Genomic DNA, 115,212 nt, shown 5'->3' with positions numbered 1-115,212 from the left:
TATATAAAGTAAAAGGTGCGGTATTGTTTAAACTGTTGCTAATATTCTGTGCTTTAATGCATTTAAATGCCTATGACTGAATGAGTAATTGGAATCAATTAAGGCAGCATTAATTGGTTGGAATGAAAACCTGCATACACACAGCCTTGGCAACAGAACAATGCTGCTAAAATAGTGGATAATCTAATCCAGTGGTAACCAACCCTGTATGTTTTCACACCAACCCTAACCAAGCATACTTCAACCAACATCTTACGGAGTTGCTAATTAATAGAGTGAGGTGTGCCAAATTAGGGTTGAAACCTACAGGATGGTAGATCTCCAGGAACAGGTTTGGTTACCACTGATCTACTCCTTAGGGGGCATGCTAGATCTGCAAACCGTAGCTCAGTTGCTCCTGAAATGAGCAAACAATAAGTTTGCTTCCATTTTATTCCAAGTAGAGCTGGTTTTTGTTTGTTTTGTGCATTCCCGACCCCCCTACCCCCCCATTCTCAACCAGAGACCTTACGGTAAGTGCAAAATGTTGTCAATGTCAACAGTCATTATACACTGCTGTAAATACATCCGAGTAATGCTGACAGCGAGGAATTTGACACCGTTATCTGATTTCTGTTGGCTCTCAAAGGGAAGACTGGCTTTAGTCTCGGGTGTGTGTTCAGTGTCCTTCCTGCCCGGGATGCAGTGATTTCCAGAGGCAGGAATTGTGTTCCATTGCCCTTTAATGTCTCCTGCCTGCACCAATCTCCTGAATCTATCAGAGGAGCCCAGTACATTAATTTCAAAGCATTTATTTATATTTACATTCAGAGAAGCCACATTTGAATTTGTATGGATATACATACATTTGTCTCCAGTAACCACTGTTGAGTTTAATTGTACTTTTTAAGAGCTGAGGCTGGGCTGGGAGAGTTTACTCGGACTTTTCCCCCTTTCAGTTGGTCGCTGTGGTGAAATTAAAGCAGCTTCGTCGTGAAGTTCAAGAATTATGAGACGGCGCAGGAGTCTAGCTGTCGCTCACTACAATATCCCTCACAGCCTGGAAGGCCGCAACCATAGAGCTCAGCTGAATCCTCTCGCTGGTCCCAGACGCTAGCCTGTACCTAAACGGGGCGGAAAAACAAGACGGGAAACGTCTTAATGCGAGCTGGATTTGCAGAAAGCCGAGCAACAGGCACCTTTCAAACCACAGCTCCGCTGCGCAAGGCAACGGAAACTTGACAGAACTGGATTTGCATGGGTACAGTGACGAACACAAGACCTGGAGGAAAGAACGCTAGTGCACTTTGGGGCAACAGCCACCAATATATTTTACCTGAGACCCTGCAAATTAAAGAATGTTCTGGACCCCCACTATTAAAGAACAAAAGAAGGTGTCCTTTTGAGCACGGGGAACGGTGCAGACGTAACCCAGTGACCACATAACTGGAATCAATACTGAAACTAGACCGGACGTCACGTATACAAACAAATATTTCAGGCTGATTCAGAGTACCAAGAAACGGTGACCTTTACAGAGGAAGTGGAGTATAACCCACTTAGAAGAATTCACAATTTGTAACTGACAACGGAGATGATATCCTCAGTTACGGACGGACAAATCATCCTGAAGCCCATGTTTTCGTATGTTCTTGAACCTTCAGCTTTGAAATACATCAAACATTATTACATCAAACATTACAGACTGGCGTTTCCTGGCCTTTAAGATTATGTTATGTGGTAGAATTTAAATAACAGTCACTGCCATTTACTGCAAACAGGGCATAGGAGAATAAACCTCAAAAAAAATTATTGGGCATATTGTTGTCTGTTCTACACAAATCAACTATTTTCTTTCATGCACCTTCACTAAACTTAAATACAATGGGAATTTTAATGAAAATATCCAGAAGTATTACAGACATTTAAGCATATTGTATACAGTACAGCTGATGGCTATTTAAGGCTTTCAGTCAAATTTATCACCTTTTGAATGATTTTCTCAAAAACTGATTTTGGATGATATCACAGGATAGTGCATAAAGTATGCAAATGAGCTAATTTACATATTTTGTCAGAATTTTCTTTTCAAGTCCATAACTCGTGATCATTGAAGTATGTGCCTCTGAAATGATCTTGGAGACCAAAGATGCATTTTCAGTGGAACATAACCTTAAGCAAATCACTGGGACAACTTGGGACCAAGTGAATTAATTAATATTTGAATATTGAACATTAATGTTTTTATGAAATTATGGGAACCGTGCAAACAAACATGGTGGTTCCTACCAAGACCACAGAGCAAGAATAGCTTTTCCCAAGCAATTATCAGTACTATGGCCTTATGTTTGGGGATATCTTCAAAATCCAATCTTGTGGGTGGTTTAGCAGCTTATTGTTAGTATAATGCAGCTTGCATGACACTTAATTCTCTTTTTCCACTGAAATAAATGGGGAAAACTTCTGCAATATCTTTTAAAATCATGTTTCATAGCAAGGGTATGAATGTCAAGGCTCAGACCCCATAAAATAATCTTTAAAAAATGATTAGATTAAATCCAACACTTACTCAATGTCTGCCAACTTGATGAGCAGGCCCATTCGAATTGATGGCGGGAAGTCAACTGTTAAAAAGGAAAAAACATGCGGTGACAAATCCGACCACAAAAACTACTTTCAAAACAACTGTAAGATATGTCTACTGTACATAAGAGTGAATCCAATCTAGACCTGTGTTTCTACATTCGTGAGGACAACACCGGAAATGCTGCTTGTTGCCCTAGATAAGTCCAGGGACACAGAAAATGTCAGGATGCTACCCACTGCCTAGGAGGGCCCAAGGGTCAATCCAAAACTCCTTTCATAACACATCAGCGACCCACAAAATGGCCTTCTGGTTCTTCTCACAGCCACCCCCAGCATGCACTAAGTGCAGTCATTTTCCGACTGCATGTTTTCTCCATTGTAAACACACAGTGGAGCCAGTCAGTAGTAATTGGAGGTGACCAAAATATCAGACTGTTGAAAACACAGGTGTAATCTTTCTGGGAATCATCGTACATAAACAACAACCACCACGACATCTGTCTAGTCCACCTCTCCTGGCTTGACACAAACATTTTTTCCAAGGAACAAGTGCTTCCAAGTTGAAAAATGTGTTTTCAGACTAATGCATCCCAATTAGCAGATTAAATGCACACGCTAACAGGAAAATATGGGAGCGCTGTCTGTTTTTTTTACTGCACGCCTGGATGTGAATTGTGCATCGATGCAGTGAGACAGGATCAGACTTTTTACCTGGCTGTGTGCTTGAATGTGAAAACTGATGTTTTCTCGAAGCCGCTTGGCACAGTAATGTGCTCTGACACAAACACCAATATGAAACAGGGACGTGACCAAATACAGTTTCTACCGAAAAAAGACAGAGGCCTGAATGAACCGGTGGAAAGTGGGTCATTCGGCGAGCTTCAGCAGCACAATGCTGGTTTCACACACAACAAGCAGAAACTCAAGTTTGTCACCAAGCCAGCTGGGCTTAATACAGCAAACAATGTGCACAGCTAACTTTCCATGCAAAATCAACCTAAAAGCAGATATCGTTCCAAGAGTATTCATGTAAACTATCAGACTTCTGTATGGGCAAACGGTCTGCCATCATGCTAAAGATATTGGATACATCTCTTCTGCCATGCCAATGTCCTGAACCACAATGAGGAAAGTTAAGAATTTGAACGTTAATATTGTGCTTTCTTATGTAAAGCAGGGGTGCCCAATCTCATCCAAAAAGCGCTGATGAGGGTACATGTTTTTGTTTTAGGCCAGCAAGACAACACACTATTCTATTTATCAAGGTCCTGATAGAAGACCATGATTAGTTAATCAGGTGTCATACTGCTCTGCTAGAACAAAAAGCCCGCACCGACATCGGCCCTTTTTGCTAAAGATCAGACACGTAATGGAACTGATATAAAGGAACCACTTAAATTAAAACAGGCCATTTTGCAGTTTAGAGGATGTCTTTTACATTGCTACATTGAGCCTTTTGGTGCAATACTATGACTAACATTTGATCAGATTACAATTACTGAGAATACTGAAGGGCTTTCCTGTAGATTTTAACTGCTCAACACTGGGCATATTTAAAGACTTCTCTGTGTACAAATAATCAGTCTCAAAATAAACATTACTGACAGAAAACACACACATAAAACACTTTGCTGTCCAAGATATATAAGACAAATACATTCTCTAAAGATATGATTTCAGACTGATATATACATTTATACATTATTTAGCTTACATCAGCCATCCCATGAAAAGACAGAAAGGGGGGGAGGGGGGGGGGATCCATGTATATAATCCCTGCAAATATATATTTTAAAAAACCCCTAAATATTTAATACAAGGATTACATGAAACATGATGAAAGAAGGACTCCAAAACAACCCCCCCCCCACATCAACTTAACAGTAGCAATGCAAGCTGGTTAATAGCTCCTCCTACAACAAGAACATCCCGTAGCCATGGAAACCGCAAAGGGTCTCCAGGGAAACCGGGGTAAGAAAACATCTAGCGTCACTATGCAGATGGTGTCAAACTGAGGCCTAGCTCTCGGCTGAGTACTGCACTGCAGTCTGCTTTATTAAACCTGCCCACCGCATCATGCTAATTGTACAATTACGACCGAGACGTACACAAATGTTTGTTCTCGCCTAAACGAGGCGTTTGATGACATGGAGAACTGTCAGAATTACGAAGGTGTGGGGCGATAACACCATGGACAAACACGTTTGCTGTGTGCAAAACCTACAGTAATACAACTCCCAATATCACTGTACAATACACACTTCATCCAGTGGATTATGTAATGTATGCTGTGAACATTAGTCATTGGTAAAAACTAGCAACAGAAAACAGAAATGTTCAATCCTGCTTTATTTTTATTACATATATTTTTTGGTAACAGTTTACAATAAGGTTACATGAATTGACATGCATTAATGTAGTTGTTAATTATGTAACTACTGAAACGTTACGTTGTTCAGCTTTGTTTATGTATTTCTACATCATGAATACATGTTAACAACTACATTTGTTCATGCCAATTAATTCTGGAATGAGAAAAGCATTAACAGATACATTAACTGGTTAACTAATTGTACGTTTATCCTACGGCTTGCTAATGTATAGATTTTATTCCGAGCAGGCGTTTCTCTGTAAAATACAGTAAGATTCAGTAGCCTGCATGCCCATGGGGTGAGTGGCTTACCTCTGTGTATGAGCAGATGCACTTCTGTCAAAATGTCATGCAGAGCCAAGCCCTTCAGCGTTTTCAGCCGCAGGATTTCTGTGGAACAGGCGCTCAGGAAGTTTGCTCACCAAGTCTAAAGCACAACTGTTTAAAGACCCTGTGGGGCAGCCTGTAGCCTAGTGGCTAAGGTACATGACTGAGACGCAGAAGGTTGGTTATTCGAGCCCTGGTGTAGCCACGATAAGATCTGCACAGCAGTTGGGCCCTTGCACAAGGCCCTTAACCCAACATTGCTCTAGGGGAGTAAGTCCCCTGCTTAGTCAAATCAGCATTAATTCTCCTGTTGATAAAAGCGCCAGCTAGATAGCAAATTACTTATTATTATGATTATTTATTAAAGAATTACAAGGGTCATTCAAGACTAAAAAGATACCCCAATGCAGGAGCTACATTTAAGTGTATTTGTGAACAAAACAGAAGAAGGAATAACTGAAATAGCATAATAGCAATAACAACAAAGTAATAATTTGAAAAGCATAAAAAAGATACGATTGTACGCGGTGGTAAAGTCCTTGTTCAAGGACCAGTCAAGGATGTTTGCGATGTCAGACTTGAGAGGATGGCCGGTGCAGGTGTACACAGTGTCCTCAGTGACTTTCCCATATGCCATACTGGTGCTCTGTTGGGAGGGCCAGGGATACAGCTTAAACTGAGCACGCACTGCCAGTGAAAACAGTACTTTTATTCATTTATTTATTTTACAGGCAAAAAGGATTAAAGTCATCATGCATATAGAACATGTAAAAACGTACACATCGAGTACAAATAAAACTGGGCCCAACTCAGTTTAAAAGCTACAGTTTACAGTGAGTTTCCTGTCCTGAAGAAAAAGAAAAAAAACAAACATAATAAAGAAGAGATAAGTAGGAGAGGGGGGGGAAAGAGTGAGCAAGTAAGTGGGGGGGGGGGGGGGGTGGTTTACCGAGGGATCAGTGAGGACCTGACTGATTGGTAAGGAGGTGATGCTTGTATGAATGTTTGAATGTGGAAAGCAGAGGGATGATTCTGAGAGACAGGTGTGGTGTTCCAGTAGGGCCACAGTCCAGTCCCTCGTACCTGTAAGATGTTCAGGGACCGCCTCATGTCTCCCGTGGACAGGGTCACAATGGCCTTCATTCCGTCTGGGGTGACATTGATGCTGAAAAGACATTTTTTTATTTATTTCATCTATTTTTTTTTTTTAATCCTCCATTTAAAATGGGAAGGTCAATCGAGAAGGTTTCTTTTTTTCCCCCAAGGACTCTCTGGGAGAAATACCCAAGTTCACAGTTGCAAGTGGGGAAAGAGACAGAGAACAGGGGAAAAGCCCCTATTCTTTCTTTCATTTTGTCTCGGCACCCAACTCGTCTCTCCAGATACAAGTAAGCATCCCTATATGCCCACCAGGGGCTCCAGCCAGCAGTTGCCAGTCAAACATCCTACCCTGAGTATTCCCTGCCGCCTGGTAACTAAACTAAGGAGAAGGCCGTTTCCCAGACCTCAGGAAGCAGCAGAAGCGCTCAGGACACTCACTTCTCCTGCTGGATGACGTGCTCCAGCCGGGGAATCATCTGGTCCTGGGACAGCGGTCCAAAGCGGAAGCGGGTGCATCGGGACTGCAGGGCAGGGATGATCTTGGACAGGTAGTTGCAGATCAGGCAGAATCTGGTGTTTTCCGTGAACTTCTCGATGACTAGCGAAAGACAACAGGCAAACAAATAATCAGCATGTTTAAACACACCGCCATTATGAACAGCATACGTAAGCCGGGCCCAACAATGTATGCTGTACCCTAAGTGTGAAGGTTGTGGGTTTGAATCCTAGAAACTGCTGTTGTATCATTGAGGCAAGACACTTACCCTGAAATATTTCAGTAAATACCCAGCTAAATAAATTATTCAATGTTAAGATGGTAAACTTGGTAATTCGATGTCAATAAAAGCATGTGTTAAATGCCTAAAAGATGGTAATGGAATGTCACGTTTGCCGATTGGTATTTGGGGCTGCTTCTAGAGGCCCAGGTAATTTGGAGCAGTGTAAATACATTACATCAGTCATTTAGCCAATGATTTTATCCAAAGCGACTTACAGTTGATTTTACTATGCAGGGGCTAATCTCCTCTGGAACAATGCCCCTAGACAAATAGAAGCAGACAGTTACCTCTCCTCAAAGCATTCTGGGCATCTTGGGTCATGGCGTCAGCTTCGTCTAGGATAACCAACTTGAAGCCTTTCCTGGTAAGAAAGGGGGGAAAGTAGCATTTCATCACTCAAAGGTATTGTAATGGCAGATACTAGCTGTAAGGTCCAGAGAACGAGGATCTCACTTGAAAATGGTCCTGGTGCTGGCAAAACTCAGGACAGGCCCTCGTACAACATCGATCCCTCTGTCGTCCGATGCATTGAGCTTAAAAAAAAATAGTTTTGCTTTATTTTATTTATTGCTGCATCAGACAAGGTTTCTGGCTCTCTATAGTACACGGTCACATAGCAACAACAACTACTCCACTCAAGAGGCGAGACATTCTTCAGGCACTGTGAACCTCCATCTACTGCTTACTAATTCTAAATTTTCTAACAGTATCATTTTGGGGTTATACTTTCTACACCTTTGTATTGCACGCTTAATTTTCACACCAACTCAAAGATGCATTATGGTTATGAATGTCATATTTAGAACGGTTTGAAAACAATGATATAGTCTTGGTCTCACACACCAACTTTTCCATTCCACTTCCATTATTTTTCACACTTATGTAGGACATCTCCGGCCATTATTGTTGCAATATTAATGATACATGTAATGAATTATTAATATCATGCACAAGACAACAAAGCACCGTGATTAATAACCACTCAGGTATAAAATAGACTAAATTACAAAATATTTACACTGTACTGAAAATCTTTGTTGAATGTTGAATTAAAATCACAGCCATGTAATTGGCCTAAAGAGTAGAATAATTACATCATAGTGGACTGACAGTGTTACCTTATACAATGAGTCACTGTGTTTACATGGTGCCAACAGAGGATTCATAAAAGCATGTTTAAGCTAGCCATTGCACCAATACATAGTAATGTACAGTTTAAAGCTTTTGGCAATCACTTCAGAGCTAAAAGTAAGTTGATCTGCTCAGTTATGCCGCACCTCAAGAACCATAGAGTTAAATTCCTTATCCTTGTAGAGCTGCCTGGCACAAGCCAGGATGGTGGAGGTCTTCCCAGTGCCAGGAGGTCCGTAGAACAGGAGATGAGGCAACCGGTCCTCACTAATAAACTTCCGAACTGAAAGAACAACCCAAAGACAAAAATAAAACAAACTTTTGATAAAATAATCTCTGCCATTATTATATTTGATGTATTCATTGGTGGTGGGAGACACACAAACATACATACTTGTAGTTAGAATGTCTTGGTGTGAGATGAGGTCATCCAACGTCTGCGGCCGGTACTTCTCAACCCTGCAGTAAAAATGGCACAATTTAAAATGGCATCAATTACTAAATAAACTTTGTAGACAGTGAACATGGGGATGCATGCATGCGTTCCACTCCTGTGACCAGGAGTGTGCTACAAGGGCCAATCTGCTTCAGGATTTTGTGCCAACTTCTGTTCTTAATTATTTAATTAGCTCAATCATACTGCAAACTTGTGTATCCTAAAGATTTTACTGTGCTCAAGTACAGGAGCGGACCAGTGTAGTTTATTGAGCGGTGAAAAAACTAAAACCAAGGTAATTGGTTGGAACAAAAATGAGCATGTAGACCAGCCCTCCGGGACCGGTGTAACGCAAGGATGCCCAATCATGTGCCCCGGAGGGCCGATAGCATGCAGGTTTTCATTCCTACCAACGAACACGCCTTCAAACGAAGAGGAGGACCTGCATACCCTCGGCCCTCCAGGGCACATGATTGGGCACCCCTGAACTAATAAATAGCCATCACCAAATCTGGACCACAAATCCAGCCCTGGTTTCTTTTCTCCCAGGTAATCAGCTGAGCAATTAGTGCTACTGGCCAGACTGTCTTCACACCTGACTCCCAGGTAAAGGGAGGGTGGAAAACCAGCAGTTCTTGGACCTCAAGGAAACTATTACTGATATCAGGGGTCGGAAACCCTGGCATTATAGCACAATAAGCACAGTGTGAATATGGGACGTCTATTCTTCATGGTATGTATAGTTTAAGAGGGCAAATAATCTCTGAAAACATGAAAAGGTTCTCATTAACAAAAATGAACAGGTTGTTAAACATTTCTGGGATTGTAAATATGGCTATAATGAAAACCAGCCAGTGACCACAGGAGTACCCAGGACTTGATAACCACTGACCTATATATGGCAGTAGCACTGCTGGTTTTTCTACCTGACTGTTCGTTGTCTGATTTATTAACGCCACTGATTGGCCCGAGATTTAACTCACGTGGTTTAGATCAGTCCTGATAAGAGGGGAAGATTCTTCCCAATACTTGTGGACTGGAGTGCCGGATTTGAGTATCCCTGTGCAACACGGATGCACCCGCGGTAGAGCATTTGTTTACATGTGCATTAATAGCAAGCAGTAGTCATGCTTTATGATACAGACTACACTTCAGTTTACTGTAGCATTCTTTTATGACCGAATGCGCCCAAAACTAGCTACAGTACCGTTGGCTATCGACGTTGTATGTGCTGTCAATGTAATTTCAAAGCTGACAATCTTAGCATTCCAAGTTGGGCGTCCAAAGTTAGGTGGTCTGAATTACTTTGACAGGAGCTGAGATGTATGGGTCGAGATAGCTAGTTATGCATGCATAAATAATCAGTTTATATAGCTAGACGCACTATCTGATGATGCCTGTCACAATCGGCCTAGCCAAATGGATACCAAAGTCATAACTTAACGTTACAAACAGCCACGTTTGCTAGCGGTGTGGATATAGCTAGTACAACTGCAAAGTATAACTAAGGCAAACGATAAGTAAACATCAATACTAGCTAGCTACTTAGCAAGAAAGTTGATCGCTATGTGGATTCGATCTCGCTAGCTAACCCGTGTTAACTAAGTGTGGCGCGCTAACTAACTTAGCTAGATGGATTACTAACATGTCATTGCTTTGAACTATTTCAGCGGTTAGCCAGCATCTAGAAATCTACCGTTAATTCAATCCCAATCTTACGATCCAACACATGGACGACCACAGAACTTACCACGGCAAATTCCTTGACTGTTTCTTGTCTGTGGATGCCATATTCTGCAAAAATTATTAAATTGTGTACTCGATATGTAAAACCAATGGGTTATTATGTTGGCGCGCTTTCACACAAGCACGGCGCAAGTAAACAGGCCTATCCCGGTGCTCTGCGAACTGCTTAACGGCAGTTTCATATCCAATCGGAGTTCGATTTAGAGTCGTAGAGGTGGAGTTACTACCGGGGGGAGGACTCATCCAAACAAGAGCAAGACTGTGGCTAAGCTATATTTCTGACAGTTCACGGGAATCTTACACACAAGAGTCCCCGTATTCCATATCAAAAGCAACATAAACAAACGGGTATCACTGCTGCTTGCCATTTCGCTGATGTGAAATAAAACGAGAAAATAATCAATTATGGTAATTGTTAATACATTCTCAACATGATCCACAAATTAAATCAGTTGTCGAAAATACATATGTTCTCCTCTCAATGAAGTTCAGCCACTATTTGGGACTGGCTTTTGAAAAACACACTTACCTAAGAATCTGACTGGCAATGTGTTTTCTTTTTGAGACACAAACCGTAAAATGCGTATCTTATTAACTCTTCAACAGAATGTGTGTTTATATGAGTGAGAATTTAGAAGACATCCCCCATTGAATTAAAGCACACCACTTTGCATTATGAGCACACCTTCTACCTCATTGTAATTCAGTGGGCTAAACTGTTAGGGAGCGAGCTCTATTTTTAATTCTCTGTTAAAGCATGGTACCAGGCACACACTTCAATAAGACATGACTCTCTGTGATGTCTCTGCAGGTGACGTGGCAGAAATGTCAAAATAATCTACAGCAGCCAACCACCTTCCTTATTCCAGATGACATACTGATTAAATCCTCCAAATATTGTTTTCTCCTCCCACTAAAAAAAGAAAAAGAACTGTCAGAATAAGTTGACACAAGCTTGTCCTCTGAACCTGTCCGGTAAAGTATTCTGAGGCTTCAGTCAAACCAACTCCAACTACACACAAAAAAATATGTTGCAAATACATTCAAACAGCCTTTAAAAGACCAATCAATGGCAGTTGCAATAGAATAATTGTTCTGCAATTTGTTTTTTGTTTGTGTGTGTGTGTGTGTGTGTGTGTGTGTGTGTGTGTGTGTGTGTGTGTGTGTGTAGTTGATTAGCAATTTCTGACATATTTAATGAGCAAGTAGATGATTGTGTAGCAATACAGTGGCAACCTTTTTGCCTTCTTTTCTAAAACCCACATAAACATAAACTATGGCTATGTGACATAAAACACACATGATGATTCATATTACAATCTGTTTTATTGACAATAATAATAAAACAATAACAATCTGATGTACATTTCAATAGTCTGAAACTGAATTAGTAGATGCGTAATTAAGCATCTGAGGAATCTGTTGGCCTATTTATATGTATCTCGGTTTATCATTAACCGTCATAAACAAATGATTAAAAAAATAATAGCAACAGTAAATTTCGCTTAAAAAAAGGTTGGAGAATTGAAACAGTGAGCTCACTGCATTGATGCCTATCTCGCGAGAACTCCTTCCGCCTCGTTCGATGCTTCTGTTGCTGTTGCTGCTGTTGCTGTGTATTTGATTGACAGGAAACATGTCGGTGTGGAGGGAGAGCGCCGGGATGCAGTTGCTGGCACGGGAGACGGGGAGTACCTGCACCCAGTGCACACACCACCTTTAAATAACATTACAGCGCCGTTTCGTGTTTATCTATTGTGCAATGAAGCGTTAACTATCTATTTGTATCTTTCTAAAAATCTACACGCGCTGGATGGATCCAGCAGAAGCAAACGCTCTGTTCTAATTTTTTTTATTTCTCTTGCATTTCTGTATATTGTGTTTGAGTCAGCCCTCAGCATCAGTACCACTACCTGAACTACCCTGATGAAAACACTCCGTCAAGAGATACAAAAAGGACGATTACAATGGAGTCGCCGTCCAAATAGAATCGTCTTTTTAAAACACGTTTAAATAATTGATAGGCTATATACCTAGGCATCTGTATCCTTCTTGTTATACCATTTCATTTCCTTTCTGTTTTTATCAGTTCACTGATTGATTTATTCAGAAAGTATTTTCTAATAAAATTAAGAAAAGTAAAAATACAAACGACCACTGCTCGCAAACTATGGACGAGGAGAATATGACAAAAAGCGAAGAGCAACATCTGAGTTTGCAAAAAGCCTTGCAGCAGTGCGAGCTGGTGCAAAATATGATAGACATTAGCATCTCCAGTTTAGAAGGTTTAAGGACCAAATGTGCCACATCCAACGACTTGACACAAAAAGAAATACGAACGCTGGAGGTAAGCATACATTTTCCAGTATCAAAACCCATTTTAACTGTAGCCGTAACAGCTTCGACAGAGGCGTATTGTTATTTTGCCGTGGTCTGCATTTATTGGCATTCAGCTTGTATATTACTCGTTAACATCGATATATTATTCTGTTAATATATCCATTTTACCACATTTGTTTATCTAGCTATCTTGGGTTGTGTGCAGTGTAATAAATTAAGAAGCTGCAGTGAGCTGTTGTGAGCTTGCGCATTCTGCAGGTGGTGGAAGAAAGGTGGCTCTAGCATACAATTTCCATCAGATTTTCACCGCAAATCTGAAGGCCTAAACTAGGCTCTGTACGCGGTTTGTTATAAATCTTCGTGCGCATTTCGCGATTATTTCGCACTAATTGTAGAGCATGCGTATTGTGTTAGGTAAATCAATGGAAATGTAAAAAATGTGACCCATTCTAATATCACTGCGGGGAACCATACAAATTGTGTTATGTAACATATATGCTTTACACATTTTTTTGGTCATAAACAATGTTCGCCTGATTTTGACCTCGTAAATAACCCAGAAGTTGTGTCAGCATTCACATGCTCTCATGGTGGTTTAAACCAGGGACCTCCCAATGGGATATCTGTAGGCGGGGAATTTTAAAAGTAATGACATACTCTGGGATTCCTAGTCAAAGTAAAACAGTCCACACAATTAGAAGTACGGAAGCATAAATGGAAGACGTCCTGCAGAATTTAGGCACAAACTGAATAACTTTTTGGGCTTGTATCAGTTGTCATAATGTTGCTATGAGCATAATTCACAAATGGGGATAGTAGAATAAGCCCTTTCCAGGCATATTCATGTTACACCCTTTGTAATGTTGATTACTGGGTTTATGTAGGTATGCTTTATTCCTTTTGATGAACTAAATAGTTAATAGACCCCCCACAAATAAAATGCTATGCCAGTATGTTAACTTGCTAGCACCTAGTTGTCCTACTTCCAGGAATTAACTGCTCAGGGTCAAAAGAAGGCAAATTCTTTGACTGTGCTATATGGAACATTTCCAGAAGCAAACCCCAGATAGGTCTTGGAAAGTATTCTTGTCAAACTCTGGTTGGCTCTCGAGAAAGCAGTTGGAAATTGGTGGAATATGAAATTGCCTGTTGAATCTTGGAGGTGGTCATGGATCCCAAATGACTTAGTATAGCATATATTGTACTATAGGTATCTGAGTAGTTTTCCAAGAATGCCAGAGGACCTATGCCTCTTTTAGATCCATCAATGATCAATGATTTTAGATGCATGGGATTTAGTTTACCTTGTTTTCACCATTAGAAATTGTGACAGAACTTGGTGCTTTTGTGTAATTGTAAATAGAATACAATACTCAACAAACATTTTAAAACCTTTTAAGTGTTAACATTTTATTTTGTTCTGTTCTGTGGTCAACTGTAATGAGAGGTTAATTGGCAAAGTACATGGCTGACAGATGTTTTTTGTTGATAGCCTACATTGTTTTTGTTTGGTCAACTTGTTGAAGTGGCACTGTTGTGCAATGTGTTACACTACATTGTTGGCAGTGACATGCAAATGTTTTGATCAATTTTTTATCAGTGCTTTTATGACTCTGATGAGGTTGATGTATCTGCCAATATATTTTACTTCTCTGATGATTTACTCGCCAAACCAAGTAGCCCAGAGGGGATATTTTGCAAAGCACCTGTTAAAAGTGCACATGCTATTGTCCAGTGAGTCAGAACCAATCAATGATTCTGATTGTGGTGCTAAGAGTCGGTAAAATGACAGTGGACTTTGGTCATGTTTGTCTTTCTGTCTTTTATTTTCAAGTTTGCTTTCTGGGGATAGATAAAAAAGTGGACTGGTTTCTGCGTTGTTTGATCTAGTCATGATCTGAGGAGAGGCAGCAGTCGACTTGGGATGCTTGTTTTTCTGTGTTAGGAGTTGCTGGCAGTGTATGAATTTCTGGAAAGATGCTTCCATGAATCGAGACCTGGATTTAAAGACACGGAGTATGCATTTTTCAAGTCGCAATTAAATCTATTCTGTCTTTCTGGAATTGCTGCGGAACTAATTATCAGTGTGCTTAAGGCTATTCATTTGCTGTATTTATTTTCTCCTGGAGCCTAGCATTATGGCCTGTCCTTCTACCAATCAAAGTGTACTCAGTTGGAAACGCTTCCTGGTAACCTGGAAAGGCTACAGGGGCTTCTGTATGTCAGGACAGATGCAGTGGACAGAGCCCCGACAGTATTGTGGTTATTGATGAATTGTGGTGTGACAGTTTCACTCGGGTAGCTGATCCACGCTGTGCAGGAAAAACAAGGTGCCTCACGGAGAACTGGAGAATAGCCCGCAGCGTATTGACTTTCAGATCCAAAAACAGCTGAAAGGCGCTGTGTTGTTTTTAGAGACCCTGTTCAACTATACGCATCTTTCAACAGAATGCAAACAAACAGAGAAGGCATTATAAGTACGATGCAATATATAACAATGATATTTGTTTTACAGAAAAAAATGGTAGCATCTGTCCAAAGGTAGCATACGACCAGTTTTCATAGTAGTCCTTAGATGCCATCCTCAGTGGTAACCCGCTATAAGGTGGTTAGTAGTGAATGCCAGGTTGGTTTGCAGAGTAAGCTAGTGTGATTGTAGCCTAGATCAGTTTAGTTTTGTGTGCATCAAGGCTTTATTATTACGTACAGTGGCATCCAGAATTATTCACACCTTTGATAAAGATGAGAAAAGAAAGTACTTAAAATGTAGGGGAGACTGGGGCATGTTGTCACACTTTTTACACTCTTTTATATATCTTGGGATCAATACATCATATTGTTAAAAACCAAATGAAAGAACAAAGTCTCAGGCATATATTTTGTATTCATTTCATTTTCATATCTTGTTTCAGTACAGACTTATAGGCATTTAAATAGTGAGTGTGAACACGTGACATGTTGCCCCATGAGCGGGTAAGTTTGCCTTGTTTGCTAATGTTAGCAATGTAAGCAATGTTAGCTTAAAGCAGGACACTAGCTAAAGTGTAACAAGACACACTATCCTCTCCTCTAACAAGTGCAAATGTATAATTGTTAAGATTTTTAACTAGAAGAAGATTATTACAAAACATATCAAGTTGATATTTTTTACTTTTCAATGTGAAAAATGGGAAATATGTGCTCACCTCACTTTACAGTGTGCTCTGGTTTTCCCAGACTGGATATGACATCAGACCATATAGAGGCACAAAACTAGTATTCCACTTTTAAGTAGCACCCTCCCCTACTTTAAGATAAACTTGATGTACTCAGGTATACTTTCATTATTTAATACACTGCAGCTAGTCCCATTTAAACTTTTTATTTTTATGTGCTGGCCATACACTGGTTAAGGGCAATGCCTCCATAGGCAGACATGTCACCAGGGGGAAATTAATGTGCATTATATTCTGTCTCCAGCAGTTGGAGTTATTGTTTGCTGTGGTAGTCCTCAGGCTATAAAGTTGTATGCCCTCTCAGAAATAAAGGTACGAAAAGTACCTAGAAAGGTACAAATGCTTGTCGCTGGGGTGGTACCCTATAGGTACATAAAATTGTACCGCTATCCAGCACTATATAACTCATTTGTACCTTTTTTGCTCAGAGAATGTATTAATTTGTACCCAAAGAGAACATTACTGTACTTTTGTAAATTTGAACAAAAATGTAAATCCACTGTCACTTTTTACTGAGAGTGTGGAAAAGATTGCCCATGGCAGATAATTTGGCATACTGTAGGATCCCCAGGTCAATAGGCCCTTGTTTCTGACACTGGGTAAAGTTAAACAAATTGCACAAGAAACTAAGAAGAAATTCTTCCCTTAAATAGTAATTTATTTAAAGGTTTTGTGGTATCACTGAGCTGTGGGAACCACAGCCCTAAGCCTGCATGCAGCCCATGAGCTGTGTACTGCCTGCTCACATACTCTATTAAAAATAGTAAAAACAAACAAACAAAAACGACAAACAAATGACCAATGGGTTCCAAAATGCATATTTCATGAGTTCATGAGCCGAGCGCCCTCTTTAAATACCTCTATGAACTGTTGGAGAACTGCACCTGAAGTTCCCAAACAAACAAAAAGCCAAACAAAACCGAACCGGAAATTAAAACTCACATAATTAAATGTAGTAATCGGTAAGTCTTTCATGAAATATGGTAAAATTACTGAATGTAAAACACATTTTTGTTTCATGTTAATCTGAACAATTTCTTAGCAGGCATTTTTTTTAAAGGTTTATAATGTTAGTTATGTTTAGTTTATTGTGCAAACAAAATTTTGATTGTTCTGTAAACATAATTGAAATCACAGCTCCTCTTTGAGTACTTTTTTCCCACTAGACATGTGCTGTTGAAACAATGCAATGGATTGTGAGGGGGTTGGTTAAAAACCTTCTTGCTTCTTTCTTGACATACATTTAAACCATCACATGATGTATAGGAACTGTAGTACCATGTGGTACATGGAGTTGTACAAACAATAAGAACTGCCAGGTTGCCTTTTACAGTACACAAAAAAAGCAGTTTTTCTCAATGGAAAATGTGCATTGCAACATAATATTAAGCAAGACATTCAGTGACACGGTAAAGTTGTGCTAGTACAGCTGTCCCTTTAAGAGGGAACCACAAGTTCTCAAGGGGGACCTGAAATTGTTGGGAAACAAATTGTACAAAAATGTGCAAATTGTTTTCCTCACCATTCGTACATGATAATGAAAATGTCTTCAATGAGAATTGAACAATATCTTGGCATGTGATACAGACATCACAAAAAGGAAAAACATTTCTCACACAAGGGATATTTAAGCCTCCAAATGTGAGTTCCACAGTAACAGTGTTCAAAGGCCAATGGAAGGCTTTGTCAAAGCGGTGTCTTTGTGGTGCAGTTCATAAACTGGCTTTAGGAGCTTTGAACTACGTGTCAGATTTTTTCTGAATTTTTATTGTTTTTGAATATTGATATTTATGTTTCTCTTGCAGGGGACTAGCAGTAGCAACACTTGAGATGGTAGGCTCACTGGAATAGGGTGATTCTGATTATGTACTAATAGCTGTAGAATCTATTACATTAAAAAAATGGAACCGTGTCTGGAGAGGTTTGCAAAGGTGCAGTGGATAAGTTCTCAAGGGGAATGAAAAGAAACAAACACAAATGGCATCAATATGCAGGACAGGTGAAGCAGCTTTTCAATCAGAAGCAAGGGTATGGATCACTGGGACTGTGATTGGTGTAGAGTAGAAGAGGGGCCTACCCAGGATCCGTCCATCCATCCATTATCCTAACCCGCTTATCCTGAACGGGGTCGCAGGGGGGCTGGAGCCTATCCCAGCATACATTGAGTGAAAGGCAGGAATACACCCTGGACAGGTCGCCAGTCCATCGCAGGGCCCTACCCAGGATGCAATGTGTTAATCATGCTGTGATTTATATGAGCAGGGGGTGAGGGTTCAGCAGATTTAAGCAGCTGTTGGAGATGTTAGCACAAGGGCATGATGTCAGCTGACAGGAGTAACCCCCCAGACCTGGTTGTGTTTAAGGCAGGGGTCTGAAACTGAAGTGATGAAGGGCCAGAATCTCTGCTTATTTTTGTGACTTCTATTCAGTCATCAGCCAATTTAGGCCTTGGAAACAAGGTGCGAGACTCTTCAGCCAATCAGGGACTTAAAGTGACTGTAAAGGTAAATCAGTGAATGGCTTCCGACTACATTGTACAGAGTTATTATGGTATCAATTAAGCATCAGCAACAGTAGAGAAATCAGGTACACTACAATATCAACTTATGTATATCAGTCTAAACATTTACATCTCTTCCTGTGTGGGGATTAAATAGGTGGAGTTCAATTTATTACAAGACTCTGAGCTATTGGTTCCAGATCTGACCTAATGGGCCAATACAAGTTTTCATCTCCTCCCATAGGTTAATGCCATTTTTACAGCTTGGGCTATGTGGTGGCATTATATGCAGTGGATAAGACCATTTCCTCACAGCAAAAACATCCTGGATTTGAATTTCTGTGTGGCACATTTTTGGAGGAGTTGAGGAGGGAGGGTCCACAGACCACACCCATACAATCCTGATGTCGTTTTCAGTACACTTTTTGTGTCTGATTTGAAATGTGTGTTATTATAGTTATTGGCATTACTTTGACTATATATTTGGTGGATGTGTAGTGGATACATCCCTCTGTGATAATGTATTGTTATTTAAACGTTTTTGCATAAGCGCAGGAACACATCATCAATAACCTGCACTGCTGCTCCAGCAGACATAGCTCCTAAAATTCAAAATTTTAGTTAGAGATCCCTGAGGATTTGGATAGAGTAGGTGATTGGTGTTCTCGAACTTGGTCCCAGGGGACTCCTGTTCTGTGTGTGTGTATGATGGTTTTTGTTACAACCCAATCCTAGAACTTTAGCAAGCTGTTATTTTTTCTTAATTACACTTTGTAATTAAGATATAGCTATGCCTACCATGAAGAATAAAAGTATCATATTCACATTGTGCTATACTGCAAATAATAATGAAAGTGTGGACACAAAAAACAAACTGTAGATAATGGAAAATTCAGAGACAAAGCAAATGAGAATGACCCAAGCCTAACATCGACTGCTGGTTTTCCACCCTCTCTTTACCTTTGGGTCAGGTGTGAAGATAGTCTGGCCAATCAGGAGGAAGGAAAACCAGGGGTGGATTTGTATTTGAGGGCCAGATTTTATTATCCTTGGTCTAGGCAGTAGGATTTGATTCCTGGTGTGATGGTCTCTGGGCATGTCATGGACGGTGCTCATCATGGAAGGTGTTGCCAATATTTAGCCTGGAATAGAAGGTAAATTCATTCATTGAATGAAACCTTGCACAAAATTTGTGCAGTCAAAAGTGCCACAGGATGTTTCTGTATTCAGGTCCACTCCTTCCCAACAAAGGTTTTCAAACTTGGGACCTGCGCTGGATTTTCCTGCCACCATAATTGCAACCATATTACGTCATGAATTTTCGGTGCATGTCACGTGTGCTATATTTATATCGCTGGACTTTTGTCTGACCAAATAATGATTCCATTTTCTGTAATATACAGTATGAATTCTGCTGTATAGAAAATTACTATTTTCTTTTACATTTCTTAGTTGACTAAATAATTGGCTGACAGGTGAAATCAATGAGGTTGCTGAACGTGTGGATACTTGCGTACTGTGACAAAACCATGTGGACCTACAAGAAGCATGTATTGTTTTTATGCAAGTTTCAGGGGAGAAAATTGAAGCTTTTAAACACATTTTCAGTTACCTTAATTGCCCAAGAGATTGGTTGTAAACCAACCCGGCATACAAGTTTCAGAACCACTTTCATAATCTGATTTGTGGAAACAAGCTGCAGAATCCAGTCTGTAGACCTGAAGAGACAAGCTTCAGAATCCAGTCTGCAGACATACAGGAACAAGTTTCCAGTCCAATCTAGACCTGCAGGCTTGGAATTCAATTCCTGTTGTGGGGCTACATATTCTGTGTGGGGCCCATGAAGCATGAGCCATCTTCCCTCTGTGAACTCAATAATCCAGATTGCATTTACTTTAGGATTCTTGTACATTTCTTTTGCCTGTATTTGGATGTTAGCTGAGTGAATCTGCGATTTGTATTTTTGTTCTTGGTTGGTGTAAGTTCAGTTATTTTTAGTGCTTTATTGATGTTGCTTTTATGCAGTATTTGCGGGTCAGGGAATGTTGTTAGGCAGGTAGACACTGTTGCTCATGTAATTCAGGTCGATCATCAAATCTGTCACTTGAATCCAAATCCAGCCCTGGGTTTCAGCAGAACCTGCAACCCACCAAGATGAGTGATTTCCAACTTTGCTGTAGAGCATGGATGGAGATTACAGTCTGTGTTTATTGATGATTGCTTGACTGAGGAATGCTATAGAAGTGAAATTCTCATTGCACACATTGCATTTTACCAAGAAGCTAGACTGCGCAATTGGACACGTTGATTCACAAGTAAATACAACATACAGTAGTCAAGACATTGCTGGTATGGCACAGTATTTATGTGTAGGACTGGCTACTATATTGATCACAAACAGCCCCAATGGAACACCTCTGTTGCAGTGGTCCTCACTCCTGGTCCCGGAGAGCCACGGGGTGTGCTGGCTTCTGTTGTTACTCAGCACTTAATTGATCAATTAAAGCAGTCCATTACACAGTTAACTCACCTCACCTGGTTTCTTGGGTCTGAACTGGCTGCTGATAGTGGCGAAAACAAAAGCCAGCACACCCTGCGGCTCTCCAGGACCACGAGTGAGGACCACTGCTCTGGGTTGGTCTGTGTGCAACCATGAACACGTCCACCCTTGAGCTGAACACGTGTTGTTGTTATGCCGGTGCAGGTAGTGTATGAGGATTGCTAGCAGCGTGATGAAGTTATTTTGGACTCCCTTGTCTAAAAATAGAGACCTTTTTGGTGCTGCAGCATCTTTGACTTCAATGTGGGATTGAAAGCAGTGTCATGAGAGCTTTTTTTTATAATGCAGTCAGCACCTTTTGTACCTGAAAAATAGACTGCCCTTTATGTTGTCCCTTTGCTTTGGGTCATCATTTTTAGCACCTTTCATATTTTAAATATATATTGCTTAATTCCCTCTCTCAAACCCAGTCTGGAACGTGACAATCTGACGCAAATGGGTGAAAATGACGTTTATACTGCATTTTAACATCTCTCTTGTAGCCAAACATTTAAGGAATGTTTGTGTTACATAAGAAAATGTGAGCCCAGCTGGTCATTAGTTGCGAAAAATGACCCATTTCATTTAAAGACCGTTGATGACAACCCACACATTTATTGATTTAAACACTGCTGTTTAGTGGCATTTTTTCAAAGGCATATTTTATAGATGATGCCGTTTTGAAAAACTGACATTGATAGCGGGTTTATGAGTATGTTTGCATTATATAAGCCTAATATGTACACCTCTTATTAGGTGGGTAATAAAAAAAGAAACTACTCAAAACATGCTGCATTGTTTAAAAATATATTGTTTTTCACTACATTCACAATCAGGCCTGTCTCTGTCTGGGTGTAACTGTATTAGCAAACTGACGTAAGAGCCACAGACTGTACAGTAACTAACGGCACATGTTGTACCTCTTGATGCTGAGTCCATCACATTAAAGTGTTGTGCTGCGTTGTGCTTTTGTTGGGCACAGTAGCTCAGTTGGACACCCAATCTGTACAGCGTGCTGCTGCAAATAATAACAGAATGACATCATTGTCATGAGGGAGACGTCCAATTTAGAATACTCATCTTTTTTCAAAACTCTCCTGAATTGTAGTTCTCAGATGTCTTGAAAAATGTAACAGTACTGTAGAAGGATGATAAAAGAGTCCAACTCGTTTTATTGGATTGACAGGTCCTGTGCTTCATGCTGACTTGAGATTTGTACACAGCAACATATTCAGCATAAAAAGCTCAGATAGCGTACTTCTAACTCTTATTAGTTACATATTAATACATTCAGTATTGAGAATATATTGGACTTGTGTAAACAATATTAGAGGTGATTTAACACAAGGAATTTGGCTTAGTAATAGTCCATTTAGACATAGAAATACACAATTGTATGTGTAAGACAGAAAAAAATCAAAAAGCATATTTCTGCCATTTCTATCTCATGATGTAAGGGCTTTGTGTGAAAACACTGAATATACTTATGTCATTTACACTGACCACTCAGTAGGCTACAAACCCTCCGATTCAGAGACTTCTAAACAGAGTCATTTGACTTTTCATCCAGAACGTAATCATCAAATTGTCCATGTGTTTACTGCAAATAAATCATTGCTGGCAACCAAAATACACTAATTACAAATAGGATGAGGGCAAAGTATATAATGATCTAGAACTGCTTTGTCATATATAGAGTTCATTAATAATCTGAGTTGTTAAACATTAAACATTGGCCTTAATGTAATCATAAGCAAATCTGTAATTTAATTGGTTCATAGTGACTCAGTTGTAACTGTTTTGAATAAATCTGAAAAAGGTGATTATATTCATATTTGCCATGCCAAGTTTTGAGTGAATCAGTCTATATCTGGGTGATACAAATGACTGATGTGATAAGTGTAAATTACACATTTTTCTTGTCATCAGGGCCATGTTTTCATCCTGAGCCACATTGCTTTCCTATGAAACTCAGACTGAACTTGATAAAGGGCTGTCCAAGTGCAGGGCATAGAACATGTCATGCCTGTGGACACGGCAGTTCATGGTTTTAAATGGCTGTCTATCATCACATTTCATGGCGGAATTTTAAACCATTACAGCCACGTGTGGATGTTTCATCAGAATTCGAAGATCGGTGGTCAATGGTTCAATCCCCAGTGTAGCCAAAACAACACCCACACAGCCACTGGGCCCTTGAGCAAGGCCCTTAACCCTGCATTGTTCCAGGGGAGGATTGTCTCCTGCTTAGTCTAATCAACTGTAAGTCACTTTGGATAAAAGTGTCAGCCAAATTACATGTAATGTAATGTAATGTTCTATTTGGTGGAGCTTAGCATTATTACATTACAGTTATTTTAGCTGATACTTTTATCTAAAGCGACATACAGTTGAGGCTAAGCAGGGGACAGTCCTCCCTGGAGAAATTTGGAGTTATACCGGGGATTGAACCACCAACCTTGCAGGTCCCAGTCATGTACCCTAGCCACTAGGCTACCGGCTGCCTATGGTGCTACAGTGCTACAGCGCTGTGCTCAGAAGTACAGCACCTAGCTTGAGATTTACAGAATTCTTTGGATGTTCTGCAGCATTTTGGAGAAAACCACTACTTCTGTTACCGTCTGCGTCATGCTTCTCACACCTGACTGATGTCTTTTTGTTTCAGCCGAAGGTGGCTGGCCAAATGTGCCAAAATATGATATGGCACAATTTTATCTCATTGTCATATTTGTTTTTGTCTTACAATGGATGTATATTTAAGGTGGCACGGATGGTTCAGTGGGTAGCACTGCCGCCTCACAGCAAGGAGGCCCTGGGTTCGAATCCCTGTCGGCCGGGGCCTCTCTGTGCGGAGTTTGCATGTTCTCCCCGTGTCTGCGTGGGTTTCCTCCGGGTACTCCGGTTTCCTCCCACAGTCCAAAGACATGCACGTTAGGCTGATTGGAGAGTCTAAATTGCCCGTAGGTATGAGTGTGTGAGTGAATAGTGTGTGTGCCCTGAGATAGACTGGCCACCTGTCCAGGGTGTATTCCTGCCTTTCGCCCAATGTATGCTGGGATAGGCTCCAGCCCCCCTGCGACCCTGATCAGGATAAGCGGGTTCAGATAATGGATGGATGGATGGATGGATGGATGTATATTTGCAATTGGGGATATTAAACTATGACGAATATGACGGATATTAAAACAAATTGTCGCAATTTGACAATTAGAAATTAAAAATAAATAAAACAGTAAATAGTATTCAAGTAACCAGTCAAACAAACTTTGAGGTGGACTGCCGTGTGTGTCGTGTGACTATTCAAAATCACCTCACCTACACCTAATATAGTGGCAGTTAGATGATAAAGATTTGAAAAAGCCAACATGGTGGCCCAACCATATGTGGAGATATTGTCATTAGGTCATTTTAGGTTGACATATTTTACTGTAGTCCACTGCACTTGGTGAGAGATGAAAGTTGTATTTTTTTGCTGTCTGGTCTTTTTACAGTAAATATGATGACTTAAATTAGTTCTGTAAGAGAGTTTTAATATTAAAGTGTTTGACAAGGACCTTAAAGAAAGATGATTCGTTTATGTCAGGGTAGTAAGGGAAATCCCTCCTGATGTTGAAGCCACTGTAGTGGTTCAGTGTGGATTTTCTAGTGAATTTTATGTTACTGGTTGTTGGGCCAACATGGAGAAACAGAGAGAAGACATATTTTAATCGGATGCATCTTATGTGTACATTATGAGTGTTCCATTTGAGAAATTATAAAGATTGGATCTCTTTAAGATTTCAGAACGGTTGAAACCATTCATGTAAGGTCCATCTTCTACCTACCCTCAGATTTGCTTCGACTTTTGCTTCAATGTTACGTTTGCAATGTCACTGTCATTCATTAGCTCCATTAATGCCGTTAATGGAGTTTTTCAGTGTACAGCTTAGGGTCACATTATATAAGGTCACAGACTAGTTACCAGCACAGGTTTGTGGAATAGCATGTTTTTGCCTGGAAATATTTGGTGCTGTGACGCACAGGATATCATTATCAAGATTGTCTCCAGGATCCGTCTTTCATAACAATGTGACATACAATCCTGTTTTTCTCTCCTATAACGAACTTGAAATGGCACTGTACAGTAAGACGTTGGTAGTGGTATTACTCCACATATTGAACATGTGATGTTTTGATGATATTGAAAGCAATACCACTGTTGCTTCACATCTTGTTTTGTAGTGTCGTATTACCAAGAAATGGCAGAGTCTTAATTAGAATTTGTGATTTGAGTTTTTAAATGTGGATTATTTGTTAGTCTGTTTGTGTGTTCTTTTCTGTATAGTGCTCATCTCACGTACTCAGGTATTTCTCTGAAAAATATTTATTTTGAAATGATTATGCCTATATTTATCTGAACCTTTACATAAAGGTATGTGGATTATTGAGTATGGCAGGATTATGAGAAACGGGATTTGTCCGTTTTTTTATTTGCAATAAATGTCAAATATTATTATTTTTTCTTATCTTCATTGTATATTGACTGGAGAATTGCTACGGTGGTCTTAATTCCAGGAACCTCCAATTCTGGAATTAAGAAGCCAGAAAAATGAAAATACCCAGGACATTCACGTGTATTACAGAAACAGAAAACTGCAGTGTTGCTCTTCTTTTAAAAACTGCTGTTCCACTTCTGCGGTCATTTACAAACCGTGACTGGATTAAGTGCTGTTTTATTGACCTGTTTGCTTCTTAGCAGTCCCCTGGCGCATTTAGTGAATGAAAGCTTAGCAGCCTGGGCTAAATGCTAGCTTAGGACGCCTGTTATCTGTTCACAGTAGTTTATCCCTTTAACCTGCCCGGCTGGCATTAATTAAGACCATCCGTGTCACAGTCCGTTTCTGGTGGACCACATCTTGAACATGTTTATTGTGATATTCAGTTACAAGTAATAATTTGGTTTTTTATTGAGCAGTAAATCTACTGTTTTGCCCATTATATGTTATTTTATATTTCTTATTTGAGAAACAGATTGGATCCGCCTGTGGATTTTGAATGCTACTTAAACCATAGCATAGCACTAGATGCACTGTAGCAGAATAAGACTTTAAACTAAGGTACTGGGTGCCCAGATAGAGGATCAGTGTGTATAAGGTATGGCTATAATAAATCTAAGTCGAATTTGTTCTGTGCTGCTTGCGTCATTTAAAGAAAAAGTTTTGGCAAATTGTATTAATTTATTTATTTGATAATTTGCATTTTGGCATGGTTGTCTGCTGTGTGAGGGAGTTAGGTGGGAGGGAAAATGTACTCACTTGTTCCTGCATTTGGCAGAATGAATTAGGTACTGTATATAGAGTATAGACCTATTACATTTAATGCTGTGAAATTTAAGCCTTTTTACTACTCATTTTTAGCTCTTGATTATCTTAAATGATAATATTGATGCGAAGAAAGTACCTCTAAAGCGAAGATTAAGAACCAAGTGAACTTTTAATAAGTGTGCATCTTCCTTTAACAGATTCATGGTGCAGTTGCTACATTATCTATGCCTATGGTACTCTGTGTTATCTATACACACCATACACTCATTGTTTGGCAACTGGTGAAATTAAAGTTAGGTTGAGCCTGGACCTGATATTTTCAGATACATTGCCCAAGAAACAGAACACTTGAGACATTTTCAGAACAGTAGCAGTAGGAATTTAATAAATATTCCTTAGTGAGGGGGGTGTACAGTATCTGTCAATAAGAATTTTCTCATGGAATACTGACAGAATGAAATGGCCCAGGGGAGTATCCCTGTGTTTATTTATTGATTTGTTTGTTTCTGTCTTCATTTATTTGCTCATTTATCATGCATGTGTTTGTGTGCATGTATGTGTTCATTTATTAATGTATGACGTCTTGTATTTGGGTTGCCTACCGTGTGGAGGAAAGAACATGTCCTTCTATGTACCCATACTTTTCAATAATAATTGCATTTACCTCTAACATTACCTAATTGGCAGCTGTTCTATGAAACACAATCAGTACCTTTTCCTTACAAGTATGATCTAAGTCACTATGTATTGAAAAATAAAGTGATGACAAATTATATAACATTACACACTAAACAAATACTGTACAAAATTAGGAGTTGCATAGGGAAGGGTCGCCCCTAGGCTGGATGTGGTTTTCTGATCTGGGAATGTTGGCTATGGATGGATCCTTAAATGTTTTAAATGTTTTTAATTTTGTTGGAAAGAATGTACAGGCCATTTTACCATTACCTACCAATAACTTTTCTAATTATTTTATTTTTGGGGTGGGCGGGGGAGTACTGATACAGACATGTGAGAATTTGATCAGTCTATATCATAGAATATAAGTTTTGAAAGCTAGACACAGATTATCTTTGCGACTGACTGTAACGTAGTTATTCCTTGGAGACTTAACTCCTCCGTACGTGATGAGCCAATGAGAGGTGGCGTGATATCAAGAAAGAATCGTTCCAGGAAGGATGTTAGAGCAAGAGTGAAACAAAACTGCCAGGAACAGCTGCTATGGACAGATTTTTTATGATAATTAGTCAGCACTATTACGGTAACCCTTACCTGAGTGTGAGTCATCTACGGTATGTTCCCTACGAGATATCTAAGGCCATCAATTGTGACAATATAGTCATTTCTCTTGTTTATTTTATGGCTCTGTGCTAATCGACAGTGCCATACACCGGTGACTTCAATCAAAGTGCAATGTGCATGAATAAATACATGCTATTGCTAATGCTAATATAGAGACCCCTCAAAAGTATTGGAACTGCAAGGCCAAAGTCCTTTGTTTTTGCAATACACTGGATACATGTGGAGTTGAGATAAAAAGATGACAAGAGTTCCGAATTTAAACTTTTATTTCCTGGTATTTACACCTAGATGTGTTCAGCTACTTAGAACATAGCACCTTTGGTATCAGACCTCCCAATTTTTAGGTGAGCAAAAGTATTGGAACAGAAAGTATTTAAGTATATTAAAGTAAATAATACTTGATATTTGGTAGCATATCCCTTTCTTGCAATGACTGCATCAAGTGTGTGACCCATTGACATCACCAAACTGTTGCATTCTTCTTCTGCTTTTCCAGGCTTTTACTGCAGCCTCTTTCAGTTGTTTTGGGGGGGGGGGGGGGGGGGTTCCCTTCAGTCTCCTCTTCAGGAGATGAAATGCATGCTCAAGTTGGTGTGATTGAATTGACAAGTCTAAAACCTTCCACTTTTTCTCCCTAACAAAGTCCTTTGTTGTGTTGGCAGTGTGTTTTGGGTCATTGTCTTGCTGCATGAAGTTCCTCCCAATTAGTTTGGATGCATTTCTCCATAAGAATGTTTTTGTAGACTTCTGAGTTCATCCTGCTGCTACCATCATGAGTTACATCATCAATAAAGATTAGTGAGCCCACTCCAGAAGCAGCCATACAAGCCCAAGCCATGACACTTCTTCCACCGTGCTTCACAGATGAGCTTGTATGTTTTGGATCATGAGCAGATCCCTTCTTTCTCTACGATTTGGCCTTTCCATTACTTTTACTTTTACATTACTACTACTGATGAGTGGTTTGCATCTTGCGGTATAGCCTCTATATTGTTGCTCTCTAAGTCTTCTTCAAACAGTTGATTGAGATACCTTCACCAGCTGCCCTGTGGAGATTGTTTGTGATGTCACTGACTGATGTTTTGGGGATTTTCTTCATAGCTCTCACAATGTTCCTGTCATCGACTGTTCTGTCATTTCCTTGGTCAACCTGTTCGATGTCTGTTGCTCAATACGCCAGCGGTTTCTTTCTTTTTCCAAGTGGTTATGCAAGCTATCCCCAATGCTTGAGCAGTGACTCTGATCGATTTCCCCTCTTTTCTAAGCTTCAAAATGGCTTGCTTTTCTCCCAAAGACAGCTCTCTGGTCTTTATGTTGGTTTATCTTTTCTAACACAAATGCAGTCTTCACAGGCAAAACCCATGGCTAAAACCAAGAGTAGACATTCAGAACTATTTATTGTTTAACCAATCAATCTAACAGGACACATCTGGGCAACAAGAACTACCTATCAGTCATACCTATCGTGATACCTATCAGATACCTATCATGTTCCAATACTTTTTTTTTATTCACCTAAAAATAGGGTTTTGGTTGTGATATGTTCTAAGTTGTTTAACAAATCTAGATAAAAATGACCAGGAAATAAAAGCTGAAATGTGGATCGGTCATCTCATGTACATCCTTTGACCTCAAACTCAATTGTCTTCAGTATATAGCAAAAACAAAGGAATTGACCTTGCTGTTCCAATACTTTTGGAGGGGACTGCGTATATTTGGAGAGCTAATTGTGATTATTATTGTGTGTTTAAATGAGTTAATACCTAGTAGTTACTGTCAATAATGGTGTTTTTCACCAGCTAATTGTTGCTTTCACAAGAAATCAACACAAATACATTCTGTGGGGAGTCTGGGGGGTTGATGTTGAACTGTGATGTTGAGATGTTACACTAAGCAAGATTTTATGTTGTACTTTCCCTAATTTTTTTCTTGTACAAGGGCTTATTAAAAGACAATAAAAAGACTTGCAGGTTAATAACAGGGTGTTGCTGTAAAAGAGCATGTTTGCTCAGTCAACCTACCCTGTGTAAATAAAGGTTAAATTCTAATTTAGCTGGCTCAGTGCTCACTACAGATTAGGCTATCCCTTTAGGCCATCCAATGTTTCAGGTGTGACACTTCCCATGGCTTCCAACGGAGGCTTTATGGGCATAACCTTTGTGTTCTGTTTGTTCATCAGCACCTGTTAGCCTGGGTCAAATATACTCAGGACATTATTGGAATTTTAAATAAATACTGAAATAAAATGTATGGACTAATACTCATTACATATTATCTTTTTCTTCATTCCTAAGAATATAAATACTATATACAGTACTGTGCGGAAGTCTTAGGCACCCTAGACTTTATTATGTATGTTTATTTTTATTTATGTTTTTTTTTGTGTGTGTTAAATAACACATTTGAGATTTCCAAATATTCATTTTCCAAAAGATTTCATTGGATTTAAAGAGACATTTTTGTATTTAATTTAAAAAAGTAGCATATTACTATAAGCAATTGATTACTTTTCACAACCTCCCTACTGATTGTCTTATAGAACTGCAGGACAGCGTTGGCTATCTCAGAGAAGTGATGCAGTTTTAACGCCAAGGGTGGTCACAAAAAATAATGATTTGATTCAGTTTTTAACTGTGTTATACAGGTGCCTAAGACTTTTGCAAAGTACTGTATGATTAGGGATTGTCATTTAAGAATCAAAGTTGCATTCATTTTTTGTGAAGATGTAATTTATAGTATATCAAAATCTGCTATTATGAAGGCATTGGTGTGGGGAGCGTATATCTATGAAAAATGTGAGTGGAGTAGTCTACATGTATATATATATTTTTTATATATATATATATATATATATATATATATATATATATAATATAGATATATATTGTTTTGAACTGTCATTCTCAATTTGTTTTAATCTTTATCTTATATTCAAAGAAACTATATAGGCAAAAGATGAAGAACAACAAATCAAGAACCAAATGTATGCTGGCTTAGTCAATGTAATAATGAATATGTAATGCATTTTTCAATTGTGTCATTGTTCTTTTACTGAAAGTTGGTCAATTTGAACCAAAAAGAATTAAAGGCAAAAGTTAAAGGCAAAGTTTGAGAAACAGCCAATGGCCTATACAAAGGTGATTTATAAACATTTATCTAAAACCAATCAAACATTTTCCCTATATTTTATTTCCACATATCTTATTGTGCCTTGTGAATGTAATTAGCCACACACAAGCTTGGACGGATGTCAGAATTAAAACATTGCACAGTAGGCAGTGATATCTGTAAAAGATGAGTTGTCACATAATTTTGGGTTTATGTGTGGCTGCAGTTTTTCTACTGTACAGTAAAAATGGTGGACGCAGTGTCTGGCACATTGTTTTCCTGTCCCTCTTGTGGCCTTAGTTGTTAACTGCAACTGAAAGCTGAACAGGAGCATCTTATTTTGCTACTAGAGCAAGAAATGTGCACTAAACAAAAACCATAATCTAAAGCAGAACACAAGTCCAACTGAAACACATTGTAAGCATGGAGATTAATTTGAATGTTGTTTCTCTGGCTTTGAATATGGCCTTGGTTGGAAAACTGTGATGACGACGATGATGATGATGAATTGAACACACTAATTAAATCATTTTGGGTTTTAGTGCTTATCACTGCTAGGTGGAATGGCAAATATCTTACATGTAGGGGAAACACAGACATATATAGAAAAGATACAGTGTACCTTATGGAGATGAGGTAGTAGTGTGAAATAGTTGGGTTTAAGTGTGTCCCAGAGCGGATCGTGGTTGTAGAGGAGAATAAATTAGATTCAGGAATTAAACTCTGGGGTCTGCTGAGGACAGCATGGCTGAGTTATTCAGACGTGGTGTGGGGTTTGGTGGAGGGGTTTCCCTGATCTCTGAAAACTTGCCTGTCTCTCAAGGTAAGCTAGTGGGGGGGGGGGTTAGGCGGGGCAGGGGCTTCCCTGATTTCTGAAAACTCCTCTGTCTTTCTTCCAGGGTAAGCTAGTGAAGTACTTCAGCCGGCAGTTGTCCTGTAAACGCAAGGTCTCCTTACCTGAGAGGAACACTGAGCTGGAGGAGTTTCCTCACCTGGGCCACTGGTTCCGCATCGTCAACATGAGGAAGGAGGTCACAGAGGTGCGCTTCTCTCTCAGTTTAGCTTTTTCTTTTTTGTCTTCTTCCACTTCTTCTTCTACACTCTCAGAAATAAAGGTATGAAAAGTGCCTTAAAAAGGTACAAATGCTTGTCACTGGGACAGTACCCTATAGTTTGATAAGATTGTTCCCCTAGCTAGCAATATATAATTCATTTGTACCTCATTTGTACCCATAGAGAACATTACTTTACTTTCAGGGTACATTTGGGAAATTTGATCCTTGAAGAACAAAAATGTACCTCCAGGTTACTTTATTTCTGAGAGTGTAAGTAGAGGTATAACATTAATATTCATACATTGCTAATGTGTTTTAAATGTTTGGTTGGGTTTGACTCAAACCACTCCTGTCAGGTACTAAAGCTATTGCTGTGATTACGCTTTAATCCCATCTCCTCCTGTGTGCTTCCAGGAAATCGGGCCAGGTCAGATGACCCTGGAGGGCCTGCTGGAAATGGAGGATGAGCAGGTGTGTGAGACTGTGCAGAAGTTCGGCGCCAACACGGAGGAGTGTGCTCGCCTCAACGCTGCCCTCTCCTGTCTGCGCAGTGTCCACAAGTCAGGTGAGGTGCTGTCTGTCCTCTCTGCAAGGCAGGGAGAGTGAGCACGGTTTTAAACGCTCTGAAGCAGCGCTGCTCAACTGCTCATCCTGCGGGCCGCTGTATCTGCCGACATTTACTCCTACTGAGCACTACGCCGCCCGATTTCACTGATTATTATTATAGCTGTTTGGTTCTGATAATAAGCTGATTAGTCAAATCATGTGGTGTACCACAAGGCAGAAGCAAATGCCTGCAGACACTGCAGCCCACAGGACGTGGAGATGAGTAGCACTGCTCTAAAGAGTCAGTTCTTTGGATTTAAGTCACACCTTAAAGCAGGGATCATTAAATCTGGCCCTGGTTTTTATTTTCTCCCAGGCAATTAGCTGAACAATTAGCACTAGCATTTATGCCATCTGACATTTCAGGCACATTTCTTGAGAAGTGAAGACTCATGTTCTCATGTCTCTATCAGTGCTACTCAACTCCACATCCTGCAGGCTGCAGTGTCTGCAAACATTTGCTCCTACCGTGCGCTACACCACCTGATTTCACTAATTGGCTTATTATCTGAACCAAGCAGGTAAAGTAATTAGTGAAATCAGGTGGTGTAGTGCACAAATACCTGCAGATACTGCGGCCTACAGGACATGGAGTTGAGTAGTGCTGTTCTACATTATCATTTTACTGTGATCGCTGCAGCCAGTTCTCTCATTTAGTCAGGGTAATTGGTGGAAACAACAAACTTGCATACACAGCGGGCATCCAGGATCACTAGCGCCCACCGCAGACTGTACCTGTTTTCTGTGGTGCGTATTTGTATTTATTCAGTTCAGTTCAGTTCAAGTATCAGAAGGTCAAAAGAAGGGCACACACCAGGCCTGAGTCCTCAAATGCCAAGCACAAGTTAAAACCCTCAAACAATCGCAAGAAAAAACTCCTGAAATTATCTGATGTGGGTGCAGGTTTTTGTTTTAGCCCAGCACTACACCTGATTCAAACAATTAACTTATCATTTTTTTTGGCATTCAGTAGAATTTTGATTGGTTTGTACCAAACTGGTCAGAACCACATCCCATTTGGCTTGAAGAAAAAACAAGTTCGTTTTTCAAAAAAGGAAAAGTTGCATGTCCACTGTTAGCGTAAAGACATTTGGCCTGGCTTTGTTCTTAAATTATATAACCTCAGGACTCAGGGGTGTCAAACTCAGGTCGTCGAGGGCAACAGTGTCTGCAGGTGTTTGTGGTTTCGTTTCAGTGAGCAGCCAATTAAGACCTTGGGAACAAGGTGTGTGTACTCCTTAGCCAATCAATGAATGTATTGCTGGTGCTGAAACACACTGAAAACCAGCAAGCACTCTGGCCCTTCTGACTGGATACTGACCCCTGTGACAGCCTGTATTTATTCATAAATGTATTAAACTAGTGCCTCATACTTTTCATTACATTTCATTAGAGACAAGCAGAAATCAAAATGTGCTTTTTCTTCAATTTAATCAATTCTTCATAACCATACCAACACATCTTAAAGTACACACACTGTATTCCAGAAAATATATCAAATTGTAATACTTGTGTATTTTCACACGAAAGTTTTTTTGCATCCACTTCCTGGAAAACAAGATTATCCGTAATTTGACATCATAGTGTACCAGTGGGCATTTGACGTCCCCCTCCTCATTTGTTGTCAATCAAGTCGACTCTCTGGCCCCCCCCCCCGAAAGATCCTTTTTACTCACATATACCTCATATCACGGAAGCTAGTGCTGCTGTACTTAACTTCCCATGTCTGTCTTTATCTACAGTACAGTCTGTCTGACTCATCCATAAAGATTCATCATTGCTACACAGTGGAAAAGTAAATAGAAAAGTATGGAGTCTAAATCACACTGCTTCTAATGTGTGTGAATCCCGTCTGCCCAACCCTGCCCCTGCTAACACAAAAAGCTGTCAGAACATTGCTGCCATGTAGTGGCAATGTTATCACATAACATTGGTAAAACATTCCAGTAGCATTGTGAGAACACTGTGTGTTAGCCGCATTCCTGTAGATCTATTATCCTTGTAGGTTTCCACTCCAACCCTGTGTACCTAATTCAACAGCCAGTGATCTCCTTCTAATTCTCCTTCTTCTCCTGCTAATTAGTAGAATAATTAGCCAAATTAGGGTTGAAATGAAAACCTGCAGGAACATAGATCTCCAGGAACAGGTTTGGGCAGCCTAAGTGTAAATTTATCCCAAGTTTGAGGAAGCTCTATATCAGGGGTCTGCAACCCTGGAGAGCCGCAGGGTGTGCTGGTATTTGTTTCCATCTTAAAATCAACACCCTGTTGAGACCCAGAAAGCCAAGTTAGGCGAGTAAACTGTGTAATTAAGTCACAGCGAGAATCAGCAGAGCCTGCGGCTCTCCAGGACCAGGGTCGCTGACCCCTGCTCTATATTCCAAACAGCACATGTAATGGCCATCTTGGGTAATGGCCATATTGCTCTTTTGGATCTACATGGCAGTCCATAAGTATTTGGACAGTGACACACTCTTTGTTTGCTTTGGCTCTGTGCTCCAGCACATTGCATTTGAAATGAAACAATATAAGGTTAAAGTGTAGACTGTGAGCCGGTATTTACATCCATATTGGGTGGACCATGTAGGAATTGCTGCCATTTTTATACAAAAAGCCTCCATTTTGGGGGGCTGAAAGTAATTGGACAAATTAACATAATCTTACTATGAGAGGAATTGAGATTGCGGGTGACCAGAGGAACCATCAACGTTGGAATAAGGGATGCCCTGCTGAAAAAAAGAGCTCCAGATTTTGAAACAGCTGGTAGCTGGTTGACCAGTCCAGACCAGCTCCCTGCTCAGCACATTTTAGCTGGTTGACCAGTTCAGACCAGCTCCCAGCTTGACATGGTTTGACCAGCTGAAGCTATGTTTTGAAAAAGCTTTGAACCAGCTACCAGCTCACACAGACTACCAGCACTAGCGGGTTGACCGGCTCATACCCAGCTACACCAGCTTTAAGACCAGCTGGCCTAGCTGGATTTTACAGCACGGTGTAGTATAATGGTTAGGAACCTGGGCTTGTAACCTAATGGTTGCAGGTTTGATTTCTAAGTAGGACACTGCTCTTGCGCCCTTTAGCACTTCACAATATATCCAGCTGCATAAACAAATACTATGAAAAAATTCTGCAGTAAGAGCACCTGTTAAATAGCTTTATTTGGCTGGGAACTCCCTGCTTTGTAAAGCAGAAGACGGATGGGCTCTAAAGCCGGGTTCTGTGTGAGCTTTCTTCCCATTGGTGTGTTTTTTCTCACCACTGTTTGAGTTTTTCTCCCCACTGTGGAGTTTTCTTTTACCTCTTGTGCTTGCTATTTGGGGGTTCAGGCCTGGTGAATGCCCATGTTTTACCCTTCTGTTACTCTGTAAAGCGTCTTTGTGACAGGCCTCTGTAAAAAGTGCTATGCAAATAAAATTCACTGATTAAAAAAGCCAAGCATTACATTACATTACATTATTGGCATTTGGCAGACGCTCTTATCCAGAGCGACGTACAACAAAGTGCATACCCATAACCAGGGATAAGTTCGCTGAAAGACCCTAGAGGTAAGTACAATTTCAACTGCTACCTGTACAACAAAGATAAGGACAAGGGCCATTTTTTTTTTATTTATTTATTTTTTTTTTTTGAACAAACAAACAAACAAACAGAGCAAAAGTTACCAAAGTTAACTATCCAAACACTGCTTACCTAGCCAACTAAAAATACCGATACACAAAGCAAGTCACAGAGACAACAATTAAGGTTCACAGGGAGGTAGGGAGGGATGGGGAGAGGTGCTGCTTGAAGAGGTGTGTCTTCAGCTTGCGCTTGAAGGTGGGGAGAGATTCTATAGTTCTGACCTCAACGGGGAGTTCGTTCCACCACCGTGGAGCCAGAACAGACAGTAGTCGTGAGCGTGAGGTGGAGGTTCTGAGAGGGGGAGGTGCCAAGCGGCCTGTGGAGGCTGAACGAAGAGGTCTGGCAGGGGTGTAGGGTCTGATGATTTTTTGCAGATAAGCTGGGGAAGACCCTTTAACTGCTTGGAAGGCTAGCACCAATGTTTTGAATTTGATGCGAGCCATGACAGGCAGCCAGTGGAGGGAAGTAAGCAGGGGGGTGACGTGTGAGTATTTGGGAAGGTTGAAGACCAGACGAGCTGCTGCATTCTGGATGAGTTGGAGGGGTCTGATGGCGGACGCTGGGAGGCCAGCCAAGAGGGAATTGCAGTAGTCCAGGCGGGACAGAACCATCGCTTGGACCAGGAGCTGGGTCGAGTAGGGGGTGAGAAAGGGGCGGATTCTCCGTATGTTGTATAGGAAGAACCTGCAAGACCGGGTCACCGCCGCAATGTTCTCGGAAAGGGACAGTCTGCTGTCCATCACCACGCCGAGGTTCCTTGCACTGGGTGACGGCGTGAGTGTGGTATCCCCGAGGGAAATGGAGAGATCCAGATGGGGAGAGGTATTAGCAGGGATGAATATCATTTCAGTTTTACCTGGGTTGAGCTTTAGATGGTGGTTGTCCATCCAGCTCTGGATGTCCCTCAGGCAAGCAGAGATACGGGCTGAAACCTGCGTATCAGACGGCGGGAACGAGACGAAGAGTTGGGTATCGTCCGCATAGCAGTGGTAGGATAGCCCATGTGCAGTGATCACAGGGCCAAGGGAGCGAGTGTAGAGAGAAAAAAGAAGCGGGCCAAGGACTGAGCCCTGGGGAACTCCTGTGGCGAGGGGCCGAGGTGTCGATACCAAACCAGCCCAGGCAACCTGGAAGGAGCGACCAGAGAGGTAGGACTCAATCCAGTCCAGGGCTGTGCCACAGATGCCCGTTGCTGACAGGGCAGACAGGAGGATGGAGTGATCCACAGTGTCGAAGGCAGCAGAGAGATCTAGAAGAAACGTTTGTCTGCTGCCCTCCGAGTGAATGCGATGGCCATCTGAGGATAAATTATAAAGTACTGTATTTAAACATCTGTAGAGTCTGGTTTAGTGGTCAGAAATGGGAGTGTGACTCACAGGTAATTTGCCTGTTACATTTTTAAGTCACACATAGAGCAGTACAATTGTACCCTGGAGCAACTTACATGACGAAAAAACGTGTTCAGTAAGGCCCGAAACATATCTTACGCTTAGCACGCTTCGAGCTGCGCACAGTCAATTTCCGGTATTGTCATTTGTGATTGTGTACTTGCACTTACGTGCTATATGTTTCTGTCACAAAGACTTGAGCTGGTCAAAGTATGTTGGACCTGGTCTGAACTGGTGAACTGCCTACCAGCTACCAGTTTTTTTCCTGCAGGGTGGTCTTCTCTATAAGCCTCCTTTCACCTTTTCTCAATGAACTGGATAATACACAAGGAGGGCAGACTCATCCACTCACACCATACCATTTACATAGATAATGCACTTACTGCTTAATGAAGGAAGTGGCCCATTGCTCCAGGAAGAATTATTCTAGTAGCCAATCTGAATTACTGCATACAGTATTCAGTAGGATCTTGGCTCTGGCATTAGGCTGTCTCCATTGGCTGGTGTTGAAGCAGACAAACGTTTCGTGAAAAAGGTTTTTCATATTTCATTAAGCTTCTGAAATCTGGTGCATTTTGGTTCAGAGGAATGTACCCATCCAAACAGATATTTGTCATTCCTTTGTGTACTTTTGTCCTTGTCTTCCTGCTGTCCAGTAAGTGATTCCAATTTGGGCCGGTCTCATGTTCAGTCATTTGAGTGATTGACTTCTGGACCGAGAATCTACTAGCAGAGGTGGAAAGTCCAGGTTCAGAAAGTTAAAGTCCTCCCCGATATTTTGTTCTGACCACCTGGTTTTGCTAATTAGCAAAATTCTTCTGCCAGGAGGTAGAACATAATTTGTGAAATCAGCTGGTTGAGTTCATGTGTGGAAGAAACACCTGGCAGGACTTTTTATTTATGACTGGACTTTCCACATATGTCTTCTTGTTATTATCTACTACAGAAGCCTATGCTCTGACGGTGCAAAGCTCCACAGAAACAACAATAATAATATAATATATACAGGTGTGGGGTTAAGGCAAAGAAAAAGCTCATATTACAACCATTGGGCATAGCCATGGAACAAACATGCTAATAGCCCATTCCTGTTATGAAAAACAAGCCTGAAGTTATTTGCATCCAACAGGAGATGGCGCCAAATCCTCAGGAAAAAGTCAAGCCATTGCAGCATGCGACATGGTTATTTTTGTGCTGTAATCCCATCAGCATTAGCTCTTATACATGTACTGCTGTTTTTAATACAACGCAGTAAATGAGGAAAACAATAAACTAAGGCAACAGTTGTTAGAGCCAAGGGGAATTGTGCATTCACTGATGGGATTCAATAGTTTTGTCCGCTAAATGCTTTCTTTATAGTACCCGATTGATACTATTTTCTAGTGAAATGTGGAATAGTTAAAACAAATTTGTCAACACATTCTTCGGTTTTTATCTCCGGATAGGTGTACATGAATTACTATCCCACTACTGTCATTTTCTAGTCTTCCAACAGAGGGCAGCAAAGATACATTCATTCAGGAAATCACCCTCACCTTTAAACGCAGTGCCTAAAAACGACAGCAGAGGGCAGCACAGCCACAGGAAAAACTGGTACTGTACTTTTAACGTACAACACATTCTCTATATTGTGGAGGGAGGGAGGCGAAATTAACTTTAAATTGATAATGACTCTCAACCAAATTTTTTTTCGACTTGCGTTGCTGGCCGATTTGTATATGGATTGTCCCTCTCTAACCTATTTCTCTTGACCTAAGTTCATTTTCTGCGACGAAATTGACCTTGTGGACTTCAAATATTTTGATTAGAATAAAGAGATACATTTTTAAATGTGTAATTATTTTTTCCTTTTATACATTTTTATCAGACAGACTTTTCCAGAGTGATTTATGTGCAAAACATTGAAAACTGAAATTATTTGATAGGCAAAGTAATTTAGCACACAATGGCAGCGTTACTGCATTAGACGCAATCAAGCAGAAATGAACAGACTTCTAATGGGTGAGCCTCATTGAAATGTGAGTGTTTGTTAATCAGTTAATCATGCAAAACAGTGAAAAACAGGTTCAGGGTGGTTATTTAATAAGGGTAAATGATCTGCCTTCCAACGTGAAGCTCACCTGCTGCCACCATTTAAAAAAATCTGTTCAACTAAAACGTTTACAGCCTGTTTAATCGAAGCATAAAGAACAAGACAGTGATACAGGTTTTGTTAACACTTCAGGGAACCACTTTCAAGTCAATTTTAGCAAACAGGCTTTTTTATCTGCAAAAATAAAGAAGTAAAATAGTGAAGAAGTGGCATCTCGACAGGCTATTTGTATGTATTTAAGGCTGTGGGGCCGGATTCACATTCATAGCGTGTCTGGGAGTCCCGTGGCACGTAACGTATGGATCTCTCACCGATCGGCCGTTATCTCACCCCCCCGAGCCCCCTCCCTCTCCGCTGCAGCCTGAGGGGGATCTGTGGGTGTCGTTGGGCCAGACTGATGACTGAAACGCTGGTGGTGGGCAGGTCTGCTTGCTCTAAATCCTGCCCGGAGTCAGGGAGAGTGGGCTGTGGCTTTAAGATCGGCGGAGCCTTGCTGGGCTGGCCTGCGGGGGTCTGGCGGGGGTCCTGCGGGGGTCCTGCGGGGGTTCTGCGGGGGTCCTGCGGTGGTCTGGCGGGGGTCCTGCGGGGGTTCTGCGGTGGTTCTGCGGGGGTCCTGCGGTGGTTCTGCGGTGGTCTGGCGGGGGTCCTGCGAGGGTTCTGCGGGGGTTCTGCGGGGGTCCTGCGGTGGTCTGGCGGGGGTCCTGCGGGGGTTCTGCGGTGGTTCTGCGGGGGTCCTGCGGTGGTTCTGCGGTGGTCTGGTGGGGGTCCTGCGAGGGTTCTGCGGGGGTTCTGCGGGGGTCCTGCGGTGGTCTGGCGGGGGTCCTGCGGGGGTTCTGCGGTGGTTCTGCGGGGGTCCTGCGGTGGTTCTGCGGTGGTCTGGCGGGGGTCCTGCAGGGGTCCTGCGGGGGTCCTGCGGGGGTTCTGCGGGGGTCCTGCAGCCTCCCACTGCAGCCGAATGGGTTTAAGTGTGGAGCAGGCCTCACTGATCACACTTCTCCTCCGGGCTGAGGCCAGCTCTGGAGGAGGCGGGTGGAGGGGGGATAACGGGCTCGTTCCAGGGGTGGGCAGGAAAACGGAATAACAGGGAGAAGGGGGTCGTCTCCCCCCGCCCCCGAAAAGCACAACTGCTCCTTTTATCCGCTGAGACCAGCGGGCTAGGTTTCTAAACCCACGGTACGAAAAAAAACCCCAAAGCGCACGCCTTATATAATGAAATTCACTGCCTGCTCGTTCTGAGAGGAAAGCTGCCTTATGGGAAACCTCTCCCCCTCATCCCATCTGCACCCCACTGTGTGTGCGGAGGAAAGCCCATTATGAAACCTGTATAAAACTGTAATTGGCTTGTAACGCATTTGTTCAGCTCCGATGGAGTTGCGGTTTGCTCGGCCTCCATGCCGATCCTCGTGGAACAGGGAGTAATTAATTTTTAGGATCACAATCATTTCTGGAAGTCATTTTCATCCATTATACTGCGGTCCTTCCTTAATTAATTGAGTTTTTTTAATGGAAGATCAGCTTTCAAGGGGAAACAGAATCTCCGCGTACGTCTGTGTTTGTACTCAGAAACCCTGGGAGATTCACTTTATTCAGTTTCTCAGTCGATTGATTTACAAAAAAAATATATAGAACACAATTTGAATTTCTAAATTATCTTGCCCTGTTTGCATATGGAAATGGCCTTCAAAATTATATCTGTGGGGCAACAATGAATTTATGAACAGGTGAAAAGTCTTTCGTTTGGATTTGAGAGAACTTTGTTCGGCGCCGTGCTTTCTGCCGAGCGGTGGAAAAGGAACCAGCCGTCCTCCTGTGTCTGTGCGCGCTGGAAGGGAGGCGAGTCAGAGAGGAGTCAGAAGAGATTGTATTTTTGAGACGAGTGTATTTTTGTTAACTTTGACGCAAATGCGGCGGGTCTGTTTCAGGCCTCTCCACAGGAGACCCAGAGGACCTTTTGGGGATGGGGGGCGGGGGGTGTCTGCTGCTACCTACCACTCAGCTGCCCCACCCCCTCACTACCCAGCCTCCTCCTGTTCTGGATGACAGAGCGGCCAGTTTCTCCCACTGCGGCGCTCTCGTTTCCTCTGCGTCAACCTGGGCCCCGTTGCCCTGAAGCCCCCTTCATTGCTGCCTGCGTCTGGAGATCTCATACATCTTCTCATTTATCGCTAACTGGCCTCAAACTACCATCTGTGGGTGATATGGGCTGTCACGGGGCGAGGGGGCGAGAGGGGGCTGGCTGGACCCCACCAATCCCCCACCCTTCCTCACCTCATCTTACCTCCCCCGCATGCAGGCGCACCGACCATGAGAGGCTGTTCGAACCCGGGCTCGTGACTCCATCCAAGCCTGCTAACAATGCCAATAGCCCACTCCCCTCCAGCACTGGAGCCCAGCCCTGCTGTTATTGGCCCTTATCTCCTCCAGTCGAGTCATCGCTAACCGCTAACCTTTAGCTGCCGGAGTTTTCTGAGCCAGATCAAGCCAGGGCCATTGTATGGGAGGAAATCCTGGGGAACACAGCACTGCGATTGGATCTATCCAGCGGGCTGTGTGATTGGCTGATTGTGGGCCGTCGCCTCCGACTTTGCCAAATGACATGTGGGTGATTAATGCCCTCATCTCAGTCCAGCCGGGCTTTTCCATGTCACCTCAGCGCACACGCAGCGATATTGACATATTGACGTAGCCGGGTCCTGGAAAGCGATTCTTATGAAAGTAGCCCACGCTGTGATTGCCAGGACGAGGCGACATGGTTTGCCCAAGATCGCTCCGTTGAAATGCACGGCTAAATGAGGGCTTGATAAGAGTAGCCTGGAGAGTGCGGCACTTAACCCTGGCGATACGGACTCTGAGAGCAGGGGCTTTTGTACGGAAAAGCGTTGGTTTCCTGTGTTCTCGGTGCGTGTCTTTGTCCAGAGATAAGAAAAGGCAGCCTTGAGCAGCTCTGACCTCACACATTTCAAACGGTCAAAAGACTGTGAAAAAGCATGCTTCAGCCAGAATCCACAGCAACGCACAGGAAGTGTATAAAGAACACCCTTTACTAATTAATCACAAGTGATACTTGCTCTATATACTGCATGAATGAACTGTTTGGGGATTTCCCATGAAAAGAGCTGGTTTTAAGTGGCTGGCACGTACGCACAATGCCATCTAATCCCTTTTTACCACGGTACGTAGTGGATCAGATAACCGTCTCATGACATTTCCCTGCCATTTCCCCAAACAAAAGAATGAGCTCAGCTCTAATTAGTGCAATTATGCTGTTATTAAGACCTGCTCTTTCAGGATTTACCCCCGCGTGGGGACTGCACTGCCAATTAACAGGCAGCCTATCTGTTGACCATTACCATGAATCATTCTGGGTGGAAGTGGTCATAAATCTTCTTTGACTGCTGGAATGTCAGTTTTGGGCAGTCAGCGGCCCTCCGTGGTTTTGGGAGAACAAAGCCCACCTGAGACCGCATGTGCGGCGTTCACACCTGCGAATATCCGGCCCGTCTGGGAGATGTGGAGCGAGGGTGACCCGGGGAGGAGGGATGTACGGACCCTCAGGGACCCAGAGGAGGCGGGCGGTGGATGGCGTCTCGTACGCTATCTCCAGCGTTTCTCCCGCCGAGGGCAGTACGTGTTAAATGCCCCGCCGTTTCTCTACGCGGGCCGCAAATTGGTTTAAGCGCGGAAAGGTGCTCGGCGCATAGTGAAATAGCCCGTACTCCATTTTGTGATTTTGTGCAGTGCGACTCCTCAATAACCAACTCATTTCTGTGCCTCTTTCTTTCATTAGACTATCGCTCGCCTGTTCATGTGTTTGCTATATGATGTCAGGTTCAATTATTATATTCATAGTTTCACATATTTTGGAACCATCATTGAGTTTAAGACGTGTTGTCTTTGTGCTGTTTCTAAGTGATAGCAAGCAAGACGATTCAGTTGTTTTTCAGTCAGTAAATGGCTACAGTCTTTGTACTGCTGGTATTTATATTGCCTGGTAGTTGTCTGAATACAAAGCAGCTAATTGGTTTATGGTAATTTACGCAGTAGTTTGGCCTGCATTGGGTAAAGGTTGTTTCAGAGCTTCCTGGAAGAGATTCAAATGAGCAAATGTCATGACACATCGTCAATGCGAAAGATACAGGTGATTAACAGATTAGCCGCATCAAGGATGTTCAGTTCAGTTGTTGAAGGGCTGGTTTGTATGTGGATCTAAATAAGTGATTGATTCGGTCTGCGGTAATGAGTGAGAGAGGAAAGTGAGTGGAGTGCAATAGCACGTCTTTTTCATGTGAATTTGCTAGCTCAATTTACACCTGGTCAGCGATAAGTCTCTTTTCACTCCTGGACTAAGCTTAATCTGTGTCTGTTAAACCGACCCAGGAAGCATTTTATGTTTTTTGTTAATATATTTTACAGGTGTGTAAAGTGCTAAACTATTTGAAGCAAAGTATTTGGCTTGAATATACACGCTGACATATTCCATTCTGCACGGACACACAGAGAGCAGTCGTGACGGTATAACTGCAGGAACGTTGATTAGGAACCAGCTGCGGTCCGCCCGCCGAGGGCAGAGAAACGTGCGGAGAGGAAGGTTTGTGCGCTCGTGTTTCTGTCGAGAGAGGACACATGGAGCGTGTCTCGCCCCACAGCTGATTAAAACCCTGGACGAGACGAGCCCGACGTCGTCTGTTTAAAGTCAGTGATGCTTCAGGAGGCGTCGTGGGCCTCCTCGTCTGACTCTTTGCTTTTCGTCGAGGTGCGGCTCACTGGAGTCCATTGGTGGGGGTGTGTGGGGGGTGTGGAGGTGTCTGTCCGTGCCCAAGTGTGGCTCTGGGGACCTTGGGCCTCTCCAGTTGGTGAGTGGGGGCAGGTTGTTCTGGAGAGAGCTTCACCGTCGGCTTAATTATGCCCCCAGAGCCCTCTGTGAAGCCCACCCCTCCACCCACTCCCCGGCCCCAGTCGCCCTGCCCCCGCATGTGGGATGCGTAATTCCAGCACTTTCTCATCTCCTCGATGAGCTAGCGGAGGCGGGAGGACGTGGGAGTCCAGGTGGGCTCGGTTAGCGTGCTCGCCCCCTCCCCCCAGGGACAGTTTTCCGGAAGATCCGCTGCAGCAGAGATGTCATTATTCCCAGCTTTATTATTATTATTATTATTTTAGTACTATGCTGTTATTCCGAGCTGTGGTGAAAAAAAGGGCACCAATTGCGGTGTGTGTGTGCATAGGTGGATGTCACCTAAGAGCAGGGGGCTCGTGAGAGATTGTGGGAGAGAGAAAGAGTCTAAGAGAGAGGCTGAGGGAGAGTGAGAGACTAACAGAGAGAGATTGGGCAATAGAAGTAGTGAGAGATATAGTGAGAGACTAAGACAGATAGAGAGAGGGAGAGAGATTGGGAGATAGAGTTAGAGAGAGAGACAGACTAAAAAAGAGAGAGGGAGATAGAGTTAGAGAGAGAGATTATGAGAGAGACAGAGAGAAAGAGAGAGAGGGAGATAGATAGATTGGGTGATAGAGTTAGAGAGAAAGACTGAGAGAGAGAGGGAGGGAGATAGATTGGTAGAGTTAGAGTGAAAGACTATGAGAGAGAGAGAGAGAGAGAGAGAGAGAGAGAGAGAGAGGGAGGGAGGGAGGGAGAGGTCTTCTCATGCGTTAGCCGATGAGTCATCACCATCGCGCTGACGTCAAGATCAGGGACCCGCCCCTCAGGTACAGAGGTGCATAGCAAGTGTTCTTTTTCCCAACAGCCGTCCGTCTGTCTGTGTAATGAGAAGCTCCTGGGTAACCTCTCAAGGAGCTGATATGAACTGTGCTGGCTCACGATGCGGGGCATAGAGGAAGATAATGTATTCCAGGACTGAGAATAGCATAGCTCTGTCCCTACTGGGACACATCCAGCAAAACTCTTCACCTCAATTTCTCCGACAAAACCCCTGCAGGATAAATTCATTATTGAGCTGCACTGTCTAAAGCCTTGCTAATTGCTAATATAATGACTATGGAATTCAGAAATTGACAGTCAGTATATTACACTTTCATAACCAAGTAATGTGATGTACCGGTCAACTTTCTTTTTGGATGTTTAAAAAAATCTAATAAAATCAGTTTGGCCCCCAGCGTAAAAATACGCATATCCATTTCCCAGCTCAATTTGGACTGGCCAATGATCTGCGACCTCAGCCATGTACAGGTGTGAGCCACCTGCAAATTTGGGAGAGTGTGGACATTCCATGTGGTATCTCCCGCTCCTTTTCACACTGCAGACTTGCAGCTCAGCACACATAGGGTGGAGTCAGAGGAAGACCTCTCATATGCGGCTTTAGAATGCAATCCATGGGCACCCAGTCAATCAGCAGGAGTCACTAAAAAGCTTTAAAACGTGGATCCCCATGGATCTGACTGAATTCATCCCATTGCCTGGAGACTCAGTCGCCTTCAGTTAGATGTTTTACCCAACATGCAACATTTGGCACAAAATGTTATAGCAGCTTTTCCTCTTTTGCTGTCCTCGAATGTTAGCTCTCCTGTTGTGCTGCTGGTCCCACTGCCCTTTTCTGAAGGAAAAGTATCAGAATAACAACTTTCCACAATCTGAGAACTATAAGAAAAAATGTAGAGAAGCTTCACGGGCATGCAAAAGTAATTATCCACCACGGGTGCTCTTTGAAATAAAGTGCACATAGAAAAAGAATTTCAGGGCACTACATGGGGTTATAGTTAAGACTTTATTCAAAGGAGAGGAACATCAACTTTTCATACCTTTCAGTTCAGTTTGGTTCCAAAAGCCTTCCTCCGATGAATTTCATTTCCGAAAGGAATATATATTTGGAAAAACATCAAGTAAAGTTATTCTAAATCTCATTTTCAAAATTTGGTTAAATCAGAGATTCTGCCCTACAAAATATTCAACAGGAATATTCTGCCATTGTACCACATTTTCAACAGCATTTAACATTTGGATAAATTCCAACTTCATTCACCTCCCAGTTTTGAAAATATGGAACATATTATGCTGGAGCAAATGTATAAATATATATTACACATTTGGATATCAAACTTTCTATAAAACACCAACACAATTCAGAATCTAAACATTAGTCACATCTTCACTCACCTCCAGATATTGATGATGATACTGAAGATATTATGCTGGTAAATATATTCCATGAAACCTGTTTTTGTCTCACATTCTCAGCCTTTTTTTTTTCTTATGGAATCACAACAAAATACAACCTCTGTCAGATTAAAGAGAACATACGTATGTATGACTTACCACTGACACTGTCAGTCTTCCATATCCTGAAAAGATTTTAGTGTTCAAAAGATTAAGTAATAAGAAGAGTAAAAAGGAAATAGATTTGATTGTTGGTGCCAGACAGGGTGGTTTGAGTATATCAGAAACTGCTGATCTCCTGGGATTTTCATGCACAACAGTTTCCTGAGAATGGTGCGAAAAACAACATCCAGTGAGGAGCAGTTCTGCGGGCAGAAACGCCTTGTTAATGAGAGAGGTCAGAGGAGAAGCGCTAGACTGTTAATCAAAGGGGAAAAAATCAATTAATTTACAGCTCGCGGTTTTTTGGCAGATCATCCATGAAAAGGCAAAAAAAAAAAAAAAACACTTCCGTATCGAGAGGTAATAATGTGTCATCGTACCAGGCCCGTTCATTAACTACGGATCAGTCAGATTGGTATGTGCAGGCGAGATTACCAAGTCACATTCCCCCGGCAATCTTCACACCTAGCAGTCTGTGAGCAGCATTAAGGAGCTGTATCTCTAAATTTAATCACATATGACACGAGAATGGAATGACACGAGAATGGAATGACACCCTTACAGATCATGCTCTGGTCAGCGCAGGAGTATGCTTCTCTGTGCAGATCTTTATGTTAGACTGTGTGCAACTCATGCCAATACTTGGTTTCCAGCTGTGGTGTTCTTAAACACGGATGTGCAAGGTTTACTATATCACTCTGTAACCCGCACATGTTTCAGCTCCTTCCTGTCTTTGTATTATTTTGCATTCCCTGGTGTAGACCATCTTGGAATTACCAACTACCAGCTGTTTCAAAACATAGCTTTAGCTGGTCAAACCATGTTGAGTATGGAGCTAGTCTGAACTGGTCAACCAGCTACCAGCTGTTTCAAACCTAGCTTAAGCGATTTTTCAGCAGAGTTTACAAACAAAAAACGAACCTGGATTTGTTCAGCATTTGTCTTAACTATAACATAGAGTGGAGTCACTCTACACAATGTCTTAACTGTAATCATTAAATGCAAAAACTAGTCATCAGCATGAAATTCGGTGAACTGTGCCAACACTGGAACTTTAATTATTGAATAAAGTTAAGGACAAGCATTGACTGAATCCAGGCCTATGTTATATAAACATATGCAATCCTAACAAGAATTAAGAAGAGATTTTAATACTATATTGTATAAATTATTTATTGTCAGGTCAAGGATGTTCCTGCTGCAGTAAAGTTGATTTTTGTGTTTTCTTGTTTTTTGTTTCTCAAGAAGAACTTGAGGATGACAAATTGCACAATAACGGAGGTGATGTGTTCTTGTTTTTACGTGTTTTCGCTGAAATGGTTGCTTTCTTTCTTTTCGCTGTGGCCGAACACGCTGGATCATTCCGCTCTGTTTTTCTCTTCTCTTCGGCCGGCCCGCGCATCACATGACCACCCTCATTCTTGCACAGCTCCATCTTGCTTACGCTCTCTCTCTCTCTCCCTCTCTCTCTCTCTCTCTGTCTCTCTGTCTCTCTCCCTCACTCTGTCTATCTCTGTCTCTCTCTCCCTCTCTATTTCTCTCTATCTCTCTCTTCCTCTCTCTATCTCTCTCCCTCCCTCTCGCTCTCTCTCCCTCTCTCTCTGTCTCCCTCTCTCTCTGTCTCTTTCTCTCTCTCTCTCTCTGATGGCTGGATTGGTGTGGTCAGTGACTGTGTTGTCTGGCGTATAGCACTTCCTGTCGCGCTTATGTTACACCGCCCCACGTGCCATGCCCTATGGCGCCCTCACGCTCATGGCTCTGAGATTCCTCACTCCGCTTCCTGTGTAGCGCGCCAAAGCTCTGCCGTCCACCCGCAGGCACTCAGTCTAGCCTGCTCATGTTTGAAACTCTACCCCCTCCTGTAGGAAGCAGCCAAGCCAAGCAGGACTGGGCCATCCAGTGGCCCAGCTCGGGAAAGGAGGTGGGCCAGCCGGAACCCAGCCAGTGGATCCGTTTCCAGCTGTCCCAGAGCCCCAAAGTCCAGTCTAAGTACAACCAGCACTTCTGCAACAGCCCCCAGGCCCTGGGACCCTCCTACACCCAGGTGGACCGGCTCACTGTGGAGGGCCACCTGGGGCTCCTGCCCCCCCTGGAGGCCGGGCACCGGTCCTTACCCCCCTCCCCCCGCCAGAGACACTTCCCCCACACCCCTCCCCGGACCCCGCTGGTGGTCAACACCATGACCCCCCCCGGAACGCCACCCATGAGGCGGAGGAACAAGGTGAAGGCGCCTGGGACGCCCCCGCCCTCGTCCCGGAAGCTGATCCACCTCCTGCCCGGATTCACCGCCCTGCACCGCAGCAAGTCCCACGAGTTCCAGCTGGGGAACCGAGTGGATGAGACGCAGATCCCAAAGTGAGTCTTCCCCTCCGAACCAAAACCACAACATAACTCAATCTCAACTAGTATTTTAGACTTTTTATTTATATTACTTCTGCTCTAACACGGCAAAAACCAAAACATGACTCCATCTCAACTAGTATTTTAGTCTCATATTTAGACTTTTTATTTATATTACTTCTGTTCTTCTCCTCTCATGTCCCTCATGAAATATTTCACCATGGTCTATTTTATGAGTGATGAAAGGGCATTGGTATGTTCAGCTCAGCCCCCTCCCAAGATGTAAACCTGTTTATGAACCTCAAATGGCAACATTCCTTGAAGGTTTCCTGAAATCTTTTTTTTTTTTACTTTTGGGTGTCGTGCGTTTGCACCATTAATTTCAGCCTGAGGTGACATCCATCGTCGGATGGGCGGGTTAGCGCCACGCTGGCCACCTCATCCTCCTGAATGAGCCGTCTTTGATCAGCTCTTTTTGATCCCCCGGGTTGAGCCGTAATAGCGCAGAGACACACGTACACGAGAACCCCGGCGGCTACGGAGCGCGAGAGCGAGTGAGATAAGCACATTCCTGACGAGCTCCACGTACGTCTGCCGTGGCTTTGATCCGATCCAGTCTGCTTCCCGTTACACTGACCAGAGGGCCCCGCGGCCCTGGGTTGCGGGGAAGGGCCACAGGGGGAATTAAAGCCAGGGCTGTAATGCCATTAGGGGCTCCTAGTGCAGGCCTCGCGGTTTACGCCGATCCCTAGTGCGGCCATCTGCGTTGTGTTTTTGGGACGGACGGCCGGAGAGAGCCGCTGTGGGACGGATCAGACGGCATTAGCGGATTGATTACCGGTCCCTCAGCTCTGATCTGACGTAGCGCAGATGCGAGTCGGAGCTCGCTGCCTAATCGATGACGATCGGGGTCAGAGCTGGCAGCGTCGTATGTTCACCTGAATTTGATCAGCCTCCCCAGGCAGTGCTTTGGGTGTGCCCCAAGGGACACCCGGAACAGACTGATGGGGATCTGTGGGCAAATATGCATCTTCAAAGGCGATTCTTAAGTAACCAGCTGCCGCTCTGTCTGTGATTTATTTCTTCCTTTTGTTTACGGTAGAATGCTTTGTGTGCACGTGTGATCATACCAGGAATGGATGGGAGAATGTTGTTCTTAGCGCAGGTTCGCATGCTAGCAAAGCGTGTGGTAATCAACACACATTTTGAGAACCTCTTTAGATCAAACCGAATAATGAAAAATAAAAATAGGGAGTTGTCCCTAAATATATTTGGGTTATGTAGACATATTGAATGTCCATTGATTGGCAGTGGGCTTCATTTGCATCTGAATAAAATGAATGGCTTTACTGACTTTTTGAAGACTATATTAGCATTTTATAACTATGAGAAGAACATGCTGATTAGTCGTGTTATTACTCTGATCCTGAAAGAATTGTGCCTTTTGTCATCCTGTCATATTCTGCGTGGCATAATGAGTTGTTCTTGGTGGTTGTTATTGTGATTTTGGTGAGCACTTTATTTGGTGAGCACTTTATTCCTGAGCTCCAAGCGTAAGTTAAACTCACCCGGGCTCCACTGTGAATAAAAGCACAACCCTGGGTAAAGCTTGTTACAAAGGTTGCAATGTTCTTTTGTTTCTGGCACAATTTAATACATACTGAATGTGCCCTCTCAACAATTCTTGCAACACATGTGCCACATTGCACAAAGAAGATATAGAAGCTGTATTTTGTCATCTTGTGAGAGAATTCTGAACATTAATTTTAGGAATGGAAAAAACAGTGAGCTGTCTTTGCTTGGCATGGCTTGGTCAATTGTAAGAACACAAAATTGTCTTCATTACCTCAGAAATTGCTTATGTGCTATGCAATATTTGTCGCTGGTAAACAAATCTGCCAAGCTCTTCCTGATTTAAGTTTCTTTTAACTCAATGTAGCAAGCTGGCTAGCTCCACTTATCTGTATATTATGCATTTTACCGAAGACAACTCCACATATAAGTATTGATTTTGAGAAAATATGCTTCCATTTTTTCCCCAGCATTAGCTATTTGGTATATACTATGACTGAGCCATATTGCTGTTACTAAGTTATCTTTTTACAAGTTATCTTAAAACTATCACTTTGCAACTGTGTTTGCAACTGCAAGTGCCTCTCTGCCAAAACTGGCAAATGATCTGGCTGTTTTAAGGATGAACTAACATAACATGAATACTGTATTTGTCCTGCATTGCTTTGGTGCATAGGCATTCTGCCTTGCCTACTCTGTCTGGAATGGTCATTTCATGCGTGAACTAATTCCACACAGAATATTTCCATATAAGAGGCATACAGTATGTGTCAGTGGGGAAAACCACTAATAATTGAAGATAATTGAAGGGTTCCATGTTAGGCTGCTGTCTACTTCTTAATTTGCTGGTCATACTGTATGTGTGTAGGTGGCCAGGGGAGACCAAGGTAACCTCCTGGATGCCTTCTCCTCCTTAATCACTCTGATTATACCACTCTCAACAAATGACCTGTGCATTCTCTCATAATGAGATATCTCAACCCCCCCCCCCCCCCTTTCCCACAACTTCCATTTTAATGGATGGTTTGCATTTTTTGGTGTGGAACCAAGACACCAGCTTACGTACCTTTAAGATTCTCTGGAGCGGGACACGTGGAGAACTCCTTGATGTTCTTCTGCATTAGCATTCAAATTATCTGAATTTTTTTTTTCAGCTGCAGCACTATTCACCAATCAGAGTGTTTGGAAATATGTTTGCCGTTTGAAGCATCAGCTCATTTCTGACTAGCAATTTGTGTCTTGTTAAGTGTGGCTGTGGCAGCTTGGTGCTGTTGGAGGCCCATTATTGGCTGGAATTTTTTCGGGAGGAATGCCCTTCGGCTGTTGTGCATGATGGATTCAGGTACAGGAACATTTGCAAATAGATATGGTGAGCAGTGGGACTCTCATCGCCTGTGTCTATTGGCCCAGTATATGTATAGTGCTTAACCATTTACTACACCATTAAAGTTATTATTCCATCTGGTTCATTTTGGTACCTCACAAACAAAACAAGCCACACGCTGAAATGAATGGTATTGATGGCACACAAAGCAAGCATTTTGTTTGTGAGACTTGGGTTGTTGTGTTTGGTGCACTACATCACACAGAGACAGATGTTTGAGAGAATTAGTCCATTTCCCCTTTTTCCCTAAACAAAAGCTTTGCCCTGCCTGAAGGCTGGTCCAACAATGGGAAGCTGTGGTGTCTTTAATGAAGACGTCCACCATCCCCATTTTCCACCTCTGAAATCAGCCCCTTAGCGCACCGCTCTGATGACTGATGTCAGGAGGCTGTTTTGTTGGATATGTAAATCTCCATCTTTTCCTTTGTCACCCTCAGTAGCTCACTGATTTGTATTCAAATGACGAGGTGTGTAATTGACTTGCTTTTCAGTTCATTTTAGACAAACCGTGTGGAGCATTACGATTTGATATAACCAGAACTCCACACGTGTGGAGCTTACGGTGGCTTTGCATATGAATTTGTTTTTTGATGTATCGTGCACTGTATCAAGCCATGGTAGTGAATCTTTTTCCTCATGGCAGACTACTGTACCTATCAGCTCTCCCCAGCCCTGTTCCTGGAGAACTACCATTGTGTAGGTTCTCATTTCAACCCTAATTTGGCACAACTGATTCTACTAATTAGCAGCAAAACAACATCTCTAGCTGTTGAATAAGGTGTCCTTTGTTAAGGTTAGAGTGAAAACTAATGGTAGATCTCAGGAACAGGGTTGTAATCGATGAACAAAAGCGATGAAAAAGAAGTTGGTAATAACTTGTCAACCAAATACCCTCTCAGACCCTCTCCACGTACCCCCTGGCTTATCATATTTAGCAAACATTTTTTCAGGGGGGACGAGCACATCACCAAGCTAAAAACATGCATCCCAGCTGGTCAGGTTCATGCAGCAGTGTGTAGGGTATTTGTTTGCCAATTGGGCATGTATTTGAGAGATTGCAGGTTAGATTGTCAGGCCCTGTTGTTGTGCTCCTGTGTGGCCTTCTCTTGGATTGTATATAAAAGCATGTTTGTATGGAAGTTGAAGCATATATCTACATAATTGGTTTTGTTTTAATGAGCCCAGGTGACTATGTACTCTTAATAATGAATTAAACTCCTGATCCAGCTCATGTGGAACAGACCCCAAACAATGATGTAAATGTAGGTCCACAAACGATAGTTTTTTCACAGCAAAGCAGTTTTGTTTTTGTCGGTCTTGACCCAAAATACATTACTCAACAGGCTTATCTATGTAAAACAACCTGACAAAGTACGCTATTGTTTCGTATTAGTAATATTTTTTGATGTTGGTTTTTAAAGTACACATTAATGTTTGTTCTTTGTCGGGGGGAAGGAAGAGGGGGTTGTTTCAGGTTCAGAAACTGAACTCTTTATTCTTATGTCTGGCTTGTGGCCTCTCCTTATCGGAGACGTCCATCTTTAAGTCGACCCTGTTAAAGGCCTGCAGTTCCTGCTTGGCGGTGTGATGTCTGGGCACTGGAGCCATGTTGCTTAATTATTCTCTGAGACAGAGATTATTTACTTTTGTCCCCGTGTCCATGTGGGCTTTGTCTGTGTACTCTGGTTTCCTCCCACAGTCCAAAGACATACAGTTCAGGCTAACTGGAGACTCTAAAATTTCCCGTAGGTATGATTGTGTGAGTGAATGGTGTGTGTGCCCCGTGATGGTTTGGCAAACTGTTGAGGGTCTATTCCTGCCTCTCACACAATGCATGCTGGGATAGCCAGGCCACCCGGAACCCTAACCAGGAATAAGCGGGTTAGATAATGGTCGGATGGATCTAGGGCTCTGTTGAAGCATTCATTTAGCAGAGCAGTGTTAATAACAGGTTCAGCCATGGGCAGACCAGCTAGAACTTTCCAGAAGTTGAGCAAACCTCTAGGTCGGCTCGAATACATCAGTGCATGTTGACATATTGACACTGGTCCCTAGCCTCTCTCTCTCTCTCAAAAAAAAAGCCACTTAAATTTTTGCGGTGACACAGAGTGGAGTGGCCGCTATTAATCTAACTTATTTTGTTGCGCACATCTCTGCCTGCCCTTTTCAGCCGAGTGGCCCTCTCAGCTTGAGCGATAATTAATGCTGCTCATTTGGTATGCTAATGAGGAGCAACACGTTAGTGAGGGCCAGGGAGTCGTTCACGCGCTCACCGCCGTTTTTTACCGTATGCCGTGGTGAGAGCGATTCAGAACAGCGCACAGCCGAACAGGTTTATTCTGAACCGCTGAGAAGAAGGGGTGAGGGAGAAGTAGAGAAGATAGTGTTTGCCTGATGTTACCTTGATGAAAGTTTCTTTTTGGTTTTAATGACATTACGAGTCTTATTGTGAATGTTAAGTACTGTGTTATTGAGTTTTATATCTGCCAATAAATCACGGGGCTGTAGCGGGGAGACTGCTAGAGTCCGGGGGAGTGCCGGGATGAATCACCCACCTCTGCTCTCTGCCGTGCACCACCTGAAGGGAGACATTTTGATGGCAATTTGAATATTTGGTTTGATTAAAAAATTTTCCCTTGCTCTTACAGGTTGTTTTTCACTATAAAGGTAGTGTTGGGGTTTATGCAGTTTCTCCATGTGATACTCATAAAAATATAGTAATAGAGTACTAGTAATATCTGCATTCTCCTATGGACAGCTTAGCCTAGCTGGTAAGAACAAGTGGCTGATGGGAAGGTGTCCAAATGGTTTCTTCTGGAGTTCTGCGGCTCTGTCCAATCGCTTATTTTTACCTCCTCGCGTCCTTTCCTCACATCCTTTCCTTGCTCCTAGCTCAAGGGAAGGAAGCGAGGACAGAGGAATTGTATTGGGCAAATGGAACATGGTTGCTCTTTCAAGCTTCAGTTTGAAGTCACGTCAATTCTGGATGTGACCTGGGTAGAAGTGGATTCACAGGTTGATCATTTATAAGTCACATCCTGAAAAGGATCTGCTCGTGTTTCCTTGCTCAAGAATCGGTGGGGAGCCTTCTGGCTGCTGGATCCTAGGTCATTCACAGAGAATTTAACGGATTAGATTGTCCTTAAAGCTGGCGGACCTCGATCGACTGGTCCTCACTCAAACGGCGTTTCCTCTGCATTGAAACTGCCTGAGCTACAGTGGTTAGCCTGTGGTGTGTTTTAGTAGCCAAATCAGTGATTTGACCAATGGGGGAAGCTGGAGTCCTCTGGAGAATATTTACTCACACAACAATGCCGATTGGCTACCATGCGAGGCACCAACCAGCTCGTCAGGAGCAATTGGGGGTTACCTCCTGAGCCAATGTTACCCCCAACCCATGAAAGACTGGGTTAATGGAAATGCCACAATATGTAATGGTCTGCAGGAAACATGAAAAGCCTTTTACAGTGTACTGCAGTTCATTTCATCATGTAGTGGGATGAGGTCATAGGTATATGAGTATACCAACTTACTTTCCTACTTAAAGAAGCGATGGGGGGTCCTTTAGTCCCTGTTTGGCTGGTTTAAATGCTTATGCCACATCCTCATAGACCCAACTCACTAGTTTTGATTCATTCACACTCCTCTGACCCTTAGCCTACTAAACACAAAGGTTGTTCATTGGATGATGGATGACTACCACACAAGGCTGTATTTCAACTCTGTATGAAGTATGACATTTTTAGTTTTAGTTTGTTAACGCCAGTTGGGTTCCTATATGCACGATGCACCCTTTTTGTTCAGCTTTCTGCCCAAAACGAAATGTATTTTACTTGAAATTTTACTTTGACTTTTCTTTGACTTTTAAATGAATTTTTTTACAAAAGTTAATCTCTTAGGAGAATGGTGATACTCAGGAAGTGTTACATTTCTTGAACAACTGAAACATGATAATGGGCTTCTGGGGAAATCCAATGTCAAGTTGGACATCTGTATAATTAAAAAATTAACAAAAATAGAAAGAGTTTATGGTGCCGCCATGTCCTGTCGGGGGGGGGGTGGGGGGGTGGGGCGGGGGCAGGTAGTCGCAGTCAGTCTCGATCTGCCCCGATGGCTCTCCAGGTGGGCTGAGGCTCCTTGTCCATGCCTCTGCATCGCTCTTGAGGAATCTCATCCCGTCTTCATTACGACTTTGGCTCGCCGCCATTAATGACAAGTCAGGTTAAAGGGGTGTTGACACGCGCGGTTTGAGAGCCTAATTCCTCGCGCCGTCTATCCCGTCTAATGAGAACCCGCGCGCCTCCAAGGGCTTGCGAAATTGAAGGCATGATTATGAATTTATATGAGTGTTTAGGAGTGCGCCGGCTGGAATGCCATTGTTGTCTGCGCATAATTGATATGTTAAGCCTCACTGATGGTGCTGCCGGAATAAGAAGGGGTCGCGAGTGTCCCTAACCCGCTCCCCCACAGGACCTGCAGAGGGCGCCAGAGGGGGATTGTGGGACAGGGAAGATCTAAAGGGTCCCAGTTAGGTGGTTGTGAGGGGTAGGGTCTGGGTCGAGGGGCAGGTCCAGCTGTTCAGGGGGCTTAGAATTTTGGTCCAGTCGGAGAGGGAACATTCTGGAATGAACCATCCCAAAAATGGGGGCCAGCCTATAGCCTAGTGAGATACATGACTCGGAAAGTTTGTGGTTCAGTGTAGCCATGATAAGATCCGCAGAGCTGTTGTGCTCTTGAGCAAGGCCCTTAACCCCAGAATCCTCCAGGGGGGATTGCCCCTGCTTAGTCTTATCAATTTATCTTTTTTATTATTATTATAAAATTAATCCATTTGGAGATGGTGGAACCAGATTTATTTCCTTTAAAATAATGACTGAAAATGTGTTTGAGTCGTATTCAGATTCCCCATAAAACTGATTTTAGAAAAGTAGCATCCCACATACCCGCCTTCCTGGCAGAATATTATTCCCTTTCATGTTTCGTGTTTAAGGTAAGATGACACTGGAACACCTCACACCTAATAGTGAGCAATATGCAAATAACGGCTCATTCGCGCTGTGCTTATTTCTCTGCTCTTGTGTTGTCGCCGATCTCTCAGGCCTTTTCCGCCTTTGGAGACAGAGGGGGAAATAACAAGCTTCACGTAACTGCCGGCCCCCACAGCAGAGCGTGGCTTGAGCCCCTAAATCAGCGTGAGGCCCAGGGCCCTCCCGCGAGACGACGACCCATTTCACCCCGCGCTGCGTCCGCTGCGTTCTCTCCGCTGATGAAAGGCGGCTCGTGGCAGCACTGCGCCAGGCAGGGGTGCTGAAATCAATAAACCTGCCGAAAACGACAGACACGGCCCTGCACCCGTGCTTCGGGAGGGGGGTAGACTGAGAAACCTGCTGGTGTGCCAGCAGATGACCTATTTCATTCAGGCGTTACGTTAATCCAAAGTTTTAGCGTCTGTAATTATGGTGGGTTGAAGGACCTGTTAACACATATTCCCTTATGTGCGATATCCATCTCCTGCATGTTTTGTGTGCCTATGTAGTCGTCCCATGCTCACAGCAGCTGACGTCAGGAGTGGGAATAATAATATGAATAATAATAATTAGCATTTATATAGTGCACTGCACTTCATCCTGAGGGGTGAGAACTCACTTCACCGCCGATGTGTAGCACCCACCTGGGTAATACACCTCCCTCAGTCTGCACCAGAGCTCTCACCACTTATTAGTGTAGCTGGAGAGGGGAGAAATTATTGAACCAATTAAAGTGCAGGTCAATTAGTTGTCAGGTTGGGAATTTCACTTCGATTCAAGGGAACCCTGTACTCTGTGAGATACTGTCATTGCCCTGGGATCTTTAATGAGCAGGTTTCAGTTGGATGGCGATTTTGTAAAAAAAAAAGAAATTGATTCATCATGACCCCGTTTGGCCACAGAAGTTAATGGCTGAAAATGTGTGTCTCGGTGACTCCTGCCTTCATTGACCTGATCCCCTGGAGGTCCCAGTGAACCTTGGAATGAAGACACACGCTGCATCCTCGGGACGCGCGTCAGCCTGCCCTCACCCCCCGCTGGAGCCAGGGAGCTGGAGCCGCCCTGTCACCTCTCTGAGACGTTTCCCTGGCAGCGAGCAGACCTCCGCCCGCTCCCTCCAGCCCTGACAGCGATGACACGGCCCATCCCTGGAGCGCCGGGCTTTCTGTTTCTTATTTATGTGTTTCTGTGCGGGAAAACCAAACCAGTGACAGTGGCATTAGAGAAAGGACGACGGGTTGAGCAGAAGCAGATCGGTAATTGGGTATTCCCAGATGCCCTCCCATTCACGCCGTGTCTCTCCCTGAAAAGAGCTGTCTGCTGTGAAAAGCATGGTGTTCGACAGCCTTCTGGTCATCTCCAATCTGAGACAGGATTATTGCTGTGCATTGGCTGTGAGATCTCCGATGTCGAACGTGTAGAATGTTGCCCAGCCCTGCAGTGTTTTAAACACACTCAAGCATAGATCACCACCCTGCAATGATGTAAAGATAGTCTGTGTAGATCACCCCCCTCCAGTGATGTAAAGATGTCCTGTGTAGAACACCACCCTCCAATCATGTAAAGCTATCCAGTACAGAACACCACCATCCAAAGGTTGTCAAGGATACAACGCTGTAAAGATATAATGTACCCACCTGCCAGTGTAGTAAACGTAGTTGTAATGTCCATGTGTAGATTATATTGTAAATAGGTGTAGGATCCAATTCTGTAGTGTTTTAAGGCTATCGTCAAGTATACCTAGTGAAGTGTCCAGTATTAATTCAACTCTGACATTTCAGTTCAGCCAGGACCATATATACTCAGTCAGAATTGTTAAACCTGCATATTTCACTGTGTAGAAGAATGCGTGACTGCTCCAGGACCGCATGGCTCAACTGGATAAAGAGGTATTAAAAAAGCTACATGCCCGGAGGAAACCTTTGTGTCCGGGGTGAACTTTAGAAAAGCCATGGCCATACGATGTGGTTGTGGGAGCAGAACCTGAGTGCTGTGCATCTGACATCCAATTATTGTACAAGTCATGAGACGATGAAGAGGCACGGAGGGATAAAAATAAAGATCTGCCTGAGACAAACACGTGACCCGAGCCAAGTAAGAGCTAGAGAGGACCAAGCCAGAGATTCTGGATGGCCATTTGTTTTTTTAGGAAGGTCATACTGGTTTAATTAATGTTTTCTTGCTGTGGAAGGCACAAGACGAGGCAACGGTCAGGACATTCCCACTAGCTGTCAATCATTCAGAGGCTCATCAAAACTCATCTGAAGCAAAAGTAGGAATGGAGAAGGAGGCCAGAGCAGTAGACAAAATGGAGGTGTGTGGGAGGTGTGTAAGGGATCAGGCAGGAATGATCTGTATTTTTAATCTTTCTAAACATTGATATTGATTTATTTTTTCTCATCTTGTTCATTCCTCCTTGAGGTTTATTAGTACCAGAAATAAAGAGCTTTTGAAGTAACGCACCCAATGGTAATTAGTATGGAAAATGTGACAGGAGATATTTGCCAATTGGATTCGATGCCAGGATCAGTCCTCATAGGCGTTTCTCTAGTAGCGCCTGTGCAGTTGGAATTTCAGAATGTTGCCTTGGCGAAGGCGCCACGCGTTAATTAACCACGGTTTGTTCTGGGAAAAATATTCTTTGAGAACATTCCGGTAGGCCAAGAAAGCGCAAAACGTGTCTACTATTTATGACTCATTCCCCGAGTTCTTTGCATTTCGTACATGTAATTTGGCCGTGGAGTCTTTTGAAGTTGCTTTTTCTCCCTGTCTCGTCATGATCAAATGGCCATCTTCTTCCCCTTTTTTCCCCTTTTCTTTGCTAGGGTGTAATTACTTCCTGCGTCGCTACATGACATAGTTCTATCTGCCTGCACGACATCGCGCTGAACAAGCGCACCAAATCCCATTCGGTTGTAATGAAAGCCTGAGTGTGGCTTGGCACAGTGTTAGGCTAGATTCTGTAGTGTCCTGCCATTTTGCCTCCCATTTGAATGTTCAGATCATACCATCGTTTGGTTGGGTGGGGAGAGTGTATTCTAGCACAGGCACAGCTCTCCCCAGTGGAGGTCCATTCCTGGAGGTCCATGTCGGTATCCATTTTGGGATTTAATGCTAACTTTTCTCTAACGTTTTATGCTTATTTAAGACAGGAGACTGCCTTTTCGCAGGAGAAAGCATCCGCTGATCATCGTTCTTAACAGAATCTTACAAACCTTTTGTTTACCTTTTTTCTTTTCTTTTTTTGTATTGCCAACTTGTACAAGTAATCCACTTGAAAATGTGAAGATATAAATGGGTTTAATTTGATCTAATTTCATTATAGGCAAATGGTTTTGTGGGAAATGGATAACCGGGAGCCTGCTTTCCTTATTGCCTAAAACAAATTGAGGGGTGCCTGCATTTTTGTAAAAAAAAAGTCTAATTGTGTAACTCTGTTAAGGAGAGGTCCTGGAGGGTGAAGTTCTGTGGTGTCTAAATGAGCTGCCTGGTAGAGGAGACGTTTTCTCTGGCCTGAGCCCCGATGATGTTATTAACGGTGTGAACAGTGCGGGGTGTGGGGGGGGGGGGGGGGGGTACTTACACAAGCCCATCCATGGGGATGCTTGACATTTGCTTGAGGAGGGCCTGTCATTTTGGGGTGTTGTGAACCCTTTGTTTGCGTGGCTGCAGAAGAAGAAGAAGCCATTTTACATGGCCTGGAGGTTTCATTATGTCCCAAGTTCATCTAATAGATGTGAACAATCTCAGTTAACTTGGCCTCTCTGATGGGAAACAGATTTTTTTTTCACCAATTATGTGCTATGTCATACAGAACCCGCATGGCGTGGTTCAGTCTTGGTATTAGTTTCCCATATGCACTTGGCATTTTAAAATGAGAACCTTCCTTTTCTACAGGACAATGGTTGTTTGGTTGCTTGGTTTATTTGATCGATTGATTTAATATTTTACTTTATTACTTTATTGAATGATTGATTGATGTATGGATTCATTGGTTTGTTTGACTGATTTGATTTAATGACTTACGGCTTGATTGCTACGTTAATTAATTGAACAAATGAATGATTGGTTGACTTTTTGATTGGTTTGTTTGATTTATTTACTGGAGGAATGATTGTTTGTTTGTTTTTTTGATTGATTGAATGATTGATTTATATTTTTTGTTTGTTTTATTGGTTGGTTGGTTGGTTGATTGATCAATTGAATGATTGATTGTTTTGTTTGATTACTTGTTTGATTGACTTGTTTTGATGTGATTGATTTGTTGGTAAATAGATGTGTGTGATTGGTTGATTTACTTATTGAACAAATGATTGGTATGGAGGGCAAAATGTAGGTTTAGAATGTAGACCGCTGTGTGTGCAGGTGAACTGAACAATACATTTGAATTGATTGAATGGTTGGTTGATTAATTGAATGAATGGTTGGTTGATTGATTGAATGGTTGGTTGGTTGATTGATTGATTTAATGAATGGTTGGTTGGTTGGTTGATTGATTGAATGGTTGGTTGGTTGATTGATTGATTTAATGAATGGTTGGTTGGTTGATTGATTAAATGGTTGGTTGGTTGGTTGGTTGATTGATTGATTGATTGAATGGTTAGTTGATTGATAAAATGGTTGGTTGTTTGGTTGATTGATTGATTGCTGTATTAATTGATTGATGTGTGTTCCAGGGCGAAGAAGAGGAGCAAACCGCTGAACCTGAAGATCCACAGCAGCGTAGGGAGCTGTGAGAACCTCCCTACCCAGCGCTCCCCTCTCCACTGCGAGCGCTCGCTCCGTTCCTTCTTCTTCCCCACGTTCCTCCCGTCTACGCCGCCCGTCCACACCGACGCAAGTAAGTAAGCCCCTGAACGTGTGCTTCCGAGGTGGGAAGGCCATAGTCAGAAAGTAAAAGTCCTGTCATGTGTTTCTTCCACCTATGCACTCAAATAGCTGACTTCCCATTTAGGTCTACCCACTGGCTGAAGAATTGAGCTAAGCAGCAAATCTAGGTGATTGGAACAATTTAAAGCAGGGGTGGGCAATTGCCGGTCCTGGAGGGCTATGGGTGTATGGATGTTTTTGTTTCCACCAATTCCCCTGCCTAACAAATTGGCTGCATACAACACTGATCCAGATTAGATCACAGGAAAATGTATTTTCATATAGAAACACAAGGGAGACAGTATGACTGTCATTCATGTACCTATCAAACACATACAGATACAGGCCTCATCAGCCACCTTACGGTTTAAAGGGAACTTTGTATTGATTTCTCAGCTGTTAGCAGGTTAGAAAAAGGTTAGCCTCTATCTTTTTTCCGTTGCTCATTTCACAAGCTATCTTACTTGTCAATACAGTCCTACAATCCCCACATCCTACAGTCAATACAAACCTCTTTCATTCTACTACCTGAAGGTGTTTTTCCAAGATGGCTGTAAACATTGTAATATTATACCATATTATAGGTGGAAAGGTCAATATATTTTAAAAAACCTGGAAGTTAGTAGACTTAAGTATAAAAAAGATTTAACCTCCATGTGTCTAACTGCAAATACACGGGGGGTGGGGGTGGGGGGGTCATAGTTCATGAAACTTGATTAACATTCAGCCTGGTTTTATTTTCAAGATATTTCTAAACCATTAATCTCGTGAAATACCCCGCAGGTAGCTGAACAACAGTAAACAAAACTGTTAAATGATAGCATAAATAATAAGGACAATAGTAAGATCCAGCGTCTCTCTGTGCAGTGCCACCAACTTTAATATGTCATAAAAAACAGTGCTGTGGTCTGATGAAACAGGTTGATGACCGAACCCAAATGGTAGAATAAACTGAATTTTTTTTCTCGTTTCTTAGATTTGTTCAAGCTAGCATGTGGGAGGTAATTTTTTTTATCATTAACTGACTAAATCAAGCAGTGCTCTTTTGTGAAACTTTCTGTGAGTTAAGTCAACGGAAATTACGTAATTTCTCAACTATATTATATGCTGCAATCTGGATAAAGATCCCCTGGGGATTTCAAGGTGTTTTGTTTATCGGCTGCTTTGGAATTCCAAAAGGAAGCGTACAAACCTCGCAAACATGTGGCTGACGCAAGAGGCATAATATTGACATCCATTGCTCCTCACTCCCAGATTCAGGCCACGGTCTCCATGTGAGAGCTGTCAGGCCGGGTGAGTAAAGCCGTGGTGTTTGCGTCGGGGGCGACGGGAATCGGCGCCGTGCGTTTGCATACGAGCCGCCCAACCCTGCGATTCCACGCCACCAGAGACGATAAACGCCCCGTCTCACGCGGAGCGGGACGCGGGCTGTGTGAGCGGACTCGGAATGCCAGGAACGCCGTCAGAAACGGGGATGAAATATGGCCGCAGATGGAATGGCGAATGGCTTAGGGGCGCTGGGTAATGGGCTCTAATTCACTCTCTGGCTGTTATCCGCTGATCTGGATTCATGTGGCCACGTTCTGTGTCAGACGCGTGGCCCTCTAGTACACATTCAGCAGCCAGGAAGTGCCTGCTGCAATTAATCTCTCCCTGCACTGTGTGTGTGTGTGTGTGTGTATGAGAGAGACATTAAGTGTGTCAGTTGGTCTCTTAGGAGGTGTTTTTACGTACATGCATGTATTTATGTTTTTGTGTGCATGTACTGTATGTGTATGTCACTGTGTGTGTGTGTGTTTTTTGGATGTATATGCATCGTGTGTACGTGCATCCTTGTATATGTGTTTGTCCATGTGTGTATGTTACTCTGTGTTTACAGTATGCGTGTGTGCTTTTGCATGAGTGTGTGCATGTATGCCATACAGTACATGCATGCCAATGTGTATTTGTGTATACATGTGCATGTGCGTGGCTGTATCTATTTTTTGTATGTGTTTCTGTGTACTGTGTGTGTATGTCTTAATTCCCTCTTTGTGAGAGGAGCAGCTTAGATCATAGGTAATTCGCCGTTCGGCTTCTCCCTGTGTGTGAGTTGCCTGGCGACCAGGCTCAACTGTTGGAAGTGGCACATGTCCACTTCTTTGTTTCTCTTCAGATGTTTCCGTGTTTTGAGGAGCGGAACGTCGTTATTGAGTTTACGGCATCTGGGCTACAGAATTCCTCCAGAGCTGTGCCGGAGATCAGTGCGCCGGTTTTCCTGGATCAGGAAAAGACAGTGATTAAGACAAATTCCTGCTGAGGCGGGCGTCCAGATGCAGCAGAGCGATTTCATTCGATTGTGGCAGCGTCCATAATGGCATTAACTGGGCTGCAGTACTTCTCTCCTGGGTCAGAATAAGAGACACAGCACCATTTACCAGCCCTGTTTGTCTCATGAAATCTCCTAATTTGTCTGCATTCAGTCCGTTCATGGAAGACATCAACACCCTTAATCCACTAAGCCATTTGGCACAATGAACTGCCTGTAATATCTTCATCAAAAAGACAGATCTCAACCTACGTGGCAGCAGCCAGACAGAGGGCCTATTCAATGTGCATCAGAATCACGGTGGCTGCATTTCATGAAATAAACAGAAAGTGACTTGTCGCTCTGGATATTTCTCTCTATATATATTTTACAGTCATAACATATGCCCTGTGTCGTGCTGTGGGCCCGTTTGTTTGTTTGTGACATTTGTACCGAACAGGTAAACGCAGAACAGAACAGAATAACTTGCTGTAGGTTTGTTTTAATGAGTCTGTCGGTGAGGGAAGGTTAAGCTCTTGGTTTGCGCGAGTGCTCAGTTGGTGGTTGGGCCCTGGGGGTTGGTGGTGGGGACGGGGAGCGTGGGCGGTTAGGTTTGCAGGCACCAGTTGGAATTCAGCGTGTCGGTTAGATCATTTCGTGTGACGAGGACCAGCGGCCCATCTGCGGTGACGTGGGCGCTCCGCTCAGAGCCCCGTTGCCAGGTAAACGCTGCCATCAGACTGCCGAAAAGTCACCAATTCCCCCCACCCCCACTCTTTTATTCATAGAACTTCCAGCATACACAGATATCTCAGGTCCTGTTCTCTTCTCAGATTGGAGCCTCCTGGACATCGTATTTGTTTGCGTTTTTTTTTTTTTTTTTTTTGAGGGCCTTTGCGATGCCGGTACATTATTCAGTGAGGTTTGTTCCTCAAGTCCTCAGACTGTAGCTGACCCAGCAAGCGACATCACCAGAGCAGATTGTGATGTCATTCATGGCTCAACCCCTGATACGGTCAGAAAAGCACATTTCCCACACATATTCTGGCCCTAGTTAATGGCAGGTTTCCGTTTTTCATGAAATAGGTTTGTGATGAAATTAGTATATTTGGATAGTTGAGTTTTTACTTGTATATTCCTAAAGGAAGGATAATGTAAGGTTTCACCTGACAAAAGTGCATTGGTCTTCTCCCATCCTCCACATATGGTAGGTCATAGGGTAGTGATAGGTGACTTTTTATTATATTGGTCAGTACTGCTGCAGGCTATTAGAAAAAAAATCTAAAAGAAAGCAGATTTTACACATCTGCTTCCCATAGTAATAGTGATGAATGACTGGGTTATAAGTCTATGTCTTTGTGTCCTCTCAGGTTCATAATTTCAAGACTACCTTGTGGAGAATCTCATAAACTCTTCAAAGCATTCAGTTCATAGAGCTGGTTATGCAAATGTGTAGCTGCAGGAGGTATATTAAGGAACAAAATTAAGGAAAGAAAAAAACGTTGATGCCAGTAGAAATGGTTGTTAGTCGGTTGTTTAGTTTTCGTTTATGATAATTGTTGACCTTTTGTACAGTTTAAATTCATCAGTCATTTGCATTAAGTATATCATTGGTTGTCAGTCAAAATGCAAATGTTATTCGATGCCAGTATTTCTCCAGCTATATTTTATACAGTCATTATCTATTATTTAGCACTTGACTTAGCATTTGACTTGAAATGTGAACAAAAGAGAGCCCATTTGAAAGGATTATGTGCTTGTAAAAGCAAAATTAGGATAAAAGTATATTAATAAACTAAGCATGCTCATTTAGTCTGATGTGTCTCATGTGATGGCATTAGAGTACACTGTAAAATGTATTATGCTGTTTTACAAAGGTTTAAAAGAGTGAATAGTTGTCATAGAAACAGCACATGCTGTATAACTCCATCTAAAATCAGCAAGATGTCTCACGATCGCCAGAAACAGAGTTTGACGTTAACCCCTGAGTTGTCTTCAGTCCTCAAGTGTTCTTCTAGCCTGGTTCCCAAAGGACATGACACATATTGAAGGTCAGAGCTCGGATTTGAACTACATAATTATCTACGTGCCCTTTAGTGCATTTGGTGGCATAACCAGCCCTTTCTAAACCTACCTGTAATCATTCCTTTCACTCATTGGGGACTTCCTGCATGATGCACGTCCTCGATGCCAAGGCAACAAGACGTGTTTGCAGAAGCTGGAGTGCCGTTCTCATTTCCTCCTGTATTTGGTGACGCGATATTGAAATGCTATTCTGTGAGCATAGACCTCATGGGATCCACCCCCACAGTCGGCATCAGGGATGCTCAACTTTTTCCAGAAAGGGCCAGTGTGGACACAGGTTCCAAACAAACGGTTACACATCTGATTCTCCTAATCGACCAGTCTTTGCTAAGGACCTTGACTCATAGAATCTTGGGTTGGAACAAAAGCCTGCACCCACACCGGCCCTTTCTGGGTAAAACTGAGTATCCCCGGTCAACAGGATCCTGCTTTCCATCCCTCTTCAGCGGAATTGTGGCAAGCCAACATCCCTGGAATGATGGAAGTCAGCAATTAGACCGGGGAGGAAGTATTGGGACTCGTTCTTAATTAAGAGGAAGTGATGCGAGCCAGAGAGGGCGACCAGAACGGCCAGCTTGTGGTTCCCTGGCGCCCCAGGATTGTCATATCCATTTAGCTCCATTTGAGTTTGTGCTGCAGTGGGCCTGTGAGACCGAAAGGTCTCCACGCTGGCCCCGGAAAGCTCCGCAGAGGTTGCTGAACAAACGTGGCTGCGACCATATCTGGGTCCACCATGTTTGGGCGTCAACACAGGTGCCCAAAGAGTTATGCGAAGAGCGTAACATATCACCGCTGCTTCATATAGGGTCCGCCTCTATTCAGTTTTCATATGTGAGTAGTTGCCTTACATTTTGCGGCATATTTTATGTGGTTTTGAGCAGCTACAACTCCATTCAAATCCATTTTAATAGTATACTGCTTTTAACAAGAGAATTAAAACTGGGCGGAGACCAGTCCTGAACCCTCCAAAAGCAATGAGGTAAGAGAAAACCCCCTGGTGGGAAGAGGAAACACTCAAGCGGTGGCAAGAAAAAACTCCCCGATGAGAAGAAATCTCGGGAGGAACAGCCTACCAAGTCCATCCTCTGCTGGCCGGCCCAGTATAAGGTAGAAGAAGAATAGATTACAGGGATCATCATTAGAAAGTGCTCCATATGCAACCAGTTGCATAAGCGTTAGCTTCTGTATTATGCATTTGAGCATTGTCGATTTTGCTGCTTGCGCACCTCCAGAAACAGGAACATTATTTGGTGTTCCCTTATGACATGCACAATATTTTCATTTTATCAAATTCTCCTGATATTTTAAGAATATTACAATTTACAATTTAGCAATTTGGAAGGATTTTTAGCCATAGTGTGTTTGTGTTTGTGTGTGTGCATGTCAGTGTGCATGTCAGTGATGTGCGTGTGTGTGTGTGTGTGTGTGTGCGCGCGCGCGCACGCGCACGTGTGTGTAGGCATCACCATAGTAACCATTTTCACATTCAGGGGGAAGGTGTGCAGCTGTAGAACTGGGCACAGAGACCACAGAGCCAGTCTTGCCCAGAGCAACATGAAGCCTCTCATCTCTGATACTGAGGATGCCCATGGGGGGGGATGGGTGGGTGAATCTGCGAAGGCTCCTTCCGCTTTCACATTAGCGCCTTCATACGAGCCGGGAACTCAACGCGATTGCTGCCTGACGTTAAGAAATGACATTAAGAAATTCTCACGGATTTCCCGGGCTGCACTGGGAACATAAAGGAAATTGACAGTACGTCACATTGTTAGCAATTCAGGGAACAGCCGAAGAAAGGGGGAAATTATCATCCCCTTGACGGTGTCTTCAGCGACAAATTGGTCCCTTGAATGAAGGAAGGCCCATTGAATGTGTCTTCTTTCGCTCGTGTGGGTGTAAGAGATATAGAGGAACGTGCAGTGCCTTTGCGCTCTCACACAAACTTGATGTGCCAGGCCCTGAGGGCTTAGGATATACACTGCAAATGAAAGTGAATTAAATAATTTATAAAAACCATGCCGAGTCTATTTTGATGAGTATAGCTCTGTGACTGAGGGTGGGAGCAGAATAAAGGAGCCCCTTTCTCTCAGTGTTGGTACAGACCCGTGCAGAAGCATGAAGACCCCTCTCCCCAGCCAACCACACCCACACTGTCCACATTCTGTAGATCGACGCAGGCGTGCTCGTTAATTTCAGAATGCATCCGGCGCCATTGTATGTGCAACTGTTACCAAGGGACCTGGCTCACCTTCTATATATCATTCCAGCACTTTCTATAATGCCAGAAAGGCTTTATTTACTTTCTACTAGCTTCAGGAACGGTAAGGGGTCCACCTGCTCCGCATATCAACTCTCCTCGCCGGTGGGGTCTATTCTACTCCCGTTCGAGCATTTACACCCCCCCTCCACCCCTCAGCCAGGAGGACACGCAGGAATGAGTGGGAAAACTACACACTGTTCGTAATTTGGCTGGGGGGGGGGGGGGGCAGGGAGGTCAGCGCACCCACATACTCCACCACACACGAGCAAGTGAATCTTAATTAAAGTATCGAGGATGTTTTTCAAGAGATGAATGCCCTTTCCCAGTTAACGAGGCACCAGATCCTAAATCTGATTAATGCCTGACTGGGTCCGTTCCAGATTTTATTGGGTTACTCGCAATTTGAGCAATGACTCCGGAATTACGATTGCATTAATTGTCGATAATTAGCTCATGTTAAAATAGCAGAAAAGCCGAATTGCATTTCGAATGGGGCTGGAGTGGGATTATTGGCCTGTATGGATTTTCTGTGTTCTGCGTGTCCTTTTCACCGGTGTTGCCACGTGATTGCATATCTGTTACAACACCCGTTCAAGACTCCCTAATACAGCACTGTTAAGAGTGCTGGGATATTCTTGGAGTGGAGAACATTGCCAGAGTAACACATGCCACACATCCATCCATTTGAGTTTGATTGGGCCCGGGCTATTTCAGCTCATTTATGAGTGGTTGCATCTGTGTACTTGCTGGATATAAAAGGGATTTGGAGTCACAAGATGAGATTTCAATTTCTATCTAGAGGGCTGGTACATTCAAGGGTCTCAAGAAATACACCCGGTTTAATTTATAAATTGAACATAATATTTTCCATTCAGGCCGGATAAAACTGTATTATCATTGATCGGAGAAAGGCCACCCCAACATTTGAGGAGACTTGTAGTCATTATGAAAGGTATTTACCAGCTGAAATGTCAGTCAACGCAAAATCAGACTTTATATTGGAACGATCAACATTTTCACATTGTGTGTTGCCATTTCAGTGGGAGACGTTCGACGCCTTTTGTTATGTTGGAGCTCATTTCATCCGTTGGAGAGAAGACCCATGCCTGACTGACGTTCCCTCTTATGTGATTTGTGTTCTTTCCTCCTTTCTCTCGTTCCTGTTGTTCTCTGCAGACACACTCTCAGTGCCTCGATGGTCTCCTCAGATTCCCCGTCGAGACTTGGGAAATTCAATAAAACACAGGTAACATGCTGACTGAAAGGGTGGGAGGGGTGAGAGGGGGGTGGGGGGGAGGTCCTCTCCTTTGACAAAATGTCAGGCCAATTAAACCGCCTGCTTACGTCGATCATCACCGCTCTCGTCCCGCTGTCTGAAACCCTCGATGGCTCTAAATGCCAGTGATCTCAGCGTGGTAATGATGTATTATAAAAAGGGGGAGGGGGGTTATAAAGATTCCTGTATCGAGGCGTTGCGTATGGATGCTACGTCAGTCAACGTGACATTAATGTTTGACATTCCGCCATTTAGCAAGACTTTTTTACCCAGCGTAACATACGCAGAGTATATTTTTACATTCATCACATTCATACAGCCTCATTTTACACGAATGCAATTGGGGTTAATCACCTTGCATAATGATAACGCTACAGTGGCAGGGTGCATAGCAACCTGTAAGTCTGGCCAAGTTTTATGTCCATGATACTACACGGCTGCTCTACTCAGAACTCAGAACTCAGCACTCAGCTTTAGTATTGTCAAAGGGCTGTTTTTTTTATAAATGTATGTTGCCATTTAGTTTTTTATATGCTGATGCATATCATGGAACACATTGCCACTCTGAAGTTGTTGGTTCAGAGTAGCCCCCTCAGTGTCTACACAGCTTACAAAATGTTCTTGCAAGGTTAATGGAATTTGTACATTGCAGTAAAATTGTGATCACTGGGTATCCCTAGAGACTCAACACTATATACAGTCCCCTCCAAATGTATTGTAACAGCAAGGCCAATTCCTTTTTTTTGCTACACGCTGAAGGCAATTGAGTTTGAGGTCAAAAGATGTACATGAGATACCAGATCCTAATTTCAGCTTTTATTTCCTGGTATTTTTATCTAGATTTGTTAAACAACTTAGAACTTATCACCTTTTGTATCAGAATCAGGTAGTGGAACGTGTGACTGACAGGTGTTTCTTGTTTCCCAGATGTGTCCTGTTAGAGTGATTGGTTTAACAGTAAATAGTTCTGAATGTCTACTCTTGGTTTAGCCTGTGAAGACTGAATTTGTGTTAGAAAAGGTAAACCAACATGAAGACCAGAGAGCTGTCTTTGGGAGAAAACCAAGCCATTATGAAAAAATTTGGTCGTCTGATACCAAAGGTGCTATATTCTAAGTATTGAAAAGAAAAAATAAAAGCTGAAATTCTGAACTCTCATCTTGTGTTCCAATACTTTTGGAGGGGACTGTATTTGAGGTGTATCATATCTGAGTACACTATTCAGAAAAGCACAGCTAATGGACTGTATATAGATACAGATAGTGTAGTCTCTATAAAACCCCTTATGCATTACATGTGGATTCATTCGGTTTTCTCAGTTTAGCATTTTGTGGAGAGTGCTGCAGGCTTTTAGTGATGCCTATTGAAATGCCGAGCTTTGTCGTGACCCAGGTTCACTGTGTTTGCTTCTGGACGCCGTCTTTCTGAAAAGACTCCGACCACTGAAATGAAAAGCTTGGAGAGGTAGCCTAGAAGGAGTGCTTTTTCGCTTTTGCTTTTGCCGCTGAGACGTCACGCACCCCCGTAAGAGAGGACTGCATTAAATGCTGTTATGGCTGGAATGAGGTGAGATGGTGGGTTTAATGAAGATATTTTGAGTCTGTCAAGCAGCATTAGTCATATTCTATTACCTGTGAGTCCGTGCTGCCCATAACTCAGCAAGGGATCGCAAACAAATCTGTGTTCCTCTCTCAGCTCCCGGCTACCACGGAGCCAGAGAGGCGAAATGTGTTTATCCCTAGGCACTCTGTAAATTTGCCTGCTAGGGAGCGGGGAAAGAGGCTGGGGCACGGTCTGCATTCTCTGGGCCCGATAGCCGTGATTACAGCGTCTCTGCTCTGATGAGGCACTGCGGCTTTTGTCCTGCATCGTCCTGTGGTGGGGCGTAGCGCAACTGCGCGGTCAGGAAGAATTGAAAAGCAGGAGGGCCCAAATTGAATTACTGCGTTTGAGATATTACTGGATATTACTGGATATATATGGAGAACAGGCTATCTTTTGCAAAATACAAGGTTATTTATTGTGTGTGTGACTGTGATACTTGTGATGATGAGCATGTGACTTTTGGTCACAAATGGTAATCATTGTATTAAGCAGCCCTGGAATTCTCCATATGAAGCAGACAAGACCTGTTTCTTTGTGTGTTTTTTTTACATTCAAACAGAAGCTGCTTTTTTTTTTGGGGCACTGCGGCTTTTGTCCTGCATCGTCCTTTGGTGGGGCATAGCGCAACTGCACGGTCAAGAAGAATTGAAAAGCAGGAGGGCCCAAATTGAATTACTGCGTTTGAGATATTACTGGATATTACTGGATATATACGGAGAAGAAGCTATCTTTTGCAAAATACAAGGTTATTTATTGTGTGTGTGACTGTGATACTTGTGATGATGAACATGTGATTTTTGGTCACAAATGGTAATCATTGTGTTAAGCAGCCCTGGAATTCTCCATATGAAACAGACCTGTTTCTTTGTATTTTTGTTTTTTTTACATTCAAACAGAAGCTGCTTTTTTACTTCAACCACACTGAGCAACTGTTTATTGTTGTTAATGTTCCTCTCTTTTGTCTTTCTGCAGATTTTCCACCAAGTACTGGATGTCTCAGACATGTGTAGTTTGTGGAAAAGGCATGCTGTTCGGACTGAAATGTAAAAACTGCAAGTACGTCTGCACATTTCCAAATGTACCAACATCTGTCATTTTCTTGCCTTACATATCTTTTTTGTTTGTTTCTTTGTTTGTTTATGTGCAACATATTGCATTCTAGCCAGGGAGGAATTGATAGAGGAAGCATCAATGGCTCATTCAGTGATTCCAATCCGAGCTTTCACCCTGCATAAAACTGCCTGTGGGTGTCCAAACTATGTCCAAATCGGCACACTGTCCAAATATAGAGTATACAAGTTGTGTTCAAGTTCTATACTCAAATATGAACATTATTTGCTCTGATTTTAAGGAGGAAGCTATAGGTTATGTAGCTATAGCTACAGTCATTCTAGGCTTCAGTACCGTGCCTGGTGAGGGCTAACAATGTATTAGCCATGTTCTGCTAATACAAGGCTACCCTGCTGTAAAATCTAGCTATGCCAGCTTGACCAGCTTGAAAATTGAGCTGGTCAAGCTGGTCATAAGCTCATCTAGCTGGATATGAGCTGGTCAACCAGCTAGGGCTGGTAGCTGAGTTGGGTGACAAGCTATCAGTATGAAACATACTGTAGCTGGTCTAACCATCTCAAGCCAGGAGCTGTTCTGATCCTGTCAACCAGCTAAACCATGTTGATCTGGGAGCGGGTCTGAACTAGTCGGCCAACTACCTGTTTTTTTTCCAGCAGGGTACTCAACAGCACGTCATGTGAGCCACAGTGTCTGCAGGTATTTGCTCCAGACATGCACTAAACCACTCGATTTCACTCATTATCTTTCCTCCTTGGTTCAGGAAGTAAGCTCGTTCGTTAAATCGGGTGTTGCAGTGCATGTTTGGAGCAAATACCTGTAGACATTGTGGCCCGCAGGACCAGAAGTCGAGTAGCGCTAATATACTATCCCTTTTATTAATGCCACAGTGGTTCAGTGCAAGTTGAGAAAAGGGAGCTCATCTTGTTTTGATTTATTTCTGTATTTGCCCTTACGTTTGCCCTTACGAAACGTTCATGTACCTTTCATGGACATTTTTTTATGTTAATTGCTGGTTTTAGAATGTCAAAAGAGCTCTTGTCATAATAAGCAAAGTTGGAAATGATTAAATGAGTGGTAATTATCTATATAATTTAAAACAAATCATTTGAATAAAATGTGTAATTACTGCCAATTAATCCGAATACATTGTGCCATTTTGACATCAAGACAATAAATTGATGCACACTATGTACCTATTAATGCATTTCAGAAAGCATTCTTTACAGCTAGTTCACTCCTGCATTAATTTCCACCCACATTAACTGTGGCTGATTAACATATTGTTTTAATCTAATGGCTTTGGACGTGTATTTATACCAATGGTATGCTGATTCTTAAAGGAAATGTATTGGGTCTTAAAGTGTATTTTGTATGTGGCGGGCAGAATTTTGTAGGTTTCACTTTATATATATTCATATTTTTGTCAGTGACATTATAACATATGTATTACTTTTTGTTTACTTTTTTGTTTTCAGGTCAACTAAATACACCTGTTCTGTTTATTAGACCTTCATTTTGCATACTGTTTGTCATGGCCAATTAACATGTATTTTTGTACGAATATATATACTGCGGGTACCCTTAATTAATACTCTGTTCTGTATAAATTATACCAGTAATATTTATTGATATTCTTCTTTGATTCCTATAACAATTAAGCAGATATAAAGTACATTCTGATAGCAAGAATTATGAAAGCATACATTGTCATAAAGAAGCTTTATACACATAATTTGTTTTACCAATTTTCAACATTTCTTTCTCTCAGGAGCATAGTTTAATTCTCAGACCCAACAATAAAGTTAACTATGAGAGCATATCAACAGATTTCAGCAGATATGACATCACAGATATCATTCCACAGATATGTGTGAAATCAGTTGAGTGTGCCTAAAAGAGAGAGTGAGCTTTAGACTTGGGGCAGCAGTTTAATGCGACCGTTTTCCGTGGGATGTTTGAACATCAGAAGGAAAGAGCGCCCACGCATTGTCCCTGCTCACAGCGCTGTGTATGTGAGAATAGCGATAAAAAATTGACTCCAAATAGGATCTTCCCTCTGGAATTTGGTCCACTGTGCACTGTAGCATGCATTCTAGGCCTCTGGCTTGCAGCAAAGCAGTTTGGATAGAACTGTCCCTGGGTTAAACTCCATTTTATACACATATACTGTACATATTGTGCTATCTGGGGGCTCAGGGCTGGTATTTCCCTTTTTTTTCCTTCCTGTCTGTTACTCTGTAAATTTCTTTCTGACAAACGTTACATTTCTATTCTAAATTCCTTGCTATTATTTTGCGAGCTAACATTAGTTAATAGCCTAATGTTTTATTTCCTTTTGGCGATGGTGAGCTAGTGAACTTTTCTTCAGCTGCAACTAAAACACTTTTTCTTAGCAACAGGGACTATTTCATTTCTCGTTTCTATACAAATAATTCATTGTCCATAGCTACATTAGTTTGGCAAGTTAGCCGTGGTATAAGCAGGATAATACCCTATGAACGATTTAGGAGCTGGAAAACGGTGGACACCACCCTGTTGGGTGGTTATTTCCTCATAACTTGTTCGTATGGTGTTATCCCTGACGTAATAATAACAATTACAATACTTATTGTATGTCTGTCCCTTTATTTTCCAACCAGAGTCCATCCCAGAGTCTCAGGGCCAGTGCATCGGAGTGATAGGATATTTCTCTGTTGTTTCTGTAGGTTGAAGTGCCACAACAAATGCACCAAAGAAGCCCCGCCTTGTCATTTACTGATCATCCACCGTGGAGGTAGGGAGTCAAAGCAACTGCCTGAACACAATCAACATTCATCCTTAACTTTGTCTTTGCAAGTAAACGCGAATGTTGCACTTTTCTTTACAATTTCAGCTTGGCACATTCGTTTCCGTAACTCTTGCTTTTAGTTGTTAGGCAAAGTTAAGGATACGTGTTTGAATCCACGCCAGTGTTCTTGATATGTGCTCCCCTGCTGCTAACACACATTATGTTCATTAGATTTCATTACATTTAGCCATTCTTATGCAGAGTACCCTCTTTACATATAACCGATTCATCCAGCTAGATATTAGCAGAAGGAATTTGGGCTGATTGCTTTACTCAAGGGTAGGACAGGAGTGCCTCACTCCGGAAGAGAATCCACATGACAAGATATGGTCCCAGGTCTCTGAAGGTTTTTCTACACCTCGCACATATAGGAGAGATCGGGGTCTGTTGTGACACGGAGTCCATTGCTATTTCATCATTTTGCCCGACCAGAAACAAAATAACCTGCTGTAAATTGCATTGCACCCCCCATACATGTCCTCTTTCAACAGACCAGTTTCCTGTCAATTTTGTGCTCAGAACATTGCGTAACAATCGACCCTCTGTCACAACAGACCCTGATCTCCCCTATTTATTAGGATGTGTCAGTGCGAGCCATTTGAGATGTGTTCAATCTTACCACAGTATGCTCCACCCTTAATTAAATGCTCAAGAGCATTTCCAGCACTGTGGGCAGTCAGTAGTTTTAGCTTTTAATGAGAAGGTTTCATGAAGTTACAGAGATTAAGTTATATATATATCGATAAAGTTATACAGTATATTTTTCCGATAGTCTGTTTGCAGTTGGCAAAATTGGGGAAAATAATTGGGGAATACAGCATAAATAGTAATAGAAAACAAGAAATTGGATTAAGGACAAAATCCTGTGTGTTTAGTCAGTTCGGGCAAAACATATGACTATTTATCAAATTCAGCTATTACAGCAGTGCTGCACAAACCTACTGAATACTCGCAATGGGCCTTCCCACCATGAGAGATGCTCTGCTATTGGGTCAGTTGACTTTTAGCAGTGGAGTATGGTGCAATATCGAGCAATTAAGATTTGATTTGTTTTTTGGAGAGAATCATGCAGGGGGAAGGCATTACACAACTTTATCATGTCGTGCAAAAAACACACAAGAGATTCACAGCATGCATGCATTTCCAAATATTGTTTGTCGTGTGTGAACAGAATGAATGTATTAGAACAGATTTTTATTGTGTATAGCTTATCCTATATTGATATATAGGATCATTGGGGTTAAAATTTTCAATTAGTGTTTCCATTTGTTGTTTTGTTACATACAGTAAAACCAGTATTTCTGAAAATAATGTCACAACATTGCCCATTTTAATTAGAAATATTTACTTTGAAACTCTTATTTTAAAGACCCTCTCTTGGACATCATGTTAGAGCATTCAGGAGTCATGTTGTCAGTGTTGCTGACTTTCTGACAGCTACAGAATAAGAGGCGACGTAATAGCAGCTTGTGCACTGTTGAGAGAGAAGAAAAAACGACCTGCCTCGCATTCTCAAAAGTGAAGAGTCTGGGGGCATTTGGAATTAAATTTAACCTGCCCTTTGATTTACATTTATACAAACACTCAAACAAACATCACTTTCTGGAAGCGTGATCTGTTTCTCAGAAGGGACTGCATCTGAAAATATTAAAATTAACGAGGTGTAAAAAAAGAAAATGCAGTGCCAGGCCTTTTCTCAAACCACCTCTTGCCATATTCAGTCACGCTTACATAAAATGTTACATATAAGCTGTGATTAAAAGTTTGATTTCAATTGCTTTGGAGAAAAAGCTGTGCTGTCACCTTTCATGGCAGTGTATTTAATCATTTCTTACATAACATGTGTTATTGTCTATCTCTATGGAAATGGCATACTCTTTTACCACAAGAATAACTTGCATGGATTTCCTGTGTTGGACCACTGTCCGATCATGCTAACATGCATGTTACATTATGTTGTTCTGTTTGCCCTCATTGTGTGGCAAACACAAGGTCATTCTGACTATAGAAAGCAGTAATAATATTCTGGAACTCAGCTGTAGTATTGCTTTAAATGTTATGCAGTAAGACTTCTATGAGATGATAACATCAGCAAGCATAGTTAAAAGGACAACAAATAGACATTATATACAGGTATAAACCTTAACAGAAGAATCGATACATGGATATGTTTAGTGCTTATGTTATAAACAATAACGGAATTGTTTGTTAAGAATGCTTGATACTTTGCTTAGCACAACATGTACTACACATGTACTCAGTGACCACTTTATTGGGTAGACCTGTGCACCAGCTTGTTAATGCAAATATTTAATCAATCATGTGGCAGCAACTAAATGCATATAAGCATACATACATGGTCAAGAGGTTCAGCTGTTTTTCAGACTAAATGTCAGAATGGGGTAGAAATGTAATCTAAGTAACTTTGACCGTGGAATGATTGTTGGTGCCAGACAGGGTGGTTTGAGCATCTCCGAAACAGCTGGTCTCCTGGGATTTTCACATACAACAGTCTCTAGAGTTTGCAGAGAATGGTGGGAAAACAAAAAACATCCAGTAGCAGCAGTTCTGCAAGCAAAAACACCTTGTTAATGAGAGAGGTCAGAGGAGAAGGGCCAGACCGATCAAAGCTGACAAGTTACAGTAATGCAAATAACTACACAACGTGCACATACAGCATGCCAAACCTGGATAGGCTACAGCAGCGGTAGACCTATAAGTCTAATAAATACCTAATTAAGTGCTCACTGAGAGTATACTGTAACTATTTTGAAAAAATTTTAAATGCTCAAACGTATGAAAAGCATTTGGGAAATATTCATCTGTTGGCTCATTTCAGATAAGGTTTTCATTTTGAGTTTCTAAATTGCTCTGCTCACATTTGTTCAGCTTGAAGGTGTTTTTATGAAACATGGACAAGTAGTTTTTTTTTTTATTTATCACACTCTGACAGTTTTGACAGTATAGACAGTTTTGGTATTTAAAAATCTGTGTCCTTCTCTGTCAAGAATTACTTTAAAGATGCTTGGACCTCTTTGAAAAACAAAAAATGAGCCAGACAGAAGTCAGAACCAATTAATTCTTTAGAGAAAAAAATAGAATGGCAGTAATTTTAATATGCGTATCACTCCTTGTCACCAATAACTGTCAAGAAACAGGTAACCAAAATGGAGTGTGTTTAGACCTGGTTCAGTTGTCACACAAATCTGAACATTGCAGAAGGAAGGCCAAAAAAGAAACTGTAAAAGAGCAGTGGTTTGTAAAATGGCCGCCTTTCTACGTGCGATAAAAGGGTTGAGCTCATCCGTTGTCCTCTGCCGGAGCCCTCCGCTGAGTCAGGACCGCACAGATGAATAAAACGTATTTGTGTTTCAAGAGGTCGGAGGTGTAATGAGTGGGCCACAGGATAGCTTATACAAAGGTAGCAGAAGTACAGTCCTGATTATGACGGAGGTCTGAAATTAATACAGGCGCTGGTGTTTGGAGAGTGGAATTGTGGGAGTATGTGAGGGTGGGGAGAAAGAAGATCAGATGCAGGAACTCGCAAAGAAATGGCACGAAACAGGGTGGGAAAGTTCTTCTGTTGCCAATCAGCTGTATTTAGGAGCTGTCAATCAGTGATACAAAATCCTTACAGCAGCTTTCCTGTAGAAAGCCATAGATTGACACATATTGCAGATTGAAAAACATTGGTCTACTTATTTCAACTTTTAATAATTTTAACATTTAAAATTGTTGATAAATATATTTACTGTACTTTTTAGTGGAGCATGAGTGTTTCTATTAAGCACATCACTTCCTCACCATCATTGTGCCTAATGGACTTATCACCATTAAGCTTTCTTAGACTTTTTCTGCTGTTATTGATTTTATCTATTCTGTAGACGTACGTGGCATGGTTTTAACTTTCAAATTAGTAGGGTCCTTTCTCTTTACCTCATCTGAAGTGAGCTCTTTAATTCTCTCTCTCTTCGTCTGGCTCAAAAGATCACCAAGGAACAGCCCAAGGTAACGCGATCAATCCGTCTGAATGAGTGCCTGAGCTGCTGTAATGCTGCTTTCATGCCTGCGCCATTTCAAGTCAGCATGCCTTAAAGAGAGCAAATGTGTAGTGGATATTGGTTTTTGCCAGAAGTACAGCATACATTCCAACAAGAAGATGCAGGTATATCCAGTGCACAGGTTTCTGTTCTTCTTGCCAAAACATGTTTTGGCAAGAAGTATTTCCCCATTGAGGGAGTATTACAGGTTATTACACAATTGTTATGAAAGTTATGGTAAACGTCCATGGTATGTACATTTGGATGCACTGCAAAAACAACTGTGTCTCAACTTGAGTCTTAGACTTAAAATCTTATTTCTATCATTTTTCTAAAAGAGACAAACATATTGCCAATGAGGTGAGCCACTTCTTTTCATTTCAGGATTTGGCAATAGGGAAAGACATTTTTTTGCAGTAACTTAAAATCAACTAATATTTTCTACTAAAGAGAAAGAGTCTCATTGCAAGACTAACACACTTTTGTGCAGTGTTTCCTTTGAAGGTTATTTTTAAGTCACAAGGAATGTTTCAGGACTGGCTTTTGTATGTTATTCAATTCAATATTGAATTGTGGATTGTCATTCACTTTCATTTCATCTGGGAGGTTAACGATGTTTTCTACCATTTAAATACTTTAGTTGAGAACAGAATGTGTGTAATGCACGGCCTCAATGGTGTTTTTGATGATGAAACAATAACATGTTTTCAATAACTTGGAAGACTTTCAGTGTGACAGAACCTGTCAGGAACAGTACATAATGTTACGGGAGTAGTGCTCAGACATTCTGATCATAATTTTATCTCACAACCAGGAAAACGTGCCCGGAAATATTTTTTAGTAACTGGCCATGGGTTACATACAGTTTGTGTTTGTGACTGTGCATGAACTTGTATATCCAGAGTATTGCTTCCTTATGACGTGGCATTTATTTCCGGGTGTTATTAACCTCTGCTTTCATAACATGAAAGATGAATTGGTCTGAATAGAGCATGCTTGTTTTCTGAACTTTGTAAGCAGGGCCTGTCCGGAAGGTTCAGATGTTTGTATTTTTTTATTCTAGCTCGTCTGGTTCGAACCGAATCAGTACCGTGTGATATCAACAACCCCCTCAGGTACACGGATTTGCACATCAGCCAGACGCTCCCCAAAACCAACAAGATTAACAAGGTATGTCCCTTCATGCAAAACTATATCGGGTGCCTCTCATTGACACACACTCTCTTACACACACACACACACACACACACATGCCAACAGAGACTGGCTGCCATGCAAGGCATCCATCAGCTCGTCGTGAGCAATTTGGGGTTAGGTGTCTTGCTCTGGAAAACTTTGACACACCCAGGGGACAGATTCATTTAACAAAACACACAATGCCAACAGGGCAGTGGCCTAGTCGTTAGCACTGTGGTTAGTACTGTTGCAAGAAAAAGGTTCTGGTTTCGATTCCTGACCAACCAGATCCTCTCTGTGTGGAGTTTCCATGTTCTCCCCATGTTTTTGTGGCTTTACTCCGGGTACTCAAGTTTCCTCACGCACAGAGAGGCATGCATGTCAGGTTAGGTGTACTCCTGCTGTTGCTCTAGACCACAGGTGTCAAACTCCAGTCCTGGAGGGCCGCAGTGTCTGCTGGTTTTTTGGATGTTCTCGGCACCTGTGGTTCATTCAAGTCATTGATTGGCTAAAGAATCCACACAAGGTGTTAATTGACAGCTGAACCCCAAAAAAACCAAAAACCTGCAGACACTGCAGCCCCCTGGGAATTCAGTTTGACACCCGTGCTCTAGACGAAGACACTCGCCTTGGCCCCCTGGTGCTGCACTGTGGCTGCCCACTGCTGCTACATAGCTAGGATGGGTCAAATGCCGAGGACAGATTACCCCCAATAAAATATATCTTATCTTTCAAATGTACTTATCTCATATGCAGTATTTTTCACATTGGAAACATAGGAATAGGAATTAATAATGCTACACAACCTATTCCATCTTGTCAAAGCAAAAAAATGATAAGTAGTAAATAAATAATGTATTCATTGGAGACATCTTGATTGCTTAATTATTCAACCGCTTTGGCTTGGCAAACCAAAATTGTGTCAGGTGCAAAGAATTACTGTGAGAAGTCACACAATTGGTTGAATAGCCTTTCGCTGTCTGCCGTAAGTAGTTTGCATGATTGCAGAATAAATACACCTGCCACAGTGTGAGCCCACTGCGATGCAGCGAAATTCAAGACAAAAAAATCAGGAGGATTAAGCAGTGGAAACGCACACTGAAGAGGCATAAGAAATTTAAAGTCACTTAAAGGAAAACACCAACATTTTTGGAAATATACCTTTTTTCCGACTTATCCATACTTAGATGAGATGTTCGATTTCATTTTCATTTCATGCACTTGTTTTTCATTTTTGTCATAACTGGTTTGTGACAAACTGGTTTTCTAACTGTCAGGCAGCAGGAATGAGGAACCAATCGCAAATCCCAGAAATACGCTGTGTTTTTATTACATGAAAGACAGGTCTGGGCAGGCAATGTTCAAACACAGGCAGACTGATATAGCAGAGGCACATTCGTAGTCACAAGCAAAGGTCCAATCACGGGGCAAACAGAAATAACAAGGGTGATCCATAACTTGGTCGGAGACACAGACACAAGTCCAAACACGGTACGGCAATCCGAACAGGCAACAGTACAAAACATGATCTGGGAATAGTAAGTCAAAAGTCAGTCAGAAGCTGGTAACCAAAAATCAGACCAAGAACAGGAGAGTAATCCAAAAAGTGGAAGTCAGGGTACATGGAACAGGTCGATAAGCGAAACAGATGGGCTGGAAAGAATGGTTGAGACACGTCGCAATCTAAGACTCAGGGTTAAATACACAGAATGATAGGACAGAAATTACATATATGAGTGAGGGAAATGGGTAACGAGACACAGGTGAAGTGAATGACAATAAATGAAGACTACGGAAAGCAAGACGGGACTTGAGGCACAAAAACAACACGGGGAAAACAGAAAATTATAAACAGGGGAATGCAGAGCATGACACTGACATTTACATTCTTTTGCCCATAGTAGTCCATATGCAATATATTAAAATTATAATGAAGTCCATTTTTCTAGACAGTAGACTGCCCTGTACTGCACCTTGGGAATTCCTATCATCCAGTCACAGTTTTTTCCCCAGTTGTTGAGTGAATGAATGCCACGATGCTGAGAAACAACGATTGAAACAGATATCCAAGAGATTTTTGTGGCTGGAAAATAAATTGAATGGGGTTTTCATTTGTCTTACTTGAAGCCTTGTCTCTGTGTGGCTGGTAGACGTAGTGGTCCGTAAATATCATATCAACACCTGAACCTTACCCATGAATCCCAAGTACTGCACAAGCTTGATGTGTCAGGTCTGTCTACACGTGACTGGATCACTCCCTCCCTTTGTTCATATCTTAAACTCACAGAAATTACGAGTCGTTCAGTCACTTTCAGTCTCCAGACGGCAGAATGCGTAGATATGCTGTGCTGTAATACTATTCCCTGCTGGAAAAAACAGCTCAAGCTAGGTTTCGAACCAGCTGGTAGCTGGTTGACCAGTTCAGACTTGCTCCCAGCTCAATATGATTTTGCTGGTTGGCCAGTTCAGACCAGCTCCCAGCTCAATATGATTTAGCTGGTTGACCTGTTCAGACCAGCTCCCAGCTCAATATGATTTAGCTGGTTTCTCCCAGCTTGACATGGTTTGACAAACGTTTTTTTTTAAAACAGCTGGAAGCTGGTTGACCAGCTCATAACCAGGTTTTTACCAGCTTGACCAGCTCAGTTTTCAGACCGGTCAAGCTGGCATAGCTGTATTTTACAGCACGGTTTTGAAAATCTGAAAGCCAGCTCCTTTTTCTAGGATTGATATTATGGCGGTCTTACAGGAAATTCATCAGAAAATATTTCTCACAAGCAGCCTCTTCTCCTTCTCAAGAAAATGAATCCTGAAAGCTGGCTTATGGCTGTTAACTAAAATTCTGATTGACTCTCTTACAGTACATTTGTGATATTTTTAGTTTTGGAGAAGTATGGGGACAGATGTGCCATCACCAGGAGATGACTATGCTTCTCATTTGAATCTTGTCATCATTATGAATTTATTCATTTGGATTTTAGCCATCTTCCTTAAGTGCTCTTTTATGCTCAGTTGTACCTCCTTGCAGTATGTATGGGCAGGTTTAGGGCAAGTTTCACAGACACAGATTAAGTCTAGTCCTACAATAAATTCAATTTTGAATGGAGATTCTCCATGCAAAACTTCATTTAGTCCAGGGCAAAGCTTAATCTGTCTCTGTGAAACAGGCCCTTAATATTTTTGACAAGAAAGTGGGATGCAGTTGAAAATGTATGGAACATTGGTGGTTCTAACATGAATGTTTGCTTGTTTTTCGAAAGGATCACATCCCTGTTCCCTACCAACCAGATTCCAGCAGTAACCCCTCCTCCACCACCTCATCGACGCCCTCATCACCAGCCCCACCTCTTCCCCCTAATGCCACGCCCCCTTCTCCACTCCACCCCTCCCCCCAGTGCACTCGACAGCAGAAACAGTTCAACTTAACAGGTACCTTATGCCTTAGTAAAAATAAAATTAAAAAAAATTCATATTTTTTGTGTCATATTTTTTTCCCTGTGTGTGTGGTATACAGCTTGCATCTCTTCGTATGGAGTGTGTATCTTTAATATATTCCTCTCCTCTTTGCTACTCTTTGTGTAATATCTTCGTCCTTAATTGAATTGTTTTCCGCTATCTCATGAAATACTGCCTGAAGCCAAATTTAAATTGGAAGTGGGGAGTCTGTAATTTGTTCAGACGGTTCTACTCCTTGACTGAAAAAATAACGCCATCTCTTTTGCACATGAATCAATATTTTCTTCCCTTGAAAGGGAGAATGAGGTGCGCATTAAAATGTGTTCTCTCTGTTATTAGTGGGCAGGCTGGCACCCCCTGCTTGGGCTCTGCTTACTCTTGTGTCTTCCCTCTTCTTTTCAGCGTCTCATTACTTCAAACACAAGCAGCAGTTCATCTTTCCAGGTATGTGTGCTGTAATTGGTCATTACGCCTTCCCATAATCCAGTGCAGGGAGGCAAGGAGGATTCTTTTGATGTTCCATCCCGCCTTGAGCCGCATTTAAACTCCCAGCGCTTCTTTAAGTTAAGGCATTTTTTTAGTATTCCCTGGTTACCCTGGTTACATTTGTTTTTTTTGTTTTTTTTGTTTGTTTGTTCTTGACTGAGCGAGTGGCAGCGACACGCTTTGTTCCATGGGAAATGCTTACAGAAATCCCTTTGATAAAAATGTTAAGGAGTGTGTTTGAGGGTCACACTGGTTTTTTTGGGGGAAGGGGAGTGAGGGACACTTATCACTAGGGTTGGGTGGACTTGTGCACACCGGCTGTATTGAGTGGGGCAGCTGATTGGTGGTAGCCACAATAAGATCAGTTCAGCTGTTAGGCCCTAAACACCACATTGCTCCAGGCGGGATTGGCCCCGTGTCTAGTCTAATCAACTGTGAGTCGCTTTGGATGAAATGTGATGAGTATGGTCGTCTTGTGGTTAAGATCTTCTCTGACGCCCCCCTCTCCTCTTCTCCGCTCCCCTCTCTTCCAGATGTTGCTCCAGAGGCCCCGCCCAGGGCACCCCAGGTCATTCTGCACCCCGTTCTCTCCGAACCAGGGTGAGAACAGTGTGACTTTACCGCCCTCTGAAAACCTCTGTGCTGTGTGACTTTACTGCCCTCTGAATACCTCTGCGATATGTGCATTTATGGCATCATATTATACTTGTATATGCAGACATAAATTATATAAAATATTGTAATTGTTTTGCAACATGTGACTGATACTGTATGATGATGTCTGGTAGGACACAGAAAACCAAACACAGAAAACATTACAAAGAGAATTCAATATTTAAAAAACCTGAAAGAAATGTACACACATTCCATATTGTGTGTTCAGTAACCAGCAAAAAACACACAAAAAATTACACATTTGAATACATGGAGGTACTCATAATACATATGTGCTAACACATGCTCATTTCGAGCAATATATTTTTATCTATCAGTCAATATGCTGTTTTTCTCTGTCTGATATTGTACATGTGAAGTGTTAGTTTCTTATTTTACAAATAATCAGCTTTTAGTTTTCAGAAAAAAATGGCAAATATTTTGGATCTTCATATATGAAAATATTCTTGTTGTTTAAGGGCTTACCTGAATCTACAAGACAGTGAAGAAGCTAAATCCACAGTTAGATACTGGCTGAGGCTTATGTTACATTGGTTTTCCTTTTATGTAATGCTTGAAGGCATAGCACAACACCCTTCTGTGGTATTGATTCAATCTAACTGCAGTGCACTTTACTGCTTTGAGCAGTGACTTAAAGCAAGCGATACTGCTAATTTCTTACATTAAATAGTTTGTTTGGTGGTGGCAATAGTATGGAAAAACACAGCACTTGCTTGAATTCAGCATTCAAAATGAAGGTCAGAGAGTTTATGAGTTCACACGAGCACTGGCCGCATTGAGGGATTTTTTTCTTCCTTATATATGAGTCTCTTCTGTCATCTCTCCATCAGTGGGGTTAAGGAAGAAAGATCTTGTTTAGGAAACGTTCTGGGCTCCTTGGCAACACTGTGCATGCGAATGATCACGTTGAAGGCAAACACTGTAGGCTAATGTCTGGATGACCTTGTGTTCACGGTACAGTTATGATGCAAACTAAATCAGAGTTTGCAGTGGAAAATCAGGCCAGCTGAAAACGAGGGCTAGAAAAAGACTATGGCTGAATGGTTGGATTCTTCATCTTTTGTTTCATTTGTTTAGTGATGAACCTACCATTTATATGCCTTCATTTTCACTGTAGGCATGACAGTCTATTTGTATCCATACCAGACAGTCGTGGTGAACATGGATGCTCTCAATGTGTTCTTATGTAAGCTCAGCTCCATGGGTGGGTTCTCACTCGAGGAATTGTGGGAAAATAACCTTTCTGAATAATATGTTCCTCTCCTCACTGTGATCATTGCCAGATATCCTTGGGTTCTTTATAGTGTGCATGGTTAAATGATGTAATGCATAGTCCACAAGCTGGTTTATTTTTGACTGTCTTCACTGTAGCAACCGCCCCCCCCCCCCTTTATCTCCTTCAATGACATGAAGGTTAATATCCTCCTTACTCAGTGTGTGGCAGGTGCAGGTCATCAAATCGTTATGGGGTCTGATCTGAGTCACGGTAGAGAAGGGCATTATTTCTGCGACATTAACATGGCGCACATGTGTCGTGCGTGAGTCTCGGAGCACTGTTAATGAACACACAGAGGTTACACACTGTCAGCCCTGAAGCTGTTCATTAGGTACCTGCGGTGTCGAGCGCTGCCACTACGCATCAGCATTCCTGTGCTTCGGGAAATTCAATCTTTTAAAGTGCTCCATTTGAAGGCTTTTTCCCCCTTGAAGGAACGCTCTGCTTTCTTTCAGTAATGAAGGGAACCCCTTGCTTCAGATTGAGGTTGAACCCACATCAGAGGTGAGTCATCTATTTGTTTTATCTCTTCAAACAGAAGGCTAGTGCCCCAGTTTTTCCTTTTTGCTTTCCCAAGTGTGAAACAATTAATCAATATGCGTAAATTCCTCTTCCTCTTGCATTATGATGACGATTATAATAATCATATTTTTAGTACTGGGCTAGAACAGTAGCAGTAGCAATGCTCTGTCCATGTCTTGCTTCTGTAGTAGTATGAACTGAAGATATTATTATCAATAAAATCGGGTATTATTATCAATATAATCCATACAATGCATGGCCTAATCCAGGATGCATATCATCAAGGTCACATGAAATTCTCCCTTCTCAATGTAGGTTTTTTTGTGGTGCCTTCAGTTTCAGAACTCATGAAGTACATAATAAAGTTGGTTCAAAGCACAATATAGTCCAACCGTAATGGTCATTGGTAAATGGAAAGTAGAATCCATTTTTCTGGTCCAGATGCAGGGGTTTATGTATGACGCCACCAATGTGATGCTAAAATATACAAAGTAAATCACAAATTTAATTGAAGAAGGCATTGGAGTACATAGTTCATATCAGTAAGCAAAGCAATATAAACAAACCAAGCAACTGTGAGTTGTCAGTCTGTAAACTTTCCAGAATTTCTTGGTTTTCAATTTCACACTGTGTGGTGTGCTCATGCGCTTTTTCACTGTGAAAACATTATTTTCAAAGCAATGTGTGCCAAAATATAACTTTGGGTTTGGCATTTTAGAGCAGGCTTATTTTTGGTCGTCTCATTCTTACGGCACTGGCTATTTTCATTGTTGTTCTGACAACACTGAATCTCAGCTATAGATACAGAGAACACACGTTTATGTAACCAAATAAATCAAATGCTTTATGTTAGTCATTGTGCTTAGCACGGAGAATTATTTTAATTCTATTCTATTTTCTTCTTTTTATGTTTTTTCGTTTGATGTGTTTGTTTATGCCACTGGATTCACCTAACCATGGCACTCATATGCCAAAGTTACATTTTCCTGTTTGATCTTGTGACAATACGGAGTTTATCCCTTTCAAGCAATCCCTAGTTTTCTTGAGTGGCTTTCATCTTAAAACTTTTATGGGAGAGCATTTTATAGACCCATTTCCATGCATTATAAATATAGTATTGTCCTTCGTTCTGCTGAATCTGTCTTGATCGGGTGAACGCTAAGAGCATACAGATGGTATCAGGGTAAGTGCATTGAAATGTTGGTCAGAAGGTCTTTTCATCACAATAGAGTGATTGTACGGTGGGGAAATATCAGGATCTTAAAATGGAATGCCGGATATAAGGCTGTTGATGGTTCTAAAAGTGGGCAATTTACTGAAATAGATAGAAATCAGTAGAATATGGTTTTTGGTATAATAACAATTCTACTTCTTTTTTTTTTTTTTTTGATATTTTTTAGGCCTTTTTCAGCTTTATTGGACAGTATATAGTATAGAGAGACAGGAAGAATGGGAGCGAGAGAGAGGGGAAGACATGCGACAAATGTCGGACGGTCGGATTCGAACCGCCGACGTCGCGGCTCGCAATGAGCACGTGGTCAGTGCTCTACAGGCTGCGCCAGCGAGACACCCATAACAATTCTACTTCTAGATCCATGAACAGGTCCATTTAAATGAGCATTTCCCAAAGTTATTTATTTACACCTTGAAACCTAGGCCGTGTCCAAATCAGCACAAGTGCCTGCTGTTGAGTATACCAGTTGTATACAACTTGTATGCAGCTTGTATACTCAATTGTAAGCAAGTATGGTAATTTGGTACAAAGCCCTGATCTGTTATAGGTAGAATAAAGCGGAAACATGACTCGGCTTCAATCAGCCTTGTTGCTACGGCGCAGGCTGTCGGGTGGTCTTGATAGGGACATTTCTGTGCGCTTACGGAGGCTGTGACTGGTCCCCCGCCCACAGACCGAGGAGGGGAATGATGAAGCAGAGGATTCGGAGGACGAGTTCGAGGAGATGAACCTCTCCCTCCTGTCGGCCCGGAACTTTCCCCGGAAGGCCAGCCAGACCAGCATCTTCCTGCAGGAGTGGGACATCCCGTTTGAGCAGCTGGAGATCGGTGAGCTGATCGGGAAGGGCCGCTTCGGCCAGGTGTTTCACGGCCGCTGGCACGGCGAGGTGGCCATCCGCCTCATCGACATCGAGCGCGACAACGAGGACCAGCTGAAGGCCTTCAAGCGGGAGGTGATGGCGTACCGAAACACGCGCCACGAGAACGTGGTGCTCTTCATGGGGGCCTGCATGAGCCCCCCACACCTTGCCATCATCACCAGGTGAGCACGGTGCCCCCTACCTGCAGCTGTGGAAATTTAAACATGCCGCCATTCCTGGAGAGCCCACTTGTGTGGAGTTTTTTGTTCCAACCATTCATTCCCATGTAATTTTAGAAGAAGCTGTATAACAGTACACTCTTAGAAGAAATAGTCTTGAAAGGGTTCTTTGGCTTTGGTAGGGGATCCCTTTTTTCTTCTCCATGAACCCTCATGTCATAGAAGTGATGTGTGAAAACTGCCATACAAAGAACCATTTTTCCTGACAAAGAACCCTTTAGCTAGATATGGTTCTTCTATGGAATCACAGGTTTCCTTGTTTTTAGAGTGTACTGGTCCACAGTAAACCATCACCATGGAAACATGCAGCTTATGACATGCTGCTGCAGTCATGTCGATGCAGTTCATGATAGGTGAAGGCAAAGACTGCAAGCTGTGGGCACATTGTTATTAACTCTGAATGCGCAAAACAGAACACAGATGCTGCTATCCATGTCTGTCCCAGTCTGGTCTCAGAAATGTTTTTCTAAATAATGTCATTTGTAGAAAATATGTTTAATGAGGCCGTGGTGAGTGTGGAATGGTGTCTACTTGAGTCTGCAATTGAGTTTTTCGCATAAACACTGTGGGAAGACAAACAAAAACATTTAGATTTTTGGCTGTACTTGGCCTCTGTCCAAGCACACAGTCGTGTTCTTGTTTCCTGCGTTATTTCTCCAATTAAATGTATTCTTTTGAAATTGGTCACAGCGCTGAATTTCAATTGAAGTAATAATTTCAGATTGGTTCCAAATTGCCTACCAAATTTGTCTTTTAGTATTTTGTTAAGCGTACGATTTTTCAGCTTGTTGACTGGATGTAATTACAACATAATTTCTTCTTGATACGAGAGTATGTATTACTGCATAATTGATATGAACATCCAAATGACTTTATTTTATGGAGAGCCAATTAGCAAAGCCAATTAGTGAAGTATTTTGCCTGATTTGAATTTGTGAGAAGCTGTGGTTCTCTGTGCTGAAGTACTCTGTGATTGCACTTCATCCTTACTGTACCTTAGGTAGCCTATGCCATGATGTTGCATATTTTGTTTTCTTGTTCTTGTTCACATTTGCAAAGGTCGGTCACATGAAAATGTTGAATTTCACGTGATTGTGTGAATATTCTAATTAATTAATTATTTAGAATAAACCCATCGAACAGAACCAACCAAATATGCAGGCCCAAAAGGTCAGACATGAACTGAGTGGATGATATGAAATGAGGTTACACTGTAGTGGTTCCTGGGGGAAAATTAGCGATGTGAACAATTTATTTATTCATAAGTAATTCTCATGAGCACACATGTCAAAATGTAAATTATACATCCATCCATCCATTATCTTAACCTGCTTATCCTGAGCAGGGTCGCAGGGGGGCTGGAGCCTCAGCATACATTGGGCGAAAGGCAGGGATACACCCTGGACAGGTCGTCAGTCCATCGCAGGGCACACACACCATTCACTCACACACTCATACCCACGGACTATGGGAGGGAACTGGAGTACCCGGAGGAAACCCACACAAACACAGGGAGAACATGCAAACTCCGCACAGAGAGGCCCCGGCCAACCGGGATTCGAACCCAGGACCTCCTTGCTGTGAGGTGGCAGAGCTACCCACTGCACCATCCGTGCCACCCCAAAATGTTAATTATATAATTGCAAATAATTTTCTTCTATAAACTCTCAAAATGTTCAAAGTAAAAGATCACCAAATGCTACCTACTGCTCTTAATGGGCAGGGCTTGTACTCATTGTCATTGTCAGTTGAAAAGATTTGCAAATTATATGCTGGCAAATTCACATCCCACCGTTCATTTTGTGTCTGTCATACTTTTCACATCTTTAATAAACAAGAAATTTGAGGAAAGAAATGACCTCACGGAGTTTATCTGCCCATCTATGTCTCTCAGTTTATAAACATACTGAATCTACTGTCGCCTTTCGCCTGCCTAATTACTGAACAGAGTCGCACAGGAAATGTCCACGCGCCCTCTGAAATGTCACTCAGGCCTCAGCTCATGCCTGATTGGCTCATGGGAAGCGACATTATACATTATTAAGAGGAAGGAGTTTGTTAAGGACGTTGTCTAATATCTGTCAGAGCCAGCATGCCCAGATGAAAACCCCCTCTGTGATTTAGTGTGTCTGTGGCGGCAGGCTGGTTTCCTGCGGGTCGTTCCCCGTCCGGAGACGGACGCCGCTTTATCTCGGCCTGCCGACGGGCCGGTGCCAGTGGCCGGGGCAGCAGACGGAGCGAGTGGACCCACCCGCGCGCGCCCTGTCAGCCAAAGAGACGCTGCTCTGACCTGAGCGTGTGGGCAGGGAACGCAACTCTCCGCCGGGAGGTCACTCCAGTCCCCCAGCCTCTGTGAAGCGTGCGCAGTGTGGCTTTATGAGGCAGGGGAGTGAGCTTTAAGGGCAACTTCAACTCGTCCTCCTATTGATTTCACGGACGTTTGGAAATTATGCTTATCAGTTGTGGAGAGCCGCAAAAAACTTGTGCTGTAAATTGTTAGTGGATATTAAGTATAATAATGATAGTAACAATAGCTTTACACATACTGTGAAATAAAATGAATAAAATACTGCGCTAATGAAAATGATAACTCATGCAGCTTTAATATCATATAAAAACAACACATTTATTATTCAATTAATTTGAACTTAGAAGGAAACATATTTTTCAAACTTTAGTGCCAATCTCTTTAATGAAATAGTTGTTTTCAGTCTTGACCTGGTTTCTCCCATTTAAATAAAAATTCTAAAAGAAATGTGAGATGATGTTCATGCTTCACCAAGGTATGAAACCCCAATATCACAGGGAGCATGGTACATTGGCTTAACTTTCCTCCTGCTTAATTTACAGCTTACACTGAAACTTTTTCTGGCCCTTTGCTGACTGCTGTTTGCGCCGAAGTCATTTGTAAGGATAACCAGCTTCTATTTTCAAAACCGCTTCTGAAAGAACCTGATAGCAAGACGCCGCAAAGGAAGGACATTAACATTTTGGAAAAAACAAGCACAAAGTAATGAAGTGTAGACATTTAATTTGAAACATGAAAAGTATTAAACCGCTAAATAGCCTATAACATTTTAGAAAAAGAAAGGTCTATTGTGCTGTAAAGCAGGGCTTTGGACGGTAATCTTAATGTTTGACACAAGCTTTATTGTGTTCAGTAGTCTTAGAACTAAGTTGGAAAGTGAAAAGAAGTCGTGGCGCTTGGCAGTTGAGAATAAGGCTTCAGGACACCAGAAATGCATGGAGGTTGGAGTCTATATAATCCATTAGCAACTCACTCATTTGAAGCAATAACTATGTTTTGTTGTGATAAGCAAAACCGTTTTGAATGGTTGAAACAAATGGTTGTGACTGACACCATACCTTTCAGCAGGGGCCCTGTTCCTGGAGATCTAGGATTTCATTTTAACCCTAATTTGGCACACCTGATTCTACTGAACAGGGTTGTGAACCACTGCATTAAGGGCTAGATGAAGGCTCATATCCTGTCAGTACTTGACAGTAATGAGTGAGAAGAATATTGTCGGCGACAGTGGGGATGAGAGAACAGCAGGACTGCACAGTCTGATAGAGACACAGTCTGATAGAGACACAGTCTGATAGGGACACAGTCTGATAGGGACACAGTCTGACAGGGACACAGTCTGATAGAGACACAGTCTGATAGAGACACAGTCTTACAGGGACACAGTCTGATAGGGACACAGTCTGATAGAGACACAGTCTGACAGGGACACAGTGTGATAGAGACACAGTCTGACAGGGACACAGTCTGATAGAGACACAGTCTGATAGGGACACAGTGTGATAGAGACACAGTCTGGCAGGGACACAGTTGAAGAGGGACACAGTCAGATAGAGACACAGTCTGATAGAGACACAGTTGAAGAGGGACATAGTCTGACAGGGACACAGTTGAAGAGAGACACAGTCTGACAGGGACACAGTCTGAGAGGGACATAGTTGAAGAGGGACACAGTCGGATAGAGACACAGTCTGATAGAGACACAAACTGACAGGGACACAGTTGAAGAGGGACACAGTCTGAGAGGGACACAGTCTGACAGGGACACAGTCTGAGAGGGACATAGTCTGAGAGGGACACAGACTGACAGGGACACAGTTGAAGAGGGACACAGTCTGACAGGGACACAGTCTGAGATGGACATAGTCTGAGAGGGACACAGTCTGATAGGGACACAGTCTGATAGAGACACAGTCTGAGGGACACAGTCTGACAGGGACACAGTTGAAGAAGAACACCGTCTCAGAGGGACATAGTCTGAGAGGGACACAGTCTGATAGGGACACAGTCTGAGAGGGACATAGTCTGACAGGGACACAGTTGAAGAGGGACACAGTCTAACAGGGACACAGTCTGAGAGGGACATAGTCTGAGAGGGACACAGTTGAAGAAGAACACAGTCTCAGAGGGACATAGTCTGAGAGGGACACAGTCTGATAGGGACACAGTCTGAGAGGGACATAGTCTGACAGGGACACAGTTGAAGAGGGACACAGTCTAACAGGGACACAGTCTGAGAGGGACATAGTCTGAGAGGGACACAGTCTGACAGGGACACAGTCTGAGAGGGACATAGTCTGACAGGGACACAGTCTGAGGGACATAGTCTGACAGGGACTCAGTCTGAGGGACACAGTCTGACAGGGACACAGTCTGAGAGGGACACAGTCTGATAAAGACACAGTTGAAGAGGGACATAGCCTGACAGGGACACAGTTGAAGAGGGACACAGTCGGATAGAGACACGGTCTGATAGAGACGCAGTTGAAGAGGGACACAGTCTGAGGGACACAGTCTGATAGGGACACAGTCTGACAGGGACACAGTTGAAGAGGGACACAGTCTGACAGGGACACAGTCTGAGGGACATAGTCTGAGAGGGACACAGTCTGATAGAGACACAGTTGAAGAGGGACATAGTCTGACAGGGACACAGTCGGATAGAGACACAGTCTGATAGAGACACGGTCTGATAGAGACGCAGTTGAAGAGGGACACAGTCTGAGGGACACAGTCTGATAGGGACACAGTCTGACAGGGACACAGTTGAAGAGGGACACAGTCTGACAGGGACACAGTCTGAGGGACACAGTCTGAGAGGGACATAGTCTGAGAGGGACACAGTCTGATAGAGACACAGTTGAAGAGGGACATAGTCTGACAGGGACACAGTCGATAGAGACACAGTCTGATAGAGACACGGTCTCATAGAGATGCAGTTAAAGAGGGACACAGTCTGAGGGACACAGTCTGACAGAGACACTGTAGAAGAGGGACACAGTCTGACAGGGACATAGTCTGAGAGGGACACAGTCTGATAGAGACACAGTCTGAGGGACACAGTCTGACAGGGACACAGTTGAAGAAGAACACAGTCTCAGAGGGACATAGTCTGAGAGGGACACAGTCTGATAGGGACATAGTCTGTCAGGGACATAGTCTGACAGGAACACAGTCTCAGAGGGACATAGTCTGAGAGGGACATAGTCTGACAGGGACACAGTCTGAGGGACATAGTCTGACAGGGACTCAGTCTGAGGGACACAGTCTGACAGGGACACAGTCTGAGAGGGACACAGTCTGATAAAGACACAGTTGAAGAGGGACATAGCCTGACAGGGACACAGTTGAAGAGGGACACAGTCGGATAGAGACACGGTCTGATAGAGACGCAGTTGAAGAGGGACACAGTCTGAGGGACACAGTCTGACAGGGACACAGTTGAAGAGGGACACAGTCTGACAGGGACACAGTCTGATAGAGACACAGTTGAAGAGGGACATAGTCTGACAGGGACACAGTCGGATAGAGACACAGTCTGATAGAGACACGGTCTGATAGAGACGCAGTTGAAGAGGGACACAGTCTGAGGGACACAGTCTGATAGGGACACAGTCTGACAGGGACACAGTTGAAGAGGGACACAGTCTGACAGGGACACAGTCTGAGGGACACAGTCTGAGAGGGACATAGTCTGAGAGGGACACAGTCTGATAGAGACACAGTTGAAGAGGGACATAGTCTGACAGGGACACAGTCGATAGAGACACAGTCTGATAGAGACACGGTCTCATAGAGACGCAGTTAAAGAGGGACACAGTCTGAGGGACACAGTCTGACAGAGACACTGTAGAAGAGGGACACAGTCTGACAGGGACATAGTCTGAGAGGGACACAGTCTGATAGAGACACAGTCTGAGGGACACAGTCTGACAGGGACACAGTTGAAGAAGAACACAGTCTCAGAGGGACATAGTCTGAGAGGGACACAGTCTGATAGGGACATAGTCTGTCAGGGACATAGTCTGACAGGAACACAGTCTCAGAGGGACATAGTCTGAGAGGGACACAGTCTGATAGGGACACAGTCTGACAGGGACATAGTCTGACAGGAACACAGTTGAAGAGGGACACAGTCTAACAGGGACACAGTCTGAGAGGGACATAGTCTGACAGGGACACAGTTGAAGAGGGACACAGTCTAACAGGGACACAGTCTGAGAGGGACATAGTCTGAGACGGACACAGTCTGACAGGGACACAGTCTGAGAGGGACATAGTCTGACAGGGACACAGTCTGAGGGACATAGTCTGACAGGGACTCAGTCTGAGGGACACAGTCTGACAGGGACACAGTCTGAGAGGGACACAGTTGAAGAGGGACATAGTCTGACAGGGACGCAGTTGAAGAGGGACACAGTCGGATAGAGACACAGTCTGATGGAGACACGGTCTGATAGAGACACAGTTGAAGAGGGACACAGTCTGAGAGGGACACAGTCTGAGAGGGACATAGTCTGAGAGGGACACAGTCTGACAGGGACATAGTCTGATAGCGGCTCCAGCAGCTTCACGTGTAGCAGATGGACTCCTGTCGGTGGGCAGATTTCACATCCCCCAATGAAAAGGGAAAATCTGTGAATTGTGTGAGTGCAGCTAGCACATTAATGCAGGAGGGCTATTATTTTTACTTCCCTTCCCTGCTGAGATGCTGTTGCTCTCAGGTTACTCTTGTATGTAATGTCACCCCTTTAAAGTGCAAAATTTGAATGTTTACTTAACATTATAATGCTGATGTAAACATCATTCCTTGTAACTGAAAACTGGAGATTTATAACACTATCTGAGAATCTTTCCAAACAACTTGCTCCTTAAAGCGTTAAAAAAAGTGGCAGACAGACCGTAATGTTCTGCGCTGAGGATAACACTCTTTGTAAACAGTGGTTCAGCACACACTGTGACCAGGTGGAAGTAATCAAAATCATGAAGTAACATCCTGCCAATCAGTATTTTATCTTGGTGTGCTCGTTGTTGACATTGAACCATCAACTAACACACATAATGTACAATCTCCTGCTATGTAGGCTCACGTCTCTATTTTAATTTAGATTTATGTGCCCTACGTGGATATATGGTGCCTGTGAAGCTCTGTAGCTTTTCATTTCACTCCTTCAGTCAGAAATTGGTGCAGGGAGTGTAGAGTTGTGGAGTTATTAGGTTCATCGTGAGCGTGTACACGTTTCCCTGCATTGATTAGCATTGAACAAATGATTTGAGGACCATGACAGGGAAGCACAGGGAAAGCGGATGCCCCTGAGATTTCTGGGAAACACAGGAGCAGGATAAGTGCAGGGTAGCTAAATTGATGTAAATGTGACTACATTGGTTGCCTTTAGTGTATATTTAGAAGCTATCCTTGTTATTCCTTTAAAAGGAGGAAACTCTTAATCATTCATTTCAGATCATTTTCCCAGAATGGTAATAGCACAAACATGCAGAATTAAATGCAAATACAGACCAATTGGCTTGTGCAAGAAGATGTGTAGAAATGTAAATATTTATTGGCTGCATTTGGTTTCCTTTGAGTGGGTGTATATTGAGTGTTGTACTAGCACTCTCACACTGAAAATATGTATTACCTTTTATATCAGGAGGGGGTTTTTTCTTTTTTTCTTAAGTATACGGGGGATAAGTTTCCAGCTTTCAGAAATGTACTTAGGCGAGACTAAGAGCAGTGGGCCAAATGTAAAGAATGTCTAGTCCAAAAGTCAATTTGGCCCATGGTTAAAGTGGCCACCACAGTTGATGCCACCTGCCAGATGTTTATAGGGAATAATTCTCCAGGAATCACCCTCTAAATGGCTTCTATCACTCTACTACTCTGTCCATCTGTGGACCATGGACAAGTGCTACTTTAAGAGTGGTTTTGAGTCCTGTTTTGCGACCTGGACCAGTCTAAGATGGGTTTCATCAGTTAGGTTGAAAAATCATCAGTGGGTTAAACTATGAGCTGCATGTAGGTGCCACTAAAGAGCAGAATTATGAAATCTATTTTTATCTTCACTGTGGATGCTATATTCAGCGTCACTCTCTGTACCCCCAGGCTAACCACCGTCCATCACCCCACGGATGCCCACCTGGGGTGTGAGAATGGTGCAGGCTGTCTGCAGGCTGTCTGCTCACCCCCTCCCCCCCAGCCTTAAAGGGGCTGAGGAGAAACAGCATCACAGGCCCACAGCACATTGACTGTCATGTGCTCCTATAACAGGATATTTAATTAGTTTCAACCGCATTTATTTCCTTTAAACCACATTTAAGGAAATAAAAGCAGAGCTAGCTCTGGTTCTGCCTGTGTTTTTATTTTGTAGTGTTAGTGTGTTCGTGGCTTTAAACTCACATGGGTAAGGACGTATCTCAACTACACAGTTGGCAACTTGTACTCAAAGTTGGTGTGAGAATAATTTGATTTGATGTAATTTTTACATTTTTATGGACTCGAAAGCTTAGAACTACTGGGTGTTCTGTCCTCCTATCTGTAGACAGTATAGGCTTGAGAGATCAAATTGTAGTTTTTTTGAAAGGTGTTCAATCTGTTGCCTCACAAAATGTTACAGCCAAGAACATTATTTTATTAGAGAAATGTTTTTGTCTAAGATAACAACCAAATAATCTGTGTAAATTGTGTATGGAGGGAGATTGTCCATTGATTCAACCAAGGTCACATTTGCTAAGTGATCATTTTGCCTCTTCCAGCTTGTGTAAAGGAAGGACTCTGTTTGCAGTGGTGAGGGATGCCAAAGTTGTCCTTGACGTCAATAAAACCAGACATATTGCACAGGAGATGGTTAAGGTAAGGGGGGGGGGGGTAACATCTTTCCCAGAAAGCACCGGGGGGTGGTGGAACAGGATAGGTTCTGACTGGCTTTCCCTGTTGGCCTTTCAGGGGATGGGATACCTGCATGCGAAGGGGATCCTCCACAAGGACATGAAGTCAAAGAACGTATTTTACGACAACGGCAAAGTTGTCATCACGGATTTTGGCCTCTTCACCATATCGGGTGTCCTGCAAGCTGGCAGGTAAGTGTCTTATTCAGAAGCCCACGAAGTGTGTTCATATGAAAAAGGCATACATTTGAGGTAATTAAAACAGAAATGTAATACGGTCCCTCTTTGGTACACCAATTATCTGCTGTGGACGTGTCGTTGGTGTTTCTATACCCTTGGCTCTCCAAAGCCATACTCTTTTTGAAAGTGTAATCAAAGGGTAGAAAAGCATTCTGTCCAAATGTAGCCCTGTTGCTGTGTAATATTTTAGCAAGCGTTGGATGATCATTTTAACTGCACCATGTCTTCAGGTTAATTGAATTGACAGTGCCATTAAATATTTAGAATAACTGTATTTCTGGGTGTTATAGATTAATTATTCATTCATCTCATTTCGGTACAAAGCCTAAGGTCGCATATTTGTGCTTCTATTGAAAGTTGCAATGAGCGTAGCTTACAGCGTGCCACCCCTGTTACAGTGTGTCTCAATTTGAGCATATACTGAGGTTACGTGAATGTGCATTATTAAATCCCCAAGGGTTAATGAACTCTTCAGCCTTTGTGTCACCCTGGACTAGGTCACAAATGAGGGTGGGCAGCAATCGGTGAATGGGGGTCGGGGGGGGTGTTGTATTAGTAATTGGCAAACAGGAGGGGGGGTTTGGCACCCTCCCATACAAAGAACGCCCTTTGGCGACCACTTATATTGCGTTGGTGTGGAGTGTATCAGTGAACGTGTTGTAACAGGCTTGTCAGAAACTGAAGTACCACAGACTGCTTTAGACTGTATTAGTTTGATCAAAGGACCTGAGCCACTCTTTAATTAACAGTTGTTCTGAATAATATTCCATGTAGATGTAAGAAAAAATAAATGCACTAAAGCTGACGGGCAGCATTTGCCATCTTAGCCTGAGATAAGGCCGCTACTGTAATTAGAGTGAGAGTGAATCTTATTTAAAATTGTCTCGTACACTACCATTAAGTAAGCTTCTCAGGCAGTTGTGCATTGTATTCATTTCAGTCAGTTTTTCGAATTTCATCAACCTTGCTGCCTCATAATTGAATTGATTATTTTGATTTTGCATACTGCTCTGTCACGAATGGCTCTCCATATTTGAATGACACTTTCTCATTCAGAGGAAATGCATTAATCTTTGAAATGAAATTTATTACCTCTGTCTCTGCCTAAAATATGCCCACAGCATTGGCTACGGCATTAAACATTTCACATTTCACTGGCAGTTATAAAATGCACCTCCTCACAGAATATAATTTACCTGCCAAACAAAAATCAGGCAATCCACTGCGAATGCTGACAATAACAGTAGTTTAGGCAACCTAATTTCATGATATTGACTTGCGCTGTAATGATTTCACAGTAATTAATTTTGAATAGGTATGGATAATTCTGCATCTGAGAGCCCACAGACTAGGCCTGTTTGATACCTTTGACAGTATCTTTTAATTAGGAAATTATTTTAACTGTAAAACACAGTCGAGGTTCATTCTTTATGTATTTTGTCTTGTTGAATCTTTTGTCCAGCTTGAAGGAGATATACTGCATTCTCATTGAAAGATGCCATATGCTGTGTTTTGAATGTCTAATAAAAGAACTACAAAAAGAACTGTCAAAAGAAAAGAAGTGCAGGCTAACATATGGTAACAAGGGATACACGTCTCTCCCACACTGCTTTGCTGCACTTTTGTACATTATGTTTTGAGTTTTGAGCACCTAGCAAATGAAACACTGCAGTTGTTTGAGCACTGCAGTGCTGGACCAAAGGTTCCGAGTTGAGAACTCAAGTGGACTTACTGTAGCTGTTAAATGGCCGCTGGTCATTGAATTGTCTGTAAAATGTAATTGAAATTCCTGAACTGGATTAGAAAGAAAAATGCCACCGTAATTTGAAGCTTACGTAAGAGAAACATAATTATTATTTTAAGCACCCAGCTCTATCATTGTCATGGCATGGGGTAGGAGATCACACAGTAGAGTTGAAACTGAATGTATAAAATTTTGTTATTTAATTGTGGAGTGACTGTGATATGGTGAAGAATGCACTATAGTTATAAAACATCAGTTTTCTCTGTTCATTAAATGTACCGAACACAAAGCCGTCTCTAGCTTTCAGGTGAGTAGTTATTGAAGTTTCCTGGGTAAGGATCCTTTTTGTAGTCACATACAGTAGTGCCCGTCGAGCACTAATCTATTCCTCATTACCATAGCTGGGTGAAACACATCAAGCATTGGTCTTGGTTAGGCCGTTTGCTTTTTGCCAAAAAAGAAAAAGCAATAATAGAATGTGCTCTTTGGAGAAAAGTAAAATAATCAATGTTAGTTCTTCTCTAATAGACTATATGTGAGTCTACAGTGGAGAAAATATACTCTCTCAGTGTAAAATGCGATTTTCAGGCTTAGCATATTTTATATGTAGAGCTCTTGAGTAAATATCTATGTTTCCTTTATCTTGAAGGAGGAAAAACAAGGGTATATTTATTTGATGAAAACATTACTAACCACTTTGTCTGAACAACATTATCACTTGTTATTAGTAGATATATATTATTTATAACTCATGTATTATTCATTTATAACTAATTGCGTTTTATAAGTAAAATCGTTAGAAAGTGCAATCTTTGTAATTTGCATGGTATGAAAAAAGCGATATGCAGCTACTGAGTTTCACTAAACAATGGCAGAGATGCAACAGTGAAGAAGAAAGGAATGTGGCGTGAAGGTTGAGTGGGAGTGTGGAGATCCTGCTCTGCGCTTTATTCTTTAACATATTCACTGCCTCACCGCGTAAAGGCAGTGGCTGCGAGAGATAGCGATGGCTTCAGGATTTCCGGCTCTTTCCGTGGGAACATGAGGGCCTGTGTTTTAGCCACGCTTCTCATCACAGGATCGTGCAAAGAGAGAGTTTGTTTGATGTACTCTAATCTGTGAAATGGAATGAAAAACAGCGTTGCCTTAGGAATTGTGCACATCATTATTATTAGGTCAAAAGATGTTTTTTTATGAAGGAAAATTTAATTTTTCGGTCTTGTGGTCTTCTGTAGGCCTTCTCTTGTTGGAACTGTTTAACCCTTGTCAGTTTCTTATTGAATTCCATAAAAACACTCAATTGTTCTTGAACTGAAATGCACTGAGTGTATCTTGTCTCAGATGAGAGTTATAATTGCGTGCATATACTTACGGATACAACATAATATTACTTGTTCACTGGTAGCTTGTGTTCATGCGTTCTCTGGTTTGTCTGTTAAACTGCAGAATGTTTTGTGGGGGCCGGATTTGGTGGTGATTTTAAAAGAACAAGAGTAGTTACACAAGCACCCCACTTGTCTTCACTTATTCAACTTTCAAATGTGTCTAAATTCCGATTCTGTTTCCACATATCTCACCTGAGCTTAACTCTGTGAAAATGGGTGGATTATGGAAATTGCATATACTGTATAAATATGTAAAAAGGTTTCTACATGTGAAAGAAATCAGGGTTGACTGGAAAATGTGTTGGGAGTCAATATGTAAGGCTTGTACATATTCCAGAAACATCTTCAGGGTTGACTGGAAACTGGTGTTTGGGAGCATGGTGTCTATTGAAGATGGGAGGCCGTAGTAAAAACTTCAAGAATTTCAAAGAATTTGCCAACTCCTCCACCTTCGCTCACCGTTAATTACTTTCCATATATATTACTCAGTCAGTCATTCATTCTCCACTCATTCAGCATTATGTAAGCTGTATTACATTTAGTTCAAGCAAAGTTTTTACTTGTTTATTTCATCTTCTTTTTTTTATTTGACTGGCCACAAATTTGTCAGACGGGGCTCCTAGAAGCTCTTCTTGTTGTCATGTTCTAGGTCACTGTTGTATGTCACTGTGAAAGCTTCATTTAAACTGAATGAATCTATAAAAATCAGCTTAGTCAATTATGTTTATTTCACACGCTGATGCTAGCTTATGCTCATCTGTATCAAAATGCACACTGCCTTATTACGCTTTTGGAAAATAAATAACAGAGAATTACAGCACATCTACACATTTTTTGGGGTCTTTTGAAAATTACACCTCCAAAGTCTTCATTCAGGTGACACATGAGGTGTTGAACTAAGGGGGCCATTAACATCCATTTCATTTCCAGAAAGATTTGATTGCGGCAGTTGAACAGGGGCTGAATTCCTTTGAACAGCGTTCACAGTTTTGTGGCATGATGGTTAAAAAACAGACTTATGACCGTAATGTTCTTGGTTCTACTTCCAAGGCATCGACTTGCAATTGTATACTTGAGTACGGCACTTTACTTGAATTGATTCAGTAAACAGCCGGCACGAAAAATGCATAAGAAGCAAACTTTTTATTTCCGTAAATTGCACTGGGTTGCGGACTTTTCCAGGCGAGTGAATGGCCATGCTGAGGAGACTGCAATCAGAAGTTGCTCTTTTGTATTTTTCTTTGTATTTCAGCTTTTCCTCCCCATAACAGCAATCGTGTTTGCTGAAGTATTGAACTGAAACTGAGTACATTGTGTGGTGGAGGTCACTATTATGAACACTATTATGATCCAGCTCCTGAGCCACTAGCTTCTCTTGCAGTGAATCTCAAGGCTCTTGGAGAGATTATCATTGTGAGGAAGCCAAACACTAGCCTAACATTATTGGCAGTGTTCTCTTTCTCTTCTGACACTGACGGTAGGACTGGATGAACCATTGGTAATTGTGTGCCCGGGAATTCTCTCGCCATGTTGTAGACAGTCAGTGGAGAATTTACTATTGTCTGGCTATTGGTATTCAGTTTCATGACAAAAATCGCTAGATTTTATGCTGTTCTCGTTGCATGAATCTGAACCTTTAAAAAACATTATAGCAAGGACAGCAGTATTACATACGTACATACCGTGATTCTCAGCTCAGAGAAGGACGGTGATGTACTGTAGCAGCTGCTATTGCAGCTGTTGAAAAGGTACATTGTGTGCTTTTAGCCTCAAAATGTTCATGGTTTCTCAACCAAGCAAATGTACAGTTGAGTGTGCTTGGAATTACGGACAGTCATCTGGTGTGTTAAAAAAGTGGCGGGCGTGTTAAAATGTGTGCTGTGTATTGTGTTTTGTAAATGACCCTGTGCAATGAATCATTTCTTATATTTAAAGTGTGCATTAAGCCACGTGTAGAGTTACCTGTACGTTTTAAAGACAGTTATGTTAATGGATAGTTGTGGCATTTAGAATCACGTGACATAACTTTCTGTGACATAGAAAATAAGGCATAAGACCTTTTAAGTGGATAGGCTACAGGATAGCAGCAGAAGACCAATAAGTAAAAAAAAAAAAAAGTGTTCGGTGAGTGTATAGTGGAGCAGTTTAGGTTAAGTACCTTGCTCAAGGGTACAACAACATTGCCCCTTGTAGTTGCCAGTCATCATCACGCTCTCCCCCTCGGCGTTTCCTGCTGCCCCAAATAACGGCGCGTCCCGTGGTGTAAAAATGGCGGCTGTGTGCGTCGCACTGCTTTCAGTCCAGGTGAGTCACCCTCTTTCGCTGTAAAGCACGCTGAATCAGATGAAAGGTGCACCGTAAGTGGCATCCCCTTGTGTCAGGGGTGCGCAACTCTGTGAGCTGGTTTTTGTTCCAACCGATTACCTAAAAAAATTTTTCTGACCGCTCTAGAAATTATGCTGGTTCACTCCTTTACTTGAGCTGAGTAAAATCTTTATGATACACTTGCAGTCTGCAGCTGTAGCTGGTGCATATACAAATGTCTGATCAAGACATTTTTTAGCTAATTAACTAATTAAGAGCAGAAGTTGGCACAAGATCCTGAAGCGGATCGGCCCTGTGTTGAATCTCTTTCTTGGTGATGGCGCCGTACAGTGAAGGGATTATGAAAGTTTTGAGGCAGAATCTGTCCTTGATTATGCTGCCACTTGTGACTGAATGCCTACAAGTGAAACTGTGCGGCTCTTTAGCTTGCAGCCAGCAAGGCATAAAATGCCCCATTTGCGACTCTTCTTTTGAAAGTAGGCTTTTTCTCTGAGGGCACATTGCGCTTTGTCCCAAGGATACCTTCCCATATGGGGGAGAAAAAGAACACTTCTGGCCTCTCATAAGAGACAGGATTTGAATAATTCTGCCCACTCTCCTCGTTCCTGAACCATATCCTCCCTACCAATGATATTTCTTCAGAAAAATCCCTCATTCTCAGTTCTCCATGTCAGGCAGTTAAGGAATAAAACAAAGTGTACTTGTTGCACTGTATGGATATGCAACAAATGCTGAAAAACAACAAAAAGAGTGGAATTATAGTTTTTGGGAAACATGGCTGGATTCATGTAATGTGTTTTAAATTATTATTTTGTGCAAAACTGCCCCTAAATGATGTTTTTAAATGAAAGGGTGCACAGCGGGGTTCATATGTTAATGTAAACAGGCTTTATTTTGTTGATCAGGTGTATTTAACCCTCGTGTAGTCTTAACAGTCTGTGTACTCCCCTTGTCCTAAGCATTAAAAATGACCCGCCTTCACTAAACCCCTAAAATAAAGCAGCTTCATTGAATTTTAAACCTCAAATCCATTTTTCATGAAGAAACAACCTGTCACTCATCACAAACTTTGTCATTAAATTTCAAGTTGATTTTCTCTGCTGTTGGCAACGCAAGTTGTGATGGACATTAATATGTGTTGTGCACTAAAAACCTGTGTTATTAGTGTGAGTAGTTGCATTGCTCAGTAAATTTGCCCCACGCTTTCAAGTTGTTTGAGAGAATAGACATTTTTTGTATCTTGCTTGCTTGCTTCTGTATATTTGTAATGAGTGGAATTAAAAGAAAGTGCAAAGTTGCTTGTATTTTATAGTTTTGAAGGCAGGGTTTTATTTTATCTACTGTACCAGGGTGTTTGTTCTTGTTTTGATTGAGACCACATTCATTCTTATTAATGCCAAGAACAGCAACCATTTAAAGTTGATCAGCCAAATTGATTTCTTTGAAATCTGGACTGCAGATAACAGGCTGGCGATGTCAGCACCATTGCTTGGTCAGTAATATGCTTGTTTGTATCATTTATTATGGCAGAGATGTTTTTGCTGTTCCCTGAGCCATTGCATTATGAAACATGAAAATGAAAGCAAAATGTAAATGCTTTAAACAAGAGTGCTGTGTGGTAGCTTAGTGCTTCCTGTACGGTAGATTATGGTACATGGTTCTTTTGGAGCATTTGCCTTTTCACTACGAATTTCTAATCATAAATAAAGCTTGTATAATACTACATGTATGAGATAGTTATTGTAATTATGTGTGGAGGTCAGGTAGCTGAAAGATTATGATACTCTGGCCGTGCAATCACAGATTGATAATGGATTGTGCTTATAGAGAACTTTGGGTCTCATGATGTTGGGAATGTTTTCTCGGACAACGGGGAATTCCATGCTCTTTTGTGTTGGGATCTGTAATAACAGTGCATCAGGAACACTGCCCTCTTCTGGGTCACCCCCAAATCCAACAGCCTCTACGTTTCTCAGGCCTTACATCCAAGTATTATCAGTTACGCCTACTTCGACCATTCAGAAGGATCCGATCCCTGTTTCATGGAGCAGGATCACTGAGTTACCTGGATAACTGCTCTGAGTAAAACCCGGGGCCGCTTCCAAATCTGGAACATGGACTGAAGTAAAAAGAGCTGTGCAGAGTTTTACACAGCACAGTCATCCAGCTAACTCAGTAATCCTGAGCCGGTGTACAAAGCAAATCCCGGAACAGCTTTTTTTGCTTCAGTCCATGTTCCAGATTTGGTTTTACTAGTGCTGTTATCCAGCTAAATCAGTAATCCTGCTTTGTGGAACAGGTCCCTGCTTCAAAGGGATGGAGATGGAATTAATACATGCAGATTTCTTTTTTGTTTTTTTGGAGATTGAGAGGTACTGTATGTCCATATACATTAACTAATCTTAATGGCCCTGCCACAGGTAAATGGCAAGGTTAAAGGTGTGACTCTGCACTGGCCAATCAGCCCCACCGGTCCCATTCACTTTAAACAGTCATTTATAACCTTGCTATGACACTCCAGTATTTCCTTTCACTGTTGGTGGAGGGTCTGCTATCTGGGGGAGGTGCAGTTTGTTCCTGTATTCAATCTGTCAATGTTAAATATTAATTCATCTAGATATTTATACGTCTGCATCTCGTCAGCTGGTGCATATTGTGTGAGACCAGTAAACCGTGAAGGATTTATAAAGGTACAGACTGCGCTTGCCAGCTTTTATGATGTTTCGCGCTGAAAGCTAGCGCTGTAGACCATGCGGGGAGGGATGTAGCTCATTACATTTAGTTTATTTGAAATGGTTGACTTGATTTTACGGAGGTGATTTAATTAGCATCTTCTTACTCGACAACACAATCAGAGAAAAGCTATTGCTCATAAGAATGTGCCCGTTCATTACATTTATTTGGAATAGTCAATGAAAATGGGAGATAAAATTGTCAAATTCTTCAACTGGAAATAATGAATGAATTCAAGAATATGCCTGGGTGTTGCTGAAGTTTAGCTTTTTGACAAAAAAAAAACACATTTATGTGAAAGCAGCCAAGATTACCATTGGCTGCTGTGATCAGTTTCAGTTGGTTGTAGACCATGAATGCAATTGTGAGAGTAAAATTTACTCTGGCAGATAACATTATTGTGTGCATCTACTCTCAGTTGTAGTACCAATCTGCCCACAAATGTAATTGCCATGAGTCACTCTATATCTAATACCTATCCACAGCTGTAATAATTATCCAACCAAAAACATGACTCTCCTATGTCCACAAATATTGTACATCCCTACATGTAATTCCTTCATATAAATGCCCACAACATAATGAATACAGTAACTTCTTTATCAAATGACATTTGCTTTGTGCAATCAGGCCTCTCAGATTTTCATAGTGAATGTCATTGTCACAGCATGTCACGGATTGGCCTTTCTATCTTGTGTACTGGACATATGGTCATGGCCTTACAACCATCATATATGAGTTGTACCTTATCTGTACTCTCTGGCTAGAATGTAAGGGCCTTGCAAAGACATGCATGCTACTGAATGGCTCTGAATATTAATCAGTGGATGAAAAAGGTACACATTTGAATGAAGCTGTCTCTACACAGTAAAAGTGTTCATTCCACTCTGCAACAGAGTACATATAGTATGAGTCCAATAGACAAAATATGTCTGATTTAACACTGAAGATTTTACTGAGTATCGGTCTCCAGTTGGATAAATAATGCTAGCAGGGCTACTGTGTGTGTCTGACCTGCGCTGGACCTGTGTTTTGCTGGTCTAGACAGTATTTCAGCCCCGGTGTATAGCAGAAAAAGCTCCTGAGTGGTTAAAAATGTCAGTGTGGCTGTGAGTTTAGGCTAGCTCCTGATCAGTATGAAAAGCGGTGAGTCATCTGGAGTCTAAATTTCTGACAGCGGACGATTCCCTTCAGAGAGCATTGTCCCTCGTGGCTGAACAGGCCCGATCCAGTGTAAACACAAACGCATGGGTCAGTGGCTAAGGCAGAGAAACCCTGCTGGTCCTGCACTAGGGGGAAAATCTCAGTTGGTGAGATGCCCTTGTCTTTTTTAAATGAGCAGTGCAGAATGACTGCTGTGAAGCAAGGTTTTGAAGCCATATCAAAGGGAAATTATTGTGTTTGTGTTTAATTGATCCCGCCAACTGGACATAAAATCAAATTGTGTTTGTCTTCAATATTTTATGTACCGCATCCTGATTCCAAGACACAACTCTTTGTCTCAATGTGTGTTATCAAAACATATATTTTAGCATATATATTTAAACATATATAATTCAGCAATTATCAAAATATGAACTGAGAAAAAAATGAGAACACAATGCCGTAAAATCAAATTTTCCATAAAGTGGATGCCATGAACTTTGTTGTGAAAATACACAAGTATTGCAATCTTTTGGGAATAAATACTTGGTATGGTAATGAAGAATTGACTAAATGGAGGAAAAAGTGAATCGTGATTTCGTGAGTCCGGGATTAGAGGAGTAGAGGCGACGTTTCTCTCTTGCGGTGTTTGGAGCGGCTGTTGCTCTGTCCCACTCCAGCAGGAGAGAGGATAAGCTGCGAATCCCCAGTGGCTGGCTCTGTCACCTGGCCCCCGAGATCATCCGCCACCTCTCCCCTGACACCGAGGAGGACAAGCTGCCCTTCTCCAAGCAGTCTGACATCTTCGCTTTCGGGTGAGTGCCGCGCTTCTCTCCCCATCCATCCCTCTTTCCTTTCTTCCTTTCCTCTCCCCCTTCCTTTCCCCCCTCTCTCACTCCCTCCATCCTTCTCCCACTCTCTTTCTCTCTCCTCTTCCCCCTCCTTCTTTCTCTCCCTCCCCCTCTCTCCGCCACCACCCCCCCCCCTCCCTCGCTGGTGTGCGCTGGCCCTCTGACAGGCGGTGCTGACAGGGAGGGGGTGGCTGCTGACTTCTAACAGGACTGCAGCCTGAGATGTCCTCGCGCACGGAGGGTCTCTGAGGGGCCGCGGTGTCAGTGTTTAGAGCACACGCTGCTCACCTGGCCTGGCAGCCACTGCGCTAGGCACACACAGCCTATATTCAGCCCAGAGGGGGGTAAATACACAAGCATTTAAATAAAATACACTTCTGAGACATGACTGTAAATATTATAATGTATTAAAATCATTCACACAACAGATAGATACGCAGATAGACAGTTGCATTTATATGGCGATTTTCTCACACTCAAATCGCTCTCCAGTGTTGAGGGGGAAAGGTGCCATAACCACCACTAATGTGTAGCACCCAATAGCTGGTTTATTATGCAAATTCGGTGAAGTTTCACGCAAAAAATTGATGTAATTTGGATCAAGATTTATTTAAATTCTTTACATTTTAATTTTTCAGCACTATATGGTATGAGCTGCATGCACGCGAGTGGCCTTTCAAGAACCAGCCAGCAGAAGCGATTATATGGCAAGTCGCGAGTGGAATGAAGCCAAATCTGACCCAGATCGGCATGGGGAAGGAGATATCAGTGAGTAGCTCTTGCCTGTTCAAGCTTTGGTCTTTACACTACCAATGTTCAACACAAAGTGTTAAAGGATAAAGCTGGCTTCATTTTATAGACCAAAACTGACAATAAATTTTTGCTCCCAACACTGTCCATCTAGCCAATGCCAGATATAGTCAATATTCTGGTATTCATAGAATTCCATTATTGTCCAAACCATTTATGAAAACATACTGATGCTTTGATCAGCATAATTTGTCATTACGATGAACTTGATCTTCCTACTTTTCACTGAAAGCAGCTTTTCAATATGTGGAAAGTATCGGATGTATACATATGCATGGCCCTGACACACTGAAAATGTTTTTCGTGATAATTGGTTGCATTTTCTGAAAATGTAAATATGTCTTTCTGAGCTGTATTGAGTGCTAAAGGAAGAAAGCGAATGTCAAACTGTAATGAGAGTTGGACAGAAGCATTGTAGGTTTTGGTCTTTTCATAGGGTATAAAATTACATTGGGCTTGTCCTCTAAGGAGACCTTTGTGTGGAACAAAAACACTGATTCAGTGTTACAGCTTATTTCCAGACCAGGGTCCCATTCCACAAAGCAAGATTACTGAGCTAACCGGATAACTGCACAAAGTAAACCCTGAAACAGCTATTTTTAATTCACTCCATGTTCCAGATTAGAGCAGGGTCTGGGTTATCCAGATAGCTCAGTAATCCTTGTGGATTTATTTTAAGCAGCAGCCAATGAAATCATGCGTTGTGGACCCTTTGGCCAATCTGTGATTTAAGCGAACTCTGAAGTGTTTAAATGCATCAAAAACCAGCCGGCACAGCAGCTCTCTGGGATTTGAGTTTGAGATGTCCGCATTAGCTCTTCGTGAGGTAGAAAGATTTAAAAAATAATGCCAAAATAGGCCCATGTTACTAACTAAAGTGTACAACCATGTGAAAGAATTTCAGTTGAAATGCTCAAGAAAGTGTCTATTTCAAGTCTATTTCAAGAATGAAGTTGTGAACACCTGACTATTTAGACCACAGGTGCTGGAGACATATAAAAGCCAAAAATAAAACAATAACTCCACAGCACTGTGTCTCCAGCTGTGTTTGTGACTTTTATTGATTGAGGAAAAAAAAAAGTGTCTGTTTTCAAAGGTGACTCTGCTGGGACATTGTGTGGCTCTGTGGCAGGGCTGCTCTCTGCACTGCTGCCTGTGGTGGTCTCGGTGGTCTCACAGTGTTCTCCCGTGCTCCTTTCTCCAGGACATCTTGCTTTTCTGCTGGGCCTTCGAGCAGGAGGAGAGACCCAGCTTCTCCAAGCTGGTGGAGCTGCTGGAAAAACTGCCAAAACGGAACCGCCGCCTCTCGCACCCAGGGCACTTCTGGAAGTCAGCTGAGTATGTCAAATAAATTTGGAACAAACCCCCCCCCCCTCCCGCTCCCGCCCCTATGAGTGCACTGAATAAAAAACAACAGCAAAAAAAATGCCAGCCAATAAGTACAACTGCCTAGACTGTGCTCCCCTATGGATCTTCTGTGCACGCATGTGTAAAAACATTTCTAGATAATCAGTGATATCAGTTAACTAGACCACTCAACAGCCTCTGAGCTTATGTTTTTCTGTCGGACATCGATTTTATTTAAATATTTAATTATTATCAGTATTTTTTGTTTTCTTTATTTGTGTTAACTTTTTGGTTATCAGTTTATTTATTACCGTTATTTACTTTAAACAATGACTTTTTATTTTCTGTCATGAATCACTTCAAACTGAACTGCATTTTTATGAACGAAATGCAAATCCAGCTGTGTTTTTTTTTTTCCATTTTGTAAGAAAATGTAGTTTTAGATTGAGTGTAATTCTTTTACAAGGTGTGAAATGTATTTTGCTTTTGTATTATTTTTCCATTTCTTCTGTCGTGTCAGCTGTCCCTCTCACTGTTCATTCATACACTCTCATGTGTGGATGTTTGTGTGTGCTACTCTCACTCACAAAGCTTTAAAACTGGGGACACTCACGGTGTCTGTCATCGGTGTCTGGTGACAAGGCACAGCTCCCTGCCTGTGAGTGATGTCGTCGGCAGGCCGTTCCGACTTCTTCATATCTACGAAGCCAATACAGTTTGGGCAACTGAAAAATTGGAACATACGCACCGATAGCTGTGCCAATTGGCAGTCTGTCGCCAGAGGTCACTTGTGATGTGAATTTGACACTTGAAATGTAACGTGTTAACTGTGACAAACTCATGAATCTCTTCAATGAGTTCCTGATATTGAGCCTATGGAAAAAAGCATGCCTTTTAAGGCACCTGTTTTATTAGGATTTTTTCATTGACAGGTTAAATATTCACTTTTTTTTAATAACGCAGTGTTATGCTCGATGTTAGAAATTATATTTTCAATCATATTGAAGAAAGAGATACAACTACAACAATGAGGAAAAAACAATCATGCCAATTGCAAGCCTTGCACTTGATCTAGTATTACTATATCCCTAATTCAGAAGCGGTACAGTACAATAAGTCTCTATGACTGTCGCATGCTTAAACTGTGGTGTAAAAAAGACACATATGTACAGTAAATACATAGACTACTGTATCTGTTCATTTTTTAAGTTAAGGAGAAGTCTGTGAACGTATACATAACCTAATTATTTCAACCTCTGACTTTCAACACAATGGTTTCATAACTGTTAGTAAGCAGAGGTTTCAGAAAACTGTAAAATAAGTACTGTGGTAGTTCATACATCCAGTGCCACGTCTAACCAAGATAGACAATCCATTGATGTGCAGCACGAAGCCATTTACCCTGTACAGTATGTTCAGTAGTATGCCAGTGTCATAACCACATTCAATACAGATATTTTGCTGCTGTTTTGGAGAACATCAATCTATTTTGGAATTACAGGTATTCAGATTTGTACGAATTGAATGTGGATCATCTATATTTGTAAGTGTGTCCACTGTTTACAACTTTAAGTGCATGAAATGCTTTTGAAGGACAGGTCAGCATTGTTCCAAAAGAGGGAAAACCTTAAGTTCTTTATTTAGTTTGTGACTTTAAAACACAAGTTTCTTGTAACTGCACTGGAGTATTTTCTGAAAAAAAAAAAAAAACATAATACATGCTGTTGCCGTAGCACCGTCAATGAATTTGGTTGCCGAGCTACCGCAAGCTTTGTAAAAATCATAGGTGTGTTAAGAGAATGATTGTAATGTTATATTTGTACAGTATCATACTATGAAGCAACATGTATTGTTTTGATTCCGGAGCTGGAAAGATATTTATTTAACAAAAGCCTGGCCAGCTTTTAGCCAGCACCTATATTAGTGCCAAGTGTATTTAACAGATAGTGAACTTTATTAAATATTTAGTAGACTTTGTTCTGTATTCCATATTCTGTGTGACTTCATGTCAGTTTTGGTGTACAGGATTTTTGCCTCATTTTTGGATGTTTCAGTTGTGTTGTGGTTTTCGTCGTACTTTTGTCCACACATTTTCTCTTTTTGTTTTCCTTTTCCCCAAAAATTGCCAGTTTCCCTATATTTCATCTGCATTGTTGCTATTTTTTAATTATTTAATTTATTTATTTTGTATTCTGGGTCTGTATTGTAGAGTGTAGTTCAAAACGCTTGTATTTTTGCTGCCTTACGGTCCATGGCTAAGTGACTGATGGATTTATCACAAAGTCTTTATTGCACTCATCCTTTATGACAATAAAATGGGTTCATTTTGGACTTTTTTGTTTATTTTTTCTGTTATTTGGTATCCTCCCCTCCTCCTTTCCATGTTTTATATTTTCAGTTTTGAGAGTTACAAATTACAAATATAATTTTAAACATACTTAAACCCTGTATTATTTAGTCATAACCAGGATGATATGAAAAGGCCAAAGTTCAGTATATATCTACCTCTGTCATTAACCTGAAGTTGGACACACAAGACAGTTTATCTATCACCTGAAATTCAAAAAAGTATTGAGTATGGATGTATTACACGCTAAATCAAAAGTAAATTGAAATGAAAAGCCCAATTATGCTTACATTAGCTCAAGGTTAAAGACAAAGCCTGTTGAAGTTGGATTCTTAAGTATTCCTAAATGTGCTTTGTATTCCCAACGCCTCATAGCTCGGTTCAAAATTAAACTCTGTGATAAATATGAGTTGAAGAGATTGATGCATTAATTCAAGAAATTACTCAAGGGAATTCTCTAAAAGTTTTATTAACCCCAGTTACACTCTGTCTGTCAGTACACCACACCTTGCATCATAATGTGCATTGCTAGGTATCTGATAAATGGGAGAGGTAAGTGTGTGATACCCATCATTTTTTACGACCACCAATTATTGATGAAAATAGCGTTACTGTCTTGATTTTATAATATTTATTTTTAGAATTGACACAATGACTGTGATGGAAATATGGGGCATGACCATGGTGTTATGATGTAGACAATGGCCATAACCAATGACTCACTCACAGACCGATGGTCATCACAGTCCGTGTGTGGACTCTGAACTCTTGATTATGTATACTCTAGGGCTGACGCTCTTCCATTGTCTCTCCTTCAGAGGCATGCTAGTGTCATGTTCCCTGCAGCGTTTGCGGCCCACTGCAGAAAGCCATGCAGAGGTGTGCCCAAAATCGCCTGCACGTTTTGGGAGTGATGGGAGGTATGAGGTTTATTAAGCCCAGAGTTTCTCCAGTCTACAGAAAGCCTGGAAGAACAGTTGTGTTGGAGCTCTGGATTTCTCTGTGCACGGCTGGCTTTGCTAATTGGTGCCTTGTCTTACTGTATGTGTTGCGTCCCCCATTCCCACCGGGGGATAATTGGCCATGAAGCCACTACAAAAGAAAACGGGAAGAAAGCTGTGATGCCGCATAATTGTTGGGAAAAGCAAAGCCACCGGAGACTTCTCTGCGTTTTTTTTAACTTCTTTTTGGGTCTTTATTTATTTTATTTTTTGCGGAGTCTTTGAAAGCAGCCCCCACAGAGAGGGTTGGGAGGGATGTCCCGGCCCAGTGGTAGAGAGGCGGAGTCAGACTCTCCCCCCACTTTGCCCCCCCCGAGAATAATATATATTTTTGCATCCAGAATCCTCTGATTCTTATTCGCAAAGGCGAGGCGGGGGTTACCATGGGAAACGGGCCGTCTGATTAGACTCAGGAGGTCACACTTTTCAAAACTCAGAGTTTATGGTGTAATAGATGCCCTGGGGCACTTTATCCGAAATTACAGCTTTGTGACTTATGGGAAAAAGAGGTGGTTCGCCGAAGTGTCACCACACTCAGTGAGGTCTCAGCACTTAATGGACTCTCTGCATCATTATAGCGCTCCAACCAGGAGACAAAACGAGAGATAACTGCGTAGGCGATGGACGATAAAGATGAACGCTGACACTTGTACACATCCGCACAATGAAGGAATGCCAGCAGACCTAATCTGTGCTTTCGTTCAGACTCAGTCTTATTGTTTTCTTCCGAAT

The 115,212-nt window shown here is 42.2% G+C and overlaps 2 protein-coding genes across 3 annotated transcripts; one reads left to right on the top strand and one right to left on the bottom strand.

Moving 5' to 3' along the window:
• Nucleotides 1-775: 775 nt before the first annotated feature.
• Nucleotides 776-10,599, bottom strand: rfc5 (replication factor C (activator 1) 5). Its single transcript, XM_061260940.1, has 11 exons — nt 10,461-10,599; nt 8,669-8,733; nt 8,421-8,557; nt 7,597-7,676; nt 7,431-7,504; nt 6,803-6,962; nt 6,347-6,428; nt 5,780-5,909; nt 5,249-5,326; nt 2,549-2,603; nt 776-1,103 (listed from the first exon to the last, which is right to left on the bottom strand). The coding sequence occupies exons 1-11, from the start codon at nt 10,499-10,501 to the stop codon at nt 1,007-1,009; spliced, it is 999 nt and encodes a 332-aa protein (XP_061116924.1). The 5' UTR covers nt 10,502-10,599; the 3' UTR covers nt 776-1,006.
• A 1,494-nt stretch (nt 10,600-12,093) lies between these two features.
• ksr2 (kinase suppressor of ras 2) lies at nt 12,094-113,463 on the top strand. Of its 2 annotated transcripts, XM_061261806.1 has the most exons (21): nt 12,094-12,803; nt 31,663-31,803; nt 32,233-32,383; nt 48,041-48,076; nt 48,661-49,150; nt 61,795-61,958; nt 69,796-69,865; nt 72,473-72,556; nt 75,277-75,344; nt 79,386-79,406; nt 80,502-80,608; nt 83,875-84,043; nt 84,473-84,514; nt 85,090-85,156; nt 86,963-87,011; nt 88,937-89,304; nt 98,423-98,519; nt 98,613-98,746; nt 108,805-108,939; nt 109,614-109,743; nt 110,990-113,463. In XM_061261806.1, exons 1-21 carry the CDS (start codon nt 12,627-12,629, stop codon nt 111,134-111,136), a joined length of 2,847 nt encoding a protein of 948 aa, XP_061117790.1. In that variant the 5' UTR covers nt 12,094-12,626; the 3' UTR covers nt 111,137-113,463. The 2 variants fall into 2 exon arrangements, with proteins under 2 accessions (XP_061117790.1, XP_061117791.1); XM_061261807.1 differs by lacking the exon at nt 79,386-79,406.
• Nucleotides 113,464-115,212: the final 1,749 nt, after the last annotated feature.

The sequence above is a fragment of the Conger conger genome, chromosome 11 (assembly GCF_963514075.1).
Source record: "Conger conger chromosome 11, fConCon1.1, whole genome shotgun sequence".
In the NCBI taxonomy this organism is placed as follows: Eukaryota; Metazoa; Chordata; class Actinopteri; order Anguilliformes; family Congridae; genus Conger; species Conger conger.
Note: the sequence above shows the minus strand (reverse complement) of the source record. Positions and strands in the feature narration are given on the sequence as shown.

Excerpts from the sequence above, each read along its gene's own strand:
- rfc5 (XM_061260940.1), bottom strand. The coding sequence starts at position 10,501 with ATGGCATCCACAGACAAGAAACAGTCAAGGAATTTGCCGTG. Across the intron at positions 8,558-8,668 it reads CCAAGACATTCTAACTACAA|TTCGGAAGTTTATTAGTGAG; the intron begins GTATGTATGTTT and ends TTGTTCTTTCAG. Across the intron at positions 7,505-7,596 it reads AGCACCAGGACCATTTTCAA|GAAAGGCTTCAAGTTGGTTA; the intron begins GTGAGATCCTCG and ends CTTTCTTACCAG.
- ksr2 (XM_061261806.1), top strand. The coding sequence starts at position 12,627 with ATGGACGAGGAGAATATGACAAAAAGCGAAGAGCAACATCTGAGTTTG. Across the intron at positions 32,384-48,040 it reads GCGCAGTGTCCACAAGTCAG|AAGAACTTGAGGATGACAAA; the intron begins GTGAGGTGCTGT and ends TTGTTTCTCAAG. Across the intron at positions 98,520-98,612 it reads TTGCACAGGAGATGGTTAAG|GGGATGGGATACCTGCATGC; the intron begins GTAAGGGGGGGG and ends TTGGCCTTTCAG.